The sequence below is a fragment of the Canis lupus genome, chromosome 1 (assembly GCF_003254725.2).
Source record: "Canis lupus dingo isolate Sandy chromosome 1, ASM325472v2, whole genome shotgun sequence".
NCBI classification, from domain to species: Eukaryota; Metazoa; Chordata; class Mammalia; order Carnivora; family Canidae; genus Canis; species Canis lupus.
This window is the reverse complement of record NC_064243.1, coordinates 7844772-7988950: the sequence shown is the minus strand read 5'-3', so window position 1 is coordinate 7988950 and position 144179 is coordinate 7844772. Positions and strand designations below refer to the sequence as shown.

General features: G+C 41.4%; 1 protein-coding gene and 1 pseudogene across 9 annotated transcripts; one reads left to right on the top strand and one right to left on the bottom strand.

Moving 5' to 3' along the window:
- The first annotated feature begins 39094 nt into the window (after window positions 1-39094).
- SOCS6 (suppressor of cytokine signaling 6) lies at window positions 39095-115214 on the top strand. Of its 9 annotated transcripts, XR_007411715.1 has the most exons (7): window positions 39700-39795; window positions 44802-44998; window positions 45125-45311; window positions 96662-96822; window positions 97889-98020; window positions 111138-111227; window positions 113930-115214. XR_007411715.1 is itself a non-coding variant. In XM_049111944.1 (5 exons), exon 5 carries the CDS (start codon window positions 73162-73164, stop codon window positions 74767-74769), a length of 1608 nt encoding a protein of 535 aa, XP_048967901.1. In that variant the 5' UTR covers window positions 39095-39259; window positions 44802-44998; window positions 45125-45311; window positions 72585-72879; window positions 73037-73161; the 3' UTR covers window positions 74770-78662. The 9 variants fall into 9 exon arrangements, 8 of the variants coding, with proteins under 8 accessions (XP_048967901.1, XP_048967903.1, XP_035561834.1 ...); XM_049111944.1 differs by lacking the exons at window positions 39700-39795; window positions 96662-96822; window positions 97889-98020; window positions 111138-111227; window positions 113930-115214 and adding exons at window positions 39095-39259; window positions 72585-72879; window positions 73037-78662; XM_025422030.3 differs by lacking the exons at window positions 96662-96822; window positions 97889-98020; window positions 111138-111227; window positions 113930-115214 and adding exons at window positions 72585-72879; window positions 73037-78662 and having other exon boundaries at window positions 44806-44998.
- Window positions 79715-80242, bottom strand: LOC112643989 (60S ribosomal protein L31-like; annotated as a pseudogene).
- Window positions 115215-144179: the final 28965 nt, after the last annotated feature.

Below are 144179 nucleotides of genomic sequence, written 5' to 3'. Positions count from 1 at the left end.
CATTTGACAAAGTACAGCATCCATTCCTGATCAAAACTCTTCAGAGTGTAGGGATAGAGGGAACATTCCTCGACATCTTAAAAGCCATCTATGAAAAGCCCACAGCAAATATCATTCTCAATGGGGAAGCACTAGGAGCCTTTCCTCTAAGATCAGGAACAAGACAGGGATGTCCACTCTCACCACTGCTGTTCAACATAGTACTGGAAGTCCTAGCCTCAGCAATCAGACAACAAAAAGACATTAAAGGCATTCAAATTGGCAAAGAAGAAGTCAAACTCTCCCTCTTCGCCGATGACATGATACTCTACATAGAAAACCCAAAAGTCTCCACCCCAAGATTGCTAGAACTCATACAGCAATTCGGTAGCGTGGCAGGATACAAAATCAATGCCCAGAAGTCAGTGGCATTTCTATACACTAACAATGAGACTGAAGAAAGAGAAATTAAGGAGTCAATCCCATTTACAATTGCACCCAAAAGCATAAGATACCTAGGAATAAACCTCACCAAAGATGTAAAGGATCTATACCCTCAAAACTATAGAACACTTCTGAAAGAAATTGAGGAAGACACAAAGAGATGGAAAAATATTCCATGCTCATGGATTGGCAGAATTAATATTGTGAAAATGTCAATGTTACCCAGGGCAATATACACGTTTAATGCAATCCCTATCAAAATACCATGGACTTTCTTCAGAGAGTTAGAACAAATTATTTTAAGATTTGTGTGGAATCAGAAAAGACCCCGAATAGCCAGGGGAATTTTAAAAAAGAAAACCATATCTGGGGGCATCACAATGCCAGATTTCAGGTTGTACTACAAAGCTGTGGTCATCAAGACAGTGTGGTACTGGCACAAAAACAGACACATAGATCAGTGGAACAGAATAGAGAATCCAGAAGCGGACCCTGAACTTTATGGGCAACTAATATTCGATAAAGGAGGAAAGACTATCCATTGGAAGAAAGACAGTCTCTTCAATAAATGGTGCTGGGAAAATTGGACATCCACATGCAGAAGAATGAAACTAGACCACTCTCTTTCACCATACACAAAGATAAACTCAAAATGGATGAAAGATCTAAATGTGAGACAAGATTCCATCAAAATCCTAGAGAAAAACACAGGCAACACCCTTTTTGAACTCGGCCACAGTAACTTCTTGCAAGATACATCCACGAAGGCAAAAGAAACAAAAGCAAAAATGAACTATTGGGACTTCATCAAGATAAGAAGCTTTTGCACAGCAAAGGATACAGTCAACAAAACTCAAAGACAACCTACAGAATGGGAGAAGATATTTGCAAATGACCTATCAGATAAAGGGCTAGTTTCCAAGATCTATAAAGAACTTATTAAACTCAACACCAAAGAAACAAACAATCCAATCATGAAATGGGCAAAAGACATGAACAGAAATCTCACAGAGGAAGACATAGACATGGCCAACATGCATATGAGAAAATGTTCTGCATCACTTGCCATCAGGGAAATACAAATCAAAACTACAATGAGATACCACCTCACACCAGTGAGAATGGGGAAAATTAACAAGGCAGGAAACAACAAATGTTGGAGAGGATGCGGAGAAAAGGGAACCCTCTTACACTGTTGGTGGGAATGTGAACTGGTGCAGCCACTCTGGAAAACTGTGTGGAGGTTCCTCAAACAGTTAAAAATATACCTGCCCTACGACCCAGCAATTGCACTGTTGGGGATTTACCCCAAAGATACAAATGCAATGAAACGCTGGGACACCTGCACCCCGATGTTTATAGCAGCAATGGCCACGATAGCCAAACTGTGGAAGGAGCCTCGGTGTCCATCGAAAGATGAATGGATAAAGAAGATGTGGTTTATGTATACAATGGAATATTCCTCAGCCATTAGAAATGACAAATACCCACCATTTGCTTCGACGTGGATGGAACTGGAGGGTATTATGCTGAGTGAAGTAAGTCAATTGGAGAAGGACAAACATTATATGTTCTCATTCATTTGGGGAATATAAATAATAGTGAAAGGGAATATAAGGGAAGGGAGAAGAAATGTGTGGGGAATATCAGAAAGGGAGACAGAACGTAAAGACTGCTAACTCTGGGAAACGAACTAGGGGTGGTGGAAGGGGAGGAGGGCGGGGGGTGGGAGTGAATGGGTGACGGGCACTGGGTGTTATTCTGTATGTTAGTAAATTGAACACCAATAAAAAAAAAAAGTGAATTAATCAGAATAAAGTCAAAAAAAAAAAAAAAAACTATGTTTTGAAGGTCTGAAAAGGTAAAACAGGAAACACTAAAGCACCAGGGAGGTAATAAAACTTTGGGAAGAAGATGGTCCTTTCCTTTTGGAGGGACTAAAGAGAAACTTGGAGAACTGAATCCCAGACCTCTGAGAATTGAATTCCATGACACTGGAACCCCAACTTTTCTGAGCTGGTGTCTCTTAAGGTGGCACTTTTTCTTTAAGTAAGTTCTATACTCAACATGGAGCTCAAACTCATGACCCTGAGATCAAGAGTCACACGTTCTACTGACTGAGCCACCCCGATGCCCCCAAGGTAGTACTTTGATTTTAGTTCTTCATGGATTATAAAACCTGCAAAATGGATGCCCCAGGAATCAGCTTCTGCTGCTGGAGTGAAGAAACAGGGCTTGGGGGTTGCTCACAGCTTCCTGTCTAGAAGTCCCCAGGAAGGAGAAGCCCTCCTCTCTAGCCCTGCATCCTCCCTCCAGGCCTCCTCATGGGCATAACCCACAGGGAACCAGTTGGCAGAGCAGATATGTGGTTTGCAGACACCCAGCCCCCCTGTCACAAAGCCTAGCAGAGGGGGTGGTTTGGAGCTAAGGGCCAATGACTTAGTAACTGTCACCGCAACCCTGTCCAACGTAGTTAGATAATTTGTTTTGTGTAACATTATTACTGGAAAACAGGTGGCAGTTCCCCACTGACGTCAGAACTACATATGAACTGAAGATACAAAGACCAGTTTTTATTTCCATGTGTGACAAACTGGAATTCTATTCCAGGTGAAACTTAAGAGTCAGTCTCAAAAGGAGTAACAGACATTTCTTCTTTGAATGGGGAAACTATCCTGAATTATCAGTTAATGATCAATACTTTATCCTCCTGAATGTTTAATTTATAACCCATGTCTCCTTCAGATTTTCAGAAAGATCTATTCAGTGGTTCCTACTAGGATATAATGATAAGATCTTTCAAAGTGTTAACACCTCCAGTAACTATCCCTATTCTCTACACATCTATAAAGGGTCACTCTCAATTGCCATGTGACTTTTTACCTCTATCCCTTTGGGTATAAATGTATCTATAAAATTCTACTGAAACACTTAAACAATGCATCAAAATAACCTCCATTCACCTAGAGGTATTATGCTAAGTGAAAGAGGTCAGAGAAAGACAAATACCATATGATTTCACTTATATGTGGAATCTAAAAAGCAAGACAAGTGAACAAACAAAATAACACAGAAACACTCAAAGATACAGACAACAAACTGGTAGATGCCAAAAGGAAGACTTTTCAAAAGTGAAAAGAATTAAGAGGGGCAGCCTGGGTGGCTCAGTGGTTTAGCGCCACCTTCAGCCCAGGGCGTGATCCTGGAGACCCGGGATTGAGTCCCATGTGGGGCTCCCTGCATGGAGCCTGCTTCTCCCTTTGCCTGTGTCTCTGTCTCTCTCTGTCTCTCTCTGTGTATCTCATGAATAAGTAAATAAAATCTTAAAAAAAAAAAAAAGAATTAAGAGGTACAAATTTCCAGTTATAAAATAAATAAGTCATGGGGATAAAAAGTACAACATAGGGAATACAGTCAATTATAGTTTAATAACTTTGCATGATGACAGATGATGTGATATGATTTGTAAGAGATACATATTGGGGCGCTTGGGTGGCTCAGTCAATTAAGCATCTGATTCTTGATTTTGGCTCAGGTCCTGATCTCAGAGTCATGAGGCCAAGCCAGCATGGAGTCTGCTTGTCCCTCTCCCCCTACTCCTTGTCTGTTCATGCTCTCACTTTCTCTCAACTAAATAAGAAACATCTTTAAAGAAAAGAAAATAAATATATATTTGGTCAGATGACCAAAATATATTTCCCACATATATTTGATCTACATTCAGTTACTGAAAATGCCCCAGAGCATAAAGGTGAAATGAATGTCTTAATAATAAGGCAACTTTTGGACTCTACCCAAGGATGGAGGTTAGTTGCCAGGAGGACCAACCCTGAGATTAGAAGGTTAGAACTTTCAGTCTCATCCCCTGACCTCCAGGGTGAGGAAAGGCCTGGAGATTGAATCAGACAATGGCTAATAACAATCACGATTATGCAATGAAGCCTCCATAAAGACCCAAGAGGACTGGATGTGCAAGCTTCCAGGTTGGTGAACCTGTGGAGATATGGGGAGAGTGGCTCACCTGGAGAGGGCAGGGAAGCTCTGCACCCAATCCCTGTCACTTGTGCTGTGTATCTCTTCATCTGACTGTTGATTTGTATCTTCCTTTTATCATATCCTTTAATAAACTGGGAAACATGAGTGTTTCCCTGACCTCTGTGAGCTGCTCTAACAAATGACAGGAACCTAAGGAGGAGGTTGTTGTTAGAACCTTGAATTTGTAGCTGATTGGTCAGAAGCATAGGTAACAGCCTGAGGTTTGAGACTGGCCTCTAAAGTGGGGATGGGGGGACAAGTCTTGTAGGACTGACCTTTAACCCGTGGAATCCGATGCCATCTCCAGGTAGACAGTGTCAGAGTTGAGTTGAATTCGGTTGAATTCCTGGACATACTGCTGGTTCCCAAGAATTGTTTGGTGTTGGGGATGTGGAAGGAACATCCCTAGAAAGTTGAAATCAAGTCCAGGAACCTGAAAAGAGATAGTAACTAGATCTATCATGGTGATCTTTTTGTACTGTATGTATCAAGTCACTATGTTGTAACCAGAAATGAATATAGTATTGTAAGTCAACTATCCTTCAATTAAAAGAATTGGAAGAATTTTTTTAAAAAGCAAAAACTAGCTCCATTCAAGGAATATTATTATACTGGTTATGTGTAGTTATTTCCAAAGAGCAAAACTCAGTTTAACTATCAAGGGAATTATACCAATATCATTAAGCACAGATGTACATATTGAATAGTTTTTGAATATCAGTAGAAATTCAAGACTATATTGAAGTTTTAATAATTCATCAGAAATATGCAATGTTAATGAAGCCCAATATATTCTGTATGACTTGTTATACACAGCAGGGGTATAGAAAAGCTCACATCACACTATGTAAATGAGACCATAGAGTTGGGAAAAAAAAACAGTACTCATTGTGGTAACACTTTCCCTGTTTTAATTTTAAGGAAGTTTACATCATATTATTAAAAGCTAAATAAAACTAAACATTATACTTGATCACAAAGAAGAATGAACTGCATTCTCTACTTACTAGAAAATATTTTCAAAGTAAAATTATTAATGAAGATATACTTCGATTTTATATATATCATCTAAAAAATAATTTTAAAACCTCTGCAGTAATAGAAGAATATTCAGGAATTGTTTACCATAGCAAAAGATACTGTTTTGGGGAAGAATATAATTTTAACAATGACAAGTAGTTTCTTTATCAATATATATATATTTTTTTAAAAAAACAAGTTTTTTTTTAAGATTTTATTTATTTATTCATGAGAGACAGAGAGAGAAAGAGAGGTAGAGACACAAGCAGAGGGAGAAGCAGGCTCCACGCAGGGAGCCCGACGTGGGACTTGATCCGGGGTCTCCAGGATCAGGCCCTGGGCTGAAGGCGGCGCTAAACTGCTGAGCCCTCCGGGCTGCCCTATCAAAATATTTTTTAAAAGATACATGTCCAGATTTTAACCATTTTGTATTATATATTTCTCAATTCACTCATTCAAAACTTTTTTTTTTTTTCCAAGAAATAACAAAAACTAGTTGTTGCCTCTGCCCAAATGGAATTTGGATTCAGTCATTCTGGAATTTTAACTCTACCCATCATGTGCTTTCATCTTTTTTCGTGCAATCTTGGAACAGTTACTGGCCTGAGAAAGTAACTGATTTCAGGTTGAGATGTAATATTTACAAATTTTGTTACAATGGTAACATCTGGCTAAGCCATCTCACCTTAGTGAGCAAGTGCCTAGGGTATGTTATCTATTTAAATAACACTTTCAACCACTGTTTATAGAATACACACAGGGTTATAGGAAAGGTTACAGCACTTTTCTGGATAAGAAAAGCCAAGCAAGAATTTCTTGGTCGGACTGTATCCTTGATTGAATTCACCAGATCATAGTCAACAGATAATTTACTGAGCCACAGAAAGAAAGAAAGAAAGAAAGAAAGAAAGAAAGAAAGAAAGAAAGAAAGAAAGAAAGAAAGAAAGAAAGAAAGAAGGAAGGAAGAAGAAGGAAGGAAGGAAGGAAGGAAGGAAGAAGAGAAGAAGAAGAAGAAGAAGAAGAAGAAGAAGAAGAAGAAGAAGAAGAAGAAGAAAGAAAGAGAAAGAAAGAAAGAAAGAAAGAAAGAAAGAAAGAAAGAAAGAAAGAAAGAAAGAAAGAAAGAAAAGACTTTTCTTCTGTTTGTATCTATTCGATTTAATTAGTTTTTGGTCCTGTGGTTGCTGTAGGAAGTTTTCAGAACTTGTTACTGCTAATTAAGTTTTAGTCTGAAGACATAAACATACACAGTGATTGTGCCAACAGGTGGGAAAGGTTTATTTTGGATACCTTAAAGATGGTACTTCTTTTACAATCAGAAATTTCTTGCAATTTTCAGATGACTGATTAACATGCAGGTTGCTAAACCATAACAGCGCAGTGAGTAGAAAAAACATATTCAGTTCAGCAATGAAGCACCAGGATTTCAAGAAGCTTTATGGAATGATTATTAAATTCACAGAAAGACTCTCCTTTTTGAAAATGCTCATTTTTGCTAATAACTATGACTTAAAGTGACCATATGTGTCCGGTCTACGAAGTAATCCTGTAATTAATCTCCACGATTTCATGAGGAGGTTGTTCACACAAGAGGAGAATGAGTTAAAAAGCTAAAGACAGTTGTCTAAGATCACACAACCATTAAATGGCACAATCTCATTCTTCCCATAGAAGCACCTCAGAGCTAGTTTTTCTTAGAACAATTATTTTCCCACAGTTTCAAGGGGCCATTCCACAAAGTTAAAATTGTAAAAAATCTGGAACATCCAGGAGCCAGAGAATCGTTTGATTCAAAGCCTGATGGTGAGCCTAATGCTAAGAACCTGAGAGACCAAAATAACTCATGGCTTTGTATTTGGCATCTCCAGCAGCAGGAGCGCCATTCATTTGTACCTGTAACCCCCAACAGTGCCCAATCCAGCCACACGCTAGAGACCTTTCCATAGATGTTCCCTCCGTGACTCTCAAATTCCAAAGTTGACCCTCCTATGCCCAGTTTCCTCTTTAGCTGTCAACTTAATCTCTGCTAAGGTTTCGGGTAATATTGTTGGGGCTGGTTATTATTAGCTCACATGCTCATTTGCACACCCAGAAGGCCTAGAAACTAAACTTCTGAGGCATCTTCAGTATCAACCACTGTACCTGACACGTATCGAATGGATAAATAGAGGAACGAATAGGCGAATGAATGAAAGTACGTCACAATGACAGGACAAAAGTTATTATTTGGGATTCATTCTAAGTGTAGTGTGGCAACCGAGTCTAGAGAGAGAAGCACCGTCTCTACTGCGTGTTGTTCTCCATCTCTTCTGGTCATTTCCTCATTTTTTCCTGCTGGGACTCTCAGATGAGGACACCATGCTCAACTACCTCTCTTTTTCCCCCCACCTAACACATGTACCCTCCTATTAATAAGGGAGTTAGTACAAAAAAACAGCATATCTCTCCTAATCTGTGGTGTGCTGGAAAATGCTGAATAAATGCAGAGAATGGGAGGAAAGGCAGTAAAAAGCATAACTAGGCTCAGACTTCTGAGATGACTTAGGAGTCTAAAATTGTAGAACTAGAAAGGTCTTTGTAAGTTATCTAATCAATGCTTTCTCTATTTTACAAGGAAAACCTGAGATCCAGCAAGAATCAAGTCCTTGAGGTTGCAGAGTTAGTGGCAGAGCTAGGACCAGAAACCACGTCATGCACTCCTCATCCCTATGGGTCGTTCCAAAACATTGGTCCACGGATCCAGCTCATAGGAGTCATCTTTCCATAGCATATCAAAAAAGATAACAAGTGTGTTCACTTATTTTCACTTATTTAGCACTTCTCTCCCTCATAAATAACATAATATGGAGATGACTCATTCTCCTCATTTTGAAGAATATTCTAATTCCATACCATTAGGTAGTGTGGTTATCATTATTGTTCTAATTAAAGTAAAAATCAGGTCTGAGATGAAAATCAATTGCCAAGATGGAAAAGAAATAAAGATAAGCTACTGTCTTTCCTTGACTATAAGTAATCTAAGGATAAGTCCCCCACTGGTATTTTTCGAGACTCTAAGGCAGTTTTTTTTTTTTTAAAGATTTATTTATTTATGATAGACATAGAGAGAGAGGCAGAGACACAGGCAGAGGGAGAAGCAGGCTCCATGCCGGGAGCCTGATGCAGGCAGGACTCGATCCCCGGACTCCAGGATCACACCCTGGGCCAAAGACAGGCGCTAAACCACTGAGCCAGCCAGGGATCCCCTCTATGGCATTTTTTATGCCTTCACCAGACAAAGTAAGGATCGGAATCCACCAAAGTAGGTGTGAGAATTCCAAAGGTTCTCTTTCCTGGCAATCACTTACAATTTACAAAAAAAAAAAGCCAGGTATTCACTTTTGCCCTGTCCGTCGACATTCCTTCTGGTCAGACGCACATCCACTTAGTTCATAAAGAACAGATTGCTGAAGTCAAAAGATCTGAACTCAAGATCTAGCTCTTGAGTCTGGACTGGGACACTTGACATCTCTTCCATATCCATCTACTGAGTGGAAATGATATGAACATTCCTTATTTTTCAGTATCAGGGAAATCAAAAGTGGTGATGCATGAGAAAAGATGTGGTAAGTACACTGGTTTATTATTCACCAATACATCCTCCAGAGAGGAAAAGTGATGTGCTTAAAATAGACCAGCCTTTAGTGATTAAGTCAAGGTTGTTTTGGTGATAACTGGCTTGTGAAGTATACTAGTTCTCAATTTTGAAAATTGATTACAGAGAAGAAAAGCAGATGCAATGTCTGTGTGAACTAGAGATCACCATTAGGCCAGGGAACTTTCAATTTGCCAAATACAGGCAAACAGTAACTTCCTCGGATGTTTTTAAATTTCACAGAGATCATACAAAAATAGGTTTTTGAGAAACTGCATTTTTTTTTTAAGATTGTGTTTATTTATTTGGCAGGGTTGTGGGAAGAGCACAAGCAGGGGGAAGGGCAGAGGGAGAGGGAGAAGCAGGCTTCAGGCTGATCAGGGAGCCCGATTCAGGTCTTGATCCCAGGACCCCAGATGATGACCCGAGCCGAAGGCTGATGCTTAACCAACTGAGCACCTGGGTGCCCCCCAAATTGCATTGTTTTTAACAATCTGGTTGATTTATTACTTTCTCCACAATTATTATGCTTTTAGGTTTAAAAAGGTTAGAGAGGGACACCTGGGTAGCTCAGTGGTTGAGTGTCTGCCTTTGGCTCAGGGTGTGATCCCTCTGCCCATGTCTCTGTCTCTTTCTGTGTCTCTCATGAATAAATAAAATCTTTAAAAAAAATAAAAAGATTGGAGAAAAGTGAAGAAAAAAAATATGTGAGGCTTACAAACCTCTGCGTAAATATGTGTTGAGTATTGCAAGGTCCCTCTGTGTTCTCTCCATTGTACTTGGTGTCACTTATGGGAAGAGCTGAAACCCCTGGATTTCCCCGTCACAGTCACTTAAATTCCATGGCTGTTTGCAATAAGCTTTTCATGGCTTATTCACATTTCTTTGCACAAGGTAACAAGGTGGTGAACAAGTATTGTTTTTAACTGAAGAGTTGTCTCTCAATAGAGTATTGAATTCAATGGCTATTGAGTATTTGAAGAAGGAGAGTCATCTTCTCAAAGTTTCAATGAGGGTACTCGCTCCACGGAACTAGATTTTCCACTTGGAAGTATTTATCAGTTTGGGCACAGGATCCTATTGTGCGAGGGTGTTTATTTTACTGCAGAAAAAGACATCTTTCACTTGGAAAGAGTTCACCTTTTTCCTGAAGCAAGCTAAATTTGGTAACACACGGTAAAAATAAAATAAGTTCTTCATGTGGAGCTGCCAGGTGTATGTATGCTGTCTACTAAGACTTTAATCACAGTATATTTTAATGGCCTGTCCTTATTTTTTCCTCTCTGGGACCTACATGCCAAAGTGCCTGGCTGAGAAGTATCCCGTATATATTTTAATGAATATCAGTGCTGACTAGTCTCTGTTTAAAAAAAAAAAAAGATATTTTATTTTTACCAAATGGAAGAATTGCATAAACCATTGTGACAAATGCTGTGTGAGAAACCTTCTCCCATGCATGTCCTTGCTACCCTTCCTTGGGTTGCATTCCATTATCAGGGAGATAAGCCCTCATCAGTCCCAGGTTGGGATGGGGATGGAGGCTGACCCTCCACTGGTCACTCCGCCAGGGGTTGGTGGCTTGGTGGATGCAAGGCCAGCCAATGAGACAAGAAGGATCTATGGGGGACTCATTCTGAAGTAGGATACCAGAAGGAATGTGCTCTTCACTGTCCATCCAGCCCCTGGATACTTTTGTATGAGCACGTGATGTTTGCAGCTGCTGCAGCCACCTTGTGACCATGGGGAATGGCAGGAGGTGGCTCAATGCTGTCAGGAAGGCAAAACAGAAAGATGAAATCATTTCCCTCCACGATGTAAGCCTCTGGCTTAATGACCAGGGAACCCCCCTTCCCTCCAGACTTCTTGCTATGGAAGTTTCCCCTTAACTTTTGAGCTGAGTGCTCTGTTACTTTTAGACAATGCTGTCATAGCTGACATTTGATATCACTAACAATCGATTCGTTAATTTTTTTTTAAAGATTTGTTTATCTGAGACAGAGAGAGATCTCAGAGGGTGGAGAGGAGGGGCAGAGGGAGAGAGAGAATCTCAAGCAGACTCTCCACCGAGCAGAGTCCCGCTCAGTGACCCTGAGATCTCATGACCCTGAGGTCATGACCCAAGATCACAACCTGAGCTGAAACCAAGAGTTCAGCACTTAAAGGACTACACTACCCAGACAGCCCAACCATCGATTAGTTGATTGATTTTTGGAGTGGAATACTGGATGTTCAGAGCTTACCTTCATAAATCATTACCCTGTCCTGGTCCTAGCTCTAACAGGACATCAAACTAATACTAAGTGGGGGGCGGGTGACGTTTTTCCCCCCTCAATCCAGTGTAGACAGACATATACCAAGAACCTTTACCATGAAGATAAGAAGTAGAGACAGATTTTTCCTTTTCCAGTCTGCCAAGCGCCTGCCTCTTCCAAACTCTTCAGTCCTTATAGACAGCGTGGGTACCTGGAGTGCTGTGACACCACCACTACTCCTGCAGAAGGGAAACAAGATGGTGCGTATGTCAGTATGCAGAGGGGAGGCCTCGTCCTGCTGGATGCCAACTTCTGTTTTCCATGCTGCCGCTGCATTCCCATTCCTATTGATAAAGTTAATTTGTCTATTGGGATCCACAGGCCCACGTTTAAACCTAAGGCAGCCTGCAGTTACTGGAAATGCCTGTCAAGGAAAGCTAGCGCGAACCAATCACAATCCACCTGCTTAGCTTTAGCTAGCTTACTTTACCCTAGAAAACAGGATGTGCTGCCTTCCAAGGAAATCCTGCCCTCCTAGCACATCATGCCCTGTTTCTCTGATGCCTCTTCTGAAGCCCTATAAAACTCACTCTTGCCACAAAGGGCCCCAGAATGGTGTTCCACTGCTTGTGAGGCACAGCATTCTCCTAACCCATGCATTACTTGACCTTGGATAAAGGACATCAGAGTTGCTGCTAAACTGTGGATTTGTCCTTTGCAACTATTCAGTTCTGCCTTGTTTCAGACTCAAATCCTTAGTGGACCTGGCATCTGGATGACATGCTGATCACGTTCACTCTACGTCTGAAACTGTACATTTGCCTCTTTTATCTGGATTTGATTTCTGCTCAGACTTGATAACCAGACTGGCCAGAGTAGGTAAAAGAACTTGAATTTAATTTAGATGGGATGAGAAACCACCATCTGCTTTTAAATGGGAGGAACCTGACCCAGAGAAGCAGCTGATTGCCCACCTGTCTGGTTTCATTTGCTTACCTGTCCCGTCCCTCTGGACCTTGGAGTTTGTGGCTCTTAGTGTCAGAAGAAGCAGGGCTGGGAAGTCAACCCTGAGTCCAATACTAGCTTGAAAGCATGGTAGCGATAAGTAATGGGCAAAACCACTTAACGTTTTTCAACCACAATCCTATTTAAGTCTGGGGGTGATGGAAACAAAGTATAGACAGCAGAAATCAAATCACAGAGTCTTCCATTCCCATCGCCGATAAAAAGTGAGTGGAAGAAATGGTTGAAAGAAAAAGGGAAAACACACCTGCAATGATCAAAAAGAGCATGACATCATGACAAAGGGCAGCAGTTTAGTTGATAAGCAAATCCTGGTGAAACTCCCAATAGACTCATCAAGAGTCAGAAGTCTTGTGAGTATATCTCAAAAAGGGAGAAATATATTCTGGGGACATCTTTACCTTCTTCTGCCATATGTGTATGTGTGTGTGTGTGTGTGTGTGTGTGTGTGTGTGTGTAGGGGGTTGACCTCTGGGAGGATTTAATGCAATAATAAAATGGTAGGGGGAAGGAGGGGCTTGGCTCCCTGCCTGAAGCAGAGGCTTCAGGGTGCTGGCTAGGGAACCACCGAATCCTGGGGCCGGCTCCGCAAGGATACAGCATCCTTCATGCTTTCTCTCTCTCTGGGTCAAGGGCACACTTGGGTAGGGAGTTAGCAAAGGCTGAAAAGAGAGAGTAAAACTCAGTGGATTCCGTTTATAAACCAGTCCCTTTGGCCGTCTTAAATAACCCTGACTTGTCAGGACAAAAAAATTGAATCTGGGGTAAAAAATCTCTTTGGAGGGCGCATACAATAAATGAATGAAGGCATGGGACAACTCCTACTTGAGCATCAAGAGCCTTTGCAACAGCTGCTCTTTCATTAGAATAAGCAAGAAATAAAAAAAAAAAGAAGCAAGAAATGATTTCCTATCCATTTCAGCTTTATTAATTACGTCAAGGGCAGAAGCATCAATACTCAGTGGTAGGATTTTATTACAAGGGCAGAGCTGCGCATCCTGCATACTTTCCGAAGGTGTGCCCTTGCTAGCCAAACCCAGAGAGGGTGTGGTACAGCCGCACTCCCTGTGCACTTACAGGCTTATGAAAACAAAGGCATTGGGGCGCACTTCATTCACAGACAGTGGAAAACTCACAGATTAGTGGGTTACTTACTCTGAACTTCAGAGTGGAGCCAGAAACAAACAGAAAATAGTCTTACTCAGAATTTTGAAGTAATTCTTTCTTAAAAGGTTTTTTTCCCCTCCCCTGCTTAACAATGATCTATTTCTTTATTCAAATTTGTAGAGCATTGCCATGCAAGGCAAAACAGTGACTGGGCTTGAAGGAATATGGAATTTCAAATAATACAAATGCTGGATTTGTGTGAAGACCAGCAATCAACAGAGAATATCAACAAATGACGTTGCTTGCTAACTCGGGCACACAGGAAAACTTAGTGGACTCTGGCTCAGGACTGTAAGAGGGGCTGTCCTGTTTACCTTTCCCATATTCAGAAATAAGAGATCTACCCCTGATTTAACCCTGGTTACAGTAAAATACTTGGTGCTTTATTCTTTTGTTTACTCAAAATTCTCTTTCTCAATATGTAATTACAATGGCGCATTAGGCAAAGTCTGTGACATAATATTCACTCCATTTTACCCTAGCAAAGAATTAAAAAGCAAAAAAAAGACAATCAGGAATTTCTGACAATGTTTTGGGAAAAAAGTGTGACATTTTTGAGTATCATTGGAATGTTTTTTTAGTGGGTGGAAACAGAAACGGCAGACACTGAGAAACATAATACTTTTTTTTATTTAATGGAAAAATACTTTTCAAATGTATTGCAGTTTATGTATAGAAAAAAATCAGTTTGTAGAAAAGTGAAACTTATTTGCTAGGTTTCAGAGTCATAAAATTCAGACAAAAATTTAAGAAATTTTATTTACATGGAAAGTGTATTTAAAACTCTAAGGTAGGGGCAGCCTGGGTGGCAAGGCGGTTTAGCGCCGCCTTCGGCCCAGGGAGTAACCCTGGAGACCCAAGATCAAATCCCACGTCGGGCTCCCTGCATGGAGCCTGCTTCTCTCTCTGCCTCTCTCTGTGTCTCTCATGAATAAATAAATAAAATCATTAAAAAAAAAAAACAACTCTAAGGTAAAATATACTTTTTAGGGGATCCCTGGGTGGCTCAGCGGTTTAGCGCCTGCCATAGGCCTGGGGCCTGATCCTGGAGTCCCAGGATCAAGTCCCGCATCGGGCTCCCTGCATGGAGCCTGCTTCTCCCTCTGCCTGTGTCTCTGCTTCTCTCTCTGTGCCTCTCATGAATAAATAAATAAAATCTTTAAATATATATATATATTAAAAATAGTCATCGTATTAAGCTGGTCAGGTAATTGGGGTTTTTCTTTGTTTATACAAATACTCTGATATACATAGAGAAATCTAGATACCAAAACCCCTCAGTTTGTATCAATGGTTTTCCATATGTATCTTTTCAGTATGGGAAATTTAAAACGGAATCAATTATTCAACTTAAGACTGCGCGCCATCATCAGTTGTATTGCATTGTTTAGGATCACAGGTAGATTGTGGATATGATGATCAATATCTATTAAATGCCCATGGTACTTTATAAAACAAGTACTCGGACATTTTTGTGTCAAAAATGCATTCAATGAAAATTAAAAGACTCACATGAATTCCTGGTTTACCATTTCCTTTTTGCAATGCCTGCTATACCATGACATCACACAGGAAGACTTCTACAGAGTTCTTTTCATCTGGCCATGCAACTTTTGCTGTAATTCGTATCATAGCCCATGTTCCAATATTCTGATGAGAGGAGAACACAGAAATGAGACAGTGGCTGGTGGTTCGAAGTCTAGTCGGACATGAAAACTATCCTGAGAGCTGTTTTTGAAAATTATCATAAAGCCCAGAAAAGTATAGAATTATAAGAATTAAAAATAAGTCTCCATTTCTTTCCTTTTCCCCCACAAACCATTTCCTAGAGATAAGCACTGTCAACAGTCCAATGTAAATCTTTCCAGCTATCATGCGTGCCTATATAAGCACGTAGGAGTTACATGGAAATAGAATGTATGCACACTCATTTTTAGATAACTCTAATCTTATTATGCATATCACCGTTGTGCAACTCTTTCTTTTAAACATTTGTTTCCCTACTTAATCTATGGTAGACTAAAGGTTTATTCATTAAAGTCACCGAACTAGAGGGCCCAGACCACAGATTTCCGACACAGCCAAAGCATCTCAGGCAGTCTTGGTAGGAAACAGATGGCACACTCTTCTTTGCACAGGAAAGAGGAGGATAAGTGAAAGTCTTTTGTTGGGTGAATACCCAGCAGAATTGCTGGACAAAATGGTATTTCTATTTTTAATTTTTTTTTGGAGGAAACTCCATATTTTTTTTCCATAGCAGCTGCACCAATTTCCATTCCCACATTCTCACCAACACTTGTTATTCCTTGTCTTTTTGATACTAGCCATTAAATGCAACATGGTTTTACACAATGAAAAGTTGGAAAGGTATAACCAATTATCTCAACAGCAAGATCAAAAGTAAAAACCAATAGTTTCCTAATACTACTAATACAGCTATTCAAGATTATATATAGACAAAACTATTTACATTTTATAGATAAAGAAATTTGGTAAAACTCAATTAATCTGAATAATCACTTTCACAGTTATCGAAAACATTTAAAAACATACTCATGGTAATAGAGGAAACCTTTGTTAACCATAGAGAATTGGGTAGTTGTTTTCACTTTGTGTATATGTATACTGTTGCTGTGTATGTGTATATACATGTCGTGTGATTTAGCAAACAAGTATGCAGAGCACACAGTTAAATTTGAATTTCAGATAAACGAATGTTTTTAGTATAAAAGTATCTGAAATATTGTATACGTACTTACATAGAAAATTATTTCATGTTTTCCTGAAATTCAAATGTAATGGTACCTCCTATATTTTATCTGGCAACTGGTTGCAAGGCTTCTGGTAAAATCGGTTAACATCCAAGCAATGCCTCCTTTTTACGTTAGTGCATTTATGAAAATCACATCAGAGAACGGTAAAATAAAGATCATTTTATTTTACTTATTTATTTTTAAATAAAGATCATTTTAATCTTACTAAACATAAGCTTCTACTTAAAAAGAGATCACCATTTGTACTATCAGATACCACTGTACATCGGTCAATTAAAATGCAAATTGAGGCTATTTTTCCTGATGAACATACTTCAGAGATGAATAAAACTCATGAATAACTGATTAATGGTGAAAAATGATATATGGGTTTTAATGGCACTGTTAGATAAGTTAATCAGTGAAATTGGAAACAGGAAAAGGAACAAATGGCTGTATAATTATAAGATGCTCTATGGATTATACAACAGCAAGACATCTCCTTAAGGGAATTTGGTACACAGGACTATTTCGAGGAAGTAGTGGGGCACGCATAATCACATTACATGCTTCCTTCTCTACCTAACCAGCAATTTTGTCCAGCTGGAATCTAGTTAAATAAATTTCAAAGTCTCCCTTGAGGAAAAAGAAAAGCCACAAAAAGGCAGAGGGGGAGTAGTTTCCTCTTTTGCTTTAGAAATTTGAAAAGAGAGTGTAGAGTGAATATATGTGCCTATCAATTTAGCAATAACCAATGTGGAGAAGATGTGGGGGTGGAGGGGAAATGGAATAAACCTTTTTATTTTCTCCTCTACTTCTCCAGCAATGGGCCCCTCAAGACAAAGGACTGATGCCATTTATGGCCCTAGGGATGGCTTCAAACATAAAATCAAGGAACTCTAAAATATATGGACAGCTATCGATTCTGAGATGTCAGAGTTTCAGGAGGTAGAGATTTGAAGGAGCAAGAAGTAAGGCATTTGGTACTTAAACATTACAGATACATCTTGATTATAAACAATGTGTACAAGAATCATCCCAAGATGTTTCCAGGCATCTGTGAAATACACTTGTTCTTGTGGCTTTTCAATGTTGTTTCCTTATCACCTCCCTTTCACTCCCACACCCTGGCCTCAGATGTGGTCCTCACCTCAAGCGGCAGCCCTTGTCTGGAACCTGTCCTTTGGAGCCCAGGCATGCTTCCTACACCTTCCTAATAATTTATCATCGACACTATTGGGAACCTAGAGCTGGCCCTCATTCCTGGTTTTTCACTCTTTTCTGTATGAATTCATTTTGCTCTGGCCTGCAGCTCAATGCAACTCAAATGAATTATATGCAAGTTTTGTTCTGAGTGAAAATTAGAATGCAACAATCTGTCTCATAATTTTGATGTATTGGTCATCAATTTCCAAGATAATCTTACATTTAAAGGTCATGGGTTTATGGAGCTCCTGGGTGGCTCAGTTGGTTAAGCCTCTGACTTCTGGTTTCAGCTCAGGTCATGATCTCAGGGTTCTGGGATCAAGCCCTGCATCAGGCTCTGAGCTCTGCCTGGAGTGTGCTCTGCCTGGAGTCTCTCCCTTTCCCTCTGTACTTCCTCTGATTTCTCTCTCTCTCTCTCTCTCATCAATCAATCAATCAATCAATCCTTTTAAAAAAATAAAATAAAGACAGTGGGTTTATGTAAATAAAATATTTCTTCCCATCAACAGAGAAAAAAGATTAACAATTCAAAGACAAACCAAAATACAGAAAAAGCAAACTCTCCAAGTGGTTAAGAACTGTAATGAAATCATGTGTGACTATGATACGATTATAGTTTATCACACTTGGTTCTAAAACTAAAGTGAGGGGATCCCTGGGTGGCTCAGTGAGTTAGCGCTTGCCCACCGCCCAGGGCATGATCCTGGCGTCCCAGGATCAAGTCCCGCGTCAGGCTCCCTGCATGGAGCCTGCTTCTCCCTCTAACTCCCTCCCCTCTCTCTGTCTCTCATGAATGAATAAATTAAAAAAAAAAAAAACTAAAGCGAGGGATGCCTGGGTGCTCAGCAGTTGAGCATCTGCCTTTGACTCAGGGCGTGATCCCTGGATTCAGGATTGAGTCTCATATCAGGCTCCTTGTGGGAAGCCTGCTTCTCCCTCTGCCTGTGTCTCTGCCTCTCTCTCTGTTTTTCGTGAATAAATAACTAAAATCTTGAAAAAAAAAAAAACCTAAAGCGAGAGTAAAGTCAGATTTATATAGTATATGCCACATAACTGGTACTTTCCCCTAATTACATTGTCTTTTCTTGCTAGTTCAGGAAGAATCTATCTTATTAAAATTATCTTATTGAAATTGTTTTTACTTAAGATAAACTTAAATGACAGTAGTTTCTCTAACATCATCTCATTTGAAGGGGAAGCAACCAGGGGCAGAGTAGTGGAGGCTGGATTGATGTGAGATTGTCCAAGAGAAGACCAAGAGCAGGCACAGAGACTTCTCAATTCTTTTCTGAGAGCTAATATTTTGTATGCATAGATTTTGTGTTTGTTTTGCTTAAAAAATCATTTCTAAAACTATTAGCTCATATTTTCATACTGACACTGTATTCCTCGGAATATCAGTCTCACCTTTATGTGTTGTTTTGTCACTGCCTGTTGCACATAAATAAATCATTTCTTCACTTCATTGCCTTCCAATGCAATTTCCTAAATCTCATTATTCAATAAAAGGGGCTCTATTTTTTAATACCAGGCACTTTAATATTTACTTCTCGACATAATTAGTCTTTTTTCCCCTAGTAAACAAAAAAGGATGTTTCTAACATACAAAATCTACATGAAAATTTAAAATGGGAGTAGACCATAAAAACTGTATTTAACCCGAAATGCCACATTCAATAATAGCCCCTTTCCAAGCCTCTCATTAGGTTCTCATGTTATTTTATTAATTTTTCAACTACTGTTAACATTTTAAGACATAACTTTGAAAAAATAGTATGATGAGCAATGACATCACACACATTATGACATTTTAGTTCAAATTCAGCATGCATCTCCAAAAAAGAATATTCTCCTTTATGATCATGATACCACTATCCTAAGCAGGAAAATTAACAATAATTCCTTAATACTCAGTGTATTTTCAAATTTCCCCAGTTTTCTGCAAATTTTTTTTATAGCTGGTTTTATTTTAGTTTGTGTTTACAAATAAAACATAGTATTTGTGCTAATTGAAGATGATGTGCCAATCTTGAATGTGAATATGTAAACATAGATTCCATTTTATATAAGTGGAAAGGCTTATTGAGATTCCATTTACACATCTCTGGCTGTTTAACAGGTGATGTGTGTACTTTGTATTACATCCCACCAAGAAGTACATAATGTTAGATCATCCTAAGGCATTTCACATAAGGCAGAGACATTTCATATGAGGCAGAGACAGTCTGATCATTCCATGGTGGGTCCTTTTAAACTTTGTGATTAGGAAGTACAGTGGGTCATTTAAACTTAGGAAATGTTCTCCTAAAAACCATCAGATAGGCAAAATCACAAGATAAAAACCACAGGGTACGCGGGAAGTGGGGGCAGAGGCACTAATCACAAAAACTGCATCCGTGACACAATAAAGATAAAAACAAAAAAACAAGAAACCCAATGAAAATGGCAGCAAATCAGTAGTACACATGCTAAATGGTTAAGAAATACAGAAACACTAGATAAATGTGGCATTTCCCCACCCCCCCCACCCGGAGATAGTAGATTGCATGTGGGTGTCAGGAGGATGGCTCTGGTGAATGAAATCATGCATAAGCAAGTGTTATGCCCAATTTGTGTTATGCTCAAACTGTTCCCTACTACATCAACCACATTAGAACTGAACTGTGGCTTCAAAACCAGCATTACAGAGGAGTGCAGCCTGCGGGTTGATGCTTGGACACCATACGAATATCCTGATTTTCACCCAGCCTCCTCTGCCTGGTTTTAGCTTCCAGTGGCCAGTCCTGTCTGAGTCAATGATTTCAATGGCAGTTGCAAAGTTTTCGAATTCTATCAATCCTTCTACATGTATCAGCTCACAATGTATGCAAAGAGCTTTCCCACTTCTATACAGAGGGTGATCTCTGTTACCTCTTTGCACTACAAACAAGTGTAATCCTTCTTTTCCTGTCTATCTTGCCAATGTTTTATAAAGGCATGATTTTCAATTTCCTCAGTCTTCCTGTCCCCCAGCTAAACATCCCCATTTCTCTATTTCTTGTATCACATGCTTTGGAATTCCTTCACTGTTCTGGTCACGATCTTTTGAACAAGCTCCACTTTGCACCCAGAAAATACAATTTTCCCAGTAAGGTCTTATTGAATGGATTGAGACAATTGCCTTCTTGACTCTGGACGTTATGGTCCTAGTAATGCAGCTGAAGGTCAGCACAGCTTTGCTAAGGTCACATCTTTCTGTTGACTCATATTTTCACTGAAATTGCTGAGCTAAATTTCTTCCAACCACACTTGTCCGGTTTGATGTTTTTTGGTGTGTGTGTGTGTGTGTGTGTGTGTGTGTGTTTTAAACTAGGATCAAGAACTTACTATGTTCAATGCCATTTTAATAAATTCAACCCAGTCGTCCATATTTTCTATTCGGTTTTATATACTAGCTATAAATCTAAGGGGCCCTATATTTTTATCTAAGTCATTAACAGATTTGATCAGCAAAGGGCTGAGGACAAAGCTTGCCCTTGATTACGATCATCTGACATTTCTTGATTATAATCATTCACCCAGAGTTCAATCTATCAAACTGTCCTTGCCTGAAGCTAACATTTCTCCATCGAATCTTCAAAGATATCATATGAGGACCTTGTCAAATGCTTTGCTGAAGTCCAAATACTCTGTGTCTGCAGTGTGGCCTTTAATGACTCCTTTAGTCACACTCTTTAAAAAAGAAATAAGGTTACTATGACATCACTTGTAATTAGTGAAACCATGCCAGAACCTCACGATGCTGTTTTCCTTTCTGAGAGGTTCATAAACGACTGACTATCAGGCAAGTCATTCATCAATGTAACAAAAGAAGATGCTTTTAAAAAGTAAACATGGAATACATTGAGGGGGAATTATGTTGAAATTCAGAGAAGATATGAAGTTGTAATGCTTGCTTATTTAAAATTTTTAAATTTCTATTGTGCTTTCTGACCACAAGTTAATTTTGTAGAAGCATGAAAATATAATAACACAGCAATAAGTGTGAGTCATTTTAAAAGAAAGGCTTTCATTTATATTTCTGATGCACTGTAGTAAGTTTTGATTTTTATATATTTTTAACAAGTCATTATTTTCAAGGGTTTGCAATATTCTAAGGGAAAATAAATATTGAAGTTAGTCTTATTCTTGAAACCTGCTTTTAAAATTTTAACATCATTAGCTTGTAACACCGGCTGTGCAGCCTCATTAAATAGCATTCCCACATTAACAGCTTTATGCGATGTTTGATAGGTCTATAAATCTATCCAGAGAAAGAAGGAATCAGTTAACAGGGTCCAACCAAAGGGATCAATCAGTAATTTCGTGGCAGACAATCCTGAAAATAGATCAATACATGTTAAAAGTTTAGCACTGATGTTATATCCTGGAGTGAAAATTCATGCAGTATAATTGACATAATGTTACTTTATAAAATTAAACATAAGTGGGAAGAAATCCAAAGACTATTTTTGTATAGACTTAGAACATTAAAGATGTGTTTCTGGCAACACATTTTCCTAGACCTAGAACAACACCATCATTGTCTTTGAATGCAAGTAGGAAAATCATTTAGTGCAACACCCAAGATTTCTTTTGTGAGTTGGTGCTGCTGAAAACCAACAGAGTGAGGTATAAGGTTGAAATTGTAGAGACATAAAAACATACTTAAACTGATGCGCTTAAATATGTGTTCTGTTTAAGATATTAAAACAGTTAAAAGAGCTAATATGCATGCTTAAAGTATAGGGATTGAAAGTGAATATATAAATAACTTTAATTTTAGTATGGAATAGAACACTAGGCATCTCATCCAAGAAAACTAATATGTTTAATAGTATCACAATATGTGAAAGGCTCATTTCAAAGTTAAAAAATAGAAAATACTAGGTTGCTTGGGTGGCTCAGTCTGTTAAGCGTCCAACTCTTGATGTCAGCTCAGGTCATGATCTCAGGGTTATGAGATTGAGCCCCGTGATGGGCTCTGCACAGGGTGAGGAGTCTGCTTAAGACTCTCCCTCTGCACCCCCTGCCCCTCCTCTGTTCTCTCTCTCTCTCTCTCTAAAATAAATAAATAAATCTTTAAAAAAATAGACAATATTGAAGTCCATTTCAAATGGAGTAAAAAGAAATCTTATTTTTTTAAAAAAGATATTTATTTATTTGACAGAGAAACAGAGAGAGCACAAGCAGGAGGAGTGTCAGGCAGAGGAAGAGGAAGAAGCAGATACCCCGCTGAGCAGGGAGCCAGAATGGGGCTCAATCCCTGGACCCCGGGATCATGACCTGAGCAGAAGGCAGCCGTTTAACCGACCGAGCCACCCAGGCTCCCTGATAATCATATTTTAAGAAGGATAATTGAATTTCTCTGTTTTGCTGAAAAAGATAATTAGCACTTTGCCTTTAATTAATTTGAATTTCACTAGGAATTTGGGATCTAAATACTATTTGGTAATTTTCATCTTCTATTGAAGTATTTTTTTTCCTTGAAATATGCAATAATTGTCACATGAAGTAAGGAATAAAATTCACATGGCAAATGATTCCTTCCTTTCTTTCTGCATTGAAAACAGAAATTGTTGTCTGCTTCTCTTTTCAGTGATTTTTAAAAATCTTGGTAATCACTATGCTATTAGTATTTATTATGCTAGCCCATATTTTAGGGAATTATGGAATATGTATTATACAAATGAAATCAATGTATCAGTAGTAAGTTATACAAAATACTATGGGAGGTTCTATGTTAAGTTCAGAGGACTTTCTTATGAATTTATTCATTTCTCTTCCTTTCTCTCACCCCATCTAAATAAATTCTAGCAATCACAAATTTAGCTCTGGTTCAGGAAATTACTGACCATGCTTTTCATCTGTTTGTAGTGAGCTCCCCAGGACTATAAAATTAGTGGGATAGAACATTGTCCTGGTTCTGTGCCAATTACTTTCAAAATAAACATCTTTGAACTAAAATGAACACTGTGCCAATTTATGCGTATGATTTAGAAAATGATTTTTAAAATTAGAAGAAAGTCTTGGCTTGATTTCTATAATGGTCTAACATTACCCAAGTCCATTATCTCTTCAGATTGATGAGTTCCATTGTGGATGACATTTAATTAAATAAGATAATGCATATCTTATTAATATGAATGTTCTTATTTATCTCAAAAGAGGGAGTTCACATAGTAAAGTCACATTTTAATGGTCACATTAAATAATATTTTTCAGGTTGGAGAATATAAAAGGTTTTTGAAGTATAACCAGTTTCCAAATATTTATTGTGTTAAACACAGTTAATTTCACAAACTGATATATTAAGATTCAATGTTTTTTTGTCTCTTCTATTCCTTTTTGAAATAAATGAAACATTTTTGTGATTCTTAGATATGTTGGTCATGTTTATCATACTTATCTTTATGAAAATAAACTTTTTTCTTTTCTGATATACAAATATTCAGGCACAATCCACAATATTACATGATCCATCAAAGCAAAGGCACTCACAGAAAAGAAAATTTTGACATAATTTGTTCTTTTTTTTTGACATAATTTGTTCTGAATGTTATTACCTAATGTCATGTCACATTTTCTGAGATGAATATCAGATAGTGACTATACTCTATGCATTAGAGTTAGAACTTTGAAGAATTCCAAAATAAGAAAGAAAATAGGAATGTAGCCACTTCCAAACATAAAAAAAAAAAAAAAGGGGAGACTAATTAGGACCCTTTGTTTCAACACACACACACACTGAGGACACGTGTGACATAATAATGAGTTTCAAGTATGTGAAAAAGAGTCCATAAGGAGAATATGGAAACTTGTCTGTGTTTGCAATGAATGTCACAGTCAAAAGTGAGCTCATATGGAGGGATTTTCATTGGCCCAATAAAAGGCCTTTACCTTCCACTGATAAAACACTGGAATAACAGCAGGTTGCTTACTAGAAGCAGTTTAATAGAAGAATAGATAACACTTATTTTCTGACTGTTTTAGACATTCATAAACTCAAGTGAGAGAGGGAGAGAGAAAGAATGGCATTAATATGGATAAGCAAAATACACAGGTCATTTAAAATTTATAAGTTAATGATTTTTTAAATATTTTCACAAAGCCTAATAAGTACCATAAAATAGCTTGAGAAATAACAAAAATAGCTCATTTGAATTTTATTTCAATTTCCAAATCTTAGCCTCTGTGAGGATGCTAATGGCCTCAAAGCAGGCAGCCAGATTGACATTAATTAGTTAATTATGTTCTCAAAGAGAATACCATTCCACAGTGTTATTTCTAAGATATTTTAGAAGGTAATGAGGCTCTGAAATTATAGTTGAAATGGCATTAATAAAGAAGAAAGTAACAGAAAGTATTTTAACATGTAGGGGAGATAAAAGGGAAGCTAAATAGGGCAGATAAAAGAACGGTGGTATAAATACGTGAGGGTTTTACTTGAGATGCAGAATGACTATGTATATCCTTTGTTATAGAAATATGGGTATATCATAGGGACTGACCGTACACAATCATGGGAGCTGAGTAGGTAGTCTCTGTAAGGTCTTTCTACCTGCTGTTAGGTCTTTAGTCTGCAGGGCCTTAGGCAGGAAGGGAAGACAAGACAGTGAAAAGTGTCAGGGAATCTGGAACCCAGGAGCAGGAGCTGGAGCCCACAAGGTCAGACTGGAGCCTGGTAGGTCCATCACTCTATGCTGGTGATGCCATGTCCTTCAGGGGAAGCTGGCACTTTTCACCTTTGAGCTAAACACACACCTGGCCCAGGCATCAGAGAAGCGAAAGCAGGGTGTGGATACTGCCCATACCATCCAGGTGAGCCGGCAGGTAAATGAAGCCAAGTGGGTGAGCCTCCACAACACCTGATCTGAGTGTAAGAATAACGAAGTGCAGCTTCACTTCCCCTTTTCAAATGTCTTTCTAGCTCCCCCCACCCTGTCTAGAAATATACAGGGCCCAGAATTCTGAGAAATGTTGTCCAGCCTCGCCAAGTTAGCACATTGCCAGGCCACCAGAGTATGCTTGGGATTATCCAGAGAATGAAATGACAGCCCGGTTCTCAAATGTATGCTCCGATAAAACTCCTCCAAGCTGCAAGCCTGAATTGCATCCACTTGCATGCTGTGCAAAAAAGAGGTGCTATAGCAATCAGGCTGCTGGCAGAAACAGAAGGCAGACCCAAAAGGTTTAACCAAAAAAAGCTTAAGAAGGAGACGGTACAAGAGTGGCGAGCAGAGCTAAGGACTGAGGAGGAATGATGACGCCCAGGAAGCAGTGGCGGCACAGAGCCATCAGCAACCAGGGTTGCCTGCAGAGCCAAGAGGAGGGAAGAGGCTAGAAGCATCTCGGGGGACCTAGAGCCAAGGAAGGCAGTGTCTGTCTACACAGCAGCACCGCAAGGAGGGAGGGACCAAGCACCCTGGATTGTCTCTGCTCTGGGTCCCACTCACAGGTGGTTTCCCGAGATGGGACCCGCCGGGACGCCAGTGGGCAAGGAGGTCCCCGCGATGCCGTGGGCAGGGAGGCCTCTGGGCACACAGCCTGGAGGATGCATCTCCCAGGAAACCGAGTAAGGAGCACCAGTGATCATTCTAGACCCAGATGGCCCTCCTCCTAAGCGGTAGATGTGGTTAAATGACTTTTGGGGGCGCCTAGGTGGCTCCCTCCGTTAAACGTCTGCCTCCAGCTCAGGTCATGATGCCAGGGTCCTGGGATCGAGGCCCGCATCAGGGGGAGCCTGCTTCTCCCTCTCCCATTGCCCCTCCCCCTGCTTGTGCTCTCTCCAAATGAATGAATGAATGAATGAATGACTTTCGCTGGCCCTACTGAAGAAGTTACCAGTCAGTAATAGAATCGTGTAAATATTACTAAGGGTGTCGCATTCCTGGGAAATACTAAATTTCGCAAAAAGTAGAACGTCCCTAAGGGTCTTTCTGCCTGTCGTGCTGTGTTTAATGTTGCCTGAGGCGCCAGGAGGCTTGCAGAGCAAGTGCAGACCCCCACGGGGGGCCCCCCACTCTGCTTGGCATATGTACATCTCACCAACTGTTGGATCCCCTCTTCCTTCCCCACATCTCTGCACCCCCAGCCTCACACCAGCAAGCCTCGCATGCACTGGGCCCCCAGCTCCCACCCAAGGACGGGGTAGCTTCACTGAGGGACTGACTCACAAGGATCCTGGAACCAGGGAGGTTTGACTGAGAGAAAGCCAATTAATTGTTAAAGGGATTTGGGCCCTTTCCTCAGGAATGCCCTGGGACCAGCTGTGGGCCAACGCAGGAAGAACCTTCTATTGAGATCTATCCTTTTCTGCTTCCTCAACTTTTTTTTTTTTTTTTTTTTTTTTAATGTGTGTGTGGCTGGCCTGTCCTCAGCCTATCTAGAAGTGGAGCCTATTTCTCTGTACCACCTAGAAATAAAGACTTAAGTAGCCCCCAAGCCATTTGTTGGGGATAAAATGTTTATCCGGCTGCCACTCAATACTCAGCAGCGACTCAACTGGGAGATACTCTATTTACAGTGACGGGAAACCTGTCAGGAGCCCCCTGATTCCCTCCAAGAGGAGAGCTAAGTGCTCGGCCTGCTATTGTTTGCTCCACGATCCCTGCAGACCTGTTTTCAAACACAGCTGAACCTGAAAACAATCAATGACAGAAGGAAATTTGAATCACACTGATGTTTCCTTAATAGTTCCCTAGGTCTTTGCTTTCTCTTTCCAAGGTAAGTCCTGGAGTTGCCAGATTTTTCCTGACTTGACGCACACTCAGCAACACTGCAAAGGGCGGATCTGTTAGAAAACCATTTTGAAAGATCTGAGTCAAAATCGTTTATGTTTCATAGACGTTGGCTTGCTCTTGTCATGAACTATGCACCGTGTGCCAATGGAAAGGTAAGTATCTGAAGGTAAATATCTAAATTCTGGGTAGGCATTCGTTTATTCCCTTTTGCCAAGTGCTTTTCCTAAGCTGGTGCACACAGCCTCTTCTATTTCTGGGTCTCATTTGAAGTCATACTTTTTCGAAATGACAACCTAGAGGTAACAAAGAGAGAGGGGAAAGATGTGCATAGGTGGCTGACTTAGTATTTAGCTTGTGATACTTATTAATAGATAGTTGAAAGCTAACTCTACCTTCCCAGCTCCTCACGATCAAAAGTTGAGGAATGAGGGAGCATGGAAAAGTGGTTTGCTCCACTCACTCCCTTTTCCATGTAATTATTTTATAGTTTCTTCCTCGCAAAATATTGTTAATGTGGTCGCCATGGACATGGCAAGGTGATTATCCTGGTGTCAACAGTAAAGAGAAAACCAGAAAGACAGATGAGACCAAGAACGAGGTCAGGGCGTGTGGCTTCTTTTTATGAGGACATGAGGTTCGGAGATTAAGCGGTTTATATATTTTGAGCCCTCACAAGTAGACATTGAATGTTATTTTCTTAAAGCATTAGTACCTCATCAGGTTATTTAAATCAGACATCCAGTCTGTTACGAATAAAAATTGTAATAATCCAGGTTACAATTAACAATGAAGAGAGGTACATCAGGGTAAAAGAAAATGTTTCCTTCACAAAAATAGTTTTAGTGATAAGAGTGCAGATGAATCTTTATTATAAAATGTTTGATCCTTACTGGCTTCTGAATAAGTTCAAGTACATGCAGAGGTTTGATGGTTAAAAAAATAATAATCAGTGTTCTCTGCTCAATGTTGCTGTGAACCTAAAACTGCTCTAAAAATAAGATCTATTCAAAATTCTGGAAAATAAAAGACTGAAAACGTGGACAGAAATACAAGGGCATACTCAAGTACCTGCCGGACACCTAGAGGTCCCACTCATCCCCATGCTGAGCATCACACCTCACTGTCTTGAAGCGGTTAGAGGTGAAGTGTGCCATGGTTAAGGAGGCGTGCTGAACCAGATGATGGGAGTTCAAATCTTAATTTTGTCACTTTTAGCTGCATGACACCAGCAAGTTATTTAACCACTCTGTGCCTTATTTTCCTTAGTTATAACATAGGGTAATATTAGTTCTCTACTACTGCATAACAAATCAGCTCAGAACTTAGTGATTTATTTTGTTTTTTATAATAGGTTTTTTTTTAATTTTTTTTTAAATTTATTTATGATAGTCTCACAGAGAGAGAGAGAGAGGCAGAGACACAGGCAGAGGGAGAAGCAGGCTCCATGCACCGGGAGCCCGACGTGGGATTCGATACCGGGTCTCCAGATCGCGCCCTGGGCCAAAGGCAGGCGCCAAACCGCTGCGCCACCCAGGGATCCCAGAACTTAGTGATTTAAAACAATAAACACATGGACCCCTGGGTGGCTCAGTGGTTGAGCATCAGCCTTCCGCTCAGGGTGTGATCCCGGGGTCCTGGATCAAGTCCCGCATCAGGTTCCCGCAGGGAGCCTGCTTCTCCCTCTGCCTGTGTCTCTGCCTCTCAATCTGGGTCTCTGATGAATAAATAAATAAAATCCTATAAATGAACAAACAAACAAACAAGCAATATTTTGGTTTCTTTGTTCCAAGAACTCAGAAATGGTTTGGTTGGGTGGGTCTGGCTTGGGGTCTCTTCTGACTTTGAAGGCAAGACATGGGCTGGGCTGCAGTCATTTGAAGGCTGATGTGGGGCTAGGGTTTCCAAATGGCTTACCGTTGTTGGCAGGAGGCCCCAGTTCTTGCCCACTTGGGCTTCTTTGTGGGTGACTTGGGTCTCCTCCCAACATAGTGATGATGTAGCAAGAATCCCCCCCCCCCCCAGCCTTCCTGTCTCCACTTAATAGTGGTCCATCCACTGGCCCCTTCACTCTGCTATGGGCTGTAAATCCTCACTTGTCTTTACTGTGTTCCCAGGGAAGCCAGTCTCTCTCCCCTGTTACGACAGTCTTGACATCTATCACAAGAAAGTCTCCCTTCCTGTCTTAACAAGAATCAGAATAACTTCTTTAACACTGTAGGCAAGGTCCTTCATAAGTTGCTTGGTTCCAGCTCTGTCCACAGGCCCAGGAAGCCCGTCATCAGTTGGCTCCTGTATCCTTGGCCTGCCGCACTTTGGGGCGCATGTGTGAACCTGACATTAGGCCTCAACAACTCATACCAAGGCCACAGATCAAGCTCTCTGGTTTTTCTGAAGCTTGTCATCATTTGGCTTTAAATGTGGGAGGAAACAACTCCTTTTTTCCCCCCTCATTGAAGGATGGGACACGCAAGCTTCTTTTCTTCTGTACCCCGAAGCTAGGTGGGTTGGTTAATTCAGGCAAAACAGGTTTGGAGCCACTCCTTTTGCATGTCTGGCATAGATCTGGCATAGATTAGCACTTAATGTGGGGGGCCCTTAGCACCTATTGTTCCAACCTCCACCGAAACTCTGAAACTCTGAACCGAAGGGACATTAAAATGGATGCTGGCGGGAAACCATTCACTGAAAACATTTTTACACTTCCTTCCAAGAGAGTGCCTTTTGATGTCAAGTCCTTTGACCAGCCACTGCTAAGATTTGACTCAGGATAGGGAATTTTATTCATACCAATACCAAAGGTATGCTCATTATTGTTATGCAACAAGATGTTTGCATGACCAATATTTTTCCTTCCCACTCCCCCAAACCTCCTACTTTTCAAATGTCTGCTGTTAATTGAAAAGACTAAAATTACTTCTATATAAAGTATAATTAGTGTAAATGCCTTACTAACCATTGACTGGTGACCTTACGTATTTACTTACATTCTACATATTTGCCTTGGGTTCCTCGCTTAGTGATATAATGCTACCTTTTTTACAGTTCCAATGTCTGACCCTTGCAGTATTTTCTCTGAGATAAATCTGACTTTCAGCACATTTAAGGTATGCTGTAACCTTCAAGAATGTAGCTGAATAGTAAATTCTAAGATAGCTACCCTAAAATCGCTGTAGCAGTTTTTAATTTCTGAGGGTGGCCAGTGTATACCATGCCAAGGTATGTCCCTTGGGCATAGTGATTGATGCTTTTGAGCTAAAGGTAATTGGAAACAGCAGACACAGGAATGGCTCTTTCCCTCCTCCTTTCTTCCAAAAAGCAGGGCACATTTTTCCCTCTGTAAAGGTGATATACATTTCTATTTGTAGGGTGTTCTTTCCAGGAGGATCAGAGAGGCCCTGAGATGAGAAGAGATGAGATGAGTCTGTGTAACAAACCTTATTCTTAATCACTGTGTAGTTCCTAGTCTCCTTCCCACAATTTATTTCCCTAGAGCCCAGTCACTCTTCCTCTGTCTAGTTACTTCTCTACAATTTATTGCCCTTTCTTAAAATTGCATATAAGCCCAATTCTAAATGCTTCTTTGGGTTTTTACTTTTTTTGGGGGGGGTTACTTTTTTACTTTTTTTGAGGGAGAGAGAGAGAGAGAGAGCAGGTGTACATCAGCAGGGAGAAGAGGAAGAAAGAGAGGGAGAGACAAAACCCCAAACAGTGTCCACGCCCAGCTCAGAGCCCATGCAGGGGCTCGATCTCATGACCCTGACATCATGAGACCTCATGACCAGAGCCGAAATCAAAGTCTGCTGCTTAACCCACCGAGCCACCCAGGTGCTTCTGGGTTCTTATTTCTTTTCCGTGAAGCCCATGCCCATAAAAATATTAACATCAATAAAAAATATATGCCTTTTTGCCTGTTATTTTGTCTTTTTGTCAGTTTAATTTGCAGGATTATGATTGAAGAGGTCAGAAGAGAAGTTTTTCTTCTACACTTTGGGTTTATATCCTTTGAAAAATGACAGTGGAAAAACAAAATTTCTTTTTTTTTAAATTTTTTTTTTTTTTTTTTTTTTTTTTAAATTTATTTATTTATGATAGGCACACAGTGAGAGAGAGAGAGGCAGAGACACAGGCAGAGGGAGAAGCAGGCTCCATGCACCGGAAGCCCGATGTGGGATTTGATCCCGGGTCTCCAGGATCGCGCCCTGGGCCAAAGGCAGGCGCCAAACCGCTGCGCCACCCAGGGATCCCGAAAAACAAAATTTCTGGTAAGGAATTAGGCTTTTATTGGTGGGATTCAGGTCATCCTAACCCCAAATATATGACTCCTTGACATACTGAATGTTTGAAGCTGAAGGAGTTCCTGGGCTTCGCCCAAAGCCGGTCAGAGGTGTTCTATCACAGAGGAAAGGAGCATCGTCATCTCCAGAGATAAAGGGACACTGAGAGGGCTCTGAACACCTTGCTAAGTTTCCTCCAGTTTGCGCCACTTAACTCAAACTCTTTGTTTTGTCATATCTTGATGTGACTTTTCACCATCCACCATACTCAGGGTGGAAACTCAGTTTTCACCAATCCTTCACGTCTTCATTTCCTTATGGAGACCCCTGGGCAGCATAAACTTTCTCTTAAATAAATTTGCTTTGTTTATTCAAAGAGAGTCATAACAGCCCAAATTCAAGGGGAGGAGAGTGTCAAAGAACTTCTAGATGTGTATTAGAATCACCAGAACTCCTTCGTCTTGCTCTTGACTTAGTTGCACACCTCTTTTTAAGGTCCTAATGAGCAAATCGAATTCAGTTTACTTCTGTGACCTCCACCCCATTCCAAACTGCCATCACCCCTCCTCGAGGCTCCTACTCTTCTTACTTCTCACCTTTAGTCCTGAGAAAATCCATTCTCCATTCGGGGAGAAGACAGATCTGTTAAAGTGTGCACTAGTTTGCACCAACCCCCGATTAACATCCCCTTGTTACTGCCCATCACTCAGAATAAAACTAAAACTCCCTATGTATAAGACTGAAATGATTTACCACCACCCCCCCCCCGCCCCATTCCCCTTCATCTCTTCCTGACCCATTACCATGTTCCAGCCATGCCAGTTTGCTTTTGCCCAGAAATATGCCAAATTTTGTTACACCTCGGAGATTTTCCCAAAAGGCTTCCCTGCCTAGATCTCCACATTTTTTTCTCATCCTCATCCTTCGAGGCTCAGAATGAGGATGACTTCCTCAGAGAGGCCCTTCTGGATTGACTCATACAAGGGCCACCAATCCTTGCCCAGTTACTATCTACCTCATCAGTAGCACATTTGTAATCTAGGCCTTTCTGTTCATTTGCTTACTTATTTCGTGTCAACTCTTTCCTCCCCTTTCTTCCCCCATTCCTATTAAATTAATCCCTTTAAGGGCACTTTAAATAACGTCCTTTATTCCTTATCTACCACACCAAGAACTGTGACTACGATACAGTGGGTGCTCTGTTAACATTTGCTGAAATATCCCCTCCACTCAGGACGTAGTGTATGTCCTGGAACATAGATGCTCAAGAAATACTTGTTGGATATTGAATGAGTTGGAAGGTGCAGTCTTGCTCCACGCAACTCAGCAGTCTCCACGACTGGGTCTCTGCCTTAGAATGAGAGGGCCCTGTAAATTGCCTGTGTTCTTTCCTAGGGATGCTGTAGCAAAGTACCACCACCTGGGTGGCTTGGAACAGTAGGAATGCATTCTCTCCTAGCTCAGGAGGCTCTAAGTCTGAAATCAAGGTGTCGGCAGGCAGGGCCATGGTCCCTCCAAGGGCTCTAGGCCAGAATCTGTCCTTGCCTCTTGCAGCTTCTGGTCCTCATTAGCAGTTGTTGGCATTCCTTTGATTAGAGCTGCAGAACTCTATTCTCTGCACACCCCTTCCATCTTTGCGCTCCCTGTGTTTCTTTTTTTAAAGGTTATATTTATTTATTCATGAGAGACTCAGAGAGAGAGAGAGAGGCAGAGACACAGGCAGAGGGAGAAGTAGGCTCCCTGCGGGGGAGATTAATGGGGGACTGGAGCCCAATGGAGGACTCTATCCCAGGACTCTGGGATCACAACCTGAGCTGAAGGCAGATGCTAAACCCCTGCGCTACCCAGGTGTCCACCCCTGTGTGTTTTTATTCAGATTTCCCCCATGCAAGGATCTGTCAGTGGAATAGGGTCCACCCAAATCCAGTTTGGTCTCAATCTAAGTTGATTACATCTGCAAAGACCCTATTTTCAGAAAAAGTCACATTCACTAGTATGGAGGTTAGGACTTCAGCATATCTTTTGGGAGATGTGATTTAACTCACACCAGTACCTAACACAATACTTATACTAGGGGCTCCAAAGGGAAATTTTCCTTTCAACCTTGACTTTTCTCTGACCCCTACTTGAATTTTCCTGCTTAGATTGGAAGGCAGCCCTAGCCCTGAATCTAGGCAGTTCCCTTATCCAAGGCTCTGATACCCTCTGGGCCCTTGAAAGCCCGTCCTACTGGGAGCTCAGGCCTGATGCATTTATTGAACCCTGTGGTTCCCAGTTGCTACACATTCCTTTGGAGCCTACTACTAACATGCTAGGATAGCTTTCACATGGTATATCTTGTATTGGATCACTAAGAGAATTTAATATTCATTCTAGTTGTATAATTTCATTGTATGATAAGCTTTTTTGTTGGGTAGAGGAGAAAATCTGGGAATCTAATGACCATTTAAACATTGCATTTTTCCTTAGAAACATTACATTGTAAATTGAATTTATAATCTAAATTACAAATAAACTCTTAGAATGGAATTGCACAGGTAAATTGGGGAACACCTAGATAAAAAAGGTTAAAAATGATGCAAGAATCAAATAACACTATGATTGTAATGTATAGATCACAGGGTAATGACACCTGAAAGTGCTATTGCTTCTAGGAATGTATTTGTACTTCAATCACTCCAAATCTAAAGGAATGAAGTTCTAATATAGAATATTAATCAATGGCAGAGGAAGCACAGTATTTTTTTCTTTTTTATGGTTTGTCAGGACTTTTTAGTGTTTTAGAATCTCAAACGTAGGTAGAAGTTTATTTTTCTGTAAATGTTGGCCCTAGCTTTTGAACCCAGTGAGCTAGCAACTCACTCTGTCCTGCCATAGAAAGGGGATTCTCTAAGAAATGGGAATGTGTCCAGGTAGTAGTGTCACCCAGAGCAGCGATGGCAGTTCAAGACTACCCTGAGCTGGCCATAGGAGTTCTGGCTCTCTGCTGACTCTAGGGAAGAATTCTAAAACATTCTTCCATTGCTGGCTTAATGGAGGGGCGGGGGTTATTCTCTGGAATAGAACATGCCTCCTAAATGTCTAGGAGGCAAATACATTGCCATCAACTCCTCACAATAAAGGGTATTTTGCACACATATATATATATATATATATATATATATATATATATATATATTTTTTTTTTTTTTTTTTTTTTTTTTTTTTTTTTTGCCGTAAATCAACAGGATTGTGTTACATAAGTGCAAGATTCCGAAGCAATCAGAGGGGCCCTGGATCCTGGAAGTGGAGAGGGTAAGAAAGAGTGAGCTATTTCTTTAAATTGTCTGCAAATAGGAATCTTTGATGTGAAATAGAGAACAACGTGAAGCTAAGCCTGATGTGCCAAGGACTCCTAGAGGAACAATGTTTTGTTCGAGTGTCACCTTTCTGAGTCAACAGGTACCCACATACCTTCTATCAGATCTTAAACATCCTCAGAGCTCATTGTTCTGGAACATAGGCATCGTTCCTTTGACTTCAGCACGTTCCCAGCTTGCAGGATCTAGCTGCTGTTCAAAATAGCACATTTTCCCAGAAAGCAGGTATGTGTCACTTTGAAAAGGACAAACTAGCCACCCTATATCTTGAAGTGGATCTTTAAAAGGGTTTTGAAAGCCCATTTATCACCAGGCTATTCTTAAGTAGATGGAGAGAGGAATAGAATATTCATATTTATTTATCAAACATTTCTTGAATCCCTATTATGTGAAAATTCTTCACTCAAGGTACTAGCAGCATCATGCAAAGATGATAAGACAAAACATCTGCTGGGAAGCCTGAGTGGCTCAGTTGGTTAAATGTTTGCCTTGGGCTAGGTCATGATCTCAGGATCCTGGGATCCAGCCCCACCCTGGGCTCCCTGCTCAGTGGAGAGCCTGCTTCTCCCTCTCTCTCTGCCCATCCCCCAGCTTGTGCTTTTTCTCTCTCTCTCAAATAAATAAATAAATAAATAAATAAATAAATAAATAAAATCTTAAAAAAAAAAAAAAAGGCAAAGCATCTGCATTCCAAGAAGGATAGAGAATTATTGCAATTTAGGGGAAAGTGTGAAGGGTGCTCTAAAAGAAGTTGAACCCAAGGTGGGGTTTCTAAATAGGATGACATCACTTCTGACAGGGCAGACCTGAACTTTGACAATAAGATTAACAATAAACAGAAATAATCAGAAGGTAGGGGAGGGGTGAAATGGACGAACTTTCTCAGAAGGGAGAAAAGCATGAGTGAAGGCACAGGGCTGGGCCTCTCTGGAGACAGAGTTAGCCAGTGTGGCCTAGCCAGTGCTGGCCTAGCCAAGTGTGATATCGAGAAGAAATAGACCATGAGGCTGGAGAAGTAGGTTGGGTCCAATTCTCAAAGAGCTTTGATGTTGGGTTAACTGAGTCACAGTTTTACAGGTTAGGAGAAAGGCAAGGTGCACATGGAATTTATTGTCTGAGCTGGAACAGTTTTGAGGTGACAAGTGGCACTATGAACTTTTGTGCCAGAACAACAGTCATAACCTGGTACTGGTCTGGGCAAACTGGGACCTATGGTCACTCTAGTAACCAGGAGGCTGTCCAGAGAGAAGCTAGAATTGGGAGGAGACTTCCAGAGTGCAGGCACATGGGGCGGGTGGGCCTAGGAGTCCTGTATTCATTCCCCACGGTGGCCACCACAAAGTACCACAAACTGGAAGCTTAACACAGCACATGTATATTCTTTCATGATTATGAGAGCTTGAAGTACAAAGTCAAGGTGTTGGTAGGGCTGTGCTGTCTCTGAAGGCTCTAGGGGAGAATGCTTTCTGGCCTCTTCTTGGCTCCTGGTGGCTGCCAGCCATCCTTGAATTCCTTGGCCTGTGGGCGAATTGATGCAGTCTCTGCCTTCCTAGAGTTCTCCCTGTGTGTCTTTATGTTGTCTTCCCCTACTTATCTGCTTCTGTGTCTCTTCTCTCATAAAGACACCAATTATGTAGGATAAGGGTCTCATCCTACTCCTGTATGAGCTCATACCCACTTACCCGCATCTGCAAAGATGCCACTTCCAAACAAAGGCACATTCTGAGGTTCTAAGCAGGTTGTGAATCTTCGGGGGACATTCTTTAACACAGTGTAAGTACCAACAAGGAACCTGAACGAGTGGAGGACAGCTTGAGACCTTCAAAGACAGGAAGGCAGGAGGCAACAGAAAGGCAATGAAAAGGAGAAAGTCTGGGGATGCTTCTCCCTCCCCCCCCTCGATTCTGGAAAAAGGGAAGACATTTATTTAATACTAGAAATCAAACCAGACTGAAAATGGGGAGATGGAATGACTCAGCTGCTCTTAGCTCTGTCATCTTGGACGAGTCATATGATCTCTGAGTCTGTTCCCTCCTCTATAAAATGAGGATATTGATGTCCAGTAAAGGTCCTTCTGGCTCTAGAAGCTATGACTTTAGGAGGAACAGGTGGAACCATGCTGCCTAAACAGGATAGTTTCAATAAGACCCTTTGCCATTATCATCTTTTAGCAAAATACAGTATATCTATCAGGCAGCGTTTATGGTTCCATACAACAGAAATTGGTTATCTGGAGCAAAGCGGGAGTTTATTAGGAGGCTATCAGGGGTTGGCACCAGGAACAATCTGATCCAGGTACCCTACTAGGGTGGGTCTTGCACCCTTCCTGTTTGAATCTCCCGCCCCAGGGTTAGAGTCCTGGGCATGAGTGCTATTCCTGGGCACGCCTCTCAGCTATGCTGAGTAGAAGCAAAGATAAGATTTCTCCCAAAGGGAGATGGAATTGCTGATAGAAAGGAGGCTTGGATGAGAAAACCTGAATATATAGCCAAGACGCTGCTTGGAATTCAGCTGAGCATGAAGTTTTTAATAGTGTATTTAGCCACTAATAATTTACACTATAGTTGTTGCTGTACTACTAATATTATTACCACTATTATTTTAATCTAGTGTTTAAGATCTCATATTCTGGAGTCAGAACTAAGTCTGAATCTCAGCTCTGCCCCGTAGTAGCCGTGTGATGCTGACCAGCTGTGACAGACTCAGAAGCCCAAGGTGTGATCCTCTCTGCTGGAGAAGTTAGGTGCTTGCTAGCTCTGCTCACCAGGCCCGCTGCGTAGATCTCTAATCCATCTCACCCATTCTCTTTCGGAGGGGGCTTAAAACAAGAAGGGGTGGGGTTGAAAAGTTTGCTTATTATTACTTGGTATTCCTGCTAACCTCTCTGACCATTCTATTTTTTTTTAATTTTTTTAAATAAATTTTACTTATTTATTCATGAGAGACACACACACACAGAGGCAGAGACACAGGCAGAGGGAGAAACAGGCTCCATGCAGGGAGCCTGATGTGGGACTTGGTCTCCAGGATCACGCCCTGGGCTGAAGGCGGCCCTAAACTGCTGGGCCACCTGGGCTGCCCCCCTTTTTTTTTTTTTTAAGATTTTATTTATTTATTCATGAGAGACACACACACAGAGAGAGAGAGAGGCAGAGACATAGGCAGAGGGAGCTGCAGGCTCCATGCAGCTTGATGTGGGACTTGATCCTGGGACTCCAGGATCATGCTCTGGGCCAAAGACAGGCACCAAACCTCTGAGCCACCCAGGTGCCCCTCTGACCATTCTATTTTTTTTTTTAAACCATTTAGCACTTTATTAATTTTTTTAATAATAAATTTATTTTTTTATTGTTGTTCAATTTGCCAACGTACAGAATACCACCCAGTGCTCATCCCGTCAAGTGCCCCCCTCAGTGCCTGACACCCGGTCACCCCCACCCCCTGCCCTCCTCCCCCTCCACCACCCCTAGTTCGTTTGCCAGAGTTAGGAGTCTCTCATGTTCTGTCTCCCTTTCTGATATTTCCCATTCTATTTTGATTACACTCACTGCAATTAGATCTTTGAGAATTGAGTCGCACTTCTATCAGGATAACAATAAGGGTACACGTTTACACATAAATTCAGGTTAAGAACCGAAGATAACAAGGGTCTGGTGAATCACACACAGCAAATGACACCAGCCTTACAGGTGCCATCCAGTCATAAAAAGCGATCAAATCTCCTGATAATCCAATTTTCAAATTATTAATCTAGATTTTGTTTAGGCGAATACTGTAATTAGACGTTTATAGTAATTAAGATCAATTACTTGAACCTTTTCTAACTAGCAGCTTTATTGAGATGTAATTCAGATATAAATTCCCACTTGAACATTCCTTTTCTCCCCTAGCCTTGTTTTTTTTTTTTTAAAGGCCCTATTAAAGAAACACAACTTTGAAAGTCAACCATCCTGAAGTTAGATTTTAAGGACACCTATCTTGAACCACTTTCCACCGAAAGAGGAACGCACGTTTTTGTCCTGTAGCTTCTCATTGACAAAAATAAAATTTGCTGTTCTTGCCGTGCGTCAGTGGCACCTTCATCAGTTTCCAAAGAAGTGAGTCAAGCTGCCCACGACGCAACTTTCCATCAGCCGCCGTGAGACCCGGCGGCGGAGCATCGCGCACCGCGCTCCGCGGGGTGAAACGCTCAAGCGCCGAGGGGAGAAGTGGCCGGCGGGGGGCAAGCGGCGGGCTCGCGCCCAGGCCAGCTTCGCCATGAGGCTGCAGAAGGGGCGGGGAAGGAAGGACGGGCTCCCTCCCCGGGCCCCGGTGCCGCCAGGAGCCCGCTGCGCCCGGGCCAGGGCCGCCGCCAGGTGCGCTTCGCCGCCGCGCCGAGGGGGAGCCGGAGCCCCGGGCCCCGAGGGCTTCCCCGCGCCGGGGGGGGGGGGGGGGGGGGGGGAGGGGAGGGGGAGAGGGGCGGGGAGGCAGCCGCTCGGGCGGGGGGCGCAGGGCCGGACGCCGCTCCGACCCCCGCGCCCTCGGCCGCCCCGCCCCGCCCCCCGCGCCCCCCGCGCCCCCCGCGCCCTCGGCCGCCCCCCGCGCCCCCGCTCGGCCCGCCCCGCCCCGCCCCCCGCGCCCGGACGCCCGCCTGCGCCACGGGCCGACTGGAGGGCGCGGGGCGGCCCGCTCGGCTCCTCCGCTCCCGCCCGGCGCTCGGGCCCAGCCGCCGCCGCCGCCGCCGCCGCCGCCGCCGCGCGCCCCTCCTGGAGGAGGAGGAGGAGGAGGAGGAGGAGGAGGAGGAGGAGGAGGAGGAGGAGGAAGGAGGCGGGAGGAGGAGTTGCGGGAGAGGAGGGCCGAGCGCGGCAGTCGCGCCGGCGCTGGGCGAGGAAGCGGAGCGGGCCGCCGCCGGGTGAGCGTCCGCGGAGCCGCGTCGGAGGCTGGTCTGGGCTTCGCTTTCCGCCGCGTCGGCCGCGAGGCCGGGGCGGGGGCCGCTTCTCCCGTCGCGCGGCCCGGGGTCGGGGAGGCGGCCCGGCCGGCGCGCCTGCAGCCGAGGTCCCCGCGCGAGGCCCGGCCGGCGGGGAGCGGCGCCGGGGAGGCCGGGCCGGGCGGGGGCCGGGCGCGGAGGGCCGAGGCCTGCTTCCGCCGAGCGACCCCTCGGCCTCCCGGTGCGCCGCGCGCCGGCCGGGCCTCCGCCTTTGTTGCCCGCGGCCCCGCCGGCGAGAGGCCGGGGCTCGGCGAGGCCTGGGGCGGCGGCGCGGGGCCTGCGCGGCTCCCCCCGCCCCCCCCCCCCCCCCGGGCCGCGCCGGCCGGTCGGTCGGTCGGTCCTGGCCGTGGGCTCGGCCCCGGCGGGTCGGGAGGCCCAGGCCGCGCCCCCGCCCCCGCCCCCGCCCCCGCCCCCGGGAGGCCGCGCGGGCCGGGGGGAGCGGGGAGCGGGGAGGGCGGCGCGTGACGGGGCCGCTGGGGCTGCGGGGGAGCGGCGGCCGCGGAGCCCACAGGCCTCGGTTTTCAGTTGCCCCCGGAGTTGGCAACTTGGTGCCACGGTGGGGGCTCGCGTCGGGCGCAGCCACCGGCGTCCCGGGCGGCGGGTCCTGGCGCAAAACTTGGGCTGCGAGCGGCGGGCGGGCGCCAACTCCCGCGTGGGGGTGCGGCCCCGGCTCCCGGCTCCCGGCTCCCGGCCCCGCTGCTCGGCACTGAGGGCCGAGGGCCCGCTGGCCGTGCGCGCTGGAGCTCGGGCTGCCGAGAGCGGCGCACAGTGTCGGGGCCGGTCGGCCTGGGCGAGGCCGTGCACGAGGCGGCCCGCGGCGCGGCGCGGTGCGGACCCGGCGGCTGCGGGAGGCGCGGGGCGCTCCCAGACGCCGCCCTGGTCGCGCATTTCTTGGAGTCGCGGCCCGTTCGCAGCCCGACCGAGTGCGGTGCCGGCCCCTCAGCACCAGGTGTGTGACGGGCTCCCCGCCGTGGGACGCACACCTGGATCCTGACTTTCAAAGACCCAGCGCGCTCCGGCATGAGATCCGCGGCGCTTATTTGAATGAGTGAATTTTAAAGGGAATACCTAGTGCCGTGGGGAATCGCCATTTATTTCATCTTATTAAGATTTTATTTATTCATGAGAGACCCAGAGACACAGGCCGAGGGAGAAGCAGGCTCCATGCAGGGAGCCCGGGGCGGGACTCGACCCCGGGACCCCAGCGTCCTGCCCTGGGCCGAAGGCGGGCGCTCAGCCGCGGAGCCACCCGGGCCTCCCGAATCATCCTCGTCGTTTAAAAGCATCCGTGGGGGCGGCCCGGGTGGCGCAGCGGTTGAGCACCTGCCTTCGGCCCAGGGCGCGATCCTGGAGACCCGGGATCGAGTCCCACGTCGGGCTCCCTGCATGGAGCCTGCTTCTCCAGCTCTGCCTGTGTCTCCGCCTGTGTCTCCGCCTCTCTCATGAATGAATAAATAAAATCTTTAAAAAGAAAAATAAAAGCATCAGTGGTATTGTTTACAAGTTTCACAGGCAGCCTGCGGTGCTTCTCTTTTCCTGTGTGCTTTCTAGTTTTCCTCACTGCTGCATCACCTGGCAGTGGATGCCTTAACTTTCACCGTCTGCCCCTGTTCTGAACCCAGCGGGTCACCCCAGCCCCTTCTGGACCTTCCCTGGTGTTTGCTCCTTGTCTTTGGGGAAGCTGGCTCACCGACCGTCCCTTGATAACGATTCTCAGAAGAACTTACTCTCTGGGGTTTGACGAGTACTTTCCACTGTTTGTTCTGGTTAAGGATGAACCTTTACCCTTTAAGGGTCTCCAGGCAACATCTCTTTTGAAATACTTTTCCCTTTTATTATTAGGCTCTTTAGATGCCACCTAAATTGGTACGGGGTACCTGGCACTGCCCATTTCCCCATCTTTTAGTGAGAAGATAGGGGCTCCCCAGGACTTAGGGGCTCACCCTCAGTGTCAGGTGGTACCTTCCCAAGGCAGCACCTTCCAGGGAGTGAGAGGGGGAGGGGTTTGGGTGTCCTTGACCTAGGCCGCACCACGACCTGGGAGGACAAGGTCTGCTGTGCTGCCTGGGGTCCTACCCATTTTGCCATCTGAGTATCCCTTTCAGTGGCCGTTTTGGGGAACAGAAACAAGGTCTGCCTAAGACTGTCTTGTGTAACTTCTCAGAGAAAACTACCAGAGTTTTCTCCGTTGTGATCAGTTTTCAGGAAACGTTTGTGTTATTAATAGTAAATATCAGGTGCCTGCATGGCTCACAGTTGAGCATCTGCCTTTGGCTTGCATGATCCCAGGGTCCTGGGATCGAACCCTGTGTTAGGCTTCCTCTCCCTCTGCCTGCTGCTCCTCCTGCTTGTGTCTTCTCTCTCTGTCAAATGAGTAAATAAAATCTTTTTAAAAAATAGTAAATATTTTTTATTTTGCTCGTAGAAGTAATTGCATGATCTTACTTAAAAGTCACAATATAGTCTGAAAAAAGGAAATGTTATGTCCATTTCTGAATTTGTGGTAGTTACTGTCTTTCAAGAACATACCGTCATGTGGAATGGGTTGATACACAAGTATGTTGACTATGAGGTCAGGCACCCCATGTTATTTATATGTAGTATAACTAGTAGTGTGCATGCATTGATTTTGACATTTAATAGGGTAGGTAGGTAAGTAAATGACCAAGCTAAGATCACCTTTTGCTGTTTTGTTTGTTGCATCTTTTATGGGAAGTGAAGATTATTTCAGTTCTTGGTCCTCATCCCTAATCTTTTTCCAGTTTTGGAAATGGCACATCTGTGGTGCCTGAGTATTTTTGTAAAATTACTGCTTTTACAAGGGAGACATTTATAATACTAGTGTATGTCATAGAAAGGGGGAACTTTCTTGTATGACTAGACAGATCGAAAGAGTAGTTCACACAGTAAAAGTGAAACCGCATTGGGACATATTTTAAATTGTATAGACAGTGAAATTGTCATTAATGTTTTTGTGGTTAATTTGGTATTCTGTAGAGTACACTGGTTTAGCTTAACAAAAAGTGAAGGCATTAGAACCAAGGGCACATTTTACTTTAAACCCACTTGAGGGTCTCTGATGACACATACAAACATGACATTTTTCTTGATTATTTTTTGGTGGCCGTTGGTCTTACTGATGTTTGAAGAGTAGACATATTCAGATAAAGTCCTTTAAGATTTGAATTCTTGTGTTCCATACTGAGGACTTTTTGGAGGTGTTTGATCTTTAGTATACATTACTAGCTTTGTGACCTTGAACACATTTTACCTCCTCTCCGAGCCTTACTTCTTCTGTGGGGCTCAAGTGAGGGTATTAAATCTGCCTGACAGAGTTGTTGTGAACATATATTGTGTTTAAAGTAAAATCCAGGGCGGCCCTGGTGGCTTAGCAGTTTAGGGCCGCCTTCTGCCCAGGGCGTGATCCTGGAGACCCGGGATCAAGTCCCACGTCGGGCTCCCTGCATGGAGCCTGCTTCTCCCTCTGCTTGTGTGTCTGCCCCCCCCCCCCTCTCTCTCTCTCTCTCTCTGTCTGTCTCTAATAAATAAATAAAAAATCTTTTAAAAAAATAAAGTAAAATCCAAACTCTCCGCCATGGGCCATGTGATTTCTGCCTAGTTCTTCAGTTCATCTTGACCAACTCTCTCTTCCTCACCACGGAGTCACCCTGTAGCCCTTCTGTTCTCTCACATTCCAGGCTGCTGCTGGCTTCCTCATCTTTCATAGGGTAGTTCTGTTTGCCTAGAACGTTCTTCTTATGGTTGATTCCTTCTCAGATCTTAATGCCAGGTTCACCGCATCAGGGAAGTCTCTCCTGACTACTCCTCATACAGCTCCTTCAGTGGTCCCATCTTCCCTGTTTGTATGTTTCCATCATAACATTTACCGCAGTCTGTAACTACTTTTTCTTTTGGTCTTTCTCCTTATGTAAGTCCCACATGGGCAGAATGTGGTCCTCCGTGGTTCTTCTGTGTCTCCCTAACACATCCTGTGGGGACGCGATACAGAAAGTGCCAGTTGTATTTACGTTATTATCTACACATTAAAGGCAGGGATGTGCTGTGTAGATGGTGAGAAATCTGTTGGTTTTTTTTGTGTTGCCTATTTATGCCATTCTGAGCTGATCTGCTCACCTGAATAAATCACAGCATGAATAAGACCAAAATTATTATAACTTTAGGCCCCAGGTCACCCTACCTACACACAGAGAACTGTTGTGTTTTTTGTTTTGTTTTGTTTTGTTTTTTAAGTCAGCTCTACTTCCAGCAGGGGTCCCAAATTCACGACCCCAAGATCAAGAGTTGCATACTCAACTGATGGAGCCAGCCAGATACCCCAAGAACTGTCTTTGACTGTAGAGCCATAACATGGGTCTGATTGATTTACATGTCCAACTGGCCGTTCACGAAGATCCACAGGCCTTTGTCACTTCTGGAAGCATAGTTATCTATAGCGTGTGGAGAGTCACAGCTCCAAAGCACATTTCCCTTGATGTTAGCTCACGTAGATTGGTAAGGTAAACCCTCGGTTATCTGGAACCTCTGGCATCCTCAGCTACATGTTGCGGAATTCAGCAGGAGGAAAAAAGCCTCGAAAAACCTCAGTTGGAATCAGACAAGTCGGAGGCTTAGATAACTGACTGGCTAGTGAAGGCAGTCTTTCAGAAGTCTGCAGATCTAGCTCTGTGACTTTATAGGGTAGGTTTTTAAAATATATTCTGTCCAATTGCTTTATCCATAAAATAATAATAGTGCCTTTCTCAGCGTTGTTGTGGAAATTAAATGAGAAAATGCATGTAAATGTATGGGTTCAGTGCCTGGAATATAGTACATGCTAATAGTAATAATTAGTTTAAAATAAACTGAGTAGTTAAAGGGAGCAGTCTGGGTAATCGGTAACATGTATGTAAGACTTGGTTTTTCTTGTTAAGGAAGCCTTGTGGGGGGAAAGGGCATAAGACCAAGGAGACAAGAAAAACGAAAATAAAGGAGGAAAGACAGTGGGAGCCCACAGAAGTATTAACGGCGCCAGCTACTAAAATCGGGAAGGTTACAAATGTGAGCAGCTATTGAGTTGCTTGGCACTGGGTCACTGCAGTCAGGTGATGGAAGATGTAGAACAAAAAAGGTACTGCTCTCAGCCTTCTGCAAAGCTTCAGGCTCTTGTTTTCACACTGTTGTGATATATATGTATTTTTTTTTTATCACTGTTAACAGCCATCAGACTGAAATGTTTTCTTAAAATTATTAAAAGGGCATCACACTTGGAGACTATGTTTGGGGAGCGGTGGCTATCCCATTGTCCTTGGGAGCAGACTGTTTAGTAGAGAAGAAAGAAAGAAGAAAAGACGGCATATCTCTGAAGGCCCGGGAGACAAACCGTTATCTGAGCATCAGTAAACCTGAAGACGTCACTATGCCATCCTGAAATTTTCCAACAGGTAAATTTGGTCATTTATAGAGGCATCTGTCTATATATAGCACTTCAGTGACAGCATGAGATTATATTGGATATACATGCTTGTGTTTAAGGGTTCCCTTTTAAGAGAACAGAGGAATATATGGCTCCTAATAGGAAAGATTTCCATCAAAAACAATTTTAAGAATTTGATGTTATTCTGTAGAACGATTTAGAAAAGGTGTATTCGTCACATGCTCTGGATAGCCTATTATTTGGCAGTGCTGATGGTGGTTCTTCTAGCGATAGGTGTTATTCTGGGTACCCCAGAAGCACTGGATGGTTGAAGCAGCAAGGTGAATACACCTGGAAGTAAGGTGAATTCTCTTGGGGAGACTGTTACTTTGTATGATTTTCCTTTTGCAAATTTTGTTTTGGTGTTTCTAGTAATGAGATGATTCTTACTGAAGCTTAATTTTGGTTTTAAAGGAAATGTCATCCCCGCGACAACAGTCATTTTTATCTGTTGACATTGCTTTTGAAAGTGGAAAAAAATATACTTAGGGAATAATATTATTACCAAATGTCACAGACTGTCAGGATATGTAAGCATGTAACACATAGAATTGTTTTAGGATTTTAGTAGTTTTGTGCATTTGCAGAATTATTGCATCTTAGAATTGTAAGGAAGCTTCTGATTCATCCTTACATAGATGTTGGAGAAAGAGACTAAGGGTGATTAAGTAATCAGCCCAAAGTCCTGTTCCACATTCTAGCAGGTTTTAGAATGGAGCCTGAATGTGCAGCTCTTCTTGTGGTTGGTGCGGATGTTTTCATTTACTCCTTGGAGGTGGGGAATTTGGGTTTGTGTCTTCATGGAGGAGGTCACCATTGACCTGTGTTTGGGAAGAGCCATGGGCGGCAGGGACTGTATCTCAAACAGTCTGAGCAGCTGGAACTGTAACATCAACCTACAGATTCTTTTCTCCTCTTTCCTAAGTGAGGTGATCTGCATTCTGTTTCTTACTTTACTTCCTTGATTTGATGGAGCTCATTCTCTTAGTAACTTCCTGAGAAAGGTGATGAAGAAGTTGGGTTTTTTTTTAGACCTTATCAAAAACATGTATGTTCCAGATATGTAACTTACAGTCTGGCTGTGTATAGAAATCTAGATTATTGTTTCAGTCAGGATGGAATAGGTGATGCTGCAGTGACAGATTAACTCTGAAATTTTAGTGTGGAAAGAGAGGTTATTTCTTGCTTTCACCAAGTCTGCACTAGGCCTAAGGCTCCTCTGGCGTCTTCCTTGGAATCTGGTCTGCTTTCACCTGGAGATCTCCCCATGACGAGGAGTCGCTGTGAGTGCATGCCATATTGAAAATAAATTTTCTCTTGGTATTTTGAAGACGTTGTACCACCGACTTCCAGCTTTCAGTATTACTAAGTTAGTTGCTGTCTGTTTCCCAATCATTTGTATGTTATTTTTTCCTCTTTTTGGAGAAGCTTTTAGTACCATTTTATTATCTCCTAAAAATTTCATCACGGCGTGCCTGATTATTGTTTGTTCTTTGTATTGAGCCTTCCATGGATCCTTTCAGTCTTGAGCTCTGTGTTGTTCAGTTACAGGAAAATTTTCAAGGTTTCTTTTATCATTTCTTCGCTTTCATTTTCTTCTCTTGACTGAAGCTCTTCTTCATCAGATATTGGACCTCTTGGATCAATATCTTGATTTTTTTTTTTTTTAAGTTTTTCCCTCAATATGTAAAGCCAGATGAAAAAAGCAGCAGACATAGATCTTTAGGCCTTACTTGTTACTAGTTTGTAAAAAAAAAAAAAAAGAAAAATTTCAAAGGGTCTTTTCTACTGGGTACTTTAACCAATGAGTCCATTCTGTGTCATAGGCAGTAAGAGTTGTGAAATTGTTTAGGAACTTGCTCAGTTTTTAGCTGTTACATCGGTAAGTGTCTAGACAGGTATAAAAAGGTACACACTAAAAATTTAATATGTATATACCTAATAGTGATAAACTGGTACATAGGTCTGCTACTTTTTTCATTTTTTAAATAATATTTTATTTTATTTATTTTTAAAAAGATTTTATTTATTCATGAGAGACCGAGAGAGAGAGAGAGAGAGAGAGGGGCAGAGATACAGGCAGAGGGAGAAGCAGGCTCCATGCAGGGAGCCCGATGTGGGACTCGATCCCGGGACTCCAGGATCATGCCCTGTGTCGAAGGCAGATGCTCAACCGCTGAGCCACCCAGGCATCCCAATATTTTATTTTTTATTTAATCTCTGCACCCAATATGGGGCTTGACCTTATGACCTAAGATCAAAAGTCACCTGCTCCACCACCTGAACCAGCCAGGTACCCCAAGTGTGCTTTTTAAATCTTTAAATGATAGGGCAGCCCGGGTGGTTCAGCGCCACCTTCAGCCCAGGGCCTGCTCCTGGAGACCCGGAATCGAGTCCCACGTTGGGCTCCCTGCATGGAACCTGCTTCTGTCTCTGCCTCTCTCTCGAATGAATAAATAAAATCTTTAAAAATAAATAAATAAGTAAATAAGTAAATCTTTAAATGTTAAAATCTGAATTAAAAAATTAAGGAGGAGTGAATTTATTTTCATTAGTCAATTCTTATAAGCCAGTTCCCTTAACATTTTGAATGATTGGATTTATAAACATTTTCATACTCAGCTTAATAGAAATGTATTGAACACAGTTAAAAAGATGCTTAGAAATGCTCATGTAAAATTTTGTGCTCTGCAGGTTAAAAAGTCTGCATATTTTTATTTCTGCTGAATCAGATACTTTTAGAGCTAGACATGCTTTAGATGTCTACCTCTTTATTTTATGTAGGAAAACAGACTCACCAAGTAGATAGTCAGTGTCAAACAGCAAACTAGTGCTATCCTATATTTTTGTGTCAGTAACCTACAGAGTGGGAGAGAATCACTTGAAAATTTATTAGAGCTGTAATTATAAATTTATTCTTAATTCATTAACTTTTAAATTAAATGACAATTTTAAGTCCATTTTACTTGATTATCTTTGAATTTCTTTATTTACCTCTGTAACCATGCAAATATTCATGTTTTAATTTATTTTTTATTTTTATTATTTCTTAAAGATTTTATTTATTTATGAGAGATAGAGAGGCAGAGACGTAGGCAGAGGGAGAAAGGAGGCTCCATGTGGGGAGCCTGATGTGGGATTCAATCCCAGAACCCAGGGATCACGACCTGAGCCAAAGGCAGATGTCAACCGCTGAGTCACCCAGGTGTCCCCAAGATTTTATTTATTTGAGAGAGACACCGAGATAGTGAGAGCATGAGCATGGAGGAGAGGAAGCCTGACACTGGGCTTGTTCCCAGGACCCTGGGATCTTGACCTTAGCCAAAGGCAGATGCTTAACTGACTGAGCCACCCAGGCACACCTCATTCATTACTTTTTAAAATAACACTTATTATGTAAGATTTGGAGGCCCTAAAAAGAAGTCAAAGCAATTCTATTGCACTTACTATTTTTCATTTATTTTTATTTGCATGTAGTTGTTAAGAACTGTGATGAGTAGGAGATTTCACCCAGTGTGCAAGCCTGGCAGTTTCATGATGTTGCCAGAAGATAAGATGCTCCTGGGTCAGAGAGAAGGGACTTCATTACTCGGCACTATCAGCATTTGTGCCAATTCCCTAAGCACCAGTGCCATGTGGAGAAAAGCATGGAGGGGCCAAAGGAAGAAGCAAGGAAACAAATTGGGAGGCAGTTAAGTAATGCAGATGAGAGAGGATAGTAGCATGGGGCAGCGTGCTGGCAGCCACAAGTGATTGGACTCTGTGTGGTACATGAGACAGGACGCTGGGTGCGATGTGTGAGAGAGAGGAGCCATGGATGATTGTGGAGGTTTTGATCTGAGCCGTTGGAAGAACAGAGTAACCATAGACTGAAGTGGGAAAGGCTGCACGTAGAGCAGGTGTGGGGCTGGGATGGAAAAGATCCAGAGTGTAGTATTGAGCGTGTTTAGGCTCGGGTATCCCGAAGACCATGAAGACCATGGCAGTGTCAGGAAGGGAGTGGACTTAAAACTAGTCTAACTAGAGATGTGGATTTGGGAGTAGGGGACACATCAGTGCTATTTCAGGCATGAGAGTGAGTGAGGTCACTGGGGCGTGAGTGTAGATGGAGAAAAAATGTCCAGACATGAGTGCTGGGCTGTCCTGCGTGTCGTCTGGGAAGGACTGATGAGCTGTGTCCCATGCTGCTGGGAGAGCATCTCAGGTAAGACCCGAGAATCGTTGCCGGATTGGCAGTGGACACGTCACTGGGGACCTTGACTCGAGTAGTTCCTGTCTCTGATGTGGGCAGAAGGGAAAACAGGAGGAAAGGAAGAGTAGGCCTCCAGTAAGCACGTCTTTCCCAAGGTGTTTTGTTGCAAAGGGGATTAAAGAGACAGAACCAGAGTTGGCAGGGAAGGTAGGGTTGAGACAGGTTTGTTCGTGTATCTGAGAAATGATGTTTTTAGAAGCGATACAGTAGAGAGGGGGCCTTGGGAGGTGAGGGAGATCTAGTACATGAATGGAGGGGGCCCCGAGGAGAGGGGCATGGATCGCTAGAGCAGCGGGATGGTTTTGTCCAAAGTTGTCTTCCCGTGTCCTGATTTTCTCAGTGAAGTAAGAAGCGGGGCCACGGGCTGAGATTAAACAGAGGGGGTCAGTGTTACGGCGCCAGCAAACACATAGAACGGGACGGTGGATGCATCAGGGAGATGTGGTTTGACTTCCAGGCAGCCTGAAGGCTCCACCTGACGTTCATGGTCATGACTTTCAGTGAGACCAGGCAGAGTGGTGTGTGTTTGTGCAGCCACACTTTCCTGTGCGGGGCGGGCGCGGCGTGGGCAGAGCCGGAGTTCAGCAGTGTTGTCGTTTTGCCAAGACAGTATTTCAGAGTAAGAGTGGGAAAGGGAATTGAGGCTACTTGCTAGGGAATGAAGACGATTGAGCGTGGAGTAGAAGCTGACCAGGGAGTAAAGATGGTCATTGAAAAGCTGGTGAGTTTATTACTCTTTTAGGGTTAATATTTATATAGTAAGTCTGTATTAATTAGCTCTATGTTGATGTAATACTTAGACTGAGTATTTCAGGCCAGGCCCTGACTATATACACACCAATCAAAATTAAATGTCAGATTGGCAAAGACTAGTTTTGGGTGGAGTGAGGAGAAAGAAGGCTGCCTAGGTTCTCCTAAAAAAAAAGAAAATACAGAATTCTTAACTATTGATTTATATTTCTGTTCAGCCGTGGCCTAACTGAAAGCCAAGAAAAGGCCTTGCATTTTGCTTTATCCTGATGGATTTACTCAGCTATTCCCTTTAGCAAAGTAACTAAAGAACAAACAAACTCACAGACCTCCTTATACAACCTCCATATTTACAGATTATTTTGAAAATAAAGTATTGAAAGTAGTATTTACAGAGCATTCTGTGGCCCAGATGGTGGTTCTGCTGCATTTCTTTCTGGTCTGGTGTGCCTCCCTATTCTTCCTACATAATCGAGACCACACTGTACATATGATTTTGTTTCCTGTGTTTGCACTTAACAAATGAACAATATGAACTTTTCCCTCATGTTATTTATAACCGTGTATAAATATCAATTTTAGTGGTTCCCTAAGGTTCCATTGTGTAGATGTGCTGGCATTTTGTTGACAGTTCTCAGACTGTTGGAAATTAGAATGTTTCTTTCTTTCTTTTTTTTAAAGAGATTTTATTTATTCATGAGAGAGACAGAGAGAGAGAGGCAGAGACAGGCAGAGGAAGAAGCAGGCCCTATGCAGGGAGCCCCATGTGGGATTCGATCCCAGGTCTCCAGGATCACGCCCTGGGCTGAAGGCAGACGCTTAACAGTTGAGCCACCCAGGAGTCCCATGAATATTTTCTAATTCTTAAAATGAAAATTTATTTTTGTATCATATGTGATAATGTGGGGGACATTGTTATGCTTTTGTGTTATTTCTTTAAGAGTTATAAAAACAGCATTATTGGGTCAAAGAGTATGAATATTTTTAAGAGTTGCATAGAACCAAGTTTTTTTTTTAAGTACATTTTCAAGTCATCATTTAGAAGAATCTCTGCTAATTTGAGTTGTGAAAAGTCATTTCTATTTTAATTTGCATTTTTTTATTCTTATCAGGGTCAGTATTTTTTTTTTAAGGTTGATTTATTCATTTTAGAGAAGGAGGGAGAGTGTGTGTGAGTGAAGGTGGTGGGGGCAGAGTGTGAGAATCTTTCATGCAGACCCCCGTGAGCCGGGAGCCTTGGGCAGGGCTCGATCTTAGGGCCCATAGGATCATAACCTGAGCTGAAACCAAAACTGAGGTTTGGAGGCTTCACCGATTGAGCCCCTAGGCGCCTCAGGGTCAGTATTTGTGTGTATGTGTGTGAGTGTGTTAAGCCAGTTGGTTGTCCACGTGGAAAGATGGGAATTAACCCTTACCTTCTATAAATCAATACTAAGTTAATCAAGGGCTTACACGTGAAAAACAAAACTTCAGTACTTTTTTAGGAAATACGGAAGAGTTTATGATTTCAGCATTGGGAAGATATCTTAAGAAAAAGCAGCAAACAATAAAAGGCTGAGAGTCAGCTAAAATAAAATGAGAAACTTCTCAAGGAAGAGTAAAGTTATTATACCAGCACCAGGCAGCTGGGGACAAAGGAAGTGGGTTACCTGCACAGATTCCTAGGGGTCTGACATGGACCTGCTATATCTTAGATCTCTTTGTTCTATGTATTTAGCCACATATTTTAACTTTTTTATCAGAGTAATGAAAATAGAAAAAATGTGTAAAAGTCAAACTGTTCTGCATTCCCTGCAGCGATGTACGGAGGTTCCAGTTTCTCTAGTACTTGTCAACATGAGGTGTGGTCATTCGAGTGGGTGTGTAGTGGCGTCTCTACAAATTAGCTTGTACAACTTCTTTGGTAAAAGATCTATTCATGTCTTTTGCCCATTTAAAAAATTAGGTTGTCTTAGTTCATTTGTAAGAGTTCTTTATTTGTTGTGCATAAGGATGTTATATCAGATATGTGATATACGAGTATGTTTTCCTAGTCTGTGACTTGCTTTCTCTTGATATGTTTTGGATTATAAAAATTTGTAATTTTAATGAAGTCCCAAAGTTGAGTGGTTTTCACGGATATGTTTCTTAGTTCTTACATGCTGTTAGTTTATCTCCAAAGTGCTAAACTGGTTGCTTTTGACACAATTTTGTGGTTGCCTTTTGCAGAGAGGATTTATCAACCTTCTCATGCCAACGTGCCTTCTCATGCCATCATGCCAGAAGGGAGTTCCCCTGGGTAGTTAAATGTTTGATTTCCATGTTCAGGTGATAAAACTGAGGCATGGATGCCCACGGTCATTAGGAAATGCTGGCTGAGATTGGAACTCAGACGGTGTGGCTGCAGGATCTGCACTAAGCTCTGCCCTGCCATTCCCCATGTTCTGCTCATCATCAGAAAAGGAGGCAGTTTCTAGATCATGCACCATGGGTCAGCACTCGTGTCTGTTTCTTGGCCCCTTCCCTTGTGACTTTGGACATATTGTTAAACTTTTTTTTTCTAAGATTTTATTTATATATTAACTTTAGAGAGAGCATGCTCACGAGTGGGGGAGGGGAAGAGGGAGGGAATCCTCGGGCAGACCCTGCACTAAGCGCAGAGCCTGATGTGGGGTTTGAACTCACGACACTGAGATCATGACCTGAGCCAAAACTGAGTCAGATGCTTACCTGACTGAGCCACCCAGGTACCCTAAATTGTTAAGCTTTCTAAGATTTAGTTTCCTCTTCTATAAAATGGAGATAGAGATATAAAGATAGTATCTTCCAGAAAGAGTTCTTATGAAGATTCAAGAAGATTAATGTACATTTTTTAGGATGTCGTCACCTCTGAATGGGCGGTGGTCGTGCTGATATTGGTAGTAGAAGTCGTATGGGAGCAGAGGTAGTAACTGGTGGCAGGACGCCTCCCTCTTCTTGGGTTTCTGTCCTCTGAATGGGGGTAGTAGCATCCTAAATAACTCTGTGCCTTTGCAGCCTTTCCCTCCGTCTTCAGCAAATGTCTGCTTATAGTCTGTCCTAGATCTGAGGTCCTTGAGGGTAAGGACTTTGTCTTTCATCGCTGTGATTTTACGGAGGGGTGGCAGCGTCCCTTTATAATTTTCAAGGAAGTGCTGTGTTTTATCAGTGTCAAGACAAGGGTGTCACCTGGAATGATAAATAAGGTGGGAGAGGAAGGCACAGAGGTGGTATGAGTTCAGGAAGCTTACAGAAATCCTAGTGAATGATGAGAAGCACTTGCTATATGGGTGAGCCCCAGGGTGCCAAGATGGCCAGACATCAGGGATTTGGGTTGCAAAGATGTCCATTCCCGGTACGCCTGGGGAACAGAGCTGCTGGAGGGGTCCCACTTACGAGCAGGGAAGCAAAGGACTGAAATAAGAGGGTGAGGTACATGACATGGCACATCACAAGATGAACAGCTGGGGAGAATTGAGAACAGTTTGGGAAGGTTTAGGGGGAGAGATGGGTTTAGGAAAACTGTTGAGACCTTTGACCCTGAGCGTATCTGAGTCTCCTGCTTTTCCAGATAAGAGGTGACTGAAACACACAGGTGCATATTTTACCTACATTGCCTGTTTTCTTTTCTCTGTGTGTGGTGGGGTGGTGGTTTTGTAGTAAAGTGAAATGAGCTTACAGGTTACAGAAAGATCTAACACAGGATTCCCCCCAGTCTGAATGCAGAGCGTTCCTGTGAAACCCTTTAGGAACCAAAGCCTCTTATGGTACGTACAGGAAAGAAACAGTTACTGATCTATATGGATAATGTTTTGAGCAGTTCCAGACCCAAAAAATAACCTGTTTTAGGCTTTTCTGAGACCTTAGAACACATCTTGCAAGCGGATGCCCAGAATACACCGGGATAAAAGCACACACACTCCGAGACACGGTTCAAAGTGCTGGCGGCTGGATGCCCAGATGCCGCGTGCAGGTCCGGGGAAGGAGCTGCTCGGGGTTGGTGTGGCCTCCCACCTGCTCGCTGCAAAGCAAACACTGAATGCTGTTTTTTGCTTTTTGCCTTTTCCATACAAGCAAAAATCCTCTTTGGATTTCTTTCGGTCAGCAAAAACAGGTACTGATGTCGATCTTTTTGTCAAAGCAACATGGGATAAGGCACAGTCCAACAGGCAGAGGATGCCTGGGTAGGAAGCAGGCTATTGGGCGTCCTGACCCCTCTCCTTACCCACTAGGGTTGCAGTCATTGATATTTGGTTATTCTTTGAGACATTTACTATGTATATGGCAGGGAAATAAATTCACAAACGGGATCATGTTTGCATTGCATTTTGTTTTGTAGCTTGTACTTTACCAACAATGCATCTTGGACCTCTTATCTACGTGGTAGTCCGTCGTATTGGTAGATGATAATTTATCAAACTAGTCTACTGTTTTTTTTTTTGTTTTTTTGTTTTTTTATTTATGATAGTCACAGAGAGAGAGAGAGAGAGAGAGAGGCAGAGACACAGGCAGAGGGAGAAGCAGGCTCCATGCACCGGGAGCCCGATGTGGGACTCGATCCCGGGTCTCCAGGATCGCGCCCTGGGCCAAAGGCAGGCGCCAAACCGCTGCGCCACCCAGGGATCCCAGTCTACTGGTTTTTGTTGTGTATCATTTTTGTTTCCTGATACTAAGGTTAACTGCGCATTTTTGCCAAAATAAATTATTTAGTAAATGTCTGAATAGTGAATAAATGGGCTCATTTTGTAAAATCAGTTCTTTGATCTTAAGCGTACCCTTAATCACTGCCTTAGCTTTCCATCTTTACAGCAGTAATATTACTGGTTTTATTACTATTTTAGCTGCAAACACATATATAGCCTAATATGTGCTAGGTGGTGTTGTGAGGACATCACATATATTACCACATTTAAACTTGCAACTAATTTAAGTGGTACATACCGCTATTTAGAAGATCACACAGCTGTTAAATCATGGACCCAGGAAATACATGAACTCATGCTTTCTGGTTCCAGAGAAATGCTTCCCACTATGTTGTACTGCTTTGTTCGTAGTACCAAATTTAGAGTTATAAGGATTAAAAGAGATGCAATATATCAGAAGGCTTAAACCAAACCTGGCATATACTAGATCCATATGTGACCTGTATTTACCAGTACTAGGTAAATGGTCAAGTAATACTAGCTTTTAAAAATTTTAATGCTGTAGGGAACATCATTTTCCATATATCCTTGTTTTTGGCATGAGTATAGATCCAAAACACAAGTCCCTGATCACATAATTACATCGTTAAAGCATATGTGAATTCAAAATTTTGATAAATATTTCCAAATAATTCTTCACAAATTGTACCAATTTATACTTCAGTAACGAGTTACGAGTGCTCAGTTTTTCATACCCTTGCCAACATTGTTATTAACTTTTTCAAACTCATAGATAAGAGATACTATCATTTTGTTTTCCTTTTCAGTGCATTTTTAAAGTTGGGATAGAAAATACCTACAGGGAGGGGCACCTGGGTAGCACCTGACTTCTCTTGATTTCAGGTCAGGTCACAATCGATTGCAGGGTCATGAGATTGAGTCTTGTGTTGGGCTCACGCTGGGTGTGGAGTCTGCTTGTCCCTCTCCTGCCCCCCACATTCCTGAGTGTATGTGCTCTCTCTCTCAAATAAAAATCTTAGAATATACCTACATGAAAGTCAACCTTTTTAGCGTGTAGTCTGTTGAGTTTTAACAAGTGTATTCAGTCATGTAAACACTACCACAATCAAGACACAGAACAGTTCCCAGCACCCCAGATTCCCTTTGTTATGAATGAATTGAGAATCTTTTCGGTGATGATTACACACTTGAATTTGTTTTCTTCCTTGTTTGCTTGATTTCTCATTTTCTTGCCTTTCTTCCTTCTTCCTTTCTCCCGTTATTCTTTTTGTGTGAACTGTTCTCTATATTGTGGCCTTTTGCTTATAGGATTGTGTGCCTGTCTCATACTGATTTCTAAAAGCACAGTATGTGTGACAGAAATTAATCCTTTGTCATATGTTTGCCATTTTCCTCCAGTTTATCTTTTGGCTTTAAGTTACACCATTCTTCTGGTTCTCCAGAAATTTATAAATTTTGCATTGTTAGATTGTCAGTCTTTTCCTCTGTGGTTGCAGGGCTTTATGTTATGCATTAAAAAGGCTTTCTGAAGTGTAAAGGTTTGTTTAAAGATTTTTCTCCAACTTTTATATTTTTTAATGTTTGCATATTTGATCCTTCTACACAGTATTTTTATATAAGAAAATAAAAGCCTTGCTTTCTCCACCATTCTCAAATGGTTATCCAACCTGCTCTTCATCATTTCTTGAATAATCCATCTTTCCCCCCAGTCGTCTAATGTGTCCTCTTGAACACATACACTTTTCATATGTGTTTTGGTCTATTTCTTGACTTGCAAGTTTTTTTTTTCCCCCTCCAGTTTTAAGCTGTGTGTTTTCATATCTTGGATCACTCATTCTCCCTCAGTTGTCCTTTAGATTTTTTTCTTACCCTTTTCATTGTTTTCATGTCCAAATTAATTTCAGTATCACTTTATGTGGTTTCTTTTTTTTTAAATTATTTTATCTAGTTTCTTGCAAAAATGTCATTGATGTTTTCTTGAGATCTTGAGTTAATGTTTCGACAGGATTTGTTTTATATAAGAATAAGATGTATCTTTTTTATGTATGGAAGACTGTTATGGTCCTCTGAGGAGTTTTAAAGTTTTTCATGTAGTTCTGGACATTTAAAAAAAATTAATGTAATCTTTTTTTGGAAACTATTATAAGTTGAATCTGGTCTCTTATTTGCCTGCCAGCTTTTTAAAAATAATTACTAGTGATTTTTACATATAAATTTTGTAAGCAGTCACTAGAATGAATTTTTTTTTTCCCCTTGTAGTTGTTCATCTGCATCTGTTGTATTTTAGGTATTCACTCCTGTCATCTGTAAATAATGACAATTTGTATCCTCCTTTCCAATATTTATACTTACTTCTTACTCTTGCCTAATTAATTAGCTACTATGTTGAAAATAATGCTAATTAATACTTGTTAATTGGCATCTTTGTTGCTGTCTTTCAGCATTTCTTTATTATTCATATGACTGTTAATTTTGTTATATGTTCCATGTTAAATGTCCATGTTTTTCTATTTTATAGAGCTCTTTTGAGGGGGTTAGGATTGATGTTATTTTTTTTTCTGATCTTTTTTTTGTGTGTGTGATTTATAGCTGTGACTGTATAATTTTGCTCCTTTACCATAAATTATGGTAAATTTACAAATAATCAGCTGTGCTGGCAATTCTGGGATGTACCTCACCTGGTTGAATGATTTCCCCACACCATTCCAATGTTTGCTGATATTTAAGATTTGTTTTCAGTATTCATAAGTGAGATCAGTGGAGTTTTGTTTTGTTTTTAACGTGTTGTCTTTGTCCAGTGGTGGTATCAGTATTCTTTGGCTTCAGAAATAAATTTGGGAGATTTCTTTTTCTATGTCCTAAAGTAGCTTAGTAAGTATTGTATTTAATGTCTTTAGTGACTTGTCCCTTTTTCTCTCTAAAGGAAGAAGGAGCCATGGTGGTTCTGTGAGGATGTTCTCAGGTTATTTGACAACTATTCATCACTTTTGGGTTCCTGCCTCTTCTGAGGCAAATTTTAGTAATATATATTTTGCCACAAAATTACCCATTTCATCTGAATTTCACATTTTTTAAAAAAGATTTTATTTATTTATTCATGACAGACACACAGAGAGAGAAGCAGAGACACAGGCAGAGGGAGAAGCAGGTTCCGTACAGGGAGCCTGACGTGGGACTCGATCCCGGGTCTCCAGGATCACACTCTGGGCTGAAGGGGATGCTAAACCGCGGAGCTACTTGGGCTGCCCTGAATTTCACATTTTTACTGAGTTTTCAAAGTACTCCTATATTTTGACTTCTTGACTTCTTGTGGATCTTTTGTTACTTCATTTCTAATTCATATAAATACATTGTCCCTTTTTCTTGATTAAATGAAAGCTAGTTGTTCATTGATTAAGTTTTTTGTGCTCTGATCAAAGAATTAACTCTTAACTCTTTTAATGTTTACTACTGCTGGGTTATTTATTTATTTTTATTTTTTATTTTTGGTTCTCATTACTGACTTCTGGAATTGAATGCTTACTTTAATTCCTTACTGTTTACTTTTGTAAACCTTTAAGGCTTCGAAGTTTTCTGTGAGTTTTAGGGTCTTGCAGAATTGCATAGATTTTCATCTGTAGCATATCCATTATTAATATTAGTTTAAAATGTACCATTTTCCCTTTGAGACTTCATCTCTTTGATTCAAAAGGATGTTCAGTGATTTTTATTTTTGTTTTCCTTTTCAGTTTTATTAAAATAATTTGGTGAAATATTTTCTTCCTTTTTTTTAAGAGGTGTGTAAGGGTCAGAGGGAGAGGGAGAAAGAATCTCAAACAGGCTCATTGCTCAGTGGAGCCCATGATCCTGAGATGACCTGATCCAAAACCAAGAGTCTGACGCCTCTTGAACCAACTGAACCACTCAGACATTCCCTAATGAGATACTTTTCATTATGAGATATCATTATGAGATATTAAATTTACTGATATCTTCGTTGTGACTTAACATATTGTCACGTTTAGTAACTATTCCATAAGCTCTTGAAAAGCAGATATGTTTTCAGTTTTTTTTTAAAGATTTTATTTATTCATGAGAGAGAGAGAACAGAGAGATAGAGAAGCGGAGACACAGGCAGAGGGAGAAGCAGGCTCTATGCAGGGAGCCTGATGTGGGTCTTGATCCCGGGTCTCCAGGATCATGCCCTGGGCCAAAGGCAGGCGCTAAACTACTGAGCCACCCAGGGATCCCATATTTTCAGTTTTTAAAAAAGTTTACAGAGTCCCATATAGCTAAAAGATAAAATTATATAATTTAAATCTGCTATATTCTTCATTTTTGTTTATTTTCTTGGGCTGAAAGCAGTATTTTAATATTCCATCTCGTGTGTAAAGATTTTTTTTTTTTTAAAGATATATTTATCTTGGAGGGAGAGAGCAAGATCGGGAGAGGCAGAGGGGGAGAGAGAGGGAGAATCTCAAGTAGACTGTGCTTAGCATGGATGCAGTCATGGAGCTCAGTGTCCCGACCCTGACTGAGATCATGACCTGAGCTGAAACCAAGAGTCGGATGCTTAACTGTCTTTGCCACCCAAGCACCCCTGTGTGTAAAGATTTTTGGCACTTTTATTTTCTTTGTGGATTATACCTTATGTGATATATAACCCCTTTTTATTTGTATGACCATTTTTCTTGAATGTAACACTATCTTACTGTTACACTAGGTTTCTTGTGTTTTTGTTAGCATACTCCTCTTTTCATTCTTTTCTGTTAGAGGATTTTTCTTTCTTTTTAAAAAAATCTTTTTTTATTTATTCATGAGAGACAGAGAGGCAGAGGCACAGGCAGAGGGAGAAGCAGGCTCCATGCAGGGAGCCTGATGTGGGACTCGATCACAGGACCCCAGGATCACGCCCTGAGCCAAAGGCAGACGCTTTAACCGCTGAGCCACCCAGGCGTCCCTGTTAGAGGATTTTTCCTGAAGCAATTAAGATTGGTGTTCATCAGTTAATTTAAAAACTTCACCTAACTATGGACTCATGTATTTTTAAATATTTCATTTTTAATTGAAAGAAGTAAATATGTGCTGTTTCATTAATTTCCATATATAGGACCAGTGTCTTTTTTTTTTTTTTAAGGTCTTATTTATTCATGAGAGACACACAGAGAGAGGCAAAGACATAGGCAGAGGGAGAAGCAGGCTCCCCATGGGGAGCCCAATGCAGGACTTGATCCTAGGAACCCGGGATCATGACCTGAGCCAAAGGCAGAAGCTCAACCACTGAGCCATCCAGGTGCCCCACCAGTGTCTTTTATTTAAATATCCATTGACTGAACTCTTTACCAGTCTGAATTATGTAAAATCTGCCCTTAGATAATGCATTATATGTGATTTCCAACCTGGCACTTTTTAAGTAGAATTAGAAGTTAATCACACTTGCAAAGCAATCTTTCTACAAAGGCCTAGATTTTTTTTATTTTTTTATTTTTATTTTTTAGATTTTACTTATTCATGAGAGACACACAGAGAGAGAGGCAGAGACATAGACAGAGAGAAGCAGGCTCCATGTAGAGAGCCCGATGTGGGACTCGATCCCGGGACTCTAGGAGCACGCTCTGGGCTGAAGGCAGGTGCTAAACCCCTGAGCCATCCAGGCGTCCCAGGCCTAGATTTTTATTTAAAAGTCAAATTTTCCTAGGCTTTTAGAGTGATTTTATTTATACTTAAATGCAGATGTCTAAAAAAATTTTCTGTGTTATTTAGTGTTTATTTAATTATTTAGTGTTTATTTAATTATTTAGTGTTTATAAATCAGCTTACTATTTTTGTAGGAAGAACTTAAAAAAATAAAACTTACCTGTTTGCATGTTTAAAACATGCAGTGAATTTAAATTCAGAAAAGTTTGGATGAGCATCAGCCATATGTAGGAGGTACTTTATGTGATGGAGACATAGCCAGGGGTGATGACTAATAATATTCCTGATTTCAAGGAGAATACATGTAAATATGATTCACTTGATGGACTATAGGATAATCACAGGAAAGCTGAAGAAGAGGGTCGTTCAGTAGTGGCTAATAGAGATTTTATGGTATTTTGAAGCTTTCTGAGACCACTGGTTTTAGTGTGTTTCCATATATGATAGGATTTTTAAAACCAGACCTGAAAATCTTTTTTCTAATAGTTGAGTTTATCCCATTCGTATTTATTGGCATAACAAACCCTGGGACCTTATTTCTATCATATTTCATGTTCTGTTGGCCATTGCCCATATTTGCTTTTCTAGTATATGATCTCTTTTCCCTCTTTCTCCTCCCTTTCTGGAAGGATTTTTGTATCTGTCCTTTATTTTTTCCTTATTTTATAAAGTTAATGGTGAGTTATACACTGACAGATTCAGGAACAATGGAGTAGAATAGAAGGAACTGAAATGGAAGGGCATCAACGGTGGCTTGCTAAGAAACTGGCAACATTCAGAGCAGAGACAATAGTGAAACTCCTCATCTTGCTAACTCTTCTGTGGATGTCTTACTTGCCTTAAAGTCTTGCTCTTTGTTCTTTTAAACTGTCTTCACAGATAGTTTAAGCTGGTGGTTCTAAGTATGGTCTGTGGATCCCCTTTGATAATGATGCTAAAACATGATTTGCCATTCCTTGAGGGTGCAGAAGCAATGGTGGATAGAATTGGTGGTGCCCTTCCCCTGGCCAGTCAGTGGCACCAGCTGTGGTTGCTTGAACTTGCACAGCAGTCTTTGGTTCTTTACCTCTAAGCACTTGTAAAAAGAAAATCACAGTTACATTTAAGGATGTCATTGAATGAGGCACCTGGGTGGCTCAGTTTTTTGAGCATCTGCTGTCAGCTTATGTCATGATCCCAGGGTCCCGGGATCGGGCTCCGCGTTGGCCTCCCTGCTCAGTGGGCAGGCTGCTTCTCCCTCTCCCTCTGTCGCTCCCCCTGCTTGTGCTCCCTCTCTAGTTCTCTCAAATAAATAAAATCTTAAAACTAATGCCATCAAAGAGGCTGTAAAAATTGTTACATTTATTAAATCTTGGCCTGGAATACACATCTTCTCAGAATCCTTATGATATTCAAGTGTATAGAGCGTGCTTTTTACCACATGCTAATGGAAGAAGGTTGTCTCCAGGGGAAGTGCTTGTGCTGTTGGAGATGCTGAGATAGCTATTTTTTTCATGAAAGGTCACTTTTTCCTAAAACAACAGTTGATGGGACTCCTGGCTGGCTCAGTCATGACTCTTGATCTCAGGGTCATGAGTTCAAGCCCCACATTGGGCAAACTTACTTTTTAAAAAAACAAAACAAAAACACAACAACTAAATAAATAAAAGAACCGTTGACAAACTATGGTTTTTCAGCCCGGGTTTTCAGTAGACAGTATGATATATTCATTGATGGTATTGGTGTTGATAAATTCAAGTGCTCAAGCAGAAATTAGAATTGTGGAGAATGCGTGTCTACCACTATTAGCTTAACTGCCTTCCAGTGTTTATTAGTGTTTTCTGATGAGGTCAGTGGTAGTGATGTTAACATAGGTGATTTCTTTTTTTTGATATTGTATAATGAAGTCACTGATGCATGGTGTTATAAAATCACACATGCATACATACATACATGGAAGATTGATTCAAAATGCGAACTAGACCAATGGATTAGAGTATAATAGAATAAAGAAGTCATTGAAAGGGTTTTTGATTTCCCAGTGCAGCTAACTTTTTAAGATATTACTTGTTGATTTTTGGTATACTATCACAGGAAAGAATATCCACGGTTGTATGAAAAGATTATTAAAGAAAATATTTCTCCCTTTCCCAGCTATATATCTGTAGGAGGTTGGATTTTCTAATTACACTGAAACAGCATATTGTAACAGATTGAATGCAGATGGAAACAAGAGAGTCCAGCTGTCTTAAGTCAGACAGAAAAAAGATTTACAATAAAGTAAAATAGTGCTACTTCTCTCACTGAATTTTTATTGTTTGGGTAAATATATTTTTCAGGAAAATGTTATTTATGTTAACATGTAATGAGTATATTGTCATTTAAAAATGAATAAATAGGGCAGTCTTGGTGGCTCAGCATTATAGCACCGCCTTCAGCCCAGGGTCTGATCCTGAAAACCTGGGATCGAGTCCCATGTCAGGCTCCCTGCATGGAGCCTGCTTCTCCCTCTGCCTGTGTCTTTGCCTCTCTCTCTCTCTCTCTGTCTCTCATGAATAAATAGGATCTTTTAAAAAATGAATAAATGTTTTAAAATCTCAGTTTTAATTTCTACCAGGGTAAATTTCAGTATATATAACCCACATATAGCTTTTTGTGGTCTTAAGTAATTTGTAAGACAATGAAGAGATCCCCAGAGATCCCCAGACCAGAAAGTTGGGAACCACGGATTTAGCAACAGGCTGACTGGCTCGGCTGCCTGTCAACAGAGGAGGCAGCCAGGTTCAGATTCCACATCTCCTATCTCCTGGTGACAAGTTACTTCACTTTGTTGGGTAAATTCTGATCTCTTTGGGACCTGATTTCCTCACTTGTAAACTGGCAATAATAAAGCTGTTTTATTTGTTGAATGTGAAGTAGTTGATACTGTATTTTAAAGGTTTTCATAAGGTGTTTTAATGGCAAGCATGACTGTCTCTGGTCAGTCCTTAAAAAAACAGGCTGTGAAATTGTTTGAAGATGTTATCTTCTGCCTATATGAATAAAGTATTCATGTCTAAAACCTTTTCCCATGAATCTTTATACACATTCTCAAGTATATGTGTAAACTTAAAATTTTACAATTAGAAAAGCAGTAAAACTAATTCAGAACATTTACTTGGGCATGATGAGACAGATGGTAATCCTATAAAAAGAAGGCATATATTTTTGGAAGTGGAAACAGAAAAACAGATACTCTTAAAACTTACAGAGTGATCTTTGCCTAGCAAAAAAGGGAAGAGATAAAAGGCCATATGGCCTAATAGAACTTTTTATAGTTTTTTAATGTTTAGGATTGATTTTTGTTTATTTAATGTTAATGTTGAGTTGCATATGGATTGGTAGTTGAAAAAGGAATAATTACCAAGTAGATAATTAGGTATTTTTACTGTGGTTGTCAGTATCTTGTTTTCTGTGAAATGGATGCACTAGTGGGAGCCTAAGCTTAGGGAGGTTAACTTAAATGTGAATATGTATCCGCTCAGAATCAGTTCCCAGTTCTGCTTGGGCAGTTGTATACATCATGTTGCTTGTCACTGTGGAGCAGTGCTCTTCATTTTGCTGCTGTGTTCACGCAACACATTTTTATTGAGTGCCCTATTTTGGGCCAGGTATGTGCTAGGTGCTGGGGATAAAATGTAAAAAAAAATCGACTGATCTTTGCTTCCATGTAGAATATAGAGTCTCCTGGGGTGATAGTCCTTAATCACATAGGTTTGTTTGTTTGTTTGTTTGTTTTTAAGATTTTATTTATTCATGAGAGAGAGAGAGAGAGAGAGAGAGGCAGAGATGCAGGCAGAGGGAGAAGCAGGCTCCATGCAGGGATCCCGACGTGGGACTCAATCCCGGGACTCCAGGATCACACCCTGGGCCGAAGGCAGCGGTAAACTGCTGAGCCACCCAGGGATCCCCCTTAATCACATAGTTAATACAGACAGATCTGAGTATATCCATTCCACATGAAAAATCCAGGCGGGAGAGCTATGCAGTGTTCTGAGGTCTTGTACTTGGGGTTTTCATCTACTCAGGAAGAGCAGGATGTGGTTCCTTGAGGAATTGATAGATAAGCTGAAGTGTGAAGGAATTAGTTGGAGATGAGAATGAAAACAACATTTCATATCAAAGGAGCAATATGTTAAAAGTTGTGTTGAATTGAGAATATGGTAAACACGAATGCTTTCTGTGATTAGAGCAGAAATCCCCAAGTAATGGCCACCCCATGTTAAGGAGTTTTCTAACTATTGTAAATAATGGCAAATTATGGCTCGAGGTCGCAGTGTGGGAGGTGAAAGTGGGCAAGTTACCTGATCACCATACCTGAGTAGGTTTGTGTGTCTAAAATTGGTTTACTCACAAGTACTGAGCACCTCCTATACCCTTGGTGTGGTCCTAGTCTCTTGGGAGACATGGGTGAATGATCCCTGCTTTTGTGAAGCTTATGTTCTTTAACAAAGTCTGAGGAGGGGAAGAAAAAGCAACATAATAGGAGGACTGTTATTGTGTGCTAGAAAAAAAGAAATGTGATGCAGTAAGGTGGTTTGTATTGCAATCACATGCCCAGTCAGGGCAGATCTCACCAGAAGGTGACAGCTGGGCAAAGACTTGAAGGAAGTGAGGGATTGGTGGGGTTGGGGGTGTGGTATTTGCAGCAGCACCAGTGCCCTAAATGGAGCATGTTTGTGGTATTCACCGAGCATCAGGTGGAGTGGAGAGAGCGGCCAAGTAGAGAACGGGAGAGTAACGTTATGTGGGCTCTCACCACTGTAAAAACTTGTGTTTTTACTGAGGCAAATGGAAAGCATTTGGGGTTTTACTTTTCCCGCAGTTTGTCGATTGGATTCGAGAAAGAGCAGAGTGTATGTGGACAGATTCGGCTTTATTGCCTCTGTATGGGCTGCCCTTATCCTCCCCCCTGCTCTTTTGTTGCTCAGGTCTGCTTTCCACATCATGTTCTGGAGCTTTCTTCATCTTCTGTACCTACTTTTCAAAACTTAACCTAATTGTAGATCTCTAAAGCTTAGTCTCACAGCATGTGGCACATCCTCCATGTATTTTCCACCCAACCCCTAGATGAATCTATGTGTATTTCTACTGTATTATCTCTGTCTGCACACAGGTATACAGGTTTCTTTCTTTTTTTTTTTTTTTAAAGATTTTATTTACTTATGAGAGAGACAGAGAGAGAGAGAGGGAGAGAGGCAGACACACAGGCAGAGGAAGAAACAGGCTCCATGCAGGGAACCCAAGAGGGAGGGAGGGGGAGAGAGAGAGAGAGAGAATGAGAGAGAGAGAGAGAGAGAGAGAGAGAGGCAGACACACAGGCAGAGGGAGAAGCAGGCTCCATGCAGGGAACCCGACATGGGACTCGATCCTGCGTCTCCAGGATCACATCCTGGGCTGAAGCAGCAGCTAAACCGCTGAGCCACCCCGGGCTTCCCTGGTATACAGGTTTCTAACGTAATGACTAGTATATTCAAAACTGCGAACCCAGAAGGGTTTGCAACTATGTTTCCTATCAGAGATCATGTTTTAGCCAATTAACAGTTTTTAATTGAAGTTGAATGTTAATGTCACTAAAATTATATTGCAAAGTAGGGCATTTAGCAAGAATGATTTGTAAATGGAAATTAGATATTAATAAAACCTTTGCATGCAGTTGATTCATTTCTGTCTCTCTCCAGTGTTCATATAGTAAACCTGAAATTCAACTCAACCATTGTTTAAAATTTATGGGGAGTGCGGTCTACCAGGGAAACTTGGATCGTCCTCTCCTAGAACTAGAGGTAGTTCCAGGTGATTGTTTTAATATCTTAAATTTTATGAAGAAACTGTTCATCTATTTTTTGGGTAAGGTTAAGTGGAGACCTCTGGGTTTTTGTTTTTGAATTCGGTTTTGCCATCCACCTTACAGTCCTCGTGGGTTTGTATGTATATGGTGGTATGCTGGAGAGGACGATGTGTGGGCTCAAAACTGGGAAGTGCATATTCAAACTAGAACATGGTGATAATTGAAATCTTTTCATTTTTTTCTAATATTTATTTATTTTTAGAGCATGCATGTGGTGGGGGGGCAAAGGGAGAGGGAGAGAGAATCTGAAACAGACTCTGTGGTGAGCGTGGAGCCCCATGTGGGGCTCGATTTCACGACCCTGAGATAATGACCTGAGCTGGAATCAAGAGTCAGATGCTTCACAGACTGGGCCACCCGGGTGCCCCCGAAACCTTTCATGCTTCTGAATGCGCTTAGAATCAGACCCGTATCCCTCAACATACCGCCTCAGCGCCCGCCACCACCCCCCCCCCCCCCACACACACACACCATTCACCTCCGGCACAGCGGGCTTCTCAGGGTTTGCATCTGCAGTTCCCACCTCAGCCTGTGAGCTTAGCCTTCCCTCGGTCTCTCCACCTTAGCCTTCCTTTGCATGACTGGCTTGTCAGAGAGGCCGGGGAGGGGGGCCTAGGTGTTATGGAGTCCAGAGTAGGAACCCCAGTATTCTCTGATTGCTGCCTTCTCCTCATGGTATCTCTCACACTCACTAATTATGTCTTCCTGGGCTTACTTGTTTCCTGTCTGTACGGCCCAGACAGCCTCTCCCAAAATAGTGACCCCCGTTGGCTGTGTTGCTACCCGGGGGTGTTCTTCTTTCCCCTTACAAGGTTTTCTCTGAAGACAGACTTTTTGTGGGTCGAGACTCCTCAAGGATCTGAAGATAGTGATAAAAAGAACAAGGACAAAATATTTGGTCTGAGTCCAAGGCCTTCTCAAAGCCACTAGGACCTGCCTCTGGGTTTATCCACACCCTGCCATGTGGACAGTCAGGGGCAGTGGGAAAGCAAAGCTAGGAGTCCACGAACCCTCCCCTGTCTCTTTGTTTACAGTCTAGTCTGACTTAAAGCTTTTAATTGTTGGTCGTGTTCAGAGTTTACTGCTCAAGAATATGATCTCAGACTGCCTCTGTCCAGCCTTTTCCTGTCATTTCTTTGACCTGTCTTGGAGCTCACAGATGTCATCTGTTAGTTTTGTATCAAACAGCGTAACTTCTCTTGGATCCAATGGAGTATCTTACACATGGAGGAGGAAGGGACTTTATGAAAAATAGCTTACTGCAGAAAGGACGTTCTGAGTACCTACTGTAAGATTCATATACTCAGTACCTCTTTTATTTCCTGAGATAGCATCATTCATATATATGTAATACCATGAGTGCTGTTTTTCACCCATGCTCAACTGTCCAAAAGCAAAAAGATTTTTATTTCTAGATGTACTTCTGTAACTATGTGGAGGTAAGTGATGAGGGGGAGGGTGGCACTTAATATTTTTATTTCCTTCTCTTCACTGGTGTTTATCTGATTGAATTTCTTCAGTAGTCTTACATACCTGAGCACAGAACACATGCCACATGAAAGTCCGGGGATAGATTCTGTGTGGTGGAACTCGCTCACCGACAGGCAGGTGTTCTTCTCCTTGGCCTGTTTCATTTGTAGCAATGACTTTTGATTTTGTAGGAGATAGACTGCTCCGTTTTGATAAGAGGAGACTTAGCCAGTTTTGCACAGTGTGGTTCTCCTATCTCATCATTCCTATTATGTACTTAATAGTCAAGGAATATTTACTTGGTATCAAAGAATTTAGGCAGTATATATTAAATATGTAATGGTAGTTCCTGGTTAGGAATATAAAAATGAATGAGACGTGTCTCTTATCTTCAAACACTACAATCTGGGGAGATAAGATATGAATAGAATGCAAGCAGTTCTAGGTCACTGTGTGACATACTATTAAGTAAGTGCAGGTTGAGTATTTGGAGTTCAGACAAGGGGGGAGTGAGCTCCCTTCAGGCCGGATGATTAGAGCAGACTTCAGGAAGAAGTATAATTTCTTAAGGAGTTCTCTGAAACATGGATTAGGAAAAAGAAAGGAAATATTTATCAGGAGGAGGGAATAGCATTAGCAGGCACAGAAGCAGGAAAACAAAAGCCTTTGTAATTATGATTGAAATTGAACTAACATTTTATTCCAGCCCTAGCTAGTTAACTGGGCTTGACCCTACGGGTCAGGCTTTAGGTTGGCTGACATGCTTGAGTTTGACAGATGTTGGAATGACAACTCCAGACAGACCATATATAAGCCATTCTGGATGTTGACCCATTGATCTAGTGCGTCAAGAATTTGCTGATTTTCAGTGATTATTGTAAATACTTTCTTTGTAACATCTCTGTTACTGGGGCTGAACATGTTTGTTTTGTCTCATGTTTATATCCTTTAGTTTTCTATTTTATAGCTATTGGTAATTAAGTTTTCTTATTCTCTGTGTGAATTGATGCCCAGTTCTTTTATGAACAAAATTGGATTTGTTGCTAGTGAGCCAGAAAATTATCACTAATACAGGAGGTTTTATTAGTCTTCAGGTCACTATTTCAGCCTGTTAAGGCAAATAAATGCAATTTCTACTGCTATGAGGAATTGTACTTAAAAGTTCTCTCTGATTGAGAGAAGTTAATGGACCTTCTGGTATACTTAGGTTATCCTGTTTTTCTCAGCTCCACAAAAGAATTTGACAGAGGAGATCTGTCCCTTTGTAGTATCTTTTGAACTGAAGTCTTACTCTTTTATTTTTTTTTTAAGTTTTTATTTTTTAAAGTAACCTCTGTAGCAAGCATGGGACTAACCCCAAGATCAGGAGTCGCATGCTTTTCCAACAGAGCCAGCCAGGTGCCTCTGCAGTTTTATTCTTTGTCCTTTCGGTGCCGGGTTTAAGACATTTATTTCTATCTCAAAGTCTTAAAGATATTTTGTATTTTATTCTAACTAAACTGAGATTTTCACTATTAGATTTTTAATCTACTTATCATTTATTTTCACTGCTGGTGTGAGGTATGGAGTCCAGTTTTCTCATTTTTCCAGATGTATGAGACTGACGCGCTGCCTACTGCGCTAACGAGGCACCTATTTTTCCAGATGTATAACCAGTTGTCTTAGCACTGTGGAGAAACTGTGTCCTTTGCTGTTGGTTTGCCTTCTGTTATATGTCAGTTTCCCATGTATGCCTGGGCCTGCTTCTGTGTGTGATAGTGTTTCTTTATTTGCAAAGATTTCTGCAAATATTTCCATGGTATACACATATGTAATACTACAGAATTATTTCATGTTACTCTTTTTTTTTTTTAATTTTTATTTATTTATGATAGTCACACAGAGAGAGAGAGAGAGAGAGAGAGAGAGAGGCAGAGACACAGGCAGAGGGAGAAGCAGGCTCCATGCACCGGGAGCCCGACGTGGGATTCGATCCCGGGTCTCCAGGATCGCGCCCTGGGCCAAAGGCAGGCGCCAAACCGCTGCGCCACCCAGGGATCCCTATTTCATGTTACTCTTGAGTAGTATTTAGTTGCAGCAGAATGTATAACTGACTTTTAGGCATTTGAAAAACTTGTTTGTGTCATGGAGCGTGCACATGCAATGTACAGATTTTCATGAAGGTACTTTTGCCTCCCTAAACTACTCTGTAGAAAGGCAAGTTGATATGGCATTAGTATGTAAATGCTAAGTATAGTAGGTTATGTGACCTCATTGGTTGACGACCCCAGGAGCAGGTGGATAGTTTGTTGGGGTGCAGGGTGCTGCGGCCAGGGCTGGGGCTTGCTCATCTGCAGGCCCATGGATTGGGCTCATGTGATGCAAACACATTATACTGATTTTTACCAGAAAGCCACTTTGTTCATTTTTTTAAAAAAGATTATTTATTTATTCATAAGAGACATGGGGAGGGGGGTGGGGCAGAGACACTAGCAGACGGAGAAGCAGGCTCCATGCAGGGAGCCCGACATGGGACTCAATCCTGGGTCTCCTTCAGAGGGAGTGGCAGGCAGTGAGCCCGTGGATGGTGCGTGCATGTGCTCTCCTGGCTGCTCTTAACCCCCTGGGTTTCCTCCACACCAAGGCTGTCTACCTCTGATCATCTGAGACCCAGCCACACTCCCTGCTTGGTGATCTGCAGGTGTCTGGAGGTGATGGCATTTTGTGGGGGGGAAAAAAAAAAAAAAGGATCACACCCTGGGCCAAGGGTGGCGCTGAACCACTGAGCCACTCGGGATGTCCCACTTTGTTCATTTTTACTAACTGTTTATTTCCATGATGTACAGGATATTGGCTCCTTTCTACTTATTTTTTTCTTACTCATTGACCTTTTAAAATTTCAACGTAATTTTACACATACTGTTATTCCCAAGGGAACAGCTTATTTTACTTACATTTCATATCAGCCTCTTTCTAATGGCAGGTCCTAATTCATCTTAATCACATATCAACAAAATATCTAAATTCTACGGCATGGTGGTTTTACATTTACAAATGTACCTGTCACAACCGCAGTGTGAGCAGGGATTGTTCTTCTTGTCAGTAGAGATTAGATATTGGAATCTGTCTTTGGCTACAAACCTATCATGTCTACTCAAAAGGAGTGACTTTGCCAGCTAAAGCATGTGGTCATTCTCTGTTTCATGTTTATGAATGGCCATATTTTTGTCAAATTAAGAATGTTAATAACTTAAATATTACATGTTCATACTTAAGTAGATGATAATGGTACTTGGGTAGTGAGTTCATCTAATACACAACTTGTTATAATGTTTAAAAATGACTGGGACTCCAAATACTTATATGCGTTTTATTTTTTACAACTTGCTCAAAAACATAGTACACGACAGTAAGACTTTAAAATTGCTTTTTCCTTTATGGAGATGATATTGCTGATCCCCTGACAGATTGTCTGATCTGAGTGGTTTTTATTAAAAATGATTTCATGCAGATTCTTTGTGCACAGTAACCAAATTCTATCTGTAAAGCAAATGTTGGTAAGATACCTCTCCCTTCATTTGCCACCGTGTTATCATCAGTATATTACTAATAGGTTTGTCTTATAAATTATCCATTCATACATCTCCCTCTGCTCCTGGATTATGAGGCAATAAACGATTTATTAATCTGCGTATGACCATACAGTGCTAGGTATGTAGCGGGGACTTGGTAAACGCATAATGAATTACTGAATGTCATCGAGCTTAGGGCTCCAGTCTTTTGCCAAGAAACCGAGTGATGCTAAACTGATGGGTGGGGAGATTGGAATCTTGCTCTTACTTTTATTAGCATTTTGCATGAGTTGAGCTAATCATCCTGTTAGGGCATTATAGATACTCTGATGGTTGCAGAAACTGCAGAGCACAAATAGAGAGGAAATAAAACATGATGTGTAGTTTCAACAGAATGTCTTTGCAATGTAGTTATGACTGTTATGAGCATTACTTCTGGGACCAGAGTTTTTCCTATAAAATGACATTCAGAAAGTCTTTACAGGGACGGCTCAGTAGTTGAGTGTCTGCCTTCGGCACAGGGTGTGATCTCCGGGGGTCCTGGGATCGAGTCCCACATCGGGCTCCCTGCAGGGAGCCTGCTTCTCTCTCGGCCTATGTCTCTGCTTCTCTCTCTGTGTCTCTCATGCATAAATAAATAAAATCTTTAAAAAAAAAAAGTCTTTACAGAATTAAAATCCTCTTTTCAACAATGGAATGTTGTACAAGATAGTTTAGAAAATATATTTTTGGACATAGAAATAAAAATTTGTCAGGAAAACTACAAAAAAAAAGATGAAGAAATAATAATTCTGGAAATAGGCTTCATAATCTTCTTTGAAATAGACCCACACGTTGACATATCTACTTTCCTGGGCGTACCCCCAGGCGAGCAGGCCGCAGGCTATGCTTGGCGCTATAAATGTGAAGGTGAAAGAACCTTCTTGTCAAGGAACCCACAAATATGAGGGGACATGTCTAGACTTTTTTCCCAGGTTATTACAGATTTTGGGATTGTTTCTGTGTATTTTTACAGATGTTTAAATATTTGAAAGTGTGTATAAATTGTTGAGCAATCAACCAGACTCGCTACATGGCCACTTCGCCTTGGCAGCATCCTCTTGAGCGTGCGTGGCTGGTGACACAGGCGGCGGCGGGGCCCGTGCGAGTTCGTGCAGAGGCTGAGTGTCGGCCGGTAGAAGAGCGTTAGGAGAGACAAGGACATGGATTCATACTCAAAAGCAAGGTGCAGAGAGGAAGGAGGAAGACTCGGGTTTGTTCTAGTGTTACGAGATGTTTGGAGTGGACAGTGAGCTTCTCGTGTGCCGGCGGTGAGTGGAAAGCACCCCAGCCCCAGTGGGGCTGACCTCGTTGTCCATGCGCTCGCGTGTCCTTGTTCCGGAGCTCAAGGAGCAAAATAAAACTTCTGTGGAAATATTTTTTAATGTGGCTTTTTTTTTTTTTTAACTATATGTTTTATTTTTTTAGAGCATGGCTCCAAAGGGTCTATGAAGCTGGAAGAGTACCTAGATGCAGCATTGCAGCCCCTCCAGATGTGTGAGGAGAGTCTTCTGGAGAGAAAGTGATCCTCTTGCAGTAGGTAACTAGTCATAATGAAGAAAATTAGTCTTAAAACCTTCCGAAAATCTTTCAACTTGAATAAAAGTAAAGAAGAAACGGATTTCATGGTTGTACAGCAACCGTCGCTAGGCAGTGATTTTGGAAAAGATGATTCCTTGTTTGGTAGCTGCTACGGGAAAGATATGGCCAGCTGTGATATCACTAATGAAGACGAGAAAGGTGGGAAGGGCAGATCGAAAAGCGAAAGCCTAATGGGTACGTTAAAACGACGGCTGTCTGCAAAACAAAAGCAGAAAGGCAAGGGCAGCACACCGTCCGGGAGCTCTGCCGACGAGGACACCTTCTCCTCCTCCTCGGCACCCCTGGTCTTCAAGGACGTGCGAGCGCAGAGGCCCATCAGGTCCACGTCGCTCCGCAGCCACCACTACAGTCCCACGCCATGGCCTCTGCGACCCACAAACTCTGAGGAGACGTGCATCAAAATGGAGGTGAGAGTCAAAGCCTTGGTTCACTCTTCCAGTCCGAGCCCAGCCCTGAATGGGGTCCGGAAGGATTTTCACGACCTTCAGGCTGACACCGTGTGCCAGGAACAGAGCAATTCCCTGAAGAGTTCGGAATCTCAGAATGGAGACTTGCATCTTCACCTTGACGAACATGTGCCTGTAGTTATCGGACTTATGCCTCAGGACTACATTCAGTACACCGTGCCTTTAGATGAGGGGATGTACCCTTTGGAAGGACCGCGTAGCTATTGTCTGGACGGTTCTTCTCCCATGGAAGTGTCTGCGGTCCCCCCGCAAGTGGGCGGGAGCTCCTTCGCCGAAGACGAGAATCAGGTAGAGCAGGACCTCGTGGTGGCCCCGGAGATCTTTGTGGATCAGGCGGTGAACGGCTTGTTGATTGGCACCACAGGAGTCATGTTGCAGAGCCCCAGAGCGAGTCATGACGACGCCCCCCCACTCTCACCGTTGCTACCTCCAATGCAGACCAGTCAAATCCAAAGGAACTTCAGTGGGCTCACCGGCACAGATGCCCACGTGGCTGAAAGTATGCGCTGTCATTTGAATTTTGACCCTAATTCTGCCCCTGGGGTCGCTAGAGTGTATGACTCCGTGCAGAGCAGTGGTCCCATGGTCGTGACAAGCCTTACAGAGGAGCTGAAAAAACTCGCGAAACAAGGATGGTACTGGGGACCGATCACACGCTGGGAGGCAGAAGGGAAACTAGCAAACGTGCCGGATGGCTCTTTTCTTGTTCGGGATAGTTCTGACGACCGTTACCTTTTAAGCTTGAGCTTTCGCTCCCATGGCAAAACACTTCACACGAGAATTGAACACTCAAATGGTAGGTTTAGCTTTTATGAACAACCAGATGTGGAAGGACATACGTCTATAGTTGATCTAATCGAGCATTCGATCAGGGACTCTGAAAACGGAGCTTTTTGTTATTCACGATCTCGGTTGCCTGGATCTGCGACTTACCCGGTCAGGCTGACCAATCCAGTATCACGGTTCATGCAGGTGCGTTCGTTGCAGTACCTGTGTCGGTTTGTTATACGTCAGTACACCAGGATAGACTTGATTCAGAAACTGCCTTTGCCAAACAAAATGAAGGATTACTTACAGGAGAAGCACTACTGAAAGATTATGAGAACCCTGCATCTTGCACTTTGGGATTTAGAAAAAGAGATTGAAATACAGTTTACAAACTTTCATTGCTATCAAAATCTTTTGCTGCCATACTATTTCAGTTTTATGTGTAAAAGTAATCAATTTGTTTAGGGGTGGGGAAACGTGTCAGCAAGGTGTCTTGGGTTTATTTTGGTTCTTTAAAAAGGGAAGTCTTGAGGTTTTGGAAGTGTGAATTATCTTTCATAAATGTGCAGAATAAATCACAATGTGAATTATCAGATTCTCCTTAACCACCCCCCTCAAGTCCTTTGCTGCTATCCACTGTGATTTTTATGCATTAAAAGCACATTTCATGTGTATTTGACCCTAAGTAAAGTTGAATGAAACTTACAGAATGAATATCGTTATGTCTCTTTAAATGGCCTGTTTTCAAAGATCGTGTTGAATAAACATACCCGTATGATAAAACGCAGGATTTACACATACACTGAAAATGATTTTTAATCTCATACTTTAGAAAGATTTATTTAGAATTATGATTTGACATAATCTTGGGTATTGGAATGCAGAACTGCAACATATCTTTTATGACATTTCTAAATTGTTTTTGAGGTTGTGCTGTTTTTTGGTTGTGAAAAGTTGAATTTTTCTGTTGCCTTCATTTTCATCTTGTGGTTCGTCTCTTAATAAATGGCCTTACATTAAAAAAAAAAAAACATAAAGAAGTGTATACCACCAATTTAGAAATTGTTGCCTTTTCTGTCATTAAGCTCTGGTATAAATTGGCATAACATAGAAAGACCTATGAGACTGGAACTATTATTGAAGAGATGCTAGATGATCATAGTTTCCTGTGATAGTAATGTTTTTGCGTTAATTATACTTTCCTTTGGTAAGGTGTTTTCTCTGTGATTCCTTTAGCTTAGCCAGCATTTTCTTTGGGTGAACTTGATGTAGAACAGATTTTCATAAAAGGACTAGATTCTCTTGCAAAATTTAAGTTTATATAAAGTTTTAAATTGATTTGAGTAGAAACATTGTTTTAGAGTTGGATTTATATTCTTTTACATAGTCACTATTGAGATGTGCTAGATTTGACCCTCCCTTTTCTCCATCAAAAACACAAAAAAACCCCAATGACTCTAGTTGAAAAACTGTGGAAATTGCAGAGCATCATGTAAGAAGAATATTGAGACCTTATCAGATGTATGGAAGTCTTGTTGCCTACCGTATATACTGCCATTTAAAAATAGTTTTTTTTGTTTTGTTTTAAATTTAGCTAAGTCTTAAGTAAATTGGCAGGCATCCTTAGTTATTTTATCTGAATCAGTTTCTTGGGTTGAGGGGCGAAGAGGAGTGTGTTATCCCCAGGACTTTAGTTATTTTGAAATTCAGTGTTTATTTGCTTCAGTGAGTATTTTGGAAGCACCCCATCTAGAAAATGTTTCCATGTCAGATGAAACCTATGATTTAAGACATTTATTCCCTTGTCATTCAGTTATCCTATCTTTTACCCCTCAATTAAAAAGATGAGTAAAGGTCTTAGGTCAACCTTAATGGCTTTGTAATTCAGACACACCAGTATCCCTGTTTTTTTTTTTTTTTTGTGGTTGTTATTGTTTTTTTCTGTTTTCTAGGGTCAGAACTAAGAAATACGAAGAAAAGGCACAATAATATCATGTTCTGGTATTTTGACTTAAAGGGGAAAAGGTACTTAATTTTGGTGGAATGTTGATTGTACCTTGTCACAAAGACTCCTCTTTCATTTTCTGATATGTTTTCAACTAATAAGATGGATTATGGAGTATACTGTAATAATATAATTTAAGTGTTCACTATAAGCTATTTGGATTAAGAACTATTACAGAGTTGTAAACTTATCAAATTAATGCAAGACATTTAAACTATTTTTTTGCGAAACTATTTATTTTTAAACAATTTAAAATATATCTAGGGTGAGTTAAAAGTCCCTGTGCATCTATATTAGATGGCAGGTATTGTCACAGAGTCACTGTGTGTTAATAATAAGTGTTGAAATGGCTTCTCCATGTTTCTAGAAGCATTTACATGAACTCTTCGTGAGATCATGGTGCACAGAGGTCTTTGGACCGCCCTGAACCCTGTCTTCTCATGTGGGTGTAGCCTGTTCCCCACGTTTTCCTCATGATACCATGTGTTCAAGATCTAACTGTTAGTTTCAAGTTATTATTTTGATTTTTCATCTAAACGTTTTTAAAATTGTATTTTGTGTTTTATGGGGGGCAAGTCTTGATGCTGTTCTAATTCAGAAAGCCAGTTTTTTACGTGCTTTTGTATATTCATAATATAAAATACTTTAAGGTGAAATGCCCTATCCTAATCCAGTTTGAAATTGCTAGGGTCTGATAGTATATTGATAAACATAAAAGTATTTGCCAAGATATTATTTACAAATAAAGGAGTATTGCAATATTTTCTGCTTTTTTTGTAGAGAGAACTGTTTGGCATACGCAGCACAATAGAATGTGAAAGATTGGCTAAATAAATAGTCTGTTTAAAAATGGAAAGGGGAAGAGATCAATCTCCATCCTATAATTTGGTCTAGATACCGTTTGGGTGAATTTCTGGATTCGACTGAATGGCAGTTTAGATGGCGTGGGCACAACCTGTACGTGATTTTTAAATACGTGCTTCTAAAAATCTGAGCTCAAGGCAAGAAAGAGAGAACAGGAAAGCTGTATCCTTTTGCCATCATACATGAATCAGAGTAATTTTTTTGAATCAACTATTTCATCATAAAACTTGATGGAGGCCAGAAGCAATTCTAGGCTTATCGAGACACTAATATGCATTTGTATAAATAGTAAGAAAGCATAGAAAGTACTTGAAAGATATCTCACTCTTTCTCTAAGGAGAACTGTTCTCTTTCTACTTGGTGCAATAATCTGAAAACCTAGGAGGTCAAAAATATATCACAGGAAATGATCATAGAGCTAAAAATAGTTTTTGAGGAAACCAGCTACAAGGGTAACCATCTTGCTGTTGAAGAAAATCAAGTGCCAAAAGGTTAAATCATTGGCATATAGGAAATAAACATCAAGTATACATTATAATTTCTGAGCCAGTATTACTGAAACAGGATAAAAAATTACTAAAATCTTAAATAGGTGATATACAGTGTCCCTGCTAACTATAAATCTAAATATCTTAACAATGCTTTCAGAAATGCCAATTTTAATCATTGTACATTTCACATTATATATGAAAGATAATTTGCTTTGTGAATGATTCAAAATAATAGAAATTAAATCTTAATGGCTTTTCATCGAATGTGAAGTCTTAATTTGAAAATGAAATCGCACTACCAGCAACAGACAGTTTTGTTGAAAACTCTAATAAGGAACAATTGCCAGTTCCATAAATAACTTTAAAATTCCAAAATAAAGTATTGGTATGCTAGTAATCACAAATTTGGTTTCTTTTAATACTTTTTAAAATCCTATTAAGGTTTTTATTTTAAATAAACATTCTTTTTATTAGTCATAACATGGTGACTGTGTAGTTGCTGTTTCTGAAAAGTGATCCAAACTCTACATCCAGAGATGAAAAATTCTTATAGAATTTTGTAATAAGTATACATGTTGGGTTAAAGAAATTTTATAGTCGTTGGAGTGCCATGAAATTAATACTTGCAATCCAGATTGCTGTAGTTTACACTTTTTCTGTATGTTTCAAATCAGGTGTGTACCATTTGTACTGAGAACACCACAGAATGAATTATCCAAAGTCCATTGATTTTACTATGTGTTTTGGTTTGTAAACAAATTATAGTAATTTCTTGCACATTTTTGGAAATTAATTGTATAAGAATTTATGTATCTGCTTCTAGATACAGTATGTAAATAAAAATTTCGTTCACAAGATCTGCCTTGTAGTCCATTTAATACCTGGATACAGAGTCTGATTTATTTTTTTTAAAGATTTTATTTATTTATTCATGAGAATACACAGAGAGGAGAGAGACAGAGAGAGAGAGAGAGAGAGAGAGAGGCAGAGACACAGGCAGAGGGAGAAGCAGGCTCCATGCAGGAAGCCCGATGTGGGACTTGATCCTGGGTCTCCGGGATCACACCCTGAGCTGAAGGCAGACACTTAACCACTGAGCCACCCAGGCGTCCCACAGAGTCTGATTTTAACTAAATCAGGTTAACTGGGTAGTTTTTGGATGCCCCATAAACTGGGCAGAGACTAGAGGGAAGTGACCAGCAAATTTAGTGGGAAAAAAAAAAAAAAGAAAGAAAAATTGAACTAGTATTGCTCATGGGAGACAGGAAATGAATGAAGAATCAGCTAATGTTACTACTGTTCTAAAGCCCTCAACATACAGGAGTGAGCTGAAGAACACCTACTAGACAAAGACTGCTTAAAATTAGCATAATAAAACTTCACTACAGGAAGGTAGTGCTGAATGATGAAATGTTTAGAGTGTGATAATTTTTAAAAATGTCCCTATTAATAGTATTTAGTAGAAATAGGAGATGATCAAATTTTCTTTAATTCTTTTAACTTTCTCATCTTGCAGTTACCAGTTTTAAGGGTTTCTTAACCTTCTGAAATGTCTTTTAAAAAAATTGTTTTCTTTCTCTTTTTGTGACTTGTCTTGCTAATGGATGATTTATACCAGTTGCTCTGTTCCCACCCTCCTTCCCCCCAGAGCCGCCTTCTCCCCAAAGTCCATGGCTCGGTAACACCTGGGCCTGACTGCTGGCAGAGAACCCAGTAAACCCAGTAGTAGTGGCGTCTGAATAAAGTATCCATTTCTTTTCTTTTCTTTTCTTTTCTTTTCTTTTCTTTTCTTTTCTTTTCTTTTCTTTTCTTTCTTTCTTTTCTTTTCTTTTCCTTCCTTTTCCTTTTCCTTTTCCTTTTCCTTTTTTTTTTTTTTAGCAGTTTTATACCTTTATTTGACAATCAGCAATTAGTTCTCAACCACATTAACAGTCTGAAGATTTTTGAAAGTGGTGACAGGTATGTGGGTAACAAGCGTGTAGAGCTTGTTTGGTAAATCTTCATCCTCGTTCCGTTTTCTGGACAACCGCACACGGATACGGTATGGAACATTCCTTATTCCTTTGGCCCAGACAGCTTTGTTGAGCCTGGTGTCAGTGCGCACATCTGGAGTTACCATCTCCTTCACGGCATTGCCGGATCTCTTTCCGTGCCCAAGGGGCACGCTTCTTCAAACCCACTCCATGGATACGTTTGTGAATGTTGATGGTGTATTCTCTGGTCATTACCTCGTTAATAGCAGAACGGCCCTTCTCACCACCCGTTTTTGTGAGAGCCATTCTGGGCCCTGCTTGGAAAGGACAAAGTTATCCGTTTCTGAACACAGTTGACTTCGCACCCAAACTCCTGGAGTTATACTTTTTTCTTCAACTGTATTTTCCCTACTCAATACCATGCAGCTTTGCCACCTAAGGAGTCAGAAGAGAGTCCTTCTTGGGAAAGGCTGCCTTAGGTTGTGAGAGCCAAAGAGAGGTTGGCCAGAGCAGGGACTAGAGAAATAAAGGGTTTATGAGCAGGGCCAGTTGCTTTGCCTAGAGGTCATCCCAGGCCATCAAATCCTGCCCTTGTTGACTGGCTTGCAAATAATGGTAAATCTTAAAAGGGAGACTCTCTTTGATCTTAAGAGGTGGTTTTCCTCACACCAAGAAACTTCTAGGAGGTTCGGGTCCATATAGGAGGCTGCCTTTTTTCTGGTCTCTGCCTTGCTTCTGTGAGTCAGACACTTAATGTAGGACTTGATCACACCAGCTTAGGTCACAAGTGAATTTATAAAACGTTCTCTTAAATACATGGAATTCAAGGTACCTGGGTGGCTCAGTGGGTTAAGTGTCCAACTCTAATTTTAGCTCAGGTCATGATCTCAAGGTTGGAAGATCAAGCCCCCGTGTTGAACTCTGTGCTGAGCGTGAAGTCTACCTAAGATTCTCTGCCTCTCCCTCTGCTTCTGCATCTCCCCCTGCTCTCGCACTCATGCATGCTCTCAAAAAAAATTATCGATCGATCGATCTATGAAATTCTACTGAAGAAACCTATGGGAGAAAGCCTCTCTTCCCTTCTGCAACTAATCTCTCTCTAGCCCTTCCTTATCCCTAACAATGTTTGTTTGTTTGTTGTTTGTTTGTTTGTTGTTTTGGTGCCCAGTGTGGGACTTGAACTCGACCCTCAGACCAAGACCTGTGCTGAGTTCAAGAGTCAGACACTTAACTGAGCTATCCAGGTGTCCCGCCCCTAAGAATTTTAAGAGGTGGCATCTCTGCCCCCTTCCACTGGGAACTCATCCTGAAGCCACCTGTTTTTTTTGTTTTTTTTTTTTTAAAGATTTTATTTATTTATTCATGAGAGACACAGGGAGAGAGAGGCAGAGACACAGGCAGAGGGAGAAGCAGGCTCCATGTAGGGAGCCAGATGTGGGACTTGATCCCGGGACTCCAGGATCACACCCTGGGTCAAAGGCAGGCGCTAAACTGCTGAGCCACCTAGGGATCCCCTGAAGCCACCTGTTTACCTACTGCCTTTGCCACAGCCCATTTCCCTCTCCTCACTGTAGTCCTTGGCATTCTTGTTTTCTTACAATTGGCAAGGGTTGAGCTTCATTCGTCCCGGAGACTTTCCATCCTAATAGTGGCTGTGGGGTGTAACAATTGCCTAGAAAACCAATGGATGGATGTGGATCTTTTAGTACAGAAGAATCCATTGCTCTGCAATACACAGTTTCTTCTGGAATCAATAGATGAAACTGGAGAGCTGAATTTTACATCATTCATCTCTTAATAATCATACCAAACATTAATTTTGCTAATATGTATTTTACATCTTCAAAACAGCCCACTGTAAGGCAGGCGCCTTAGCATCATAAAGAAAAAAACAGACACATGGTGAACCTCACAAGGTCACAAAGATACTAAGTGACAGAACCAGGTTATAAGCTCATGCAGTTTGGTTCCATGCTATCGTCCAGTATGATACACTTTCTCTACTCGGTGGTTTCTGTTTAGAGTGTTTATCTCTGATTATCACAGGGAATCTTTAACAGAAGCAAATGAATTCCTACTGCTTTCTACTCCAGGGGACTACTCCAGCTCAAACCAAAGATGCTGGGACACTTGGGTTGCTCAGCGTTTGAGCGTCTGCCTTCAGCTTGGGACATGATCCTGGGTCTGGGGATGGAGTCCCACATCGGGCTCCCTGCATGGAGCCTGCTTCTTCCTCTGCCTGTGTCTCTGCCTCTCTCTCTGTCTCTCTCTGTCTCTCTCTCTCTCTCTCTCTCTGTGTGTGTGTCTCTCTCTCATGAATAAATAAATAAAATCTTTAAGAAAAATACATAAACCAAGGATGTCCTGACTAGGCATTGGCGGGTAACCATTTCCGGGGCCTGACTTGTGGTGTACCTTATGGGCTTCATCTTTGAATCCTGAAGAAGGGAACACAGCTTTCCCTTGCATGGCCTTGGAAAGGTTCACTTAAAAGAAAACTGCCTAATATACGAATAGAGGAACATGATTAGGTAGAGTTGAATTGTAATTCTTGGGAGGCCTTCTCCATATGTTTGGTGCATAAAGGAAAATGTTACTTCTGCTTTTTGGCTAATGTGTTGGATCAGATTGCCACAGACATTCATTGTGCCCTGTTGTGCTTGGAACCACAATTTTGTGCTTTATAGCAGACAAAGGAATCCACCCTTTCTCATTTCCTATGTCCATGCTCAGCCAGTTCTCTTAAACTTCCTGTCATTTTGTAGTAAGCATATCCTGAACAAGAACTTCCTTCTGGAAGTAGTTCTAACTATACTTATACTCTACATTCTAGCTTCTTTGCCTGCACCTACGTGGATAGAAAAAAAAAAAAATCACCACCTCTGTTCCTCTGGTAATCATCATGATGAATTCAAGGTAAATTCCCTTCCCCACTTCTGTTCTGGGAAATAGCCATTTAATTTATACCTAGCCCATATAATTAAAATGGAAATAACCTCTTTGTTATAGACTTTGAATAGTCTTCCTAAACCCTATCAGCACATGACTAGCCTGGAAATTTTAGAGACCATTTTAGGACAATTAAGTGAACCTGAAACTAACTAAATCCTATTTAAAACACATTTCAAGAGGCACCCGGGTGGCTCAGTTTGGTGTCTACTCCTAGTTTTGGCTCAGGTCATGGTCTCAGGATTCTGAGATCAAGCCCTGTGTTGAATTCTGTAATCAGCAGAGAGTCAGCTTGAAGATTTTCTTCCTCTGCCCCTCCCATCACTTGCACACACACCCTCTCTCTATGTAAAAGAAATAAACCTTAAAAAAACAAAAACAAAACAACCCACACATTTCAGTGTTTCCAGTGGTATAAGTCTGAGGGCAATTAATTCTCTCACCTTTTGTTTAACTGAATTATCTTTATTTTACTCTTTGTTTTTGAAAGATACTTTCACTAGATATAGAATTCTAGGTTGACTTTTTCTTTTGATTGTAACTATTTCAGAATATCATTCCATTGTCTTCTGGACCCTGTTGTTCCTGATGCTGCCATTTGCACTGTCCTTTCTCTGTAAATTATGTGTAATCCTATCACTCCCCCCACCACATGACTTTTCAGATTTTTTCCTTTCTCTTTATTATTTTAATTTTTTATTTATTCATGAGAAACACAAAGAGAGGGGGAGACACAGGCTCCAGGGAGCCCAATGTGGGACTCGATCCCAGGACCCCGGGACCACGACCTGAGCCCAAGGCAGACACTCAACCCTGAGCCACCAGGCATCCCTCTCTTTATTATTTTATATTTTAGTTTTTCTTTGTCTTTATTTTTCAGCAGTCCAATTAATGATGTGCTGAGGTATGGTTCTCCTTGTATTTATCCTACTCGGGATTTATTGTACTTCTTGGATCTGTAAGTCTTTTTGTCAACTTTAGGAAATTTTTAGTCATTATGTCTTTAATTTCTTTTTCTATCTCTTTCTTGTTCTGCTGTCCCTGTAGAATTCCAATTTCATATGTTTGATATTTTCCTAAATATCAGTGAAGCTTCTATTTTTTCGACCATTCTCTCATCTTTTCAGATGTATTTTGAGTTATCTAATACTCTCACCTGTGATTTCCAATTTGTGGTTAGGCCTCGTTAATTTTTAATGATATTCTTTGATTCCGGTTTCCATTTTGTTCCCTTTGGTAGTTTCCATTTTTCAGCTGAGATGTTTCATCTGGGCCCGTCTCTATTGTCTGTTCTTTCCTTATTGCCTGGTTTGGGATCCTTTGGCTCTTTTTTGCTGTTTCTTTGTTGTTGTTTTTAAGCACTCCTGATAATTTTTGATTGGTTGATAAATATCATGGATGAAAATTTTAAGGACTCTGGACTATTACTATCTTCCTCTGAAGAGGGATAATTTTCTTCTGGAAGTCAGCTAGAAAATTGACAAAATTGACAGTCTTGATTCCTTTGAAACATGATTGTGAGCATTGTTAAGTCTGGCTGTTTATTGTCTTCTTAGTTTTATGACATAGCCATTGCTCCTTGGCCACTCTAGGATCTCAACTTCAAACTTGAGTGTTTACCAAGATCAGTCCCCCTTGAACTCTGACCTCTCCTTCCCCAGTAATTCTTAGCTGTTAAAGGCTTTGTTTGTTTCTTTAGACACCCTGTTGCTATTTTTTTTTTCAGGGTTCTTTATTTATTTTCTTCTTCAGGAAGGTTTACACCGTCCATGAAAAATTTAAGTGTCAGGCAATGACTTAAGGGGAATTTGTATGAAGATCTTTAGCCTTTTTCTCTGTGATTCTCTTCCTTCTTTGGTTTTGCCTCTCAAGTCCAAAATGCTTTGACAGCTCCAAATACTGATTGTTGTCTCTTTACCTGGTAAGACTGCCAGACACTTTTCCTATGTGCTGCCTTTTAGAAAATGTGCTTAGGGAAAATGCCAGGGTAAATGTGAATCTCCTGTGTTCTCCTGCTTTGATCATTGTAATCTGTCAAAATTGGTTGCTCACCACTGCCTTCTTCATGTTTTCCTATAGTTGTTTTTGATGAGATAGTTAATCAGATATGAAATGGTTTATTCATGGCCAGAACTGGAGGCCCAGTCTGACAGAGTACATGTTTATTTGTTGACATGTTTATTGTCTGTCTACCCCCTGTCTCTTTTCTTTGATAAGAAAATCTGTCTTAGCTTGGGCTGCTATAACCAAATACCAGAGACTTAATGGCTTAAACAATGTGAGAAAACATTTATTTCTCACAGTTTTGGTGACTAACAGTTCAAGATCAAGGTGCCCGCAGGATCCATGTCTGGCAAGGCTTCTTTTGTTGGGTTGCTCACAGCACTTTCTTGCTGCATCCTCACATGGCTTTTCCTCCATATGTACAGGCAGAGGAAGCAAGCTCCCTGGGGGTCTTTTCTTGTAAGGACACTAATCCTATCATGAGAGCCCACCCTCATGACCTCACCTAAATCTGTTTACCACCCAAAGTTCTCACCTCCAAATATCATCACTTTGGGTAACGTTAGGGTTCCAACATTGGAGTTTTAGTGGGGCACAGACATTCAGTCCATAACAGTTGGGGTGGCTCATATCCCGCTTGGTAGCTGGGAGACCCATTTTTCCAGCTTTTTTAACCCAAAATCTCTTGCCCCATTTGTGTAGTCCCCTCTCTCCACAGGACCTTCATTTTCTTTGAGTGTTAGGTGCTTAAAGAAGTACTTAAAGACACCTCTCAAAGTGAGCTCTAAATTACTGTGTTCCTGTGTCTACTAATTCACCTTCACTAACTGTATGGTACAGTTCAGTGTTAATGAATTCATCGATTCATTCATTCATTCATTCACTCAGAAAATATTTATTTATTGAGCTCATATTATGTGTCAGGACTGTAAGTAATTGTAAGGGAGATGAATGTCAAGGAAAGGTAGGGTTTGGTAAGACCTAATTTGATTTTGTGGGGAGTGGTGGAGATCAGGAAATGGAATGTAGCTTAGTCCATCTTTAAAGACAGAATGCCCTTATTTTCCCAAACATAGATTCTAATTTGTGGCTCGGTGGGTGGGTCTTGGGAACTCAAACTGGGAAGTTTGTGTTGTCCTGAGCCTGTGGTCTGCACATCAATTTTATTATCTTAAGCTTTTCCATGTGGTGGGGAGGCTAGCTACTGGCAGCCCTGGGGTCACATTGTTAGAGTTGTGTAATCAGCAGAGAACAGGAATTTCTTTCCACTAAGGTCCAGCAGGGAGATCCCAGCCAAGACTCCACATTGCTTAACTGGATCACATGTTTATGCTTCACTGTGGCCAGAATGATGGGTCATATGGCTACTCCTGTGGTTGGGAGACAGGAATCTATTCCAAGAGTTGCTCCCTTCTTACTCAAAGTAGGAAAGGTGGTATCTGAATGTGTCAGTCAAGGTAGATATGTTAATGAATAAAGAAAATCTGCTAATAAAATAACATTTAAATGTATATAAAAATGTAGGCAGTTTACCACTAATGGTTTTGTATTAAATAGGATCATTTTATATGAAATATATTTAAATATTGTGGCATGCTTCACATTAATTTTTTCTGAGGCGATGAAGTTGCCTACTTACAGACATACTTAAATTTTTTTTTTTTTTTTTTTGTAGAATAGAGAAATTATCTGGCCTATTGAATAAAGTATCTGGAATGTAGAGATGTGAGACAGTATATCAGTTTTGACTGTTTCTTGGAAAATTATGTGAAACATTTGAAATCTTTTAAGTATTATGTGATTTAAAAAAACTTTATTGATTCATTAATGGCTGAAAAAAGCTTACTGATTGAGAAGTTTCCTTTCTGTGTTCATTCCGAGAGAGCTCACTTCTAGTCAGAGATTGTTTTGTTATATCTCCAACTACTATTTATTAACTTTGTAAATCTGTTGATTATATCACTCAGTGCACATGAGTTTGATAGAGATCAAAGAAAATGTAAAAATCACGTAAAAATAAAGCCTTTTCTAATTGTTTGGGCCAAGAGAGTGAGAAGAAAAAGGAATGCGCTATTTAGAATTCTTAATTTAAAAAATCAGTGCTTTGGGGCAGCCCTGGTGGCCCAGAGGTTTAGCGCCGCCTTTGGCCCAGGGTGTGATCCTGGAGACCCGGAATCGAGTTCCACATCAGGCTCCTTGCATGGAGCCTGCTTCTCCCTCTGTCTGTGTCTCTGCCTCTGTCTCTCATGAATAAATAAATAAAATCTTAAAAAAAAAAAATCAGTGCTTTTTAAGGAGCATTAAGATGAGGAACAGAGAGGGGAGATTATTTGAACTTTGCTATTGGATTTACTACATTTAAATTTTAGTAAATATTGTCTAAAGTAAAACATTTAAAAAATCAAAAGTATCTTAATTAAGTACAATTCTGATTAACAGTCTTTCAATAGCTAGCAATTTTCAGATATATGAATTGCTGAAAATTTCCTATAGCATCTGCCCAGAATCAACTCTATACAACAATAACAGATATTGCTTGTACCTGTTGACCCATTTATGGAAACAAAGAAAAGTATTTGTCTTACTAGATTATTTAAGCTGGTGACATTTATGATAACAATTTTAAGAATTTAGTATTGTCTGATGGGAAGAACTTAATTTTTTTTCCTCCTCTAGTTAAATATCTCCTTGTGATGACATTTTTCACGGGCATATGACCATATAATGGTATTTTGGTTGTTTAAAAATTGTAGACAAACCCAATTCAGAACCAAGAGAACTTTTTCCCCTTTCATTGTCAGTAGATGAATCCACTTTGGATGGAAAACATCCTGTAGTTAATTTGCTTTTACTGCACTCTTGTGGCCTCCTTCCCAGGAGTCTTTCAACCCCAACCCAGCCTTTGTTTTTATTCCAGAGATAGCATTTTTACTCATTCTGTTCGCACTTGGGCATGATATTCCAGTATCTAACAAAAGTCCCTTTTCGAAAACAAGTATTGATTTTTTGGGAGTAGAAATTCAATCCCAAAATATTTCCTCTGGTTTTAGCATATGAATAGATTAAAAGCTAAAAGGAAATTTAAGTTGCTGAAATTATTCCATTAAAGGTTAAAATATACAACCCCTTTCCCCTTCCTTTGGTACACCACTGTTCTTCCTTATGGATCTCCAAATGAAATGATTGTAATGGAAAAAAAAAAATATGGCAAAGCACAAGGCAACAATATACAACTTTGCTATGACCTTGGGACTCTCAATAAAATGTACTTGCATGTCCTTAAATAATTTGCAAAATGAGTTTTTTTCATGGCTTTGATCACCTTCTGAGCTGGTTTCTCAATTTACCCAGGCGATGGCCTCATTGTCACAAGAGAATACCTCTTCAGGAGGCTACAAGATTGTGAAACCATACTTTGATCTGCATCCTTTGATTATGGGAAAATATAAGTATAATTCACTTATTAGAAACCATGTAATTTTAGGAGACTTCAGTTGGGAAGTAGAGCCAAGGCATGGAATACAGAAGTTGATATTTATACTTTGAGGTTTCACTCAAATCCTGACTGCTTATTTCCCCAGCAATGATGTTTGATGGTTGGCTTTGATTGCTTTAAAAAGAGATTTAGTTTCTTTTCTTTTCTTTTTTTTTTTCCACTACTTCTGAGGAAGCAGTTTTTCACTGTTTAGAATTTAAAGACAATTGGTGGAATCCAGAAATTCAGCAAATGCCAAATGGAAAGGGAAATCTGAACTTTAGTTTTTAGAACAATTTGGACCAGATCTTGATTTTTTTTTTCCTTGCTGCTTTCTATACTGAAATTCCTGCACATTTACATTGTTTCTACATTTATGCGTTTCAAGCTGTCTACATTTGCTATGTGATAGGGAGATCGAATGCGAATTCTGCATTGAACTAAATGAAAATGAGTTGTTATTAGTTCAAGGACATGAAAGTGTTCATCCATGTTCATTAAATATGTAACATTGATGAAACTATTAAATTGCCAAACTTCATCATTAATTGATGGAATCTGGATTTTAATCATGTTAACTGTTTTAGTTGAAAGGATTTCTCTATAGAACTGGGTGATAAGGCTGTAACAGGGTGGGAATATATTTCTATTGTTCTCAGAGGAAGTTAAAATGCAAGAGGTCTAAATGTACAAATAAAACCCTTAGTAAAAATCTGGGTAAAAGAAATGAATATACTTATTTTCTTCAGTTTTCATTTCCATGTTAGCTTTAGGGTAAAAATTCAATTTTAATATCATAATGTTTGCTTCTATTCAGAACTTGTGGTAGAAATGAATAGGCTTGCACCCAGAGGTTGAATACATATTAAGATAATCTGTTTGAGTTTTACGCTCTATTTTTCAATTGCATTTCTTACCACCTTACAGCTTAGTAACTTTTATTTTTTATTTAAGAAGATTATAGAATAAAGTTCTGGAGCACATTTGCTAATAACCTAGGTCTTCCATGATACTGAGTCACATATGTTTATAACTCTCATTTTAGCAATTAATCATAGACTGCTTAACTATTTATTGTAAGACGGTCTGGTTTCCCCAAGAAGATTATAAAAACCTAGAAGGTAAGGTTATAACATTGCCATAATATCCAGTGTCTAGGACTTGATTACTTTCTTTAAAACTTGACTAAAATTAATAGTAATTCTCATTAACAGAAACATATGCCAAAATTGTTCATGATAAAGTTTAGAAAATCATTGAAGTCTTTCTTTTTTTCTCTTATCTTGAATCTTTAAAAATCATCTTTCAAAAAAAATTATATATATTTATTAAATTATTCATATCTTGCAAAGGGGACCATATAACTCTGCTATAAATTTTAAAGGAAAAAATAAATGAAAATTGTGATTATTGGTGATTTTATTTGAGTATTCTAGATGCTCAGGAAATTTAGTTTATTAAGCACAGACTCATAAAGAAGCCATTAAACCACTTTTATGGGGTGGAAGGAGGATGTGATATAGAAGAAAGAAATAACTTTTTTTTTCTTTTCCTAAAGCTTTTTGTTTCAGGTCTTGAGGCTTGGTAAGGGAAAAAGAGTGAGACAATCAGTATTTTTTTAGAAAGACTTTACTTATTCATGAGAGACACACACACACAGAGAGGCACAGACACAGGCAGAGGGAGAAGCAGGTTCCATGCAGGGAGCCTGATGTGGGACTCGATTCCGGGTCTCCAGGATCACAACCTGGGCTAAAGGTGGTGCTAAACCACTGAGCCACCCAGGCTGCCCACAACCAGTATTTTTTGTCTCTACCCATTGGGTCCCACATTTCCAGGAAGAGTTGATGCTTTAGAACAGCAGATTTCAAATTGGTTAAGTATATGAAAGTCTAGAGTTCAAGTACATGAAAACTATTTGAAAATATGCAAGCATAGATGGTTTAAAGGAATCATTTCCCAGATTCTCAAATACCATCTGCTCTTTTCTAAAAATGATGTGCCTGAGAACGTACTTGTGGTGGAGATACCATGCCAGTTAACTCCTCCTTCACAATTGACCTTCTCTGTTACTCCATTGCTGTAAGGTAACTATATAGGCCACTCCCCATTCTATCCTCACTCAAATCTTGAGATCATTTTAGAGATGGAGGAGCAAGATTTCCAACCCAGCATAGTACACAAAGCCTAAACATTAAGTGTGAGGATAGAATAAAAAAAAGATTTTTAAGATGTGCAAACTAAAAAAAAAATAAAAATAAAATTATGCACCTTTCTCAGAGAGTTACTGGAGCATGTGCTCCAGCAAAAAGAGGGAGTAGACCAAGAGACAGGTGATCTTCAACATAGGAGAAATGAAAAGGCAATCCTGAAAGTGGTACTAAGAGAATATTTCCAGTTCAATAACTATAAAGATTGGAGAACAATCAAAGTTCGAATGAAAGGGAATAAAGCCAAGGACTGATGTTTTCAAGCAAGGAGAAATATTGATAGGTTTCTTGCTGTGTTCAAATGTATTAAGAAATGATTTCCAATTCTGATGAAAACTTCCAAGATGATCAATATGTAGAAAATTAAGTGACCGAAAGAAAGGCAACAAATAGTGACTGTAATTCTATAGGAAAAAAATAATCATTGCATGATACATGTTTTTAGTTATAAAAACATTTACTTGCTTAGGGGTGCCTGGGTAGCTCAGTCAACTGAGTGTCTGGGTCAGATCACTATCTTGGGGTCCTGGGATCAAGTCCCATGCTGGGCTCCCTTCTCAGCAAGGAGTCTGCTTCTCTTCCCTCTGTTTCTCCCCCAAGCTTGTGCCCCACCCCTGCAACCTCAAATAAATCAATGAAATATTTTTAAAAAAATTTACTTGCTTATAATAATGCAAACTGCTGGATGATGATTTATTTTTTTATTTTTATTTATTTTTTAAATGATTTATTTTTTAAATGTTTTATTTATTCATGAGAGAGAGAGAGAGAGGCAGAGACACAGGCAGAGACACAAGCAGAAGGAGAAAGGAGCCACATGCAGGGAGCCTGATGTGGGACTCGATCCCAGGTCTTCAAGATCATGCCCTGGGCTGAAGGTGGTGCTAAAACGCTGGGCCACCTGGGCTGCCCTGAATAATGCTTTAACCAAAAATTGTGGTATAACTCTTCATAAGAGAATGGGAGAAGGAGGAATATGTATGTGTATGAATGTGTGGACACATAAAAGAGTTAAATCGTTATCTCTATCTTAATGTTAAGGCTTAAATTAAATAATAAAATACAGAAATAATGGTATACACTGGTAATATAACAAAAAAGACTTTGGGATTGGTAATACAACAACAACAAAAAAAGACTTTGAAATGAAGAGTAGTGAGTGTGGTAGACAGAACCTCCCAAAGATGCTCCTGTTGTTATTCCCAGAAAACATGACTATGTTAAGTAGCATGGCAAAAATGACTTTGCAGATGTGATTTAATTAAGGATTTAGAGATTGGGAGATTATCCTGGATAATTTGAGTGAATCCAATCACATGAACCTTTGATTTCAGAGAGATGTGACCACAGGGGTGGTCATGACCCTAGGAGCGTGGGTATCCACTACAAGGCAAGAACAACCCTCATCAAAGAAACAGGGACCTCAGTTCTACAACCTTAAGGATTAAATGTTGCCAACAACCTAAAGGAACAAGGAAACAGATTCTCCCCTAGAGCCACCAAAAAGGAAATGCCTTGTGGACATTGAGATTTTAGCTTGCAAGGCCTATGCCAGACTTTGATCTACAGAGTAACTGTAATATAATAATTATGTGTTTTTTGAAGCCACCGATTTTGTGGTATGTGTTACAGCAGCTAATAGAAAACTAATACAGTGAGGATGAGATATTTTATTTAAGCTTTGTGGAACATTTTAGTTGACAGGAATAAATTTGTTTTAAATATATAACATTTTTAAAGTTTTGGTAAAATAAGAGTTGATATTTTCTTTTCTCTTTTTAAAAAAGGTTTAATTTATTTATTTTAGAGGGAGAAAGAGAGCACAAGCAGGGAGGGGATAGAGGGAGAAGGAGAAGCAGACTCCCCATGGAGCAGGGAGTGGTCAGCCTCTTTCTGGCTCCCTTTCAGTTAGATGTGTTATGTATGAATTCTGGTGGCTTTTGCAGTTCCTGAAATTGGGGAAAGAACCTGATTTTCAGTCCATTTTGGATGCTCCCAGTGACTAAGCCCATGTCCATATAGTTGTGGTGGTTTAAAATAGTGGCTGTTAAGTTTTTGGCACTGCCACTATTCAGAGATGGGGGTTTATGTGCACTTTGCTTTTACCTGGGCTGCCTTGCGATGGTTTTCACCAATCAATAGTAGAAGTGACACAAGGTGACATGTGGGCCTAGGTTATAAAAGACCATGCTGCTTTCGTCTTATTCACTCCTGGAGTCTGAACCACCAGGTACAATGTCTGGTTACACTGACATCACACGTTGGGAGGTCACATATGGTGCTCTACTTAATACACCCAACTTTACTGGTTCTTCAGCCATCCTTGTCCAGGCATGCATGCATGGGTCTTCATGCACATGAAGCCATCCTGGGACCCTCTAGGCCAGCCCATCTGCTAACTGAATACCAGGATCATTTTTGTCAAACCCCCTTGGAACAGAAGAATCACCCAGTTGATCCCTACTCACATTCCAGACCCACAAAACTATGAGATACAATAAAATGATTCTTGTCTTAAGTCAACAACAATTTAAAGTTTGGGGATAGTTTATTATGTAATAATAAATGACTATAAATATTTTATTAGAAAGCAACTTCTAATAGTAACTTCCACACCCTCAATATTAAATTTGGTCTTGCAGATCCTCCAAAACCCATGGTGTTTGGTTCCTTACTGGAGGCCAAGGAGCCAGCCCACAACCAAGTCCTGCAAAAGTCCCCAAGCCTTCATCTATGGAATCCAACAGTGTCTCTAAGAAGGGTTACCTTCTTCTATTAATTTCCAAGGCAAACTTATTTCCCTGAATACATCTCAAAACGAAGTTAGCCTTCTTCTAGGCAAGGAAATCCAAAACTCAAGGACTTTAAGACCAACTATCTCCCTTAAAAAAAAAAAAAAAAAGGGCGAGGGGATTTCTCATGTTTCCATGGCAGGGTAAACACCATAACCGGGCAGCCCTGGTGGCTTAGCGGTTTAGCGCCGCCTTCAGCCCAGGGTGTGATCCTGGAGACCCGAGATGGAGTCCCACATCAGGCTCCCTGCATGGAGCCTGCTTCTCCCTCTGCCTGTGTCTCTGCCTCTCTCTCTCTCTCTGTCTCTAATAAATGAATAAAATCTTTAAAAAATGAAAATAAATAAATAAAAATTTTTAAAAAACCACTATCACCAATAATCAACCAACTCCCACCTTCATAAAACAAGATGTCTAGGGTTAAAATTAGGGTTAGGTGGTCAGGAGAGGATTTTTTTTTTTTTTTCATAATGTAATCACAACTTTATTACGTTTTGCCCTTTGTTCCTTATGTTCCTTTTTTTATATATAAATTTATTTTTTATTGGTGTTCAATTTGCCAACATATAGAATACCACCCAGTGCTCATCCCATCAAGTGCCCCCCTCAGTGCCCGTCACCCAGTCAACCCCACCGCCCACCCACCTCCCTTTCTACTACCCCTAGTTCATTTCCCAAAGTTAGGAGTCTCTCATGTTCTGGGAGAGGATGTTTAAATGTTACCAATTAAAGAAAATTATTGGGGGATGCTTGGGTGGCTCACTGGTTGAGTGTCTGCCTTCAGCTCAGGGCATGATCCCAGAGTCCTGGGATTGGATCCCATACCGGGCTCCTTGCATAGAACCGGCTCCTCCTGTCTCTGCCTCTCTCTCTGCCTCTCTCTGTGTCTCTCATGAATAAGTAAATAACATATATTTTTAAAAAATTATTGCTTACTTATCGTGCTGTATAGCCAGAAAGCATGTTCTACAACTGTGTAATTTTTAGAATCTATTGAGAATCTATTGAGATGTTCTTAATATCTTAAAGTATGATCAATTCTTTAACTCTTCCAAATGTTTATATTAAATATATATTGAATATATTTTTAAAAATCTGTTAATTATATTAATGAATTCTTCCCATAATAATAGTTACATAGTATTTACTCTGGGTGAATAGTATATTTATAGTAGTAAACCATAGTATTACTAAATATCAAATATTAAACAGTAAACCATACTATTACTCTGGTTTCTTTACTTCTAGAGTAAAGAAGTTTCTAGAACTTCAGATAAATTAACTCTTCATTCATTTACTATTTATTTATTTTTAAAGATTTTATTTATTATTTTTTTTTAATATTTTATTTATTTATTATTTATTTATTTATTATAGCCACAGACCAAGAGAGAGGCAGAGACACACACAGAGAGAGAAGTAGGCTCCATGCACCAGGAGCCCGACGTGGGACCCGATCCCGGGTCTCCAGGATTGTGCCCTGGGCCAAAGGCAGGCGCCAAACCGCTGCGCCACCCAGGGATCCCAAAGATTTTATTTATTATTCATGAGAGAGAGAGAGACAGACAGACAGGCAGAGGGAGAAGCAGACTCCATGCAGGTAGCCTGACGTGGGACTTGATCCTGCATCTCCAGGATCATGCCCTGGGCTGAAGGTGATGCTAAACTGCTGAGCCTCCCGGGCTGCCCCATTCATTTACTTTTAATCTATATGTGTCTTTATATTTAAAATGGGTTTCTTGTAGACAACATAGAGTTGGGTCTTGCTTTTGATCCACTTTGACACTCTGTCTTCTTTTTTTTTTTTTTTTTAAATTTATTTTATGATAGTCACAGAGAGAGAGAGAGAGAGAGAGAGACAGAGACACAGGCAGAGGGAGAAGCAGGCTCCATGCAGGGAGCCCGACGTGGGACTCGATCCCAGGCCTCCAGGATCACGCCCTGGACTGAAGGCAGAGTAAACCGCTGAGCCACCCAGTCTGCCCTGTTTCTCCTTTTTTATACCTATTTTTGTCTTCCATTCTTTTTCTGCCTTTTGTGGTTTTGATTGAGCATTTTATATAATTCCATTTTCGCTTCATTCTTAGCACATCAGTTGTGCTTTTATTTATATTATTTTTACTTTTTATTAGTGGTTGCTCTAGAGTTTGCAGTGTACCATTACAACTAACCTGAGTTCACTTTTAAATAACACTGAATTGCTTACTGCTTCCTGGGCGGTGTGAGTGCTTTATGGAACCAAATAATCCTAATCCTCCCTCTTATCCCTTGAATCATTGCTGTCCTTCACTTCAGCTATAAGTAAGGATATACAGGCATATATATATGTACAAGGTATAGACATGAGCACAGATAGTTGAATACAATGTTGCTATTATTATTTAGGGTTTTTTTGCTATTATTATTTTGAACAAACTTTTATCTGTTAGATCAATGAAGAAAAGTTTTTATTTTACCTTTACTTATTCATTATTCATTCTTTGATGCCCTTCTATTCTTTAATAGGTCTGAGTTTCTGGCCTACATCATTCTCCTTCCCTCTGAAGAACTTCTTTTAACATTTCTTGCAAGGCTGATTTGCTGGCAACTAATTCCCTCAATCGTTGTTTGAGAGTCTTTATTTGTCTTTTACTTTTGAAGGACATTTCTCAAGGTACAGAATTCTAGCTTGGTGGTTTCTTTCTTTCAATATTTTATGTATTTCATTTCATTCTCTTCTTGCTTACCTGATTTCTAAGGGCAAGATGGATGTGATTTTTCTTTGTTCCTCTATAGGTAATGTGTTTTTTCCTCGAATTTCTTTCAGGCTTTTTTTCTTTTTTATCTGTGATTTTCTGTAATTTGAAAATGATATATAAAATGTAGTTTTGGGGGCATTTATCCTGCTTGGTGTTCTCCAAGCTTCCTCACCTAAATGAAGTAAGAATGCTTTGAGATTGGTGCCATTATAGCTCCCATAGTAAACTTGATCAGCAAGGCTGAGACAGTGAGAGGTTAAATCGCATAGCTAGCACAAGGCCAGGCAAGGGTTTGCACTGAAGCAGTATTATTTATATTCTAAAGGCTCTCTAGTTTATATAGAGTATTTCAAGCTACCTCACATCATTTTGAAAAAGCCTTGGCATGCCTTATTAGCAAATGAAAATAAAATGCTGACTGAACCCCAGTTAACTTGTGAATAATAAATATATTTCTAAAGTATTTCTTCTCTGCTACTTCTAGATACTCCATTTTTTGCTTACTTTGTAGACACTGTTTGAAAGTCACTCTGACTTTTAATGTTCTCATATATTCTTTTATATTGATGTCTTCTTTCATATGTTTTTCTCAGGTCTTTTTTATTCTAAATGTTTAAGAGTAAAAAAATGACTAGAGTACTTTAATTACAGTAATTTGAATGAGCTGGTTTGATTTGCCTTTTTAATCCGTTTTTCTCTCTGTATCCTGGCCTAGCTTCTGGGAGGCTCAAAGAATGGAGTGACTCATCAAAGCGTCTGCTGCGTCATCAGGAAAGAGGGTGCCCAAGGGACAGAGGCTAGACTGGGATTTGAAGTTTCTGGATTCTAACCCCACTGGCTGTCTACATGGGGCTGCATCCTGATTGTGGTTTATAGGTAATCACTTAATTTCACGATCTTTGTACCTTTTCCTTTCAAAAATGGCAACAATTATCCTTTATTCTTCCATCTCCCTTCTAGGATATGGCAAAGAGTCATTATTATTTAAAAAAAAAAAAAAAGAAATTGAAAAAAAAAAAAGAAATTGTCAATCTGTCCAGAGGTATTTGCTATATAAATACAGAAAACAATTCTCATGATTTCCTTTGCCTTTGGGGCTGTGCCTGTAGGGTAAGTAGGCACTTTCTCAATGAAGGGGGCGTTTTGAAATTCCTTCCAAAGAAGTCTGGCATTCATTCTAAATTGACCTGGAGGCTGAGGAGCCCTGGAGTTTTTCCAGCTAGTTCAAACTCTGCCAGGTAAATATTTCCATGAACTAACAAGCTGTGGTAGACTGGTTATTCATGGACTTGGCTGTTACTGTTGCATTGTTCTTGAGTTACTTTTGTGTTATATTTTTAGAATCCCTATAATTTTATAGGTCCTGATGCTTAATCTGAGTCAGTATGTGTTCTTTTAGATGTACAATACTAGAGCTGGGTGGAACAATCTACCTTTTAAGAAAGGACATTTATTGTAAATTTAGAAGAGGTTTAGAGGTAGGTGTTTTGAGATTGGCTAGTGACAATATCATGTGGATACCATGCTTTCTTCCCTTTTGCTCCAACCTCTAGAAAGTTTAGTTTTTATCCTTAGGATTGATGCTTCCTAGTCACCAAGTGGTTGCCATGCATACAGACCATAAGACTTCACATGACGTTGTATGACTGCAGAAGTAGGGTGTCGATCAAGATGGCAAGAGAAAGACCTTCTCATATACTTGTATTCTTTTACCCAGGAACAAAAATCTATCCCCAGAGTCCCTCTACCTCACATCTATTTGGGCAGGAGGAGATATTATGGCCTCTCTGAGCAGCAACGGCAGCTGGAAAAGGGAGTATTTTGCTTTTTCAGTATCTGCATTGAAGGGTGGACAAGGAGAAGGCATGAGGACTGACCAGCTGAAGTGTTTGCCACAACTAACAAGTTCTTTTTCTTTACTTCCCTTCTATTCTATTCACAGAAGTCATTGCCTGCAAACAGCCTACCACAGTCTTGGGAATGAACTCTGACAAACTAACCATCATAACAGTTGATGCTTCCCATTGAGGATGGAAGAATGGGGCTCCAAACTTTGTTATACTGTTCTTGAAAGGTAATCAGCTTCTTTGCATGAGTAGAGGGAACAGGTCTGTTTATGTTACTTTGAGGTTTACCAGTAAAGCACCACAACCTGTGCAAGCTGAGGAATTGAGGGGAAATATTGCATGAGTCTTGGTCTGTTTCTTACAATTGCCTTGTGAAGGTGGCAGGCAGCCATTAATAGTGCTGATTTTATAAATACAGGATGAACAATTAAAGGGGTAGCAGTTCTAATTCTAGGAACTGGGTGTGAACAATTTTATTTCCAGGCTCTGAATGATCAAAGGTTTTCTGTTCAAAACATGGTTGGTATAGGTCCAGTGATAGTTGAAGTTTATCATCTAAAATAGATGGATATCTCTTTTAAAATTAGTATTTTTTTCATTTCCACGCATTTATATTAAAATTTCTTGTTTTTTTTTTTTTTTTTCTCTAAATAGTTGGAGAATGGCATGGGATGACCTTGTAGTAGGCGGTATATAATACAATCAAGTCTATGTACTAATTCAAGAATAGTTTCCCATTGGCAAGAATATAGAAAGTCTATACTGGCATCATTATCATGGACATGTTTCTTTGTTTTTATTGTATTCAATAAGATATGCAATTCATCAGTTTACCTTGGAAGAAAAGTGTGATGAAGTTTGACTGTCTTTTAGTTTTATCACTAAGATGACAGGAGGCCAAACCTCTTAGTGTGATCAGGTTGTTGTAATGATGCGCGAAGGCAGCCAGCATACCATTCTGAACATGATCTCCTTCATCTGGAAACAAAGGGAACAACCTTTGATATTGATAAAACCCAAAGAACTTTGGAAAATTTTAGTGTTTCTTGATTGATACTCTCTATTTGGGATGGATTTAGCTGAGAAACCCTGATACTGTTTAAATAAATAAAAGATTTACTTTTTTTTTTTTTTGCAAGGAGTATGGAGGTGGTCATTTCAGGGTCCAGTATACTGCTCCATGGTCAGGCTCATTTTGCCTTTATGCTCTGCTGTCCTTCAAAAAGAACTGCTGAGCACCTACGAATTATGTAAGCATTCCAGGAACAAGAAGAGAAACAAAGAAAGAAGGATAAATGGTCGTATCAGGACTTGGGACATTCTCAGAAATACCAGTCAATGTGAATCTTGTTGTTGTGAACCATGTCCCACAGCCACTATTAGCTGCAAGAGTGTCTGGTGATTATAGTTTCTTAGCTGAACACATTGCTGTTGTTGGAAAAGTGGAGGTTCTCTTAATGAGAGTGAAATAGAGAAATGACATTGTCTAAAGAACTAGCAAACAATTCAATGCCCATTATCATCGGCAAACTACGGTGTCTGTGATTCCACCTGTTAAGCATTACTTTCACGTCGATTGCCATTGTAAATGTAGGTGAAAGTGATCAGATATTTAAAAAGAATCTGCTATTTTATATTCTTTTTCAAGTAAGTAATAGTAGTCTTCTCATTCATATTTACTTTGTTTTCTAGTTTATGTGCATAGTTTTACATATGTTTCCGTTTCTTGGCAAGGAAGTGAAGGTTCATGCTTGGATGATAAAGTGAATTCTGGAAAGGCCAAATTCATTCGATTTTTAGAGGGGTCTAGGATTTGTTTTGGGACTGCTCTGCTCCCTGGATGGTCCTGGGATCCTGGCTTTCCCTTTGGAACCAGCCCCTCAACTATGAGTAGACCTGGAGGTGTTTTGAGCCTCAGGCTGAGGAGTAGATTCTGAGTCATCAGGTGGCCCATTTTCTGCTGTGCCCAATCCAGCTATCTATCTGGATCTATAGGAACACTTTCAGTGGCGTCAGAGACAATAGGTAAGCAGTATATGTAAACAGAGCCAGAGAAATGCTGTAGTGAGGCCCAACTGTTTCACCCGTCCCAGGCTTTTATCCTAGGAGCCTGAAGTGTAATATGCATTCCAAACCGATGGACTCAGTACAGAGTCAGCCTTTTGCAAACATAATGCAAATTGAAACATTTTTTTTTTCTCCTTTTTCCCTCCCTATTCTTTCCTCCCCTGCCCCTCTATTTAGGTTTTGTCTTGGAGAACTTATTTGAATTTTCAAGTTAGCAAGACTTAAAGAATTCACCTTTCCTCACTGCCCACCTGTAGGAACCCTGGAGGACCTTAGATAGGTTCTGCATGTAGACATCCAAAGATGAAGCACTCGTGATCCCACACATCGGCTAGCTCTGAATAACATATCAGAAAGCTGTTGGCTCGTAGTAGGCTGACCTCTCCTATTAGATTTTACAATCTCTTGCCAACAGTTAAACACCAACATCCCCTTTGACAAACAACAGAAAGGGCTATTGCATTTCACTGCTAGGGCTTCTCTTTTGTAGAAGCTTTGTTGATTCAGAATTGACTAGTAGTTCATGAGTCTCTATGAACAACAATTCTGGGTAAAAGCTGAGAGTTGTGATGGCCATGAAGGAGAAAGAAGCAGAACAGTGTTATTTGCCATTCTGACAGTCACCTTTACAAGTAAAATGTTGGGGGAAAAAAAATGAAATGTTGAGGGACAACTGGGTGGCTCAGTTGGTTAAGCATCTGGCTCTTAGTTTCAGCTCAGGTCATGATCTTGGGGTCCTGGGCTCCACCCTCAGCATGGAGTCTGCTTGTCCCTCTCCCTCTCTTCTTCCCCCACCACTCTCTCTCTCTTTTTCTCTCTGATAAATAAATAAAATCTTTTAAGAAAGTAAAATGTTAAGGTTATGTCCTTGCGAGAATCCTGGATCTTCTCCATTTTCCATAAGACTATAAAACAAGCTTATCTTCTTCCTCTCTGTTTCCCTCCCTCCATGTCTTTCTCTCTCTCTCTTACCTCCTCCCTTTCTTTCCTTCTTTCTAAAGCTTATAACTATGAGTGTTCAAGGAGAGGTTAATCTATCTGACTCGACATGATGAGAGAAGGCATCATGCGTGAGGTGAGACTTGAATTAATCTTGCAGGATGAGTATTTAAGTGTTTGCTCAGATGGGAGGGGACAGATTGAATAAAAACAGATGGACCAATGCAATAATTTTTATTGAGTCTGCTGGAGTGACTCAGTCATGATTATGCAGGCTACTGTTTCATAAGTATGCAGCCCACAGGCAGCCATTATTGCTCACACTTCCTTATCGTTTACTATGGGGAGGGCAAAGCATTTAGCAACACACTGATGTGGAGTTAAAGTTGAATTCTTAGTGATTCTCAACATTTTCCCAGGCGATAGACATTACAGATGACCTTTCCAAGCAAGATGCTCTGAAGAAATTCTCTTGTCCATTCTGGGCAAGCTACCAGTAACTGTACCTCCTTCTCTCATAAAAACAATACAAAGAAGAGGGGAGTTATGTGGGAAAACAAATATAGGTACAATATTTGTTCTTAAAGAATTGTCACAACTGATTTTAACTAACCATGTAGATGATGGTCGTTGAGGATTGTCAGAAAGTTTAAGGCCACTCTCGAGTTCACCCAAGTCTATTTATTTAGAGTTTACTACAGTAAGGAAGTTAGCTACTATTGCATTTCTTCTGCAAGAGACTCACAAGGAGTTAAAAGGACAATGGGTTTTGCAAAGAAAAAGGAAGAAGTCTCAAGATAATCTTTGATTGTCAATGTCCCATTTAGGAGGAACTTTCTCTTGGGGTGGGATTTGGAAGTGATATAGAGGTGGTGGGAATGGATAGTGGGCAGGGAGCTCCCTGATTGGCTTTTAGATTCATTTTGACATCTTTGATTGGTTCACAATCCCCAGGCTCCTAACTGAGTCCTCCAGGCTAGTTTAGCTCATAGAGTTTTCCTGTTTCAACTGAAAGAATATCTGGTTCTCTTCTGTGCTTTCCAAGTCTAGCAGAAGCCAGTTCTGCAGAGTTGTTGCATTAAACTGTGAGGTCCTTTTTCAGCATATACCAGTGCCTGGTATATTGTAAGGAGTCAGTAATATTTGTAGAATGTATAATAAATACTTTAAAAGCTTTCAAATATTAAAGTTAAAAGGATTGTACAGTAAACATCCATATTCCCATTATCTAGGTTCTATAGTTAAAATATTATTAGATTTGCTTTATCAACTATCTATCCATATATTCACCCTACAACAGGAATTTTTATATGACACATTTAATTAAACTAATAAGAAAACAGTTTATAGTCTTACTGCTTTTATGAGGAGAGATCTAGCCCAAGAGAATAATGAGTGATAGTTCCAAAAATGTCTTAATTGCCCTTAGGTACTACTATTGTTTGCCAAATATGGGTGGGGCTCAGGTCCCATATGAGGCTGTTAATGTTGGAGGACTTTAGTCAGTTAAGGTGTGGATATGCTAAAGTTTCACTTGTTGATAGTATTATTGAACCAGGATTTGCCTTCACCTTTAAAAAAATACGAAACTGGTAGGGAGAAATGCCAGTTAAAAACAAAAAACAAAAAACCACGGCACAGCCTGGGTGGCTCAGTGGTTTAGCACCGCCTTCAGCCCAGGGCATGATCCTGGAGACCCAAGGTCGAGTCCCTTGCCGGGCTCCCTGCATGGACCCTGTTTCTCCCTCTGCCTGTGTCTCTGCCTCTCTCTCTCTGAGTCTCTCATGAATGAATAAATAAAAACATTTTTAAAAAACCCCACAAGACTATATTAGGGGTTTTAAGTTTAATGGAGCTACTACAATCTGTGTTTGTCATGTTTATAAAGATTCATAGAAGTCAGCTTAATTCGCAAATAAAAGTTAATTCTCTAGGTTAAATGAGGCAGGCAAAAGTTGAATATGCCTGGTACATCAAAGTCTATTAGGAGGCTAGTCATCAAAGTATAATTGTTATTTTCTCTGTTCTGTTTTTTTTTCTTGAGAGTTAATCTACTTATGCATAATGACTTTTTAGTACTAGATATTTTTGTACTACGAAAAGTGAAGCATATGGCCTCTGACCATGGGTTGTGGGTATAAGTTGTGGACACCACTGGGAGTCAGTGCGTGGTGGCCTTTTAGTAGAATCAGATGTCTTGAGTTTGGGTTTGGCCTCTTTCAGAGTTGGGGCCTCAGATTCAGAATCAAAAAATGAATTTACTCCACAGTAGTATTTACCCTATAAGGTTGTGATAAAGATTAAATAAGATACTGCTTGGAAAATGCCTGGCTCATAGTGACAGTAAATACTAGTTGTCATCTGTTAAAAATGCGGCAGAAGTAACATACTTAGGAGGGAAATTAAAGTATGCATGTACTGGTATCGTAGAATTCTTGTTTTGAGCTGGAAGTGACCTGAAAAATCCTCTGCCCCAACTCCTTCTCTTGCAAATAAGAAATCTGAAATCCAGAGACATTAAATAATTTTCCTCAAATAACAGTTGAAGTTATCCTGAATAAGATGAAAACTGAGTTTTTAAATCTCCTTAGTAAAGCTCTTTCCAACCATAGGCAATCCTGATTTAAGGATCCTGCAGTGGGCCCAGGGCAATGATAAAGCAGCGTCCTTGGACATACTCAGACTTGAATCTACCTCTTATTATGTGGTCTGGGTGAATTATTCCTTGGTTTTCTCTCTGTAAGTGGTTTTTGTAATCTTGCCAGATGGGGCTGTTCTGGGGTAAAATGAGATGATAGGAATGAGACATGATGCAGGATGCCTTGACATAATAAAAATTCCCTGTGATGGTAACTGTTCTTGATGAAGGATGGGAAAAGGCAGTGGGGGAAAAAGGAGGAGGAGTTGTAAAGGAAGACACATAACAGGTTCTCATAACAGATCATGAAAAAGGTGAATCCTGAAAAGTCTGTGGCACCGCTTTCAGATGGAGGTGGAAGAGAGGAAGGAACAGCATAGAAGAATGGAAGCTGGAAAGAAGAGCAGAGAATAAAGATGCTGATAGGAAATGAATGACTGTCATCAAGCACTCCTGTTCCTCTGGGCTTTGTACTTTGGTTAGGGATGGAAGATTCCAGACAGGGTGCAGCTTGATTCCACAAAGGGATCTGTACAGGCGATCCTCCACTTCATCCCTATGCTTGTTGTGTTTTCATGATTCCCACCTGAGTTTAATTTGGGGGTTATTTAGATGCCAAACCCTTGTCTCAGAAGGACCACAATTACAAAGGATTTTTTTTTTAATTCATTTGAGAGAGAGAGAGAGAGAGAGAGAGAGAGAGAGAGAGAGCATGGGGAGGGGTAGAGGGAGAGAGAGAGAAGCCACTCCCCTACAAGCAAGGAGCCTGATGCAGGGCTTGATCCCAGGACCCCAGGATCATGATCCAAACCAAAGGCACACACTCAGCCACTGAGCCACCCAGGTGCCCCCTTATAGAAGATTTTTGAGCCAGAACATACCTCAGAGGCCCTCGGCTTCCATACTCTCATTTTACAGCTGATGAAATGTCCTGTAAGAACAAACGGGAACTCCCAGGTTAAATAGGTTAAAATAGGCTCTGGTCAGGTGAGATGAAGACCTAAGCACCATGTTTGTCAATGATTCTGTGGGAGAATGCCTTTACGGTTCTAAGCAACAAGAGTGCAAAAAAGTATTTGGCAAATGATACTAATAATACTAATTAGGTGGATTTGTCTATAAGGTGATGCCTTTCTACTACCGTTTACATTTTTTTCCCACCAGAATACAGCATTGCCCAATTGTGATAGGCATCAGAGAACTCACTCATTATTCAAGTAGATTCGAAGTTTTCCAGGGCAGGGAATATGTTTTCTACTTGCTTTGCAACCTTTGCTATATTAGCTGTGTGAACTGTAGGCCCTCAATAAGATGCTTGTTCAAAGAGAATGAAATAACCTAATTTTTCTTTTTAATTCAAATGGAACTATGACAATAGACAGGCAAAGCAGACAGAGCACTAGAGTCCATGGGACAGTGAAGGGTCAAGGTCAGTAGCACAGGGCTGCAGGGAGAAGTATCTGGGATGGTGGAAAGGTTCTGTTTGCACCGTCCAGTGGAAGCCATGGGCCATGTGTGGTGATTAATAGCACTTAAATTGTGGCTAGTACAAGTGAAGAAATGAATTTGTAATTTTATTCGATTTTAATTAAGTTAATTCAAAGTTTAAATATGGCCCCATGGGATTGACGGCCACTATAATGGGCTGTGCAGAACATGGAGGGTAATGGTGGACACTGAGGTATGTGGCCAGGGTTTGCATCCCAAGCTTGCCCTTCCTAATCGCTCGATAGTTGGGTTTCATGGTGTCCCCATCAGTAAGGGCTGTCGTAAAGACCATGAGTCAATACATGGGGTCAATGTGTGGAAAGTCTCCTGAGTCAATATATGGAATGCGTCGAGACATGGCAATGAATCATTCTAGTGCCTGGAGAAGAATCTGTCTGTGTGCTCTTATCGTTATTATTTTTATAAGGAGGATGTTTTAACTAATTAGATCATTAAATAATTGTTTGGTCTGATTTTTGCCCTCTTTTGACTTTTTGGGCCTCTGTGGTTCTACTCGTTAAACTGTGGGAATTGGTCAGTGCAATGTCTCTGGCTCTGAAAATTGATGTTCCTGTGAACTGGCAGCTTTAGCTTCTATAGATGATTGGGAGAAAAAAATCTGGCTTTTGATCTAGCTGTGGATTTATCCCTGAGGGATATGTGGACCCTCTGTCCTTCATTTCTGCATCGGATCGATGAGGAGAGCTTTGCCTCATTTTTTAGAGGTCCACATCTTAGAGCCACATGAGGGATATTAAATAATGTTTAAATAAATGATTACATTTCAAGTGTTTGGAACACGTTTCCTCCGAACTATCATAATCATAACATAGCAACAGTATTTATTGGGTGGTGTTTCTGGGCACTGGGCCAAGTGGTTTAGAGGCATTATTTCAGTTGATGTTCCCCTATGATGAGGGAAGATATTGTCACTGCTCTTTTAAGGGGACAGGACACAGGGGTCAGGCTCTGGGTCACTTAGCCAGTGAGCAGCAGAGGCAGGCATTTCTTTCTGACTCTGGGTCTTATATTCTGAAGGTTGTGGAATGACCTCTTGCAGCACGACAACATATATTTGTTAACTCTTAGTGTGTTTGCTGATATGCCTGAAAACCCTCAGTAATGGAGAAATGAGTTTTGAACTCTGAAAAATCTTGGAAACAGAAAGCAAGATGGCTGTTATAAAATGAAGAGATAGAAGATTTTGATCATTTATGCCCCTTTTGATAATGAGACTTCAGTCATTTGGAATTTGCTCTGGATAGTTTCTCTTGAGAAAGTCTCTCACCGTAGGGTTTCTTAAATTCTTGCCAACACACACACACACAAAAATCTTTCCTATGAAAACATACTCCTCGTTACCCTGGTTAACAAGTAAAGAATTATCTTGCTACTTGATAGCATCTATTTTTTTTTTAAGCTAAAAATCTCTAAATGTAAAAAGGAGGGGAATATCTATGGATGAATTCCTTGAGGCAAAACTGACATATTTTTTGGTTGCCTCTTGCCTAGAAAACTGTTTCCAGGGGATTTAGGGGTTTCCCCACTGCTGTTGGATCAATCAGCCCATTATCTCAGTCTTTCAGATTCATTCTGTGATTGGGTTCAGAGTACAACATGTGTTCCCACTCCAACAGCCATTTTTTCCAGTCTTTCTGATGGAAGAGCCACACTGGTGAGATTGATTGGCTTCAAACAACAAGTGCTTACCACTTAAAAAAAAAGTGTATATATATATATACACACACACACACACACACACACACAATTGTCAAGCCCTACTCTTGCACCTAAATCTCCTGCTACAGAGTCTGAGGTCTCTTACTCAAGATCTTTTAGAAAATCACACCTGCACGTTTTGCTTCTTAGCCCTGGTCCCATCTGCTTTATTCTTGGACACCCTCCGGTGGAGTCAGTGACTCATTTTGCTTCGGTCCAAGACCCAAGTCAGCCCAATGAAGACCAATAGTTATCACTTCCTGGACTTTGAGTGAGTTACCAGGGATTTAAATAAGGAAACTGGTAGCTCTGGAAACTACTGGACACTGTCTTAGGAGCAAGAAGGAATCCAGTTAGGGGTTAAACTTGTCTAAGAAGAACAGAGTTAAGGAAAGAAATAGGGCCCCCCTTTTTTTTTTTTTCCATTTCTTTAAGACCTTGCCTTATCTGAAGTATAATCTGGACTTTTTCAGTCAAATGGACCCTTAATTCCTCTATTATTTAGGTGAGTTTGAGTTGCATTTTCCTTAACCAATAATGGGAAGCATCTTACCTGATGTAGAGGGCATAATATACAGGCTAGGGAGCATAATAGCTCCTGGGCTTACAAAGATGACTAAGGCATATGTACCCTCAAAATATAGGAGTTTATAATTCAAGAATCTTCTTTTCCCCATTTAATGTGTTTGTTCTTGCAAGGCAGTGGGCAGGATTACTTTTTATGGTGTCATTAAAATTTTTTAGTATGTATTTTGAATTGAGATATAGTTCAAAGGCCATAAAACTCACCCTTTTAAGGTGACCAAGGCCCTGGTTTTCATATATTCATGAGGTTGTGCATCCAGCACTATCTCACTTCAGAACCTTTCCATCCCTTCTCCATACACCCCCAAACTCACATCCATTAGCAGTCACCCCTCATTCCACCTTCCCTCCCCAGCCTCTGACAACCACTAATCAACTCTCTCCCTCTAGGGATGTGCCTGTTCTGGATACTCCATATAAGTGGAATCATACAATATGTGCCTTCTGTGACTTCCTACTTTTACTTAGCATAGTATTTTCAAGGCTCATTGGTTTTTACATCTATCGATTCTTCATTCCTTTTTTGTGGCTGAATGATAGTCCATTGCATGGATATTCAATATTTTGTCTACTGATCCATCAGTTGATGGACATTTGAGTTATTTCTACTTTTTGTTTATTGTGAATGTTCATGCTGCTATGAACATTCATGTACAAATTTTTGTGTGGATATATGTTTTGCTTTCTTTCTTTCTCCTTCCTTCCTTCCTTCCTTCCTTCCCTCCTCCTCCTTCCTTCCTTCCTTCCTTCCTTCCTTCCTTCCTTCCTTCCTTCCCTCCCTCCTCCTTCCAGATTTTACTTATTTATTTGAGAAAGTTGAGTGAGCCAGAGAGAGAGCATGAGCAGAGGGAGGGGGGCAGAAACAGACTTCCCACCAGGAGGAGCTTGACGTGGGGCTGGATCCCAGGACCCCGGGATCATGACCTGAGCCAAAGGTAGATGCCCAACTGACTGAGCCACCCAAGCTCTTCTGGATATGTTTTCATTCTCTTGGGTTTATGTGTGGAGCTATTTATAAGTGGAACTGTTGGGTAATATGGTAATGTTATGTTTAACTTTTTGAGTAACTACTAGACTATTTTCCCTAGTGGTTACACTGAACAAGAAAATAAGACTTCTGTTCTCATGGAGTTTATAGGTACTAATGTTATAACAGATTGCAACTTTGAAAAAAAACTAGACCAGAGAGAAATCGTACAGTGTCTCATACATGGTAGCCTTTAATATAATAAAAACTTCCTTTGAAATCGTTACTATAAAACAGAAATTTGGTCCCCTGGCAACCCCTTCATAAATAGTGATGCATAGTGTGTTTTTTCTGTGATGACACTAAAAGCCTGTAAATCAAATGTTTCTATTTCATCGCAACTAGAAAGTTAGACATTTATAAATCCTGCTAAGCATCTGACTGACAATTTATTATTACAGTGGGACACCAAGGAACTGTTAGGTCCATAAACATCTTTAAAAGTCTTTAAAAATTTCCAGAGAATCGAAAGCAAAAGATATTAGCAACATTATTGGGATTATAGGAATGAGAAAATCTAATTAGCCATAAATGGAAATAAAATACTTGAGATGGCAATTACTGCTCAAGAAGAATACAAAATGAGAAGGTACAGAAAGCATATTTAGGACAAAGTGCATTTGCTTTTTAAAAATTATTTTATTGCAATTACCAAAGTATGTTAGCTTATCTGTGGTGCTATATGAACAGTAATAATGGCATTGTGGGCACGGAATGCACAACAAACAAAATCCAGCTGACCTTTATCTTCAGCGCCCCATTTCATGCAAGCTGTGACTTTCCCAAAAGGTATTTGAAATCACCTTATGGTAATTAATTTGTGACAGTTAGAAAAAGGCTTGAGGACAGTGCCAAGGAAAATTCCACATATCGTGGTGGTGGAGGGGATCATAGAATTTAAGGCTGGAAGAGACGTTAGTTTTCCCAGTGTGCCATCCCTCTCTCCAGCCCCCCTCCCCCCTTCCCACCCCTGGACCACCCCCACCCCAGGCCCCCTGCACAGTTGCTGAAATAACAAACCTGCTGTTGAAAAGTTACCAGTCTCTAGTTAAACATTCCTGTTCTAGAAGCATGAAGATAGTAATTGCAACCCCATCTACAATAGTAAAACATTGGAGCGACCAAAATGTCTTACGCAGCAATAAGTCACTGGTATACAAATGGAAATTATATCTGTGGATATTTGGGGAAGTTTTTTGTTATGCTTTTAAATGAAAAAAAAAAAAAAGCAGAATATAAACCTGCATTTGTATTATGCTTAAAACTAACTGTGGCCTGGAAGATGGAAGATATGCAAAATAGAAATAGTTCTTTTTGCTTGTGTTTTCTTTTCTTTTAAACATTTATAAATTTTCTGTAATTTTGCTTAGTCAGTGTTCTTATATCAAATTAATAAATGGAAAAGGATACTTTTTTTTTTCTTAAAAGCAGATAAAGTAAAAAGGGGGCTAACATTTTGTTGTGGGGACAAGAATTTACAATGGCATCCTCCAGGAGTCAGAGACAATGATCAAAAAATGTATATATTAAGTTTTAAGTTCATTTGGTGAAGTAAGCAAATATTCCATACCTTCTATCTTTTTTAAAACCATTGTAGCCATTCGTTGAATTTATGTTTGCAATTTAATATGAGCCAGGGGATCATTAAAAAGGAACGGTTTTAAGAGAAAAACGTTAGCCAATTCTTAAGACAAATCTAATTACATTTTCACTTATATCCCTCCCCTCCCCTCAAAAAAAAAAAAAAAAATCTCCTGTCTCACTCTGCCCCATGTAGCTTATTGGCAGAAAGAGCTTCCCTTTGGCTTATCTTAATATATCTTTATTACTTGGATTTCTGCAGTTTAGTGTTTGGAGGCAGGGACACATGATCTTTCATTCTTGTGCCTTCTATTGTCTGGAGACCCATAAAAGCAGAGGGTTGACAGGTTCAGCATTTTGTTCTTATTATCTGCCCAGGCCATTAAATACTGTGATTAGTGCTGGTGGCATTACAGCAGTTCGTAAAGGATAATGTCTTTTATCTTAGGATGCAGATTTTCAAATAGAGAAGAGTCTAAGTTTTGGGGATAAAAAAAGGTCAACCACAGCAAACTCAATTTGAAATTATCTGAAAACCAATATTCTGTCAATGTGGAATGACTAGATATCTCTAATTTCAGCTTCTTTGACGATTTATGAAAATTAACATCAAAGATTTAAGACTAAGTGGAAATTAGCATTAGTGTAGTAAGCAAAAATAAACATATTCTAGGGCACCTGGGTGGCTCAATGGCTCAGCGTTTGCCTTCGGCTCAGGGCATGAGCCCGGGGTCCTGGGATCGAGTCCCCCATTGGGCTCCCTGCATGGAGCCTGCTTCTCCCTCTGCCTGTGTCTCTGCCTCTCTCTGTGTATCTCTCATGAATAAATAAATACAATCTTTTAAAAAAATAAACATATTCTAGTGGTACTTAGAGAACAAAAGATCTATTCTAATTGAGAGGAGGAGTATCACTTTCCTCTTTCAGTACATCTGAAGTTCCTATGGATCTGCTATTTCTTACATAGTCTATTTAGATGTGGAATCAAATAAAGGGCAAGTCAAATATTTTTTAGTTTTACTCTAAATGGGCTGTAAACCTCAGGATCTGGGTGGAGTTGTATCACACAGGCTATAATTTCTTAGTTTTCCCCCTTAGAATAATTTAGCACAATTTTATTACAACCCTCTTGGCTCTCTGATAATTAGATAAAAGAGCTCCTAATCTTTAGGGTAAGGTAAGGTAAACCTTTAATAAGTAATTCTGATTTTCTTTTTTGTGGAACTTTGCTTTCATCTTATGGCGAGCTGTCGCTCTGGTAGTTATCCCTGTTTTCTCTTTGTTTTGGTTACCTTGGAAGGTGACCAGCTTCTTGAAATGGTGGCTCTTCGGGATTTGGCCGAGATCAGCAGTGGCTGGCAGGGCTCCTCCATCTGTCGTCGGCTGGTGGGTATGTCTGCTTGACAAGAATCTGAAGTCACAGTTGAATCCCCACAGGGTGACTGGGACAGCACTGGGAACAGAAAAGCAAAGACTGAAATGTCTCAAAATAATTTGAGAGCTTGCCAGTATATGTTTAATGAAAACATTTTCATCAAGACTTTTTAATTAAAACACAGCCGTCAAATAGACTTAACAATATGAATCCGTTCTTTAAAGAGAAAAGGAATTAGAAATTTAGGAAAATGCAAGGGAAACCACCCATCAGGGTATCCAGATAGCTAAGCAAAAAGGTGGGTGCATATGAAATTATCCCAAGTGACACTGTTTAAAAGGGTCCTAGATGATGATTAACCAGAATAGTGTCCTTCTGGCCTGAACTTAACTCTGCTGACATTGTGGGTGTTTGTACCGAAGCGGCACCATTGCTAGATCAGTGGGCACAACGCCCCGACTAAACAGACATGGGCTTGCTTTGATAGGTGACCATTCATGTATTTGTGGAAAACCCACTTTGGCTGCTAAGTTCTTGAACATGTCACTTAGATTTCACTGAAACAAGGAAACTCGTTCTTTCTTTCTTAACTTTTTTTTTTTAAGGTTTTATTTATTTATTCATGAGAGACATACAGAGAGGCAGAGACACAGGCAGAGGGAGAAGCAGGCTCCATGCAGGGAGCCTGACGTGGGATTTGATCCCGGGTCTCCAGGGTCAGGCCCTGGGCTGAAGGCAGCGCTAAACTGCAAAGCTACCTGGGCTGCCCTTGTTCTTTCTTTCTTAACTTCTCTTCTCAAATGCTTTAGTATTTCATTCATGCCGTCCCTGCCTCCTTCTCTTCCTCCCTCACTATCTCTTTCTCTCTCTCTCTCTCTCTCTCTCTAACACATACACACCCTACTTCTTCTGATTTGTTTCTTTATTTTGCAACTTGTAGACTTTTTTTTTTCTTTAAGATCTTATCTTTAGGTAATCTCTACACCCAAAATGGGGCTCAAACTTACAACCTTGAGATCAAGAGTTGCATGCCCCACCAACTGAGCCAACCAGGCACTCCAACTGGTAGGATGGCTCCTGTAATGACACTGAGGTGCAGCCACCAGGTACTGCAGAGACTTTCTTCCTGTAAAGCCTCTCTGTTGCCTAAGCCCCTATCCTGTTAGTATCGTGCAGGTGAGACAGCCTGGACCAAGGTCCTCAGGACAGAAGAGTTTTTAAAAGTTTCCCAGGGCCAATGTCCTCCCTGTCCCATAGAGTTCTTGACAGCTGGCTAGACTCAGGATGTGCAGGGAGGACGTGTACAGTGTTCATGGGCCTCAGGGCCTGGAAGAGCCAGCCCTGCTCTGCGGGCTCTGCAGCCACTTCTTGTGTGTCTTCTGCTGGATGCCTTCCCTGGTTCTCTGGCACTTCAAGTGTATTTGGGGAACAAGTCTTGCACAGGACCTTTTCATAAAAACATGGGGATTATGGTAACGATAGTTCTTCCACCCCAGACACTAAGTTTGGTATCGGATGATTTATAGTCTGGAGGATGTCATAATGAAAGGCTCCTGAGTGAGAACAGCCTTGAATACAACTGGAGAAAACCTGAGGTTCCATTAATGGTAAGGAAGCAACAGGCCTGGGCTGCTGGGAGGTGAACTGACTGCAGTGTGTGGATAGGTTTCTGGGTGCCACTGCGATAAAGTACTGGGTGGCTTAGAACCACTGAAATGCATTCTCTTGCAGCTCTGGAGGCTAGAAGTCCAGAATCAAAGGGGTTTGGCAGGATTGATTCTTTCTGGAGGCTCTGAGAGAGAGAGTCTTGCCTCTCTCGAGCTTCTGCTGGTTGCTGGCAGTCCTTGGCTTGTGGACACATCACTCCGATTCCTGTGTCCATTGTCACATGGTGTTCTCTGTATACTGTGTTCAAATGTCCCTCTTCTTATGAGGACACCAGTTAATGGAGAGAGCCCTCTAGATGCTGGTATGACATTGTCTGAATTGATTGTATCTAAATTGATTGTATCTGTAATGACCCTATTTCCAAATAAGACTGCACTCACTGGAGTGAGGACTTGGACATAACTTTGTGGGGGACACAGCTCTACCTAGGACATGGCAATCTCCACACCTGTCTGTATTTGCAGCTCTACTTTGCCTTCCTCTGTACTCAACATCTGTGCTCTTTGGCACTGTGGACATTTTGCACAGACAGCTCTTGGGGATGGGACTGTCCTGGGCCTTGCAGGTACCTAGCAGCCTTCCTGGCCTCCTTGGCCTCTATTAGTCCCCGCAGCCTTTCCCCACATAGCTGTGATGACTACAGAGGCCTCCAGGGGACAAAATCACCTGTGGTCGAGAACCGTTGCTTCACAGTGATTGCGCTTTTACCAAATCCCACGTATATTTTAAGAGTTATCCTCCTATGTATTTAGGGCAGCCCCGGTTAGCCCAGTGGTTTAGTGCCACCTTCAGCCTGGGGTGTGATCCTGGAGACCCAGGATAGAATCCCACATCGGGCTCCCTGTGTGGAGACTGCTTCTCCCTCTGCCTGTGTCTCTGTCTCTCTCTGTGTGTGTCATGAATAAATAAAATCTAAAAAAAAAAAAAAAAAAAAAAAAGAGTTATCCCCCTATGTATTTAGTACTTAAAGATCCATGACTATACTATCTTTCTGTATCATTGCCAAATAACTCTCTGATTTTTTTTTAATTTTTATTTATTTATGATAGTCACACAGAGAGAGAGAGAGAGGCAGAGACACAGGCAGAGGGAGAAGCAGGCTCCATGCACCGGGAGCCCGACGTGGGATTCGATCCCGGGTCTCCAGGATCGCGCCCTGGGCCAAAGGCAGGCGCTAAACCGCTGCGCCACCCAGGGATCCCCAACTCTCTGATTTTTAAAGATAAGTTTCATAGTATCTTTTATTAATATTACTATGCTTGCATGTTTGGCTTGTAATTCCCTGATAAATGACCATCCATCCTTTCATTCCGTTTATGTAGTTCCTATTTCAGCATTTCTGCAACTACCACCACCCACCGCTCATCTAGCAAACCTGAGTCTGTTCTGGCCCTACTTCTCTCCAAAGCAGAGGGGGTGTTGTGCTGTCAGTAGAGAGAGAAACTCTTTTAGCCTCACCTTGTCTGTGCCCCAAGATTAAGCTACGTTATTAAAAAGAGAGAGAGAGAGAATCGTCTATCCTACGATTTTTCTGCTGAAGCAACATATCTGTTGGACAATATGAAGAACCCACCCAGGGTAGTATCCTTCCCATGTCAATCCTTGCGAAGGTTGATGCTGCTGAAGAGAAGGAAGACTCTTCCTTTCTAAGCCTGTGACCTGGACACTTGGCTTCTGAGTCAGTTTGTGAGGGGGGACCAGGTGGATAGACTTGTACCCCGCCCTGAAACGGCCCACACTGGTCCAACTTGCTCCTGCTTCTGTGATGATGCCACAGAGCCTCAGAGGGCATGGCCTCTAGAAATGAGCAGAGCTTCCTGGTTCTGCAAGTACCTTCTGAAATGCTTCTTTTGTTTCTGGAATGCACTGGATAGTCTCTTTTGCAAGCAAACCTTCAAAATCCTTGAGAAGCGAGCAGTAAGTTACAGTTTAACATTGGCTATCTCCAACCAGAGGAGACAAATTCCTGAGGCTTTGAAAATTGAAGAGAATGGCAAACATTTGGTTCATTTAATATCGGGTAATGAATTGGAGGTGCCTTTCCTGGTCCCGCCCGGCTCTGCTTGCCACCCACTCATCTGTCATCTTGCTCAACTGTCACCTACACAAAGCCTTTCTTTCCCCTCCCAGGCAGTGCTAATGGCTTCCTCTTCTGGGTCCCCCAGCCCTTTGTGTACCCTATATTTAGAACTGAATGAATTGTTCTGTAATGATTTGTTTATGTATCTGTCTTTCTCCCCCAGCAGGTGATGAGCTCCGAGCAGCCAGGGACTCTGTCTTCCTCATTTTCATAGACCCATCTCTTTTTGTGGAATAAACCGTAGTCTATTTTCACATCTTTCTCAACTCCTTTCTGATTCCTGTGGCCATCAGCGTCACCCCTAAGTGCCCCAAGCCTATCAGAGTGAAGAAATGCGGCTAGCTCTCCTGCGTATGGGGGGCTCTCTCCCTCTCGCTATGTGTATTGTCCCTTCTACTAGGAGTGAATCTTCCCAAGTGTCATTTTCAAGATTGGTTGGGAGCACAGCCCTGGGTGTTGCTTGTGGTATTCTGTGCTTGGCCTAACACAGGATTTAACACACACCACTGTGGTTGCCTGCCTGTCTGCTTTACCCCTGGCCCGAAGGATCCTCCAGTAAACTAAGTTTCCCTGCCTCCTAACAGAGACCCCTCATGCTCAGTGCTCAGGGAGTATTTGTTGAATTACATTTCTTACAAAATCCGTGTGATGTATCATGAAACTTTGTAATAAGGTTTCAAAGAAGGGGCACCTGGGTGGCTCAGTTGTTTAGGCATCTGCCTCTGGCTTGGGTGGTGGCCCCGGGTTCCTGGGATCAAGCCCTACGTCAGGCTCCCTGCTCAGTGGGGTGTCTGCTTCTCCCTCTCCCTCTGCCATTCCCCCCACCTGTGCTCTCTCTGTCTCTGTCTCTCTGTGTCAAATATATAATTTTTTTAAAAAGTAGAAAGAGAACATAATCAGAAATTAGAAAACTTGAGTTCTTGTCCAGGTTTTCCTATGTACACATGGGAAGGAAAATAAAACATAAAAGTTTGCCTACATGTAAAAGTGCTCTAGAGAAAAGTAGACATGAGCAAAGAAAAACAGGCCCCTGCCAGGAAGGAGGACCCACAGTGCAAAGACAGTGCAAAATCAGACAAGTCAGCTTAGTAGCAACTGGGATCTTTTTTCTTTTAAAGAGTTTATTTATTCATGAGAGACACAGAGAGAGGCGGAGACACAGAAGGAGAAACTGGCTCCATGCAGGGAGCCCAATGTAGGACTCAGTCCCAGGACTCTGGGATCACGCCCAGAGCCAAAGGCAGACGCTCAACCGCTGAGCCACCCAGGTGTCCCTAGCAACTGGGATCTTAACTAGATCAGATGGGAGGGGAACAGGGACTCTTCCTGTCACAATGGGTCGACAGTGCAAGGACCAGAAGGGCAGGCCTATGCCCAGAGAGGAAGGCTGGCACCACGATTGCCCCAGGGAAGACAGAAAAAAAGAAAAAAGAATCATTCCTTGGTTTTGCATAAAGACAGTGCTTTAAGCCTGAGGTATCTTTATTTAAGCATATCTGCCATTTATTTTTAAAGATTTTGATTTATTTATTCATGAGACAGACACAGAGAGAGAGAGAGAGAGAGGCAGAGACACAGGCAGAGGGAGAAGCAGGCTCCATGCAGGGAGCCCGATGTGGGACTTGATCCCAGGTCTCCAGGATCAGACCCTGGGCTGAAGGCGGCCCTAAACTGCTGAGCCACCCGGGCTGCCCCACATATCTGCCATTTATCCCCTGGTAAAGCTACTGAAATGAAGCTGTGGCAACTGTGTGGCCTTGCTGGGGCGGCGGGATGGGGAGAGGGGTGAGCTCATGCTCTGGCAACACTCCTAACATGATTGGGACTTGGAACAGGACACCTGCCCTGACTGCCCTGGGTGTGGCCAGTGCTGGCTACCTGTGCAACCAGGGGCAGGTCGTTCACAGTCTTTGATTTGAGCCTCAGGATCTTTCTCTATAAAAATAAGGACACATATTTACATTATGAATCTTAGGCCATAATTAGCTTCGACGTTTTTATAACTATATGAAATTGTTTATACCATCCCTCCATGGGCCGCGCCAGGAGGGCAGAACTCATCCTGTGTCATCCTCACCGAGGCATCCAACTGGCAGTCACACACAGTGGCTGTTTTAAAATGGAATTTATTCTCTGACAAATGTAGAGCTGTTTCTCTTTCAATTGCTATCTCTTGTGCGTTGGATACCTCAAACCTCTCTTTTTCCACCTTCCTTCCTCATCTGGGCCTCAGCTGGGCATTGGTTGGAAGACCTAGCAATGTGTGGCCTACGCGTGTGGTCTGAGCTTCCTCACAGCATGGTGGCTGGGATCCCAGGGCGAGTGCCCCAAGCAAGAGAACTAGGGGAAAGACCATGTTTCTTTTTGTTTGTTTTTTTTATGGCCTTGTGGTGGAAGTTATAGAGTCTCACTTTGCCATGCTTTGCTGGTAAGGAAGCCATGAAGGTGCCCCCGGGCCCAAGAGGAGGAACACAGAATCCACACTCAGTGGGAGGAGGGTTGATGTCACATTGTACGAGAGCGTGTGGAATGAGATTTAATTTGGGCCTTATGTGGGAAATAAGATTTTCCACAATGAGTGAATTTTCACCAGTTTGTGGTAGAGTGAGGAAAATAAAGCCATATTGTTGCCATGTAGAGGAAAGTCCTTGATTCTGAGGTTGATTAAGTTTTGGGGTGGAAATGTTCTCAATTCAGTGACGTGCAATCATCATACCTGGTGGTTCTTTTTCTTAATGTCCTCACCATGCGCAATTAGGCCAGGCCGCAAGGTTTTGTGAAATTCACAATCTGGCCTTTTGTTTGCACCCACTTTTCCATTCATTGTGGTAGGGTCTTGGACAGCATTCCCAGTAAGGGATCACTCATTCGTTGAACACCTCTGGTAATCCGGGGCTCTCCTCATGGAAAGAGTGGCCAACCTCACTGTTACCAGCTCTCAATAGGATAAAGTTCTAACTCACCTCCCTGCTCTAACTCAGCCCCCTGATCTTGAACCTTCCCTCTCTATTTACTTGGTGGATTTCTATTAGGTAAAATAGACTGTATTTTCTCACCACCCCACGGTTATGTTTTCCTTTTTCCAGGTTATACAACCTAATTCTGGTAAATGTTCTCTATGTGATCCATACATAGATCAGGTTCTAGGTGAGCTTTGATAAAATGGTAGTATTAACTCGGTCTTCTAGGATCCCCCGGTATTCTCAATTTGTTCATGTTGGGATTATGATCTTCAGGGTTCTTGCTGGCTATACATTTCTATATTCTATCCCAGGACCCTGAGATCATGACCTGAGCTGAAGGCAAATGCTTCACTGGCTGAGCCACCCAAGTGCCCTTCTATAGCCATCTTCTGACCCTTCACCTAAGTCATTAACTGGAACGGTGAACAGGGTGGGCTTGAGGAGAGAACCCTGGGTCACTTCTCTGGTTGATTAACCCTAAGTCGGGGTGACTTTGTCCATGCACCTTACTGCATTACTCTTGTCGAATGCCTTTCTGAAATTAACACGTCCTAGACTCAGCATCCTCTGGGTCCTGCCAGTTTTATCTTTTCAATCTCCAGGAGCAATAATGCGAGAACTGATGAATTTGTTTTTAGTGTGTTTGGATAGGCTTCTCATGACCTCTGCTCTCCCTTTTGTCACAAAGCATCTGTTTTACAACCTGTTTTCACATTTTACTGAGAGTTCATTTCAAACCTAGTCCTGTAGTTCCTGAGAGCCGTGTTTACTACTTAATCTACACGGGAGCAAGAGTTGCCATCTCTCTTTTTGGACCTGTTTCCTTCCATGTTCCAAATTTCTCATAGTTTTCTTAGTGTGGTTTAAACTTGCATCTTTTGGGGTCTGGGAATGAATTGTTCCGTACCTGGGAGCCAGGGTGATTAGGTTCTATGTGTCAAGCCAGAGCCAGTCTTTGCCTACCTAATTCCGGAGTCTGGACAACTTGATTATCAATTATCAACCACCGCTTAGCAACAAAATTGACCAACAAATAGCAACCGCAACCACAGATGTTTGGGGGTATAAATGGAGCTCTCCAGTGGACATCTCAAAGAAGAAAATGACCCAGTAATGTCAAGGGTGTTGGGATAAAATGAGGGGCCAACGGGAATTGTATTATTCCTGTGATATCATGAATGTCCAGGCTGATAGGGCCTAAGGAGACATAAATAAAGCTTAAATAACTCTAGCTTAAATAATGATAATACTCTGAGATGTTGCACTCAGCTCAGTATTCCATCATGTTCATAGCCCCCACCGAGTCTGAGTCTGTCATAACTAATCCCACGTTGATAATGGCTTTGCTCTGTTTTCAAATACTTAATTGATGAATTATCCTCAAGGAGTTACTTAAGGATTGTCAAGAATTTATCAGAGGTTTGCTTGGAGAAAAATGAGTTTAAATTTAAGTTAAATCCTTTTGTTTCCATGGATTGTATCCTGGCACCCAAGCCAGTTTTATTATTTACAGGAAAAACCCTGTCATGTATGCACGACAGTGAAGTGGTCTGTCGTACATTGCTGCCTCAACACTACGTCTTTCTCTCTTTGGCTTGAGTCCCGTAAGGCCCATCATTCTTGCATCTTCGCATTAGAATCTTGTTCTTTCTTAACACACAATGTTATTTCTAAAATTTTGCTTTACTTTTCTTTAAAGGTGTATACTCTTCCAATCAGAGTGATCTTACATGACAGGTACTTCTGGGAACCTCTCACTTGCATTTCCCTTACAAATCTGGATCATCGAGCTGTCCACTCCTCCTCGGCCCCCACTTTCTTTTGCACAGTCTGTTCCATATGGACTCTCTCCCCCATTGTGCAGTTCTGTTGCCCCAGGAGATAGTCCTTCTGGAAGGATTGGAAGGCTCCACGGGCCCTTGCTCCCATATGGCCCACATCTGGTCCCTACAAGATGCTAATTCTGTACTTGGTCATCTCTGCCAGGATAGACTGCTTCCATGACTGCCTTAGCCCATTCGGGCTGATGCCTCTCCTTTGAAATCATTCTGCACCCCCAGATGCCATCCAGGCCTGCGATCAAGCAGGGAGAGGAAGCCCTGAGCATCTCCAGAACGCCTCAGTATTCTTGAGAAGACTGAGGCTTTATCCCCAGCTTTCCTCTTTTCTGAACTCTCTCCAGGATCACCCTTAGTGGTCCATTTATGGCAATTCAGGCTTCTCCTGGCGTGTACCTCAGAACTCCCCCAGCCTCTACCTGCTGCCTAGTCTCCCAGCTGCTTCCACAGCATTAAGTGTTTGTTACAACTGCACCCCCATGTTTCGGTACCAATTTCTGTCTTAGTCTGGGCTGTTATAACAAAAATACCATAAACTAGGTGGCTTATAAAGTACTTTATTTCTCACATTTCTGGAGGCTGGGAAGTCCAATATTAAGGCATCAGCAGATTCGGTGTCTGGTGAGACTCTGCTTCCTCCTCAATGACTATCTTCCTACTGTAACCTCACATGGCAGAGGGAACAAAAAAGCTCTCTGGGGTCTTTTGTATTAGGGCATGAATCCCATTCATGAGGACTCCGCCCCCAAGACTTAATCACCTCCCAAAAGTCCCACTTTCCAATACCTTGGGAGTTACCTTGGGAGTTAGATTTCAATGTAAGAATTTTGGGGAAATATCAGCATTAGATCTGTTCCAAGCCCTGCAGCAGCTGGTGAGGTTGTTGAGTATTCCTTACCTAGCCCACTGGAGTCAGATGCTGTTCACTGTCCCCTCTAGATGGTGGTGGTGGTGGTGGGGTGGGCAGTGACAGTCAAGCTCTCCGGGGAATCCCTTGGACGTGCTGCCAGGGGAGGTCCTGGATCTCTGCGGAGAAGCCTCTTCCAAGCTCATCCCCCAAACCCTTCAATCCTTTCATACTCTCCAAAGGGTGGAGCTTTATTTAACCATCTGCCTTTGAAACATTGCAAGTCCTACTAGGTGATTCGTTTCATAACTTGCTTTAACATCAGATGTGTAGAGGTATTATTTTCCTTTAGCTGCCTTAACAAAGTGCCATAACTTTAGTGGCTTAAAAGAGACATTTATTCTCTCACTGTTATGGGGTCCAGAAATCTGAAATCAGCTTGTTAACCAGGGTGTGCTCCCGCTGAAGGCTCTAGGGGAAAGTGCCTTCTATCCAATGGCTATTGTCTTTACAAGGTAAAGGAGAGGCCCACCCGAATCTAGTCTGACCTCACTTTAGCTTGATCACATCTGCAAAGACTCTGTTTCCAAATGAGGTCACTTTATCTGGTCTTGGAGTTAGGATTTAAGCCTAGCTTTTGGGGGAGCACAACCAAACCCACCACCCTAGGTTACTTGGTGCCCCCGGTGAAACTGTCAGGACAAAATGTGTTTATATACACGCTTAACAAACTTAGTGAGCTAAGCTTGATGATGAAACTGCATTAAAAAACAAAAGCAAAATAAGAAAACAAAAGCATTTGTCTTTTGCTGGTAGTATCTCCATATGGAGTTGCTACAGCAATTAGGTTCTTGGTTATGATTATCTTATATGACTTCCCACTCAGTTTTTCCTCCAGTTTGAGCTTTTGGGGGTAGAGGCCCCACGTTTCACTTCCTTTATGTCCTTCCAGGGTTCCTAGCTCCCTGCTAGGTACAGAGGACTTGCTAAGGAAGAGAAAATGATGACCATTCTCTCTTGCAGCAGCATGAAAACCTCAGCTGTAGCATGAGAGATTTTGGTGAAATGCTTCCTGATATTGAAAATAATGCACATTGGCATATATTCCTGAGGAAGGGTGGGGAATTGCTGTCTCTGGGACTTAGAGTCCAGGGCAGAGCTTGGGGAAGCATGCTATCCTAACTCACTGACTCAGAGAGATCTCCATTCAAAGAAAGACACACCGTAACTTTACGTATCAGTGAGAATGACCCAATGCTGTCAAATGTCACCGTAAGGCTTTATGAATATAAATGCATCATAATTGCAGATGTTAAATCTCAGAATTGATGAAATATGGTATTGAAACAGAACATCATCTCGTTTTGTCTGGGCAAAGGAAAGAGCGAGCTGGCCTTTGGGCAGGATGCCTGCCTTCCCCAGCCCCCAGAGCCTGAGGTGTGGTGGAGCCTGGGATTTTATTTGGAAGGGTGTGGTGTGGCGATGGAGCATGAGTTGTGCAATCTGACAGACGTATAGTAGTATTCTGGTTCTCAGAGTCTCGGTCTCCTTATCTGTAAATGTGGAATAACAATATAGGGCCTTTGTGAGGATTCAGTGACCTAAATGAACGCACCCAGCTCAGAGCCTGGCCCCTGGGAGTTTCTTCTTCCCTTTCCTGTGCTCCTCCCTCTTGCCTCTCCTGGGAAGCTCACAATGAAGAAGTAGAAAATAACTTAGACTATAGCATGACCTCAGACAATTTAAATTTTGCAGACTTACTTCTTTGGATCCCAAATAGAATGCTTCATATCTCATTACTCTCCCATATTTTATTTGTTTGCTGCTGCTGCTACTGCTGCTGCTGCTGCTGCTGCTGCTGCTGCTGCTGCTGCAATAAATCACCATAACTGTTGTGGCTTGCTCCAGCATGGATTTCTTCTCTTACAGTCCTCAGGGGCTGAAGTCTGATGCAGGTGTCTCTAGGCTAAAGTCATGATGTGGGCATGTCTGTATTTGGGGACTCCAGTGGAACCTGTCTCAGACTCTTTCCAGTGCCTGGAGGCTCCCTGCCCTCCTTGGCTCCTGGCTCCTTTCACCAGTGTTAAGCCCACTAGGTTACATCCATCTCCATGCCCTTTCTTCAGTGGACACATCTCCTTCTGATGTACTGACCCTCTGATCTCTGCTTCCATCTCCCACTTCCATTTTTAAAGATTTTAGGATGATTACGTTGGGCCTGGCCAGATAATCCAGGGTAGCCTCCCTGTTTTAAGGTCAGCCCATGAACATTTTTTTATTCCATCTGCAACCTTATTTCCCCTTTGCCATCCAAACTAACAGATCCACAGGCTCTAGGGATTAGGGCACAGACATCTTCAGGGGCCATGGTTCTACCTTCCCCACATATTATAAAGTAACTCTATATCTCCTGTTTCTTATTTGATTAGGAAGCCATTTGGTGTGGATTTTAAAAATTCTGTTGTTTGTTTTTTTTTTTTTTTTTTTTTTTTTTTTTTTTTTAATTTTTATTTATTTATGATAGTCACAGAGAGAGAGAGAGAGAGAGGCAGAGACACAGGCAGAGGGAGAAGCAGGCTCCATGCACCGGGAGCCCGACATGGGATTCGATCCTGGGTCTCCAGGATCGTGCCCTGGGCCAAAGGCAGGCGCCAAACCGCTGCGCCACCCAGGGATCCCAAAAATTCTGTTGTTTGAATTCTTACAATTCAGTTGATACTTCCAGCATGGCACTTGAGCACTTTATCAAAATGATCTATTTATTTATGTGTCTGTCTACCACACTAATACATACGCTTCTTAGGGAGATGTCTTATTCATCTTTGAATTCCCTGAACACAGAACAGAGTCACTGGTGTAAAATAGATTCTTAATAAATGATCATGGGATGGGAGTGGGTGAACCTTATTTATTTTGCTGCAATTTCCTATATTGTCTTTTTTGAAAAAAACTTACAAATGCCTTCCAAAACCCAAGTGTCTTTGGTTTCAAAACTTGTATTTGTCTTCTATATAACAATTTGTCATCTCATGTACTTTGAGAAATAAATGATTTGTTTCATTCTATTAAGTGGAAATTCAATATGAAATGCAGAAACATGAAAATAGTAATAAAAATTATTTCCAGGTGTCCTAAAAGTAGAATGAAGGGCTGTGGTATTTCTTAATATATATATAAGTAGGATTTTACTTCAAATAGGAAAGGAAATTGGACATTATTTTCCCAGGAAACTTTCGTTCTAATAACAATGAAGCATTCAGGTTTTTCATGATCCATGGAGGTGAATCTGTTACCCTTAGTTATGTGACTTTCCACTGTATTACACCAATGTCTGCATCCATACAAATCATCCATCCAAATTTTGGTTGAAGTCAAACATATTTATTGCATTATTCTGTGAATTTGACAGAATATGCAAACAATGTTCCGAGGGAAATGCCTGTTGTGTTTGTTGCTTTTCTTCCTTTGTCATTATTCTCTCTTCAGTTTGCTCATCTGGGCACAAAAGAGTGAAATAAAATCAACCTTTGACTCATTCTGAGATCATCCGTTAAAACTGATTGGCTGACAAAGATGGTCCACTTACCATATAGTCTCAGTCTTGCTTCTTTTCATTAATAGCATTTTCTTTACTGTGTACTCTTATCTCTCTTGTATTATTCCTTTCACTGGTTTTTATGCTCCTAACAGTCAACATTCTTTATTCCCAAAATCCTTGCTGAAGTAGTATTCCCTGTCTCTTTAGAAAAGCAGGCATAGACCTGCCTCTAAATCAAAGGCCTCAAGCATTGAAGGTAACCTCATGGCTTTTTGTAGACCTAGTGAAAATACACAGTCATTACTGCAAATGGACTCTTGTTCTACTGAAGAAAGATTTACCTGCTCCCTGGGATCTGCTTCTAGTGATGCTTGTCTGTGTGCAACGACTTTGTAGGAGTGAAAACTGGGCAATAGGATCAGTGCCTACAGCTTCATGACCAATAATTTCAACATTTCTAGTGGTGCTACAATTTTGAGATATGGTTGGAATAAATACTAGGACTGTGGTTTCCTCCAATGTAAAAAGGGGGGTTTAAATATAAATATTTCTCCTTTTAAAAAGCATTATTTAATTCTCCATCATTTGTTTCCAAAGCAACCTGTGAAAATACAGATTTTAAAAAAGAAAAATTATCCATAATCTCACCAACTGGGATGATAGCATTTTAGTGGTTGTTCATTCCAATTTTTGTGTAAATTTTAAATATGATATGACTGTGTGTATATATTATATATAAGCCACGCTATGTGTATATTCTTTTATTTTAAAATAACAAAAACGTCATCGTGTGCAAATCCGCTCCCCACTCCCCACCCCCATTCAGCAAATTGAAGTCACCTTTGGGTGACTGTCATCCTTATCTGCTCTAATTCTTAGGGTACTATCCAGCATACAGTGGGTTCTCAATAAGTCAACAGTTGTTGATTAACTGCTTTTATCACCACACACTTTACTGTAAGCCTTTACCACAGTAATTAATACAATTTGTGGGAAAGTGAATTTAGCTTCATCTTACGGAGGAATGTTGACAAATGGGACTTACCCATTTTTGGTTATAAGATGAATACGTTTTGGGGATCTAACATACAGCATGGTGACTTTGGTTAATACCAAAGTATACTGTATTGTATATTTGAACTTTGCTTAGAGAGTAGATCTTAAGTGTTCTTATCACACCCACTTGATTGTGGTAATCATTTCACACTTTGTACATCTATTAAGCCACCACGTGGCACATCTTAAACATATACAACTTTTATCTGTCAATTTTACCCCAGTAGCTCTGGGGGAAAAAGAGAGGTGAGATTTACCCTACGAATTGGCAATAGATGTACTGTTGGGGCAACCATGGGAGGTACTGATAAAGAACAGGTAATTCTGCTTGCAGAGTCCTAGGATTGCCAACTTGCCCACATGACACCTCCTTCTTGGGCAGCCACACTCCGTGGCTGATAGAAGGGGACACCAAGTCCCAGTCCTGTGTCTCAATTCAGTTCAACTCTGAAGGCCCATCCTGACTGGGAGCACCATGTGGGATCCTGGCTGAGGTTTTCATGCCAGAGGGACACAATACAACCTCCCTTTCCACCCAACCTGCTCCCAGCTTTTCTTTCTCCCTTGTTCCTGAGCACAGCCCCCCAGTAACCATCCGAAAGCTCTGCCTCAGACTCTACTTCCCAGTAAACCCAACCTATTTGATGTTTAAGACTGCTTCCACATTTTTGCAGCTCTAAGCACTGCTGTGATGAATAGCCTCATTCAAACATTTGTCTTCCTCACTTATTGATATAGGGTATATTTCCAGAAGAAAAATTTTGTTGATTAGAAAGGATGAATATTTTTAAGGCTTTTGCTACCAGATGGCAGACTGATTCCAGAAGGATTGGAGAATTTACAGTTTAACTGGCCGTGTGTGATGCTGCCCGTGCCCACCACCCCCTCTCTTGTCCCTGTGGGGGGTTCATTTGCTTGTTGGCTTGATTTTGGTTTTGATTTCTTTAACGGGGAGCAAAAGATTTGTCATTGCTTTGTATTTACAGTGAATTGATGGCTAGTAACATTCAACATGTTTTCATATATCTATGGAACACCTGCCTTTCCTCTTTTAATTTTCTGCTGTGGTCCTATGCATATTTTTCTTTGGAGGATTATAAATCAACACAAAGAAATCCTAATCATGTTTATATGTTTATATAACATGTTACTCCTGATGTATATTTTTACTCTGTTAATTTTCTAAAGATTTTTATTTACTTACTGAGAGAGAGAGTTATAGAGTAGGAAGTGGAGGCAGAGACAGGGAAAAAGAGATCTCGAGCAGACTGAGCTGAGTGTAGAGCCCAATGTGGGGCTCAATCTCATGACCTTGAGACCACGACCTGAGCTAAAATCAAGAGTTGGACACTTGACTAACTGCGCCACCCAGGCACCCCACTATGTTAGTTTTTTTTTTTTTTTTTTTTAATGGAGAGACATTTGTATTTTTGTGGTTAAATCAGATTTTTCAGTCTTTTTTTCTGGATAAATTTTGCACTGGGAGTTATGCTTCTAAAGTCTTTCTGTACCCCCTTGAGTGTGCAAACATTCACTTCAATATTTTCCTGATGCTTTTTTATTTTACAAATATTTTAAGCTACCCAGAATGTATTTTACTAGCAAACAGATAATACAAACTGGTGGCCTGGGCAGTATTGGGCTTGCAGATTGTTCGGCTTGCGTCATGGGTTTATTGGGCTCCCCAAAAGAATATGTTTGAGTCTTTACTCACAATACCTGTGAATATGACCTGATTTAGAAACAGGCTCTTTGCAGATGCCATCAAGTTAAATGAGGTTCTACTGGATTAAGGTGGGCCCTGATCCAATGACTAGCATCCTTGTAGAAGTAAGAGGGAAATTGGGAGATACAGGGAGATGTGATGAAGAAGCAGAGATTGGAAGGATGTGTCTGTAACCCGAGGAACACCAACAGCCCAGGGGTCAGGACTAACGCAGTTGACAACACATTCTCCCTCAGAGCCCCCAGAAGGAACCAGCCCTGCAGACACCTTGACTTTGGACTCCTTGCCTCCAGAAGTGTGAGAGAAAAAGTTTCTGTTGTTCTAGCTGCCCAGCTTGTGGTAATTTGTCAAGGCAGCTCACTGCTTTAAAAATGTTTGAAGAAGGAGTGCTTGGGTGGCTCAGTGATTGAGCATCTGCCTTTGGCTCAGGCCATGATCCCTGGGTCCTGAGATCGAGGTCCACATCAGGCTTTCCGCAGGGAGCCTGCCTCTCCCTCTGCCTGTGTCTCTGCCTCTCTCTCTCTGTGTCTCTCATGAATGAACAAATATAATCTTTAAAAAAATAAATAGATAAAAATGTTTGAAATGGTTACCATCAACTAAAAACTGGGATATTTCATATAAAAATTTAGATTTCTCTTAAAAGCACCTGAGGTCTGAGCCCTTACACTGGTGTGGGCTTGGCTAGGGCTCCTCTTGCTTTTCTCTGCACCAGCAGGAGGATGCATCAGGGGGAGAGCTACCTTTTTCAGCTATAAAATTTTTTTCCTTCCTTTTTTTTTAAAAAAAGATTTTACTTATTTATTCATGGTAGAGAGAGAGAGAGATAGAGAGAGAGAGAGGCAGAGATAGGCAGAGGAAGAAGCAGGCTCCATACCAGGAGCCTGACGCAGGACTCGATCCTAGGACTCCAGGATTGTGCCCTGGGCCAAAGGCAGGTGCTAAACCACTGAGCCACCCAGTGATCCCCTTTATTAAATCTCTTATTTATTTATTCATGAGAGACATGGAGAGAAGAGAGGCAGAGAGAGAGGACACAGGCAGAGGGAGAAGAAGACTCCATGCAGGGACCCTGATGTGGGACTTGATCCCGGGACTCCAGCCAGGATCACGCCCTGGGCTGAAGGCAGACATTTAACTGCTGAGCCACCCAGGCATCCCTCAAAAATTTTTTCTTTTCCTTTTTTAATGGTAAACTTGTCCCAACATCATTTACTATGTAATGCCACGAACCATATAAGATGCTGCTTTTATCACCTGCTGTACGCTCGTGTAGCATGCTAGTCTATTTTGGGGTTTTCTATTCTGATCCTCTGCTCTAAGTAGCCATTCCACAGCACTGCACAGGTAGGCTTATGACAATTTAAAAATATAATGTTCAATCTCATTGGCCAAGCAGATGACCTTTGCCTCCTTTAGTTCTAAAGTTTTATCAATTCAGGTGAGTGAGTTTAATAGAAGTAGATGCAGACTCTGCCAAATACAGTAACGGTGACTGCCACCACTCATGTGGGTCTTCCCACTGGAAATGTAAGCCAGTGGTTTTCTGGCTGTGGATTGTCTTCCCACTGCCAGTGTCTTCTCAATGAAGAAAAGAATTGGAGTCAAGGGTCATCTCATTAGCATTGCAGCTGTAAATATCATTTGTTTTCTGAAAAAATATGTGGCCTTAAAATATGTAAGATATTTGTCTGTTTTATAAACTTCATTAAAATGTATGTGAATGTCCTTCTTTTCCTGCAGCAAAGTGTCACCTTCCTGCGTTCTGTATGCACAAAATTTGAATTAATAGAAAAAGGAATACCTAAGGGAATCATGTCTGTAGAATACTTAAAGGTGCGCTTAAAATGATTAATGACAATGTTCAAAAAGGCCTTTTACTTAATTTTAGGAATTTTTATAACTTTTTAATTTGAAATAATCATAGATTCACCAGAAGTTGCAAAGAAGTGTCTGGGGCACTTTCCCCGATGTTAACATTCTATGGGTCCATAGTACAGCGTCTACACCAAGACACTGCTGTTGGTACAATCCAAAGACTTACCCCAAGTTCACCATGAGATATGCACTTATTTACTGTGTGGATCTCCATGCAGTTTTACCACACTATGCAGTGTGGCTTTGCATAAGTGCTCTCATGGTCCTGACATTAAACTGTGGTCACCACAGGCTCCGTCTTGTTACCTGCTTTATAGCCACACTGTCCTCTCCCCCATCCCTAACCCCTGATGGCAAGTAATCTGCTATTTTCACAGTTCTGTAATTTTAAGACTGTGGTACACATGGAATCATGGAGTAAATATCCTTTTGGAATTGGCTTGTTCACTCAGTGTAATTCCCTGGAGATTCATCCATTCTTCCTTTTTTATTCCTCTGGTTTTCTGTGGTGTGGTGGTACCAGTGCGTGTGATCGTTCACCCAGTTGCAGGACAGTTGGGTGGTCTCCAATTCAGCCCATTCCAAAGAAAGCAGCTCTGACCATTCACATGCAAGTTCCCATGTGAAAATGTCTTCATTTCTCTGGGAAAAAAGATCCAGGTATGGGGTTGCATGGTCAGAACAGGTTAGTTTCAAAAAGAACTGCCGAATTATTCTCTAGAGGGGCTTCCAGAAAAGCCATTTATTTATAATCATCCTGTGCTTGCTTATGTGTTCATCCCTTTAAAATATCTTTGTTCATTCCTGGCCTAAAAAATACTTTGTCTAAGAGGCAGCCTGAACCCAACTTTCACAAGATTCTGTTAGTTGCAACTTCTTCGCAGTTCGATCTTCACTTTTTTCTTTCTCAGTTTATGGATTTTAGTGTCCATTCTCTCAGTCGTTCATATACTCGTCTCTAACCAGGACTCCTCATCACCTGGAAAACCAGGTGCCTTAGGACAGAACCTGAGGTGAAGATTCTCGCGTAGATGATTCCTCGGGCTTGGCTACTAAAAATAGAGCTGCTGTGAACTTGGGTATAGAATGGGTGGGCATCTGTTCTCTCTTCTCTCGGGCAAGTGTACCCAAAAGTGGAATTGCTGGCTCATATGTTAAGGGTATGTTTGGCTTTCTAAGAAATATCAAATGGTCTTCCAGAGTGGCTACACCATTTGGCATTCTCCCCCGTGATGTGAGAGCATCCCAGTTGCCCTGCCTCCTCACCAGCATGTGGAACTGTGGCTTCTCCACACCTCCGTCCTAATAGATGGGTCGAGGCACCTCACTGTGCTTTTAACTGACTTTTCCCTGATGGCTGATGACACGTGCATTTTTTAAATGTACCTATTCCCATCCACATGACCTCTTTGGTAAAGTGACTTGGTTTATGCTCATTTCTGAGTTATGCTTTTGCTGTTGAGTTTTGAGTGTTCCTTATCTATGTCTTTGGCATTTTCTCCAAGCTTTGTGCCTTGTCTTTTCATTCTCTTGACAGTATTTTCCAGAGCATGTTTTTAATTTTGATGAAGTCCCAATTTATCAGATTTTTTTTTTCTTTTCTGGATTGATTTTTGGTGTCATGTCTGAGAACTCTTGGCTAACCCCAGTCACAAAGATTATCGGTGTTTTCTTCAAAAAGTTTAAAGCTCTGTACTTTGCATTTAAATCTGCGTTTCATTTTGCATCCTGTGGGCATGATATTGAGGTTGTGGTTCTTTTCTTTTTTTCCTTTTTTACCCATGGAAGGCCAGTTGTACCAACATCATTAGTTCAAAAGACTTCCCTTTATCCATTGAATTGGCATAGCATTATTAAAAATTGATTGACTCTACCTGTGTGGGTCTATTTCTGGACTCTTCATTCTGTTAACTCTTTAAAATGTAGCTGCTGGAAAGTTTATAATGACACATTGGGCCCTCATTTTATTTCTGTTGGACAGCATTGTTGGAAGCACAGGTGACAGCAGGAGGGCTGGCCTTCAGGAGGTTCCAGTCAGTCTCTGGCTGAGGGTACCCCTGGGGGAGGACAGGACCCCCTGGCCATTTCTGGGGGGAGTGGCTGTCAATGCTCAGGTCAGCCACAGGCCACCTAGGTCACCAACACTTAGAGCAACCACGGCCGGCAAAAGCGATGTGAGAGGGGCACCAACAGCATCTACTCTGGTCCTGGGGCCTATATCCCTCGGTATCTCTTTTCTTTCTCGCTTCTTTCCTTTGTGGTGGTGAGTTTACATTCTGAGAACTGCATTCCTCCTCCTTCCCATTCTATCTCCTTCTCTCTCTCTTCCCCTTCCTCACATTTAATATGAAGGCTTGTTGATGATCCTAATTTATTTTACCTACTTTATGCCGCCTTAAATTATTTCTTTCTTCCTCCTTTCCGCCCTTTTCACATTTCCTTCTGTATTTATCCATAACTTTTGCCACTTGATTCTGTTCCTTTTAATACTTAATCTATATCTCATGTTTCATTTTTTATCTTCTTCTGACACATTCATCTTCAGAGATAGTCATCAAACTCTTATGACCATATATATATACACAGTGGTAGCCTAGCCTCACATACCTGGGAGGGTCAGGTCTATTGTAGCAAGCAGAGTTTCAATAGCAGTAGTATGACCATATTTTTTAAACTCCAGGATATTAATTTTGAGGAATAATCAATATATAGTTAGTTACAGTACACATTGAAAATAATTTAAAAAGTAGCTAGCAATGTACATTCTTTCTGGCATAAATTTACCTTCTTCCTCACATATGTTCAGAATATCGATTTCCTCTCCTAATCAGTTTGGTGGATAACAATGAAATAAGCATTTCTCTTATGTCCTTGCTACCTCCTGCTATATGATTTGATAATTATGATAGTAAACTTATGTGTTTGTTGTAATTCGAGTTAGTTCAATTTGCTTGACTTCATTTGTATACACAGGATGGTGACACGAGGGAAAATTCTGTTTAGAAGAAGAATTGAAAGAATGAATAATTAGTTCTGATTGTTATTCCCCAACCAAAGACTTACAGAACACCTAAGCATCCCACTGGCTTCCCGCAGTGTATAGCTGTGTGGCCTATTTTTAAGGAGTCATTTTAGCATTCATGTAGAACTGAAGCTCATTACCTGGCCACACCGACAGAGCTACATCTAAAGAAGAGACAGTATTTTGTTGCATGGCTTCTCAAAACCGCATGCAATTTTAGGACTAATTTTGTTTGTGAAAATTATTCGAATGCGTAAAATATGGAAAATGTGTAATCATCTTTGGAAGCAGGTTGTGATTTTTTTTTTTAAGATTTTATTTATTTATTCACGAGAGCCACACACACACACACAGACACATACACAGAGAAAGAGAGGCACAGATGCAGGCAGAGGGAGAAGCAGGCTCCATGCAGGAAGCCCAATGTGGGACTCGATCCCGGGTCTCTAGAATCAGGCCCTGGGCTGAAGGCGGTGCTAAACCTCTGAGCCACCTGGGCTGCCCCAGGTTGTGATTAACTGTGTGTTAAACTGTCAAAATATTCCTTCACATTTTTCAGGTCCCTCATTTCCAAATAGACTGGTGCTGACCTTGAACACTTTTTTCAGTGATTCTTTTAGAAAACTGTTTTACTTGTCCTTGCCTTAATGCTGCCATAGTAATTCATTTCCAGAGGCATGGCCTAACAGGTGCCAGCCAGGAGATGCTGTTCTCTGCCGGCAGAGTCTCAAGGAGAGCCCGTATCTTAAAGAGCATTCCAATAATCCAGGTGAAACAATCTTTTTGGGGGGCTTGGCTCTCTTTCCACATCTTGTCCCAGAGATTTCTCATGTTCCATTAGGCTTTCAAGTTTCCCATTTAAATTTCAGACAGCTTGGAATTGGGATGTGATGTACAACTATTCCAGGGAGCCTGAACGTGGGGTCTTTGGGAGGGTGTTTTAGAGAAGCTTGGCTACACTCAGGTTCAGGGTTCACTTGGCCTGGGTCTGGAACAAAAATTCCTCATGGGGCCTTTGGTCCTGGGGGAATCCTTTGGGAAGTCATGGATAGCTTAGTAAGATCAAGGGGACTGCTAACCTCACTAGGTGCTTTCTAAGGGCTGACCCCCAGGCGGACCATGCAGTTATTCCATTTGAGACAAAAGGCTAGTGTTCCACAGAATTTAAATTAGTATTAAATTAAGTTCATGGTGGGCTTGAGGCATTTATAAAACCACGTCCACATATAGTTTGCAAAATATGCATTTTTTGGAGGTAAGGGGTATATGACTCCTAAAGGAATAATAAATGCTTCTGCTCAGATTGGAATCCACAGACATGTTTCTATGGGTTGTGCAATGTATATGAAGATATTTAAAAATTATATATATATATATATACACACACACACATTTGGATATGAGATTATTATCCAAATACTTGGATAATACATGTGGATAATAATTTTTAAAAGCCTTATTCATGATTATCTGAATGACCTGGTCATGTCCCAGGGCTACTGTTCCATCTCAGCATCTGGGTTTTTAATTGAATTAACATTAATTGACCATCAAAAGTGATACTGTTTAACTTCAAATGCAGCGTTTCTCAAACTGGGCGCAGAGGCAGTATTCTGAACTGGCCTGTGAGTTCTCAGAGTTTGAGGAACCCTGCGTTGGAGGTTATAGTTGCTTTAATAGTTTGCTAAGTCATTCAAATTGTTTCTGCTACTGAAATACAAACATGCACAATGTCCAGGCTTTGTTCTCAGGGAGGTTATGTTCATAGAAGCAGAAGAAAGAGAAACCGATGTTTACAAAGTTCAGAGGGGTATGAGGTGGACCCTGAAAAAGAGCACAAAGGGGGAGCATCTGCTTGGTTTGGGGGGACAGAGAAGAGGCACAGGAGGGGACCTTGGGGTTGTTACTAACATAAGCTGAGAAGGGTGCAGGGGCAAGCAGATCGGGGCAGGTGTGGGGCATTCCTGGCAGAGAGGAGAGAGTGTGCGAGGCCACGAGGCATGACACAGAGCCCCGTACACTGGGATACCTGCTGGGGATTCTGTTCAGATGAGTGGGGTGCTTGTGGGGGCAGACTGGGAGGGAAGCAGAAGAGAGAGCCATGGGCCAAGGATTTAGGGAGTTTATAAGTGGTGTTAATACTGACCAATACTGGTCTCAAACACAAGACTAGCAGAATCAAATTTGTAATTTAGAGAATGCAGAGTGGTATGGAGGGTGGCTTCTTAGGGTGCATTGGAGTCATGAAGAAAGGGGTTAGGAAGTTGATGTTTAATTTTAGGTATTTGCAAAGGTAAAAACACTATAAAACAGAAACAAATACTCTTGTTGGGGGCACTAGGAGATGGAGGAAGGGGAGATTGGTAGTTGCACAGCCTATCCCACTTACGCTTACCCCCGTGGGCTTGCACTTAGCCACTGGGCCTGCTGACTGCAAGTGAGGTTGCAAAACAATCTTTATTCTGGATGGTTGTGTGCTCAGTTAACATCTGAGGAGAAAGTAGGAAATGGGGCAAGCGGTGCTCATCCTGGTCCCTTGGGAGCATTTGCATTAAACACAACCCGGCTGCTGAACGTCTTGTTTTGCTTATCACTAGGTATTTCATCAGGAGAGAAATGGCACCCCCTCCAGCTATAGTTTCCACCTTGATGTTCTTTTCTTACTTGGTAATTGGCTTTTGTTTATTAATTCTATGTATTTTCCTATTGTTTCTAAAATTTTTTAGTCCATTCCTTTGGGTTTTCTCTGTTTACAGGTTTATGATAAAAAATTAATTCCAAGGGGCACCTGACTTGCTCAGTCAGTGGAGCAGTGTGACTCTTCATCTTGGGACTGTGGGTTTGAGCCCCACGTTGGGTATAGAGATCATTTAAAGGTAAAATCTTAAAAAAGAAAGAAAGTGACATTAATTCCAAATACAGTTCGTTATTTTAAATTTTCATACTTTATATTCCCTTTATTTGCCTCCTTTCATTGGCTAACAACTAACAGAACGATTTTAATGATAATTGTACTACCGGTGTCTTTTTCCTTTTAATAGGAATGCATCTAGTGTTCCTTCATTAAGCATAAGGTATGTGCACACTGACATATATTTTAGACCTACATTCTGAGATTTCTTAATAGAACACTGATTTTATCAAGTGCCTTAGGCATCTGTAGAGAGAATTACATGCTTTTCCTCTTAACACAATCAGTTGCATTAATATCCTAATAGTAAACCATTTCTTCATGTTAGCTATGAAATTTACTTGATCAAGACAGTATCATTCTTCTAATGTGTTACTGGATTCTGTCTGGAAATACCATCAGCTTCATTATTACAAATACTGATCCGTATTTGAGTCTTAATTCTACTTTGTTTCTGGTGATCTACATTTATAATTCCCTTATCCTGGATGACTTCATCCCTTAAATATTTATATCTATGGCAGGTGCCTATCCTACTTAGTTAATGTTTACCCAACTTAAACCTATTTAATGCTTTAATCGAATTTAGCCTTTGGTCTTGGTTATGTAATCATTTTGATATTCTTTCCTTTTTTTTTCCTGGGCTTTTGGTCACTGGAGAAAATTTCAGAAAAAAAAATTGTAAAGAAAACCAGTTTTCTCTAAAAGTAACAAAAGCTACTAGTGAAAAACCATTGACAGATTTCACTGCTAAGTCCCTGTGAGAGAGGGGTCTCAGCCTAGGCTCAGAAAGGTGCCCATTTATTAGGAAAATGTGGAAAGTGCGGGTGATGGAATGACCCAAAGGAAGTTACTCAATGTCATTGAATTCAGTAACAATTAATAAGACATATTAGGTTTCTTGATCACTTAAAATGTACTAAAAATCAAATCTAAAATGTGATTAATTAGGCTTTATATAATTAATCTCCTGAGGGAAATACTTGGAACATTCCCATTTATTTATTTATTTATTTTTAAAAAGATTTATTTATTTATTTATTTATTTATTTATTTATTTATTTATTTATTTATTTATTTATGATAGACAGAGAGAGAGAGAGAGAGAGAAAGTCAGAGACACAGGAGGAGGGAGAAGCAGGCTCCATGCCAGGAGCCTGACGTGGGACTTGATCCCGGGCGGGACTCTAGGATCGCGCCCTGGGCCAAAGGCAGGCGCTAAACCGCTGAGCCACCCAGGGATCCCCGAAACATTCCCATTTAACTGTGCAAGAGGATGCTTGTAAGTATAAGTGTAGTAGCAAGGCTCAGATGGGACGTGGGAAGTGCAAAGGGCACCCCAGACTTCCAGAGCTTTTCTTTTCTACTGACGTGTTTCGACATGGAATACCTATAGTAGGGCTGAGCCTGGAATAATTTCTTGCTAACATTGGGAAGTTATCAAGAGGCAGACTCTGCTGCTAAAATACTATACAAAGCATAAATATGAAGCAAATCATACCAGTGTAATGAAATAATCTTTATAAAGTTAAACTGATGTCTGTGTAGTGACATTCTAATTGCCTCATCACACAAGGTTGTTAGGAATACACAAGAAGGGCTCCCCTAAGTGATGGCAGGGGCCTGGTGTGGTTAGAGGAACTGCTTAACCGACCTGGCGCCACTTCACAATTAATTCCTTAGAGGATGTGCCAGGATCTGACTTATGCCCTTGGGGATAACACAGATTCAAAACGACCAGTTATGGCGTAAAGGAGGATCCATGGTCTGGTGTATCTGCCTCCTGGGAAGGGGAATTGGTTGATCCTGAGGTCAGAGAAAGGATGTGCTAGATGACTAGATGCCAAAGTGCATGAGGACAGGGACATATATGAACTCATTTAATTCTTATTAAACCATCAAGGAAACTGAGGCAGAGAGAGGTTAAGAACTTTTCAAGGTCACAGAGCTAGGGGGGCAGTTCAGATCTGAATGCACACTCCTAACTGCTTTAGTTCTAACTCCTCTTAGATGAGAGTGTAAAGCCATACAGTAAATACTTATTAATTTTAACTACCGTGATTACAACTTTGATTTTAAGAAGTGTTTCTTGAAATTCTACCTCCCAAATACCCGCCCCTTGAATTTGCCAATTTCCTTCTAAGTCATCAGGTCATTCAGGCTTATATAATCTCTGATCAGGATTTACTGCCGCGGCCTCTGATGCTTCCTGCTGCCAACCTTGCCCCTTTCAATCCTATTTCCATGGGGTAGCCTGTCATCTTGCTAAAATGCCAATTTGATTTCGTCTGTCTGACTCATGGAGCACCAACAGACAACCAGTCAATCATTATGGGATGAATGGGTGAGTGAATTAGCTACAAGACTTCATTGGCTAAAGTCCCGTCTCCATGACACTGTGTTTAGATGAACCCTACTTCATCAGACTCTCCCTCTCATTTTTTTCCAGCTTTTTTGCCTAACACTTCCTTCTTCCAAGCGATTAATTTTTTTAGTAGTTCCTTCAATCCATCAAGTGATACTGTGGATTTAAGGGTAAAATGATGAGTAGGTTTGATAGCATGATTCATCTGGGTAAGGACACTTCATTTAGTTTCAAATTGCTAGCAAATGTTAAGTAAATGATTATAGTTAATACTGGTCTTAATCTCATATGCTTAGATCAAAACCATATTTTTTTTTCTCTTAGTTTTGTTGCTCATCTAATGTCTGTAAATTTTTTTTCTTTTTTCTTTTTTAAAAAAATTTTATTTATTTATGAGAGACACAGAGAGAGAGGGAGGGAGGGAGGGAGAGAGAGACAGAGAGGCAGAGACAGAGGGAGAAGGAGGCTCCATGCAGGGAGCCCGACGTGGGACTCAATCCCGGGTCCCCAGGATCATGCTCTGGGCCGAAGGCAGTGCTAAACCGCTGAGCCACCCGGGCTGCCCCTATTCTTTTTTTTTTTTTTAAATTTTGTTTCTTTATTTGAAGGAGAGAATGAGCAAGAGAGAGCACAAGTGGGGGCGGGGGGAGAGAAGGAGAAACAGGCTCCTTGGTGAGCAGGGAACCCAATATGGGGCTCCTTCCTAGGACCCTGAGATCATGACCTGAGCTGAAGGCAGATGCTTCATAGACTGAGCCACCCAGGTGCCCTTAATATCTGTCGAGTTTTAGCATACCCATCACAGCCACTGCTCTCCACGTCATCCTCATGGGGTGGCTGTCAGGTGTTAAAAGCAGAGCATCGGAGTCCCCCCTCCACAGACAGGTGGCTCTGAGGCAGGTTTCTGGAGACAGTGGGCATCCCATGGCTGGGGGGAGGTCTCATGAGTAAAACACTACTCTCTAGATATTTCTTCTGATTACTTTATACTTAATTTCAAATTGCTGACAAATTGAAACAACCATGGACTTAGCCTTTTGAACTAGTCTTAACCCGAAGACAGTATCAGTGATAACCTTTCCTTAACAGTATTTGGTTTATAATATTATAACTTAAGAGGCAAAGGGAAAATCTTTCAGATAATAAGTTTCACTCAAGAATATAAAATTTACCTGTTTTTACTTGGAGAGGGACTGAGGGAACAGGAAGTCTCTGGTGAAAGTGGAGTTGAAAGAGTAAAATGGAAATAGGAACAGAAAGTGAAGGCCACCTGGGGGATGGGGGTTGTCAGGATGCAGACTCTTCCTGCTTAGACTTTGTCCCAATCTGGGCACTTAAATTCACGGGAACGAAAAACAGATAAAAATGGGATAGTCAGTATTTTCTATCTTTCCTGGTCACACATGAAGCTTAGCAAGTAGTAACGAGGTGGGAAAGAAAAAAGAAAAAGAAATGGACACATTTCATTCATCTTGCACTTACTCCCTGAGCTGGTCAGTGGATTCCCCAGACTCATGCTCCAATTCAGGGCTTCAGGGCCAGCCTCACTCCCAGCCTCAGCCTCCCCCCCTCCCCCAGCCCTCCCTCCACTCCAGGCTGGTCTGTGGGCTCACATTTAAAAACCTTAAGGTACCACCTGAAAAGATGCAGACACAGACCAGGTCCTGAATACATGGTTCAAGGTAAGGATGAGGTGACAGGACCTTGCCCTTGGAAGGCTGGATCTGGAGCACCTGCGGATACCAGAAGAGAAGAGTCCATTGGTAAAGGGTCAATGGCACCTCTTTCTCAAGACCTTGGGACACGTAGGGTTGTTTCTAGATTTTCATACCCAAACCCTACCAGGGACTGGAGTCACTGGGCTCCATCCGGTTGTCCTGGACAAAGCAGCAGATTGACTTAGTGATGTTGGAGTCAAGGAACATTCTAGAGGCCGAAGCTGGTGTGAGTCTTCCCTGTCCTCTACTTGGGATCCTCTTCAATCTACTCCCAGGATGGGGTACAGCAGGGATTGCACTCGTGTCCCTGTAATGGGAGTCTTGCAGCCTGTGGCTGATTCTTCCCCCAGGGAGTACGAGATGGGCTCCACAGATGGAGCAACCCGTCCCCATGAAGGGTCTTTATTTTATTTTATTTTATTTTATTTTATTTTATTTTATTTTATTTTATTTTATTTATTTTATTTTATTTTATTTTTTTCCTGTGAAGGGTCTTAATCTCAGACTCACCAGAAGGCAAACTCTTTCTACCCTGGACATCATTGCCTAATCAGGTCTAGCTTAGTTTTGAGCCCAAGTTGTGAATAAAAATAGCCAGTGCTCAGGTGACTCTTTACCAAAGCAGTCTAATGCGGGGGGCGAGCCTTCTCACACCTGGGGGACCATCTCCCAGGAGGCCGGGCAGGTGTGCTGGCAGTGTGTGACATTTGAAACCGTGCTTCAGTGCACTCCACCTGGGGCCACCTTCACTCTGCCCGGCAGCCACTGGGGCTGTGATCCTGGTTGACCGTCAGGTGATGAGGACAAGGCAGCCGGGGGACTGTGGCAGAGGCCGGCAGGAAGGCACAGGTGGAGACCAGCAGGCAGCTAAAGGCCCAGGCTCCCGGCAGGACCCCATGATCCATGAGGGGTGCAGGGTGTAGCCACTCTGTTGTTTCTTCTTCCCTCATTTGCTGTTGGTTTTAGCCAGAGCTCAGCTGGGTGACAGTGAGACTGAGGGGCAGGCCTCTCTACACCTTCCTGGTGCTGAGACATAAATGTTCCTTACTTCTTGATTATTTTATTTCATGAATACTTCCTGGGCATTTATCAAGTGCACGGCATCATGAGGTCGACAAAATACACACGTGGCACACATGCACCTGGAGATGTCAAAAGAGGTTGCTTTACGTAGAATGACAAATTGGGAAGTTCTCAACCTGTGAAGGTTACTTTTCTGAATGCAAAAAAGTATATGCATATAGCATGAAACATGTATGCACCCTGTAAGGAATTCAAACAAGTCAGAATGTGGAAAATAAAAAGTGGAACCGCCCCCTCATAACACCTCCCTCCAGGTATAGCTGCAACGTACAGAGTATGTCTTTAAAATCTATCTGATGTACTTTGGGACAACTACTTGGGAGCTTTGGAAAACGAATCATTGCACATTCAGAGGGCGAGAAAGTGTTGCCATTCCAGTGAAAGAAGTAATCTCCAAAACCTTCCCAGGTTTTATTTTAATATTTCACTAGCAGTGATCATTGGTTCATTTGTATGTGAGATTTCCATCAAGAGCAGCTCCTGAGGTGTCAGGCATGCTACCCGAAGAAGTCCTGCTGGGATGGAGTGTGCTTGCCCCAGCTGAGTCCACGAAGCGGTGTCTGAATCATTCCGTTTGGCCATTGCTCATTCAGGTGATGCCACACACCACAATACATCTTCTAAGACACAACTCCGCCCAGGACCCTCAAGCTTGAAATTGAAGAGCTAATTTCCCTTGACCAATAAAGCAAACACTTGACGTGATGGCATCTAGTTTCCTGAGGTCTGAGAGACGGCTAGGGATGCTGGAATCCAAGTGGTGACACATTTATCTGAAGGGGCAATAGATTCCCTCTTCCCTGGAGCTGGCTCGGAAGGATGTACAGATGTGCCGAGCATGCAGGACTTCCCCCACTGAAGATAACACCCAAATAATTATGAACAGGACGACAGGGCATTTAAGGGGAGATCATATTTAAAATGGTTTTGTAAACCCTCTTAAGGAATGCCTTTACTTCTCTGTTTCACCCTTCTAGAATATTCTTCCTCCGTTTGCCTGTCAAAATTGAATCCATTTGTTAAAGCTGAGCTTCAGTCTTATCTTCAGAAGAGTCTTTGGTAATAATATTTTTTCCCTTGTTCTTTTTGTTTGGACTTCAGCAGCACTGTGATTACAGTCAGCTGTCATCACCCATTTCCTTCCTTAATAGCAAACTTCTTGGGGCACTTGGGTGGCTCAGATGGTTCAGCATCTGCCTTCAGCTCAGGTCATGATCTCTAGGTTCTTGGATCGAGCCTGACGTTGGGTTCCCAGCTCAGCGAGGAGTCTGCATCTCCCTCTCTCTCTGCCTCTCTCTCTCTCTCAGATGAATAAATAAAATCTTTTTTTTAAAAAAGAGCAAATTTCTTAAAAGCAAGATTTATCTCTATAGATAGTATGTGGTTATTAGTTCGGTTGCATATAGGTAAGAAGTTCAATAAATACATATTGAATGAATACCTACAGCAGTTTCTACAGGAGAATAGGAATGATTACATTGAGTGCAATAGTTGGACGCTTCCACAGACATAATTTTTCTAGCACTAGTGTCCAGAAAATAGGAAATCCATACTCCACCTTTCCTGGTGTCCCTGCTATCATTTATACCTGCTTCTCCACACTGCTGAGGAATGGAGCAAATCTCTTCTACTTCATTACTGCTTTTGCTTCTCCTCACGACTGATAATCCAAGCTAAATGTCAATCATCTTTTCATTTGCTATTTGCTTTCTTCATCCGATTGTACGCTCCGATCCTGGCCTGCTTACGCAAGATTAATGCTACCAACCGTAGGGCCTTTTTCCTCCTTTGCACACATACCTTTCAAAGCAAGGATCATGCACCTTTGGTAGCTTTCTTACAACCCAGTAGCACCCGGGTTTCTATTATCCTTATTGGAAAAACAGCATGGCCAATGGATTCAGGACTCCCTCCATATTTAATGACTAAAGATACTCATGGCTTAAAGATACTGATTTGAAACATCACCTGTTTCTTTTTTTTTTTTTTAAATTTATGATAGTCACAGAGAGAGAGAGAGAGAGTGAGAGAGGCAGAGACACAGGCAGAGGGAGAAGCAGGCTCCATGCACCAGGAGCCCGACGTGGGATTCGATCCCGGGTCTCCAGGATCGCGCCCTGGGCCAAAGGCAGGCGCCAAACCGCTGCGCCACCCAGGGATCCCACATCACCTGTTTCAAACGTGACGTTTCACATACAAGGACTCACTGAGATCCCACCTGAGAAGAAATGACAGGCAGGTCTTTCAAGTTGCAAAGTTCTCTCTTCAGAAGATACAAAGCGAATGTACTTCTGTCTTCCACTCTTCACCTCAATTTGCTTATCAGGCAACCATCAGTTCTATCATTGTTCCTTAATTTGGAGACAGAACTAGTAAGTTTTGGTCAAGCCCTATGATTCATTTCCTTACTTTCAAGCAAGGTCATTGCAGTTCCCATTCAGAGCTCTGTCAAGTGCTGCCCCTGGGGGGAGGGGATGCAGCCTGTGTCCTCTGAACCTCAAAGAGCTTTGGTGGGGCAATGAGTCATTCATTCCCTAATGCCTTTTCCAAGTGCAGATAAAGCTTACAGTTGGTTAAGTGATGGGCAAGGTGTGGAATGAAGGTTGGCACCGGCCTAGGGGAAAAAAAGTACATTTCCTTTTCCAAAGTGAAATATTTATTTTAATTGGCTCACAATAAATAGTAGGGTAATTGTAACTAACAAAACAGAAGTGCACTTTGGGGAACGGGCACAGTAGAGAAAAGGGGAAAAAAAGTGCATAGAGATGGAAAAATTTTGCATCAATCTTTTTTATGACTTAGAGCAATTTTATAGGATTATAAAATTTGCTGCAATTAGTAGCTCAGTAGAGTAATTTTGAATCCGACTTTCGGAGCTAGAAGGTCCTTTACGAAGTAACAGATTCAAACCCCCTGCCATCCCTTATATTGTAGATGAAAAAAAAATTGAGGTCAGCGTGTCAAGACAGGATCAGTTTCTTAATTCCTTTTGTGTATCTCCAGTTGAAAAGTTTGGGTGAATCACAAGTCTTGCTTGCCTTGCTGTAACCTCTAGAATTATCTACACACAGAGACAAAGCTGCAGCTGGCTGGCAGTCCATCGCCTTTCCTGCCCGCAGTCCCAGGGGATCCAGGCTGGGGTAAGGGACAGCTCTTCACGTGATCCTCTGTGCTCCCAAAGACGCATCGAGTTTATCAGGATGTCTAGAGGTGAAAGTTTGGGTTCTCCTGACCCCTCTGCATCTCTCAGTTAAACGTTCAGGTTGGTTTTGAGCTTCCCAGGGCTCCAGAGATTTGGAATGTGGTGCAGAGGTACAGAGGTAATGCTTAAGACAGATGCTTCTAAAACATAATAATGTGACTCTTCTGCTTAAAAGCCTTTAAAGCCCTTCATTGCCAATGTTTCATGACTTATTTTTATTTTTAAAAGGTTTTATGTGTTCATTTTAAGGAGAGAGGGAGCGGGAGTGGGGAGAGGCAGAGGGAGAGAGGGAAAGAACCCGAAGGAGACTGCACACAGAGCCTGACGCAGGGCTCAATCCCACCACCCTGAGATCATGATCCGAGCTGAAGCCAAGAGTCAGACGCTCAACCGACTAAGCCACCTGGGCGCCCCAACACGGGTGCTTTGCAATGTGGGTTTTGTGATGATTTGGGTGTGATGAGGCCAACAAATCAGCAATCGCTGTTGAAAAGATAATGAGTTACAGTTGTCCAGAGGAGGGGCCTGCCGTGCGGTGCAGGGCCCCACTGGGAAGCCACAGGGTGGGTCTGGGGCCAGTGAGAGCAATGGCAGAGTGTGGGCAGCAGCCTTTATGGTGGTTTCCTCAGGAAAGGCAAGGCAAGGCGGGGTAAGCAGGCTTAGAATTTGTTGGTTGAATAATTTTAGCGGGCTCTGGGGGGTGCAGAGGCCATGCCTAGCTGTCTGGTACCTGACCCTGGGATGATTAGGGCAAAGCAATGCAGCCTCCTGGGGTGTGAGGACCTCCTAGAGGAGATGGGAGGCTGCGCTCTGGCTTGGCTGGCCCCTGTGGGAAAGGTGAGCTGGTGTCAGCAGGACCCCGGATAGCAGGGCAGCAAGAATTCAGAAAATCCAGTTCACACAGCTGGTGTCTGCAGAAAGGGGCACCTCTCACCGGTGCTCCTGGCAGGTGCTCCGGAGCAAGAGGGTGCGGTGGCCCATTTGGGGCGCTGCTGCCTGTGGCATCCTGCTGGCAGCACATCCATACGTTGAGCGTCCATCTCCTAACAGAGGGGAATCCTGCTTTAAAAAG

What these genes read in the sequence shown, in the direction of transcription:
- SOCS6 (XM_035705941.2), top strand. Translation starts at nt 73,162, where the DNA reads ATGAAGAAAATTAGTCTTAAAACCTTCCGAAAATCTTTCAACTTGAAT.